The sequence below is a fragment of the Brassica napus genome, chromosome C5 (genome assembly GCF_020379485.1).
Source record: "Brassica napus cultivar Da-Ae chromosome C5, Da-Ae, whole genome shotgun sequence".
Taxonomy (NCBI): domain Eukaryota; kingdom Viridiplantae; phylum Streptophyta; class Magnoliopsida; order Brassicales; family Brassicaceae; genus Brassica; species Brassica napus.
The window spans coordinates 35,367,031-35,490,188 of NC_063448.1; the positions used below are offsets into that span (position 1 = coordinate 35,367,031).

At 36.8% G+C, this 123,158-nt stretch overlaps 10 protein-coding genes and 1 non-coding gene across 14 annotated transcripts; 6 read left to right on the forward strand and 5 right to left on the reverse strand.

Annotated features, from left to right (window-relative positions):
• Window positions 1-324: 324 nt before the first annotated feature.
• LOC125586845 (ATP-dependent DNA helicase PIF4-like) lies at window positions 325-4,699 on the reverse strand. Its single transcript, XM_048756589.1, has one exon. The coding sequence runs from the start codon at window positions 2,987-2,989 to the stop codon at window positions 2,195-2,197; it is 795 nt and encodes a 264-aa protein (XP_048612546.1). The 5' UTR covers window positions 2,990-4,699; the 3' UTR covers window positions 325-2,194.
• On the reverse strand, window positions 3,279-16,952 carry LOC125587224. The gene is made up of 9 exons (XM_048757429.1): window positions 16,760-16,952; window positions 16,518-16,625; window positions 15,934-16,104; window positions 15,684-15,842; window positions 15,411-15,596; window positions 15,157-15,322; window positions 14,122-15,064; window positions 4,045-4,640; window positions 3,279-3,960 (listed from the first exon to the last, which is right to left on the reverse strand). Exons 1-9 carry the CDS (start codon window positions 16,950-16,952, stop codon window positions 3,279-3,281), a joined length of 3,204 nt encoding a protein of 1,067 aa, XP_048613386.1.
• Window positions 16,953-17,699: 747 nt separating this feature from the next.
• Window positions 17,700-20,017, reverse strand: LOC106358575. Its single transcript, XM_013798400.1, has 10 exons — window positions 19,874-20,017; window positions 19,526-19,790; window positions 19,339-19,435; window positions 19,141-19,259; window positions 18,971-19,055; window positions 18,760-18,889; window positions 18,453-18,646; window positions 18,240-18,363; window positions 17,949-18,164; window positions 17,700-17,858 (listed from the first exon to the last, which is right to left on the reverse strand). The coding sequence occupies exons 1-10, from the start codon at window positions 20,015-20,017 to the stop codon at window positions 17,700-17,702; spliced, it is 1,533 nt and encodes a 510-aa protein (XP_013653854.1).
• Window positions 20,018-23,519: 3,502 nt separating this feature from the next.
• LOC106439936 (nuclear pore complex protein NUP160) lies at window positions 23,520-31,960 on the forward strand. Of its 2 annotated transcripts, none has more exons than XM_013881492.3 (25): window positions 23,520-23,907; window positions 23,980-24,290; window positions 24,399-24,556; window positions 24,634-24,719; window positions 24,819-24,926; window positions 25,019-25,116; window positions 25,522-25,639; window positions 25,760-25,942; window positions 26,052-26,238; window positions 26,325-26,890; window positions 27,011-27,173; window positions 27,261-27,535; window positions 27,651-27,838; window positions 28,073-28,149; window positions 28,271-28,629; window positions 28,911-28,979; window positions 29,056-29,362; window positions 29,454-29,582; window positions 29,912-30,020; window positions 30,119-30,187; window positions 30,283-30,409; window positions 30,566-30,673; window positions 31,046-31,186; window positions 31,455-31,628; window positions 31,745-31,960. In XM_013881492.3, exons 1-25 carry the CDS (start codon window positions 23,581-23,583, stop codon window positions 31,787-31,789), a joined length of 4,482 nt encoding a protein of 1,493 aa, XP_013736946.1. In that variant the 5' UTR covers window positions 23,520-23,580; the 3' UTR covers window positions 31,790-31,960. The 2 variants fall into 2 exon arrangements, with proteins under 2 accessions (XP_013736946.1, XP_013736955.1); XM_013881501.3 differs by having other exon boundaries at window positions 29,457-29,582.
• Window positions 31,961-35,469: 3,509 nt separating this feature from the next.
• LOC106439948 (SET and MYND domain-containing protein 4) lies at window positions 35,470-40,040 on the forward strand. 2 transcript variants are annotated; one of them, XM_022713027.2, is made up of 15 exons: window positions 35,470-35,747; window positions 35,817-36,020; window positions 36,098-36,169; window positions 36,239-36,428; window positions 36,517-36,644; window positions 36,773-37,165; window positions 37,254-37,388; window positions 37,742-37,873; window positions 38,149-38,304; window positions 38,412-38,645; window positions 38,804-38,831; window positions 38,917-38,998; window positions 39,082-39,196; window positions 39,314-39,394; window positions 39,608-40,040. In XM_022713027.2, exons 1-15 carry the CDS (start codon window positions 35,616-35,618, stop codon window positions 39,824-39,826), a joined length of 2,301 nt encoding a protein of 766 aa, XP_022568748.1. In that variant the 5' UTR covers window positions 35,470-35,615; the 3' UTR covers window positions 39,827-40,040. The 2 variants fall into 2 exon arrangements, with proteins under 2 accessions (XP_022568748.1, XP_013736967.1); XM_013881513.3 differs by lacking the exon at window positions 38,804-38,831 and having other exon boundaries at window positions 35,473-35,747; window positions 38,832-38,998; window positions 39,608-39,945.
• A 12,306-nt stretch (window positions 40,041-52,346) lies between these two features.
• Window positions 52,347-52,453, reverse strand: LOC125588007. The gene has a single exon (XR_007324403.1). It is a non-coding gene; the product is annotated as a small nucleolar RNA R71 (small nucleolar RNA).
• A 24,084-nt stretch (window positions 52,454-76,537) lies between these two features.
• On the forward strand, window positions 76,538-79,275 carry LOC111211459 (NAC domain-containing protein 14). Of its 2 annotated transcripts, XM_022712554.2 has the most exons (8): window positions 76,538-76,830; window positions 76,896-77,173; window positions 77,258-77,551; window positions 77,635-77,970; window positions 78,050-78,457; window positions 78,534-78,743; window positions 78,861-79,047; window positions 79,141-79,275. In XM_022712554.2, exons 1-8 carry the CDS (start codon window positions 76,650-76,652, stop codon window positions 79,206-79,208), a joined length of 1,962 nt encoding a protein of 653 aa, XP_022568275.1. In that variant the 5' UTR covers window positions 76,538-76,649; the 3' UTR covers window positions 79,209-79,275. The 2 variants fall into 2 exon arrangements, with proteins under 2 accessions (XP_022568275.1, XP_022568276.1); XM_022712555.2 differs by having other exon boundaries at window positions 78,861-79,275.
• Window positions 79,276-85,482: 6,207 nt separating this feature from the next.
• Window positions 85,483-86,725, forward strand: LOC111211458. The gene has a single exon (XM_048759187.1). The coding sequence runs from the start codon at window positions 86,374-86,376 to the stop codon at window positions 86,572-86,574; it is 201 nt and encodes a 66-aa protein (XP_048615144.1). The 5' UTR covers window positions 85,483-86,373; the 3' UTR covers window positions 86,575-86,725.
• Window positions 86,726-100,774: 14,049 nt separating this feature from the next.
• LOC111211452 lies at window positions 100,775-101,208 on the reverse strand. The gene has a single exon (XM_022712548.2). It carries the CDS (start codon window positions 101,206-101,208, stop codon window positions 100,972-100,974), a length of 237 nt encoding a protein of 78 aa, XP_022568269.1. The 3' UTR covers window positions 100,775-100,971.
• Window positions 101,209-106,856: 5,648 nt separating this feature from the next.
• Window positions 106,857-107,717, forward strand: LOC125587225 (uncharacterized protein At4g02000-like). The gene has a single exon (XM_048757431.1). The coding sequence runs from the start codon at window positions 106,857-106,859 to the stop codon at window positions 107,715-107,717; it is 861 nt and encodes a 286-aa protein (XP_048613388.1).
• Window positions 107,718-116,197: 8,480 nt separating this feature from the next.
• Window positions 116,198-117,245, forward strand: LOC111211455. The gene is made up of 2 exons (XM_022712550.1): window positions 116,198-116,647; window positions 116,832-117,245. Exons 1-2 carry the CDS (start codon window positions 116,198-116,200, stop codon window positions 117,243-117,245), a joined length of 864 nt encoding a protein of 287 aa, XP_022568271.1.
• The last annotated feature ends 5,913 nt before the right edge of the window (window positions 117,246-123,158 follow it).

A 123,158-nucleotide genomic window follows, 5' to 3' on the forward strand; every position in this document is an offset into this window, starting at 1 on the left:
TTGATAAATTTTTATACTCATTCACTTGCATGAGGTAAAATATTATGTTTTAATATTTATAAATGCATAAGTACATATTTGGTTATTAACATTATTTAGTTATAGATCAAATATAGTTTGACAGAATTTATGTATATCAGTAAAATCGAATTCCAATTTTTTTAAAAAAATATGTACATAGTTAGAACCTAACTTAGATAATATATAGTTAAAGCAATATATATTATTATTAAATAGGTTTTTAAATTGCTGATGATAAACATTTAAGAGAAAAAGTTTAATAACAAAAGCCCAATTAGATATCTAACAACTTTACGCAGGAAAAAAACCAGTTAGACGACCCAAAAAAAAACTATCACATCGAAAGAGAAGCCAAACAGAGGGAGATATTCGGCGAGTTCAACAGGAGAATCTCAGACGGTTTCAATGGGATTTTGAATTAGAAGATGTAATGAATGGATTAGTCGACAGTATCAAGGTACCAATTTCTCTGTATACGTTTTTTAAAGATCAATTCGTTATACTCTGTTTGAGATTAACGAATTGCCTTTTGTGTCTCATGTTCATAGTTTTCTTGTTTGAGTACGAAATCGAGACATAGACGAAGCAAAAGTGAACATTCAATACATCAATTGAAGAAACGTCGGATGCGGCTGTGGTGATGTTTCGTGATAAGAGTTGAGTTTTAATTGTGATCGAGATCGAGAGAAGAGCAGATCCGTAAACAACAAAGGGGAAGCCGACATGAAAGAAAAAAAGATAAGTTCTTTATTATTCATACTCAAAATACCTGTGAGTTGTAAAGTACTTAGAGATTGTTTAGATTGCTTGAATGTTTTATAGAAACTTGTAAAGATGATAAGATGATTGATATTAGTAAAATAAACGTCTTCATTGAGATTTTTTTATTTACTTGAACATAATATATCGTATGCAGGTAATAGAATTCAGTTTTTTGATTCTCAAAGTGCACAATGAAGCTGACAACAGAGCGGGTCAAAAACCAAAAGGTTAGTAAATTGTTGCTGAAGTTAAGCTATTAGACACATTGAGTTATAGAATGATCATAAGATTAAATTAATGTAGGACATATAGTATTGTTCTTGTGATTTGTCAACAGTTATAGTTATTTGTTTTCTTTTAACTTGATCTCACCGCTTGATAAATTGCATGTTGTTTGGATGATTGTGTTATGACCAACTTACTTAATAAGAATAACAACGTTTAAAATAATAGTACAAATAAAACTCATTCTTTGAGCTAAAAAAAAACCAGACAATAAGAAGAAAAAGGGCTTAGTTTTGACAATGAATAGCAAATACAGAAACTACACCTGTCTTGTTTGTAGACATCTTAAACCTGCATTGGCAAAAATAAGTAAAAAAATAACTTATCTGTGTATGTTTAGCTCAAAATAGAAAGATTATAAGTAAATAAAAATATTTACCTTGTCAAACATATTCTTCCAGATTAGCAAAAACCTCTTTGAATACAACATTTGTAGTTTTCTTTTGAGGTTTACCATCTTTGTCAACAGCTAGAATCTTCAAACCTTTTTTAGAAGTCACCCTAGACACAGCCACGTAGAGTTGTCCGTGTGAAAAAACAGGTCTTGGTAGAAAGATACCAACTTCGGATAGGGATTGCCCTTGGCTTTTGTTTATTGTAATAGCAAACGCCACTGCCAATGGCAATTGCCTCCTGCGCATCTTAAAAGGCAGTCGAGTATCTGATGGTGTTATCAACAATCTAGGAATATCTACTAATTTTCCAACCTTTTCTCCAGTTATTATCCTAGCTTGAACCATAAAGTCCATTAGTTGAGTGATCTGTAGTCTCGTGCCGTTCATTAACCAAGCAGAAGGCTCAATATTTCGCAGAACCATGACAGGACAACCAATCTTCAGTCTAAGACTATGGTTAGGCAAACCAGACACCTTAATAGTGTTAAGAAAATCAGGTCCTAGTGCTTCATTGTTGACTGAACCCTTATCTCTTGGGTCAATACTATCGGCACTTAAGTAAATCTTTTCATCACCTGAAAGCAAAACTCAATCATTAGTACATATATTGTATACATCTAAGTAAGAACGAATAAGAATGTAGAATAAATAAATTTACCATCCAGCATATCTAGCATGTAGTCATTAATCATATTGACATCTTCATTAGTCGGACATAGGATAGCTCTCTCTTAAAAAAACTTGGCCTCTTTCTTTTCATGTAGAGAAGCAGAATCACCATAAATGGCTGTGCTGATTGCTTCTATAGAATTTTTGGAGTCTGTTATAAGAAACTCTGATGGAATTTCGATCTCGGTTTCACCATCATTAGGCTCTGCAAGTTTACCATCCCCAATTTTTAATATCCAATCAGAAAAATCCCTAAGATCGGCAGCCTCTTCTGGTGACAAACCATCCGATAACAAACGCATGTTCTTGGTGAGCTTCAGAACTTTGCAGTGCTCCCAAAGATATGACGAATTCAGAGAAGCCAAAACGATCTCAGCCCTACCAGCTCCATTTATAACAGGAAGAACCTGCCTAAAGTCACCCCCAAAGACAATAACTTTTCCACCAAACGGCTGGTTCGCATGCTTCCCAACTATATCAGATAAGCTCCTATCCAAAGCTTCAAAACAATGTTTGCCCATCATTGGCGCTTCGTCCCATATAATGAGTGATGATTCTTTGACTAAATCAGCTTGATCAGTTCCAGGCTGCATAGTACATGATGAAAACTCATCTGGATTTAATGGGATACCAAATCTTGAATGAGCAGTCCTACCTCCTGGTAGTAACAAAGAAGCAATGCCACTTGATGCAACGTTTAGAACAATATCTCCTTGGCATCTAATAGCTGCAGAAAGTAACTTCCAGAGAAAAGTTTTCCCAGTTCCACCAAATCCATAAACAAAAAACATTCCACCATTTCCTTGATTCACAGCAGCAAGAATCTGATCATAAATTTCCTTTTGCTCATCTGTCATTTTCGGAACATCTCTATCAAGAGTCTCTAACAATGTTTTTCGATCATAGCTGCGCTCATCTACTATCAAGACATTAAAATCCTGAGTACTTGTCTTTGGCAGTTTTGGGTTCTTCGTTAATCTTGGTAGAGACGTACCGTTACGCCTCAACAGCTTCTCAATCTCTAGTAACGCATACTTTTTTTTGTCATTGTCGTTCAACACCAATCCTACCAATAAAAAAATTTACGTATAAGATACATGATCAAAATTTATTTGCGGCTTCCACATAGGTAGTAAAATTACATAATCACGTCCATAGTAATAAGTTCAAACCTGGTCTATTCAAATATTTCCTTCTGTTATGCTCTATATCTTCAGACAAATACCGCCACGTGTTTTCCCATACGACCTCTGGAAGAGACAGAGTGTTACTCATAAGCATAATAACAAACACTTGTCGTAGATCACTTGCAGAGCATTCATAGCTTCTCCTTACAAGATCATCAATGTACTCCTGATCATCATCTAATAATCCACGAGCAAAACATACATCTTTGTATTCAGGATAGAGAACTCCCTCGTAGGTCTTAATGTCATCATAACTGGTAGGCCCTCTGACAATGTTCAACAATATGCGCAAGAAATAAGCTGCTTCCTGTATCCGAGGAGCATAATTTATTCTTCCTAAACAGAAACCCCTTTTCCGCTTCTTCCAATTCTTAGACCTTTTGTCAAAGATATAGTAGATAGGAATCTGGGCATAAGTTAGTGTTCTTGCAAACTCATCGATTTTATTCAACTCGAACCATGCCAAGAACATTGTCTTTTCAATGAGCTTACGACTGATCACTACTTTCAGCTTGTCTTTTCCTTTAAAAGTGACCACTTGTTTTCCTGGTAGATGAAAACTAAGCTTCTCAACAACAGTTGATCGATAGTGAATAGGAAATTTGAAAATTCGCCAAGCTGATTCACAAGAAGACACATATCTGCATAAGAGAAATAGACAATTAGAAATGTAAATATGTATCACATCTAAAAATCAGGTACAATGTTCTGTATTAGTTCCATACCTGCAATCGAAAAAGTCCTTAAGTTTGTTTCTTTTCTTTTCCATCTTTTCCATAGTAATGTCTTCATTGCCCAACTCGTTAGCAACAATGAGATCTGGCGGTTCCACAGCAATAGTCACACGATCTTGTCCCTTATTAATGTACTTGAATAAGTACTTGATAGATCCAGCTTGGTTGCACCACTCCACATTAATATGAGCTCGGAAACGTAGAGATAGTCTCTTGTTATATGGAATAACAAACCGATTGTCACATTTGTATCCATTCTTCAGGACAAAGTTCTCTGACTGTTCGCGCCTTCTATAAACCGGAAATCCTTCCTTATTAATAGTGGTCTTCTTAGCAAATGGTTTAGGATACGACTTAGAGCACAAACCATTCTCCATACATGGAGAATTCATATTAGCTGCTCCACAAGGACCATGAATCATCATATCTTTAATAACTTCATAAAGTTCAGGTTCTTCGAGTTTATCAGGAATCTCCGCAGAAATGATATTGTCAATGTGATCGGTTGTAGGAAACTTGTGCGAAGGATCCATAAATAAGAGAATGTGTGCGTGTGGTAAGCCACGTTTCTGGAACTCGACCGTGCACTACAAGAAAACATCAAGGATTCTGAGGGAAAAAATCGTCGGAATTTCGTCGGAATATCGTTATTCCGACGAAATTCCGACGAAACACGTCGTCGGAAATAATTCCTCGGAATTTTTTTTTTCCTCTGAAATCCCTCGGAATTTTCCGACGGAATTCCGAGGATCCCTTGTTTGTCGGAAAAGTCCTCGGAATATACCGAGGTAGAACTTCGTCGGGATAATTCCTCGGAAGTTCATCGATCGATGCGTGTTTGGACATATATACATCGATCGATAGGAGTATACCGACGGACTTTTTCCTCGGTTTATTCCGAGGAACTGTTCCCTCGGTATATTCCGAGGGATCCGTTCCTCGGAATTTTCCGAGGGAGTTGTCCCTCGGAAAATTCCGAGGGAAATGTCCCTCGCTATATTTTTTAAAAAAACGGATCGATCGATGCGTTTTTGTTCAAAAACGCATCGATCGATCTAGTGAAAAATATAATTAATTTCCTCGGAATGTAAAAAATATTAATTTTTTTGAAAAAATAAAATTTCTGAAATTTAAATTCGAAAATATGAAATTAAAAGTAAAATTGAAATCATATTAATTAATATTCAAAGTTTCACAAATAAAAATAAAACATTCCGAGATTGGGGAAAAAAAAACTACGGGTTTGGCACGTCCGGGAACACCTCGTTCGGGTACATCCTCTGCATCATCTCCATCATTTGCTGGTTCAGCCTCCTCTGTGCCTCATAGCCCGCCTGTTGAGCCGCCATCTGGGTCTCCAACAAAGATATTCGATCATCTTTGTCCTTCAACTGAGCCGTAAGTACTTCTGGATCAACAAAGGGCGGTAGTGCAGAAGAAGGAGGAACCGACCGGGTGCGACGACCCAAACCGAACAAACGTCCCTTCTTCTTTGGAACCGACTGAATAGAAAAAAACCAAATTTAGAAATTTAAACCAAGAAATAAATGAATTGAACTTTAAAAAAAAAAGAACTTACGGATTCAACGATTTCGTTGATTCGAAACCGGGACCAGTTGGTCGAAGCCGTCAAAGCGTCATCCTCGGTTTGAAGCTGAGACACTTAATCTACCACCTGAGTTTGGACCAGGTCGACCACGTCCCTCACAAGACCGTCATCAATCTGGCCGGTCTTCTTGTTGGTATACGCCCTCCTCATTAGGGCGAGATCATCGACCGGCTCGCCATCATTTTCTTCCGCCTTGAAAAAAAACATAAAATTAAAGAAACATTAGAAATTAGAAGAAATGCACAATAAATTTAAATTCTGAAACTCAAATAATTGAAGAAAAAGCGGTTGAACTTACCATGCGATCTCCGAGAGTGGCAATAGATTGAGCACCCAAGTTATGCTTGTAGATGCCCTTCCCTTTACGGTCGCTCCTGCGGTTGGTGGAGTTGGTGGAAGAAGTTTCTTTCGTCTCCTCCTTATCCCAATGCGCACACAACTCCTTCCAGACCGTGTCGTTCATCGACTTTGGGACCTTTTAATTAAAAAAAAAGAAAAAGTTTAATAAATTAAAAAATAGTTTAATAAATTAAAAAATTGTTTAATAAATTAAATCGAACCTTATTGATTTCCCACTTCTTCTTCCACTCGTGGATCTGCTTCCCATAGTTGTCCATTACATTATGGACGAAGTGGTGATAGATAAAGAGCGTCTCATCGGAATTCCAGTTGAACTCTTGCTGAAAAAAAAACATAATTAGTAGAAAATTTATATTAAAGATTAAAAATATAAGTAAAAAATTAGAATACTTACCGCAAACTGACGAAACCACAGAACCTGCTTGTCGGTTGGGAAGTGAGTGAAAGTCGGATGTCCACTGTCGAGGGCCGAGTACATCATACGGTTGATCCATGCGCTGATCCCGTTCCCGGATCGGTTGAACCTTATTAAAAGAACAAACGGTTAATAATGAATCCAAATTTAAAGAAAAAAAAATGTTACCATGTTTGACCCCGTCCATGTGGATACGGAGTGAGATACGGAAGATGGTCACGACCGGGCTGTTGAACCAACTCCACAACCCTCATCACTCCCGGAGGACCCGGAGGAACAGGAGCGGATGCAGCAGCGGGAGCGAGAGGAGCATGAGCGGGTGCAGCAGAGGGAGATGTATGGTTGGAGCTGTGGGGCGAAGGGGAATCCTGAAAATGGCTGGAATCCCGAGACTGGCTCCCCGTACCACCACGACCACGACGCTGTCGAGGCCGGGTCTGATCATCATGACACCTGTAAATTAAAAAAATATATTTAATAAATACAGAAATATACAAATTAATTTTTTTTATTAAAAAAAAATCCCAAATAATTTAATCACAGAAAAAGATTTATATATATTAAATTTTTTTAATAAATATATAAAAATAGTTCTAATAAACAAAAAATAGTTTTAATAAATAAAAATTGTTTAATAATTACAAAAAAATAGTTTTAATAATATATATATATGAAAAATATTTTTAAATCCCAAATAATAGTATTTAATCACAAAAAAAGTTTTATAGATATTTAAAATGTTTTGTAAAATCCAAAAAATCGAATTTATATAGAAATTTTTTTTGTAAAATCCAAAAAATCGAATTTATATAGAAAAATCGTTTTGTAAAATCCAAAAAATCGAATTTATATAGAAAAATCGTTTTGTAAAATACAAAAATCGATTTTATATACAAAAATCGATTTTATAAATACAAAAAATAAAAAAATTATAAAAAAAATTCTAAATCAATTCAACAAAACAAATTATTCAACCAAATCACAATTCTAAACCTATTATACAACCAAATCACAATCCTAACCAATCACCCTAACAAAAATCTATCAAAACTACACAAAAACCTAACAAATAGAACCTAAGAGAGTGGGATAGGGTCCTTACATGATTTGTGTAAGAGAAGAGGGAGATCGCCGGAGATATCATCGGATTTCAGGGGGAAATCGCCGGAGAGAAAGAGAGGAGTCGCGCAGAGGAAGAAGAGAGAAATGGGGAAGAAGAAGGGGCTCGTGGTTATAAAACCTAGGGTCCGACGGACATTATCCGTCGGAATTCCGTCGGAATTCTAATTTCAATTTTCGCGAAATATTTGCCCGGTAAAATGAAAATATTCCGAGGAAATTCCGACAGAGAGTAAAATATCCGTCGGAATTTCCTCGGAATATTCTGAGGAAATACTGAGGAACTAGTGTTTGGGGTTTCAAAACATCAATTTTTTTTGCCGTATTTCATTTCTTATACAATTGTAATGCATACCATTGAGGATTCTTTGTATACATGAGCATAAACCATGAAATAACAAATTTCAAAACTAATTGAAAGTATTCCCTTTACCGTTCATTAAAAGGTATAAGTGTTTCTCTTATGTTGCGAGATTTCGTTCATACAATCGGAAAAGTGTGAATTATACGGTAAGGAACAAATTTTTGACTTCATAATGAACGTAAGACACTTAATAAGGGTTATATAGGTGTTATTCAAACGGCAAAACGTTGTTTTCGGTTTAAAAACCCTATTTCCTCGGAATTTCCTCGGATTATTCCGAGGGAACTCCGAGGAAACCCTCTTCTTCCTCGAAATTTCCTCGGAATATTCCGAGGAAATTCCGACGAACTAGTGTTTGGGGTTTCAAAACGTAATTTTTTTTTAAAAAAAACGCATCGATCGATGCGTTTTTGAACAAAAACAAATCGATCGATTACTAAGATGGCCCGGGCCGTAAGATTGTGATCGATCGATGAGAGTATCCCATCGATCTATCGACAATCTGAATTGTTCCTCGGAATTTCCTCGGAAAATCTTGTATGTTTTTTTAAAAATGCATCGATCGATGCGTTGTAGAACAAAAACGCATCGATCGATTACTAGGATGGACCGGGCCGTAAGATTGTGATCGATTGATGAGAGTATCCCATCGATCTATCGACAATCTGAATTGTTCCTCGGAATTTCCTCGGAAAATCTTGTATGTTTTTTTTAAAAATGCATCGATCGATGCGTTGTAGAACAAAAACGCATCGATCGATTACTAGGATGGCCCGGGCCGTAAGATTGTGATCGATCGATGAGAGTATCCCATCGATCTATCCACAATCTGAATTGTTCCTCGGAATTTCCTCGGAAAATCTTGTATGTTTTTTTAAAAACGCATCGATCGATGCGTTATAGAACAAAAACGCATCGATCGATTACCAAGATGGCCCGGGCCGTAAGAATGTGATCGATCGATGCGTTATAGAAAAAAAACGCATCGATCGATGCGTGTTCGGAAAACAGAATTATAAGGCAAAACCCGACCTTTTTTGGATCTAAACCTTAGAACTCTCATCCCCTCTGATTTCCCCTATAATTCGCCCCCCCTTTCTCTCTCTATAATCATCCGATTTGAACAATTTTGGGCTCTATTCCACTTGATTTTTCGAGCTCTACCTGATTCCTACACTCGTCTTCACCCTAAGACAGGTATACTCCGCGAATCTCCACATTCTGAAATCGTGTTCTTGAGCAATTTTTTGGGTTTTGTGAATTTCTTATTTCCGTGTTGATTCTTTGATCAAATATGCATGAAACAGATGTTTAAACATGGAATAGAACACAATTGTCTGTGATCAACGAGTTTGAAACATGATTTGAGATGATTTAGGGATAGAGAATTTTTTTCAATTTCGTTTTTTTTTATCACAACTCGATTTCGCTTTTCATTTTCATGTTGCTTTGAGTTCTTAATTGATTATAACCATGTTGAGAGCAATGATTCTATTTTGTAGAGAATGAAGCGCACGAAAACATCAGCAAAGAAAAACACACAAGAAGAGGGTTCGTCACAGCTGGAGAAGCAAAGGCCAAAGAAGTGGGATAAGTCTGATACCACCCACTACAACAACATGAAGAAGGTAGCCGTTCCGGCTACACAACTAGCATGTCCTGAGACGATGACAATATTGGGAATCAAAGTAGACATTGAAAGACTGTTCCAGAACATGGGTCTAGGCCAACTATGCAACCTCAAGGAACCCACTTATCCGGAGTTGGTACGCCAGTTCATAGCATCCGCATACGTCACCCGTCCCGATGATAGCCATCAGGAAGGTTTTCTGGCATTCGTAGTGCAGAAAGTATACTATGAGGTATCTTTCACAGACCTCTGCGGACTATTTGGATTGAGTGCGGGGGAGAGGACATATGGTCTTTATTGGACTTCAGAGCTGTTGAACTTCTGGGAAACGATTGGCACAGGGGTTTATAGATCTTCTTAGGCAAAGGAGTCACTTATCCGGAGCCCAGTACTGAGATATGCGACACGCCTCATTGGCTCATTGCTATACGGGACAACCACAGCCGCATCAGTCACGCAATGGGAGTTGTGCCTCCTGTACCAAGGTGTGAGGCATTTGCTACCGGCATTTGGAAACTCTACATTCCCACCTGCTACTGCCTTCAACATGGGAGCGGTGCTGGCCGCAAACTTAGCAGGATACAAGGGGAAAGTAACCAAATCCAAGAGCAATGCATGTGGATTTGGTGCAGTGATTACTCGGATCCTTAGACATGTGGGTGTAGACTGCGAGAACCAGCAGGTAGCACTGGACAGATCGAACAACATTGCTTGGAACTACCTGGATGTTATTTCTCTAGTAAGTAAGGAGTTCATAGCTGGTCCCCACTCGAGGATCCATCGGGATGGTCCTTACGTCTACGTATTCCAGGACCGAGCGAAGAAAACACTCTACTGCCACCTGCCTCAGATCGGCCTGACTGCTCTACTTTCAGAGGCTGCAGTTGAGTTCCTACCCCCTGCTACCGCACTAGTAGACAAGCCATCCTTCTTCACGCCAAAATATCAGACCAAAGGCAAGGGCGTGGTTGATGAAGAAGGACAAGATGAGGCTGCACAAGCCATTCCAGATGATTCACAACCCCATCAGCTACTCCCATCAGACTCCAGCCAGTACAAGCTGCAAGAGCTTCCACCGAACGCCACTTCGCGCCAGCAACAACATTGGAGAGATCAGAGCATAAAGACAAACAACGACATGCTACACAAGATCTGGGCTGCCATTTCACGTATCAGGCCGTGTCGTTGCCAAAAGGATGATGTAGTTTATCGGGACAACTCTCCATCCAGCTCTGGTTCGGGTTCGAGTGGTACACACAGGGTAAGAAAGAGGTCCAAGAGACCCAACGATGCAGGAACATCTGGAGCAGGAGACGAGGAGTAGGAGTTATCACCGGCTATTTTATTTTCTATTCTATTCTAACGTTTTATGGTCTCATTTTCTGTTAATTTTGAACTGAGTTTTTTTTTAGGTTTCTTAATTATGAGTTCGTATTTCTTTTACATGGTTTCTTTGTTTTATTTGGTTGTGTTTTGTGTAGCTTTTAATTCGTATTCAGCTTTGCCTTGCTAGATAAACCAAATAACTATTATCCGAGGAAAGAGGTTATATCAAGTGTTCCTCGGAATTTCCTCGGTATTTCTTAAAAAAAATATATATATAAGTTCAATGGTAGTCTGTTTCCGAGTCATCATCACCAGATGAATCTGAATCTGGATCTTGGTGAAACTCTCCAATCACTGGTTCATCCTCTACGTGAACGACGGCTTCCTCTCCAAAGTCGGTTAAATCGACTACAAGGCCAACTCCAGCTAAATCTTCTGCTGCACTACAGTTGCCGGATGTGCTTGGTTGTAGTGGGTCTTCCAGGACCACCAAGTTCCAATTCTCTTGCCAGGTGAATAACAAGATGCTCCATAACATCAAAAAATGAGGGAGGAAATATCTTCTCAAGGTTGCACTGAATCACGGCTATGTTAGTCTTCAAATTTTCAATACCTTCAAGAGTCACTGATCTCGTGCATAAATCGCGGAAGAAACCACTTATCCCTGCAATTGCTTCATGAACATTTCGTGGTAATAGTTCCTTGAAGGCGAACGGAAGGAGGCGCTGCATCATTACATGGCAATCGTGGCTTTTCAAGCCAGTAAACTTTCATTCCTTTCTGCCGATACAGTTACGCAAATTTGATGCGTAACCGTCTGGAAATTCCACATCGTTTGAAATCCAATCAAAGAACGCATCTTTTCCCGGTGCATCAAGTCGGTATATGGGAAAAGGAGCCCTACCATTCTCATCAACATGAAGTTCTGAACGAGCACATATATCGACTAAATCCAGTCTTGACTTCAAATTATCCTTTGTTTTACCTTGAACATTAAGGATCGTGTTCATGAGATTGTCAAAAAAGTTCTTCTCAATATGCATGACATCTAAATTATGCCTTAGCAGATGATCCTCCCAGTATGGCAGATCCCAGAAAATACTTTTTTTGTGCCAGTTATGTAGTTCTCCAACAGCATCTACCGGAAAACGCTCATGTCCACCGACTTCTGGCGTCCTTTCTGCACCAAAATCTCTTAGTTGTATCTTCAAATCTTTCCCACAAATTTCCGGAGGTGGACTGTCAAACACCCTCTTGTTCTTCGTAAACAAATTCCTACTCCTACGATATGGATGATCAGGTGGTAGGAATCTCCTGTGACAGTCAAACCAACACGTTTTCCTTCCGTGCTTTAGTTGGAAAGCATCAGTGTTATCTTGACAATATGGACATGATAGCCTTCCATGCGTTGTCCATCCAGACAACATACCATATGCTGGAAAATCACTTATTGTCCACATTAGTACTGCCCGCATTTGAAAGTTTTCTTTACACGAAACATCGTATGTTTCAGCACCTTGAGCCCATAGTTGTTGCAACTCATATATTAGTGGCTGAAGAAACACATCAAGTGATCTCTTAGGATGCTCTGGTCCGGGAACGAGAATCGAGAGAAACAAAAACTCTCGTCGCAAGCACAAGTTTGGGGGGAGGTTGTATGGTGTAAGAATGACGGGCCATAGAGAATACTGTCTTCCACTCTTGCCAAACGGACTGAAACTATCAGTACATAATCCAAGGTAGACATTTCTTCTCTCATATGCAAAGTCGGGATACTTTGATTGGAAATGCTTCCACGCTTTTGCATCTGAAGGATGTCTGATCTCACCATCTGTTGAGTGCTCCGCATGCCATCTCATTGGTTGCGCTGTGCGTTTAGACAGATACAACCTCTGCAACCTTTCCGTCAAAGGTAAATACCACATCCTTTTATATGGCACTGGAACTCTTCCACTCGTATCTTTATAACGAGGCTTTCCACAAAATTTGCATGTAACCCGCTGTTCATCCGCCCTCCAATAAATCATGCAGTTGTCGCTGCATACATCTATTACCTGATACGATAAACCAAGACCAGCTACGAGTTTCTGAACCTCGTAGTATGAACCAGGAGCTACATTATCCTCGGGTAGAATACCTTTTACAAAATCAGCAATCGCATCCACACAGTCTTCAGCCAAACTATAATCTGTTTTAATGCCCATCAATCTTGTAGCAGATGATAAAGCTGAATGACCATCTCTGCAACCTTCGTACAATGGTTGCTTTCCAGCATCCAACATATCATAAAATCTCCTAGCTTCTGCATTGGGTAAATCTTCCCCTCTAAAATGATCATTTACCATCTGCTCAGTACCTACACCATAATCTACATCCGTTCTAATTGGTTCTTCTAATCTAACCGCTGGCTGAGGTTCACTAGTACTACCATGTTCATAATCAGTTTCCCCATGATGATACCAAATTTTGTAACTTCGTGTAAACCCACTCAAATATAGATGAGTCCAAACATCCCACTCTTTAATAACCTTTCTATTTTTACAATTAGAGCAAGGACATCTTAACATACCTGTTTTTGCTTCCGGTTGTCGGTGAACTAACCCCATGAATTCAGTTATACCTCGTTGGTATTCTTCCGTAAGCAATCTCGTGTTCGGATCCAAATGAGGTCGATCGATCCAAGAACAAAAATAATTTGAAGAAGACATATTTTTTATGAATCAAATTCGTGTGTAAATAGAGTAAGAGGGAGGATGAAGATATGAAGTGAATGAAGAGGAAGAGGAGTGCTTGTATTTATAGTTTAAATCCTGCCGACATACCGAGGAAATTCCGACGGAATTCCGACGGACAAAACTAGTTCGTCGGAATTTCCTCGGAATTTTGTAAAATCCCCCAACGGCTCTCCAACGGCTATAATATTTCCTCGGAATTAATCGGTTTTTTCCGAGGAACACAGTTTTCCTCGGAATTTCCTCGAAATATTCCGACGGACTGTAGTTTCCTCGGAATTCCGTCGGTATATTCCGAGGAAATTCCGAGGAAACCCAATTTTGTGTTTCCTCGGAATTTCCTCGGAAATTCCTCGGTATATTCCGAGGATTTCATTTTCCGTCGGAATGTCCGTCAGAATATCGCTGTTTTCTTGTAGTGGTGTACATCGCTGTTAGGGAAAAAAATTATTAGGCTCAACCAAACGAAATAAAGATGTGGGAAGCTAAAATATAACTTTATTCCTAACTTACATGCAATAGTCTTTCCAAGAAGATTTTTTTTGTTAAGGCATCCATCAATGAATCAAGTTTCATCTTGAAGATCCTACAAACAATGTCTGATCTATCTTCTGCCTTTAGCTTTTGAGACTTAACATATCTTGTGATCTCCGGCCATTTCGGATTACAAGTGAAAGTGATGAAAAGATCTGGAAATCCAAAGTGCTTACATACGGTCATAGCATCCAAGTAAAGATTCTTCATATATCTAGGACTTCCAGTGAAAGAAGCTGGTAAGACGAACTCCGATCCTTGATCACTCATATCAACCTTTCCTGCATTCTCAGACTCTTTGATAGAGTCATAAGTATCTGATCGCAAAGTAGGTTGATTAAATCTCAGATAGCGTAGGCGATTAGACTCTATAGTAGTGTAGGCATCCACCAAGAACTGCTGAAATAGTCTTCTCGAATGCAACAGAGAATGAGACTCATTCTTACGTTCATGAAGGCGAAAAGCAAACAACTGTCGCATACTGATATTAGGCTTCTTTTGCTTCTTTGTAGCTTTTGTTACACCTTTCTTAATACCAAGTCTGAATCCATCTTCTCCATAAGTAAATAACAGAGGATATTGAAGGGCAAGATAAGAAGCATGTATCTCGTTTATTCGCAGTAGGTTTCCTGATTTATGTTGTAGAACAATATCCCTTTTATCCATATCTAGATTGAAATCTCCTGGAATGAGCGCAGCAACTTCTGAGGCTGTCGGAGTATTATATGTTCTCCCATCCTTAGATCGATCACTTACAATCCTCGTATGAAAAGAATCCTCTGGTGCAATATGAAACCGATCTCTCGCAGTTCTGAACTTTTTGACATATGGATTCACTTCATCCAACATCTTCATCAATTTCTCAATAATGTCTTTCCTCAGATTATCCTTCTTATTGGAATTGAACCCCCTTTTACCAGAGCTGCAATAGAATTTAGAAAATACCATTTACATAGCAAACGGACAGACAAAACGCTTGAGCTGTAAGGCTTAAAAATATTTGTATAAAAGTACCTCAGACAATTTGCTCTATTTTCAACTTCATTTTCTATGTCAGCTATGTAAAGCTGTCCGAACTTTGCTTGGCTGTCATTATTAGGAGTTAAACTGCCCATTAGAAGATAATTTTCTCCTTGTAGAACCAACATGGGTGGTCCTTTTCCCTTTTGAACAGATCTCTCTACTTTCCCACCAAGTGAAGTAAATGAAAAAAATCATGTTATAAGGTCTCATATTCTTCTGGAAATGCTTGCTTTCTGAATCATCACCTTCCATCAACTTTTTTAGAACACTTGGTGGTTCTTTCAATAAAGGCAATTGCACTTGGCCTTGCATACAGCATAGTGAAAATGTAGGAATCTTAGCATTCCGGCGCTTGTTCAAACGTTCTCCATACCACATCATTGCACCACAATGTGTACATGTGTATTTTGGATCACCTTCATCAGTATATTCTGAATTTACAACATCAGCAAGAACATTAGGCACATACTGATAAATAAAAGAAACACTTTATAATAATTATTTTAAAAAGACAATACCATCTTTGTTTTGTCCTTTTGTAGCTGCTCTAGACTTTTCTGTATTAAGTAAATCATGTTCAGAAGATGGAAGATCAACATCTTCATATTCATACTCTGAATCAGTAGCATCTAGAGAGCTACAGTCGAATTCTAGTTCACAAGTCTCATCTATATTTTCTGTAAAAAAACAAACGAAACAAAGCTTAGATCAAAATATTATCATAGAAAATCAGATGAAAATAGGAATATATAAATTATGACAACAGACCTCCAAATTCAGTATCTGGAAAAACCGTAGATGTTGGTGATTCTTGATTTTCAGTAGCCAAAGAAAAGTCAATATTGGTAATGTCTTTCAAAACTGCTGATGTCCTCTTTCTTTGTCTCTTATCAGGCAACTTCCGAAATGAGTTCTCTTTTCTCTTTTTCTGGATAGATGCTAAAGGCACGGAGAACATGGAAGTCAGGGTTAGTGCCAAGGTGGAAATGAAATAACAGAGGTAATAGTTCAAACTTACATGATGGAGATCTGAAACAATTTTGCTGCTTTGATGTACTTGAAAGTTGTTTTGAACCAAAATCTCGGGCTGGATCAATATATAAACAAAACAATTTGATGTTAGAAATAGAATACAAATCAATTAGATTTAAAGTGTATAAGCATTCACCAAACCAGAAACATTACATGTGTTATTTTTTTTATATGATCGAATGATAGACCAATTGATTTAGGCATCTGTGGCTGCAGGACTTGAGCTAAACCAAAGACAATAACATGTTTTTGTTTCAATGTCTCAAATCAAGGCAACGTCATTAACCATACAATGCAACAGGTAACTGATTATCACTTACATGTTAAATACGTCAAACAGCTGCTCTGTTTTGGGGAATGTGACGTTTGGTTACGGAAAGTATCAAGTCCTAAAAGGAGTTTAACACCAAGAAGTTGCATGTTAGAACCTGTAGCAAAATTTAATCTATACAAAATGTCAAATCGTCTTAGATGCTACACTCACCAAGTTGCAATCTCCGTATATTTCTTGGTGTCTGGGGTGATAGCATGCTGATTTGCTGATATATGGAATTTGTATTACATGGAACAATCCGATTTTCAAGACCCTCAAACAGTCTGTAATATACTGATCGCAATGGAATGTCTGCGTTTGTGATGGAATTTGTGCAAAACTGACTTGCATTGCTGAATGTTTGCTTATCTTTGCCGGTCTCTGGAGTGATATTGTTATTAGTTCGATCTCCATTGTCGTGAACTGTTTTCTTCCTCTTCATAGTTAGACTTCCTAATAGTGTTTTCAGAACATTTAGGATTTAATCGAGGAATAGGGAGGAAGAAGGAGTCGGCAAAAACGTTTATGTTTTTGGGGATAAAATCCTAAATGTGATTTTTAATAACCTAAGAATTAGGACCTTTGTTATTTTGCCTGCTTATAAATATAGGAAGTAAATATATTAGTTAATATTCTGGAATCCCAATTTTATATAATTGATATATTTATTTGTAAAAATTAATAATAAATATCCATAAAACGTGTTCCTTTGATAAATAGCTATGAACTAATAGTTTATTAATTATTAATTCTAAGATCTGTTGTGATAGATCCTACGTACCAAACTAACATGTTTACGTTTTTACAAACAGGTGGAAGAACAAAGGACCAAGGAATATATATTTCTGTTTCATCTAGTACCATAAGATTGTTAAGTATCATAAGGTATGTCTTTTTATCATACTATATATATAGTTAGAAAGTGCTAGGACTGACAGGGGAACTGTTTTGTTTTATTGATAGTGAAACTTGGTTAGTTATACGAAGGTTTAGTGTTTTTTTACTTAACATATGAAATTGAAAAACAATTAATATCATCTATTATTTGAGAAAATAACAATACTTTTATTAAAATGTCTGAAATAACAAATAAATAGTAAAATGAATTATTGTTTCTGAATAGAAGAATGCAAAAATAAAGATTAAAACATAGAAAAAATCAACATAAAAAGAAACACAATTCGCAGTGTTACTCTTCCTTCTCCTTTTCCACTTTGATCGAGGCTCGGCACAACTTTTTAGAAGTTGATGTTTTGTCTGAGAGATCAGCATCTTCCTCTTTGCGTTTTGTGAAAGGTGTTTTGCATTCTTCTGATTCATTATGGCTTGCAACTTCCAGCATGAGCACCTAAGATACAAAATTAAATCCTCATCAAAATTATAATATAAGATAAATACAAATATTACGATGTATGTATAATATAGGAAAAAAACTCACATCACACGAAGACATGGTAGAAGATGATGTGCCAATCATTGAGTTAGGCTCGGATTGGGATTCCACTTGAAGAATTTTATCTCCAGACCAGACCTCAAGAACTTTAAATGTTTCTGCCCCATTGGTCACATTGTCAGAGCTTACAGAAATGCCAAAACAAAAAGATTTTCCAACTAAATCTCTGATAGATTCTGGTAGGAGGTCTGGATCTTCAATCTGTGTAGAGGTTACAAAATTAAAATTTGGCGCATATTGTAATCATTTTATGTCAGAGCAAAAACCAAACTTTACCTCATCATAGGAGCCATCCCACAGATCAACAGCTTCATGTCCAACAATGGTCATACCAACAGTGTTAAGCAGCATCAACTTACATGTTTCTGTGTCATCCCTCACAATCAAATGAAGCTTGAATCTATTAGAGTAAACGGATATAAGTTAGAGTGGTCTGAAATATAAAGAAATATGAAATAAACTACTAAGATCAGAAAAAAATGTTCTTACACAGGTACCACTTCAGTGATGTTAGCTTGGCATTTCCCACAATGCCAGAGTTGTTTGTTATCATTGTTTGACCTTGAAGGAACAATCTTACCAATTTTAATAGCACGATGTTTGCAACCTTTATGCCCAAAATAGAACCACGACCAATCAGTGTCAATAGCTTCAATTGAACAAATGATTTTACAGTTCTCCACCTACAATTATATATGCACCTTTAGATTAAATCTGTTATGACCATGTTATGTTTAGAAAAGTCTACAGAGACTAAATAACTTTCTAAATAAAAACTCATAATTATGAATATAACCTGATTTGCAACAAAGAGTTCAGAGATCGTCTTGATCTCAAGACCATTCCAGTCCTCTTCTTGTAAAACAACCTCCTTCTTACCATTTCTCTTCTCAATAAGAGAAAGAGGGAGTTTGTCTTCCATCAGCCTATACATAAATGTAGACAATACAAATGTCAAAGTAAATATTAATATAACCAAATCGCAAAGTTAGGTGATGAAAACTTACTTTTCCTTGAACTTTAATGCCTCTTCCATTGTTGGATCAAGATAAACAATGGACGCATCAAATGCATTTGTTATTTGCACCTCACCTATTAACATTTAGATATAATTGAGCACATAAAAAATGTACAATATAAGTGAAGCTCTAATATGAATACACGGTAATAATAATACCTCTATAGAAACTTATTTTGGCGAATCTGATCAAACAGATCAGTGGTTGTTCACGTTCAACATAAGTCTCCAATTGCTCAGCATATTTTCCCCACAAACAACATGCAATGTCCTTACCACTAAAAAAACACAGCAATTAGTGCAAGTAAAAGACAACAGCGTGTATCAGAGCAGAAAACAATTCAAACCAAAACGTACCTTGAGTCAACCAAACGAAACTGAACTTTCTTCCGGTCTTCTCCTTTCACTTGCACGGTTTGAACTGGTTCAAGGCTTACAATTTTCCCCATGACATCTTTAAGAAAAAATCATGTTAGTATACAATTTGAAATTCAAAACCAAAACTGGAATATAGTAGTCAGAAAGATCGACATATAGGCATTACCAATAAGGAAGTGGGTCTTTAAGGTCCCATCAATGATGTCTTCGTATTTGGCAAGAGATAGAAAGATGTCATCTTCAATTATGTCAGAATTTGTAATGACAGTTTCATCACTGATCGTCATCTTGTATGGATGGGTGGTTGGCCGATATTGGCCTGATGCTTGGGAAACGGTAAACGTTGTGAGAACACGCCATTTCCCCAGTGGTAGTTTTCGCTGAACACTTTGAATATGATTCCTTTTGCACGTAGCATGAATCTTTTCACCCTACAAAATAAGCACAACATAATGTAAGTTGGTGATAGCAAGGAACAGAAAAAAAAAATGATTGATTGTGTTTTGAAACTTACACGTTCATCGGTTAGAACCATTTGAAGAGTCTCTCCACCAAATGAAGTGTTTTGTCGCCAGGAATGTAACAATTTCACTTGGGATCGCCATTTAGTCTTATATGGCTTCAAGGTTTTGACAGGGTTGAGAATTGCATTGGTCATCATTTTCTTGTAATGGTTTTGATCGCACCGTGAATTAGGTTCTTTAACGTGCAACTCATGGTATATATAGATATATAGGTGAGATACAGATGAGAATTAAATCATAATTAGAAATTAGAAATCTTGATGAGCAAGTCGGGTAAATAAGGAATATACTTAATGTTAAGAATATTTTTCAAAGATTTGACATGTTTTATTTTTTGATTACGTAGTTAGTTAGATATTATTGATAGGAATATACTTATTGTAATCAATTCAACTTATAATTTCGTGATTATCAAGTAAGTAAGTAATTAAGATTGTCCAAGATTTTTGGAATGTTTGATTTCTTAACAAATTTGAATTGATATTATCCGATTTATCAATTTAATGATAGGTGGCGATATTTATTCTAAATGTGAAACTTTAAATGTAGGGGATTATTATGTTAAGTAATTAAGATTGTCAAAGATTTAAGGAACAATTATTCAATTTCTTAACAGATTTGATATAATCCGATTAATTGTTTTAATAATTGGTGGTGATATAAATTGGAAAAAAATAAAAATCACTATTTTAACGAAATGGTTTGTAATTTTTTGTCTTATATAAATATGGAGTAATATAATTATTTATAATTTAATAAACAGGCAAAACGAAAATGTTTAAAATCGGAAGTCAAAGTTGCAATTTTTAAACAAACCGAGCCTAAATAACTCATGATATTCACTGTAATACACAAAGTATGATTTAGAAATATTATTATATTTACTATACTATAGTAATATATTAGTTTTGGTTTTCAGGTTATTAATCAAACTCCGAGAAACCATTTCGTTTAAAGGAATTTTCGTTTTGATTACAAATGGCAGCCCAAAAAATTGTAGACCAAAAACGTAATGGGCTTTTATAGTGAGATTCACGTGAAATATTTAGATTGATTAGCCAAATTGTTTTTAATAAAGCTAGTGGCAAGGATTCGTAATTACTAAGAAAATCTAAGGGTTATTTTACATTTGTACTCCACTTTTAATAGGATAGATATCATCAGTCACCACCTTATTCTTCACAGGAATGTCAGCTTTTAAAATCCTGAAAATTTTAATAAAATCTTTTGGCTAATGCACAAACAGGTATACCAAATCGGATTTCTAACCGAGAATATCCAGGCGGTTAAGATGTCAAAGAGAGCTCTATGATCGGTAATAAGATTCAGTGAAAGAGAATGATGTTGGCAGAAAACGAAGCTTCAGTGGTGGTGGTCGCTGAGGCTATTATAGTTAGATGATTTTTTTTATTTCGTGAATGTTTTTTATATAATTAGTTTTATTTTGCTGTATTGTATTACAATATTATTAGTGGACACAAAAAAAAAGTATTACAATATTATTCAAAATAAAAATAATTTCCAATTTTAAATATGATTTCAGTCTTTTTAATTAATTTGAACTTATAAATAAATTTGGTTTATAAAGTGATCAAAATGTATGGTAACAGTATTAGTAATTTGTGACCATTATTGGTTCCACGATTTGAGACAGTTTTCTGTTATTATTTATAACTTTGTTTTGTGACAATATATTTGTCATAATTAGTGACAAATTAGAGACATTATAATAGTAATAAATTATGACAGTGTTGAGACAACTAAGTTAGCAAGTAATTGTGACATTATTGTTACCTTTTCACCCGGTCACCATTTATGACGAATTCATTACTGAATATATTTGTCACAAAAACTGTGACGTTGTTGTTACCAAAACATATTTGTGACGACTGTATTGTAACCATTAACATTTGGTCACTAATTCGTCATAATATCTATATTGTGACTATAATATTTTTATTGTAACGAATGATTTCACATATGTTGCTTGCTCACAAGATAATGGTTATATAGTTTTCACCAGCCAAAGGCAGTTATTGGCATGAATAAAAGAGATGTTGGTGTACTGATCACCCACTATCCATCTTTATAATCTTGGTGAATTCACGTCTTTGATGATTATAGAAAAATCACTGGGATAAGTGTTAAACATTTTGAACAACACTGATTCGCATCAAGCCAACAAGTGATCACTGATTCTCTCCATCATTGGTATTGGGTCAGAAACCAACCATTTTCCATCTAAGAATTTTGGATGTGCAATATACATTTCAGTTGCTCCACCATAGAGCTTAGTTAAGATGTGTTAATAAGGTTGGAGATATATGTTGGATATGAATCTCTGTTGTTACTTAAGTATCTAAAGCCATCTCTGAAGGATATAAGTAAGGCTTTATATGAATGCTAAAAGTGAATTAGTATTTCCAACATAAGAGGGAGAAAATAAAAAGCTAGAAAATAAAATAAGTTGATATGAGTTATCATTGATCCTCGGACTAAAGAAAATGTCAAATAGAAGTCCAAAAAGACAATTCAATTATAGTGCTTAGTAAAGAAGTTGCCAGACACATTTGTTGACTCAAATAAATATAGTGATCAAGTCACATATAATATGAATTTTAAAATAAATCTATCTCATTGATCCAACATAATTTATTTGAAGTGCTAATTTTGAAAATGTTTATTACTAATTTTTAAATAATTAGTTTATCTGTAGTGTTGGTCAGAAGAACCACTACTATTGGAAAATCTTTAGATAATTTTTATTATATTTTTTGTTTTTTCTAATAAAAAATATTAATTTATATATAAATATTGATTTCAAAATAAAAACTTTCAAAATGCTAGTTTTGAAAATTTAAGTTACTAACTTTTAGATAATATTTTTATATTTTTACATATTTTTTAATTTTTTAGATTTTTAAAGGAAAAACCCCTCAACTGAGTTTATTTAATGTAAAACCCTAAACTAAAGATTTACTGGTAGTAGTGGTAATTATGACCGACAATGTAGACAAATAATTTAATTCATTAAATAAAGTTAATTTGAAGGTTATTTCACTAAATATTTAGTTTATAGTTTTATACCCAAAACAAATTTAGTTGAGGGATTTTAACGTTAATTTTTTTTAATAATATTCTTATAAAAAAATTCATTTAGCTCCAATTTAGATTTGGATAGCATAAACATTATTATGCCCATGCATAGCATGAATCACAATCCTACTTTAATATAAAAAAATTACATATATTTAGTATATGTTTTAATAATTTGTAAACGTATAAGCCGCTTAACCAATAATGTAGATGTATGTTCAGTCGTTCTAAGCGCTAGACATTGAGTCACCGGACCGTTTAGCCAATTACCGTTTGAGCTAGCTTGTATCTTTCGAATTTATTCGCATAATTAACATTTCTATATGTATATACATAATATATGCTTATATAAACTCATCCCCGACTAATCTCTGATATTTTAACTCGTTAGGGGATAAGATCGATCGCCCGATTGAAGTCTAGCAATATGAGTTTTACATTACCAAATACTTAATGGGCTGAACAATTTATAGGCCCATTAAAGATCATTAATGGGCTGAGTGACCAAATACATGTAACCGGAGAATCATCCTCTTCTTTGTTTTTTTCCGTTAACAATTTTGCTGAGTGAGGAAAGGTTTAGGGTTGAAAGAAGAAAAAAATGGAGAGGAATCGTCTGAGTTCGTCTGCCGGTATGGAGGTTCCAGTCGCAGGCGGCGGAAATGTTGTCAAATGGGTCGATATATCAGTCTCTGCTCCTCCTTCTCCGGAGAATGGATGTGTTCTCCTTCCTTGGTCGGAAGAAGACTACGCTTCGAGCTGTGTAATTGGCGAACCTCCGATCTCTTTCGTTTGGAGAATCAACAAAACGAGCTCAAACGTTCTCGAGCTTCTTCAGCTCTCTTCTGAATCTGGGTTTCCTTTAACTGGGCTTCGCTTCGTCTTCGCTCATACCCTCTCCCCTTTCGCTTTTCTATTCGCCGACGAGGTAGATTGAAACCCTCTTCTCTTCTCCACTTTTAGTTTATGTTGAAATTGAAGTTACGAAATTGAATTGCAGGGTAATGATCTCGTCTTCTTTCTTTACGCTCTCACGCCCTCTGGTGTTGTCTACCTCCTTAAACTCGATAATACTTCAGCTTATAAGTCCGGCTCAGTCTTCCCGCTTGACCATCTGACCCACTTGGATGTTCGACCTTACTTGAACGAAACTCATGTTACTAGTGTGGCTGCATCGCCTGGGTTCCTTTTCCTTGGGAGGTCTGATGGCTGTGTCTCTTGCTTCCAGCCTCAGAGACCACCAGGTGGATTAACTTTCCACCAGGAGCTACGTGATGATACAGGACTTGGTCGTCTTTGGGGTTTTGTAAGGCACGTATTGTAGTACCGTTATTATAAAACAATTGTCTTGACTTTTATGGAGTGATATCTTTCGATGTTCTTCATCATCTATATAACCACTTTTAATGCGTAATGTAGGGGGACAGTTGTTGCAGCTGTGCAAGATTTGTTTATATCAGAAGTTTATGGAAGATATTTGATATGCGTGCTTCATGCCGATGGGGCCTTACGTGTCTGGGACATTTTTACCTGTAGCAGGGTTTTGTGTCAGAGTATAGCTGCTAAAAACGTTGAGGGTAATATCTGTTACTTCCATCGCTGACCATTAATTTAGTTTGTTTGATTTAACTTTTATTCATGCTTCTTTCACTAGGGGTTATGTGTCTGAGGTTATGGTTGGGCAAACCTGATTACGATTCTGGCATCATTCCTTTAGCTCTCTTGTATAGAAATACAATGGTAAGCTGTTACTACACGCATTTCAACGAATGACTGGAGTTATGTAATTCATTTTCTATTGCATTCTCTGAAGTGATAACCATTTCCCAATTTTTGAAGGATGTCAACGTGGTGGACGTGATCACTGTATATGGCCTGCACTTTAGTTCTGGGGAGGGGATAGCCTTGTCTCTGGATTCTGGACTACAGAATATTTCACTGGAAGGGGTATGTATTTTGGTTGTGACGCATGCTATGCTATGCTATTCTGTTTTTCTTTAGCTCATAACTATGTTTTCCCTGATTCCTGAATTTCGCAGGGGGAATTGTGTGATGTCAGATTTACATCCGACAAGATCTGGACTCTGAAGGCTGATGAATTGGCATCTCACATGTTGTACCACAAATCTAGCACCATGTAAGTTCTAGAACACTTAAGTTTCTGCTGATTTGCTTGAATCTTTATACTCCATGTAAAAATGGCATTATACTGATGTTTTAGGAGGTTATGTACATATGTGCACGTCTTTTTTTTTCTCGTCCTCTTCTGTTGGAACCTTTACTATTTGGAAACATTGATTCAACATATATAGTAGTCGAATTTTTGTGTTACAATTCCTGGTGATGGAATCCTCTTCGAAAAGTGCAGAACTCTAGGCGAAACCCTTCCCAGAGGTTTCATTTCTGAGATTTGTTACTCTGGTGTATCTTTATAGTAGTGGTTGTGCTATTTATTACTTCCGACATTCTTGTGTTCACTGCTTTGATGTTTGTTTCTTGATGGTGGATAATGGTCTACTCTAAATTGTTTTCCTTAACCCAGGGAAGCACGGTCTTACACTTTACAGGAGGAATACATTTCTGAGCAGTTATTTCTGAGTGCTAGGAGCTCTTCGCATGACCTTCTTTTGACTTCACATTCACTATTTTCATCCGCGAAGGTCTTTATTCTAAAACATAGCTGTCATTTTGTTGGAAAAAAATTATATACTCAATCTGCTTCCCCTTTTATGCATTTTATGCTGTATGAGTCCATCTTAACCTTTTATTGCACTTTGCAGGATCAAATTATGGGATTCATTTCATCAATCTTCGTACGTAGGCTTCTTTGTCCTGGAATTTATCACAATGTTTCCTTGCGTCTAACTTTACGGGACCACAACAAACACTGGACTGATTCTGAATTTCAATCCTTAAGTCTTGATGAGCTTAAAAGCGAGATTCTTTTACTAGTTGAGCAAGAGGTTTGTTTTGTTGCACAGTTCTATAGTACCTTATAGATACAATGCATTTGACTGCTCGTTGGCATTATTCTGGGTCATACAAGCTGAAATATGCCTCTGCTTATGTCAGGTTACTGGTGAGACTTCTATTTCAGTTTTTCACTGGTGGGAAAACTTTTGTTCGTGCTATCTTGATCACTGGTGCAACAATAATGAACCTTGCACGTTGCTGGTTCAGTCAGATGTTATTGGTTTAGTTAGAAACAATTCTGTATCACTGTTCTCTAGATTAGAGAACGTTGAGCACAGCCTTGGAGGTATGTTCTTGATCTATTATCTAGGACCATAGTTTCCTTGTATTGCTTATAATCACTTATTTAATACGGTGTCTGTCTGTTGATAGGATCTTCCTCCAAACACAGCAGCCTGACGAACTTAGGCTTGGGAATGTCTATCAATGAACATGAGATTCTGTCGGAGGTACTAAGATGTACTTTGAAGATCAATAAGCAGTGGGGTGCTGCTCCTTATGCCATGTATTATGAATCGGTTACTGGAAGGCCAGTTATCTCATCCGAGGAAATTGTTCCTCGCTTAGTTAACATCCTTGAGTCGGGATATGCGATGTCCATAGGTCAGCGTACTTGGTCGGATCTTGGTACTGATAGAGCATGGGAAAAAGAGCTGGAAGCTCAAAAAAATCTTAGGACATTTTCCATTGAAATGTTATTGTCTCTCTCTGCTCTATGTCAAAGGGCTGGATCTTGGGGAAAGGTTTTTACTATCATGGAGCACTATTTGCAGTATCTGGTCCCTAAGAAAGTTATGCATAACAATGTTGGCGAGACATTATCTGATATCTGTTGTTCTATCCTCGTTCAAGCGACTTCTCAGTTTGCACAGGTGATGTTTGAGTCTGCCTTTGACATCTTCCTACTCGTCAGCTATCTGCTTAACATCTCTGGGCAGGTAAGTTTACATTTCGATACTAATCTTACATACTCTACTTCTTGCAACTTTTTTTTTAGATTTTAAACGCAGTCATACGTTCTTTTTCCTCTTTTTTCTTTGGCTTTTTTATTTTGGCAGGTAAATATGTCACAGCAAGACATATGTAAGCTACGGCTTGAATTGCTTCCGATGATCCAAGATATTGTCTCAGAGTGGCTCATCGTTCTTTTCTTTGTTACCACGCCGGCTCAATTGACTTCAATGGATGATTTCAGCTCTAAGCTCTCATCTCTACAGATTGGTAGGTTTTTGTCCTTCGCAAATATTCCCCAAAGCTCATACCTATATCCAATATTTCTCACTGGACACAATCGTCTTATCATTGTAGATAGCAGCATTGACAAAAGATCATGGAACACAATGCTTGGGAAATGCGGTTTCTCATTGGCGTATATTCTTCTTTTCAGTGACCGAAGTTGCATTGTGGATAGCCGATTTAACTTAAGATATCTTCCAAGTTCACAAATCATTACAAGCTTGGTTCAAAACTTTATCAGCTGGATTCGTTATAGTAAAACAGGAGAAGACGCTTCTTCTTTGCTAAGACGCTCAACTGAGCTTACTCTTAGGTTGATCAGGAATGGACAGGCTGATGCGGTTGAGGTAAACAACTATCTCTGTTTCCTTAGTGACAAAGTATTTAGCTAATTGCTAGTTAAAATTAACTGCTGATTCCTCTGTTTTGTTTTTTCGTATATTCTTAATTACCATTTTCAAGCGAATCCTCTTGGTTGTGGAGGCAAGTTTACGTGGGGAGAAAACATTTGGACATGCCCAAGATACCAACGGAGATTGGTGTCTTCTTCAACATCTCCGTGGTTGTTGCCTCCTTGATCAAGTACAACGTGGAGCATGCGGGATATCAAGAGAGAGGAAGATTAGTGATTCCATCCGCTGCTTCTTCAGGTGCTTATCATTTGGAGTCTCTTCACGGATAATTTTGTAGCCTGTTCATGTTTAAATTGTATATCGTGCCAATACATAATTTGTGGGTTTTATCCTAATCTCATAGAAGACAAGCTCGTTATTTTTTTGCCAACGTCTCTGGTTCATTTAATTACTAATATTTTCACTTCAAGAACATTTGTCTTGGTATTTTTAACATACATCTCATGGTATCGACCCTGGTTACCGATGCAGAGCTTCATCAGGTGAAGGATCTTGGAAGGCTTTGCACAGTTTGGCTAAAGAAGCAGGATTTTCACATTCCACAATTGGTGAGCTCCTCAAGAAGTTTGTTCTTGCTCTGGTTCTTTGCTAGTTTTGTTTTCTCGAAAACTAGGCTTTGTGTCTTTCTGATTCCTTATCCCTTTTTTACCATCCATTTGGTTGAAGCAGGTGCCAGTATTTCAGATGGTGAAAAGTCTTGTGCAACATGGAAACTTCATTACTATGAATGGGCTATGCAAATTTTTGAACGGTATAATATAAGTGAAGGAGCTTGTCAGTTTGCGTATGCAGCCCTTGAGCAAGTAGACGAGGCCATTAATTTCATGGAGAGTAGCGAGAACGTCCATCCACCTGTAACAGCCACTTACTGTAGAGGACGACTGTGGGCAAATGTTTTCAAGTTCACGTTAGATCTGAATCTCTTGAATGATGCTTACTGCGCTATTATTTCAAACCCTGATGAGGAAATTAAGCGCATCTGTTTGAGGCGCTTCATCATAGTTCTATTTGAATGTGGCAAAACCAAGGTAGAGGTCAAGAATGCTTATTTTCTTATTTTCCTTAATTATTCTTTCTGTGTTTGGCAAATAACGAGAACATTTGACTGGCCATCATCTCCATAATTGTTATAAATAGTGTAATTCATGTGCAATTTCTCTTTGCTGTTAGTACTTAGATGTAAGTTTGTTTGGAACTAAAAATGACTCTGCTAGTGTGGGTGCTATCTTAATGTTCAGCCCTCCACAAAGATGTTTGTACTACCATGACTTAGAAAGCAAATTCTTATAATATTTCTCTTTTATTTCAGATCCTCAGTGAGGGACATTTGCCTTTCATCGGCTTATCGGATAAGATCACCCAAGAGCTCTTTTGGAAGGTATTTTGTGGGAAGCAGAGTCGGTTTGTTTCTGCACTTGTTTTATTTTTACTATATTTTCTTCTGCGATTTGTAGGCTGGGCGGTCTGAGATAATGATAAAGCCAAATCCATACAAGCTGCTTTATGCTTACGAGATGAGACGACACAATTGGCGAATGGCGGCAAGTTACATGTATCAGTTTTCTGCTCGTCTGAGAAGTGAGGCAACATCCACGGATTATAAACACAAGTCCCTAGTTTTGCAAGAGAGGCTAAATGGACTTTCTGCTGCTATAAATGCATTAAGTCTTGTGCATCCTGGGCATGCTTGGATTGATCCACTACCAGAAGAATCCATGCATTATCCAGCAAAAAAGGCTAAAAGAGTAGAAGAACAACAATGTTAGTCTTCTCAATCTCTAAACCCTGTGGCGTCATTTTGTTATATTGATGTATTATCCCATGGATAGCGACATTTGAATTACTTTTGCAGCAGTAAGGAGTAGTGACCAGCCAAAAGGGTATCAGAGTTGCATTGATATCGAAAAAATCCAAAACGAGTATGTTTTCACCACAGCAGAATATTTGCTTTCTCTGAAAAACTTTGAGTGGACATATTCAGGTAAGCTGTCTCTTATTTCCTCCATGGACTATTTTGAGTTTGCAGTATAGGGGCGGTTGGAACTTTAACTAATCCGTGCTTTAGAACTAGGGTATCTTCACCCTGAATGGGATGTGAGGAAATTAAGAGCTTGATGTACTACAACCGTTGAAAGGATTATATATTGGCAGTCTCCTTTATTTGGTTGTCGTTTTGTGCATCATTGATGTCTTTTATGCAATTTCGTTAAGGCATGATTTCAGAAGGATCTCATAGACACTACTGACTGTTTCCAAGTAATCTTATACAATCATGTCTTATAAATATGCGTTGTTTTGTCTTCACTCCAGCGCTCGAAAAGCCACCACCGGACTTGGTTGACCTTCTTGTTCAGGCAGACTTGTATGACATGGCATTCACTGTTGTTTTAAAATTTTGGAGAGGCTCAGCTTTGAAAAGGTTAAATTTCTTGCTTTGTTTTTCTAGTGTCACATGCCTTGAGAATTACGTAGGTTCTTGAGAATTGCATAGGTTTAATGAATACTGCTTATTCTCAGGGAGCTGGAAAAGATATTTGAGAATATGACAATTAGATGTTGCCCTGCTAAAGGAACGTTGTGGTCATCGTGAGTGAATGTACCTTAGCTGCTTGGTATTTCATTTGGTTACTTGTTGACTTGCCTGACTTATCCAAAAAAATGTACCTTTGTTCATTTTACAGAAATGATCTCAGGCCTAATCTTTTGCTAACATCTACGGAAGACGAAGTCACTCATTCGCCTGAGAGAAGCCCTGCTGCTCAAAGCTCCAACTTGGCTGGTGACTGGGAAATTCTTGAGGTTTATCTTGTGAGTAATTTCTGAATTCTTGATTGGAGTTCACTTTTAGTTTTAATTAGTATCGAAGTATTTACTACTCTGGATTTTAGGAGTATTGATTAGCTTAGGGTATTGAAAGTTTTAATCGTTGTTTGGTTGTGAAACAATTTATGTGTATAAATGCAGAAGAGGTACAAAGATATACACGCTAGATTGCCAGTTACTGTTGCTTCAACCCTTCTTCAGGCAGATTCTTGTATCGAATTGCCTCTTTGGCTGGTTCACATGTTCAAGGTAAATTTTCGATAATATTTTGGGATATTTGAGTTGATTTTTTATTTTTATTTTGGTATATGATATAGTATACCTACATCTTTTATAAAGATAACTGGCATGCATGAAGAATGCTTCATCAGTAAGCTTTTGTTTCACTGTTAGTAGGTCTGAGATACAGATTCTAGAGTAGATTTTATTTATGCGTTCCTGTTGCATGACTCTAATGTTGAAGATGTTAATAATCTCTCTGTACAATACTTGCTGTGCATTGTAATCTATAACTAGGTTGGTCGCTTTCATTTACACCATGGAAAGAAACAATCATAAGGAAGGTTGTTCTCTTCTGGTTTCATGCAAGTCTTGTTGACCAGTTTCTTGTTTGTTCGACAGGACGGCAAGAAGGAGAAAGCTTTGGGAATGGGTGGGCAAGAAGCAAGTCCTGCTTCCTTGTTTCAGTTATATGTTGACTATGGGCGTCTTACAGAGGCCACTAATTTGCTATTGGAGTACATGGAATCATTTGCATCATCAGTGAGTTATATGATCTATGGCTTTCAGCTGTAGAGAGACTATTGGATTATAAGTATCTCGCTATAGGATAGTTTTTTCTCCATAACGGGGTATGTAGGTTCACTAGTGTTTCCAGCTTCTCAAGGTTAGAAACATCTAGTCGCTAGAGTCTTACGCCTGCACAAATCAATAAAACATATTGATGCAAATTTCACCCCTTTAAAAGCTCTCTTATGACTAAGCATGAGTTTTCACATATGTATATTTTATTTGCTCTCTTGTGAAACAGAAACCAGCAGAGGTATTGAAAAGGAAAAAGGTATCAGGGGTTTGGTTCCCTTACACAACAGTGGAAAGACTATGGTGGGCGCTAGAGAAAACGATGAACTCAGGACGGATGTTGGAGCAGTGCCAGAAGCTTAAGGGACAACTCCAACAAGCGTTACTCAATCACTTAAAGCTGGTACATTTGCTAGTAACAATTATAGGGCTATGGGAAGTGAAAGTCATGTTGTGTGGTTTTTTATCAGTTTAATGAATGTTCTTTTTCGGGTTGGTTGGTGTTTGTTTTTGTTGCAGCTGAAGGTGGACTCGGATGATGCTGTGTCGTCTGCAACAGGCTGAAGAAAATCAAAGTTGAAATGGGAGGCCTCATGACTGATTTGTGTGAATCTGAAACTGGTATCTGTGTTTTCGGTTTTCTTAAGAGTACATTGTTATGGGTGGTTGCTGCTAGAGTACATTATCCTCAATTTTCATTACCAAAACTATATGATAAAAACCAAAATTTGATAATCCGATCTGATCCGATAAGAACTGAGTCGAAATAATGCAATTGATCCGGTTCTCGTAATTTTAAAAATTGTCTAAATGAATTCACATGTGTAAATTACAGAAATCCAAATCAAATGGAAACAAGACTAGTCGATCTAAAACAGAAGTATTTTGCTGAAATCAAATATTATATTGGACAAAAGTTTCTCAGGCTATTAAAGTCAAAAGAAAAAAGAAGTAATATGCTCTTAATGAATCTATAATACACTTCATTTAATGTATACTTTTAAAAAATGCAGTTAAAGTCAATTATATTCTTATAATCAGGCTCCGACTGGTATAACTTTTTACGGTATAACTTTGTATAACTTTACACAACTATATTAGTACAGCTGGTATAACTTAGTATTGGTTGAACCATAAAATCGTAAAACTTGTATAACTTGATTAGTAAAATTGTAGAAGAAAAATGAAATGAAGTGAAATTATTGTATTACAAAACTTATATATCTACATATAAGGTTGGTTTTTTCCCTTCTTCTGACAAGTGGCAGGGGGCTTTTACGACATGTGTCATCCATGTATTTTTTTTTTTACATTTTAGGTTCTTCTTCTTTTAGATTATTTCAATTTGGCCAAATACTCTTTAATCGTGAACTATCTAATTCTTTTTGCACTAACTATTATCGTATGAAGTTTGATAATCTATTTTATTGGTCACTAAAATTCAAGATGAATAAAGAAATAAATAAAATAATAGAAATATATTTTACATATTTAATTTATTCAAAACTAAACATAACATAAATTTTTGTTATTTTATTATTTTTTACTGTTTTCTATTATTTAATTTACAAATTATATATTTACTTAACTATTAAAAATATAAAGTGACCAAACTAATAAAAGAAATTAGAGTGCAATACATAATCTAAACATAAAACTTCCACAGTCAAAGATAAAAAGTAAATTACCATAGTAAAGATTTGAAGCTGAAAAAAGTTCAACAAAGAAGACTAACATATCTCATCTTACCATAGAATATCTTGACTATAACAAGCAAATGTCAGAAAAAAGTAAAAATATAAAATATGAGACAATGCAATCCCCAGAACACAAAGGATCGCGATCAAGCACCAGCGCAAAAAACCAAAAAAATGGGTCAGAAAAAGAATAATCATCGGAAGAACAAAGTCACAACGAAAACAAAAGACGCATGTCTAAAGCACCAAAAACACTACCACCAACTAAGAGATAAGAATCACCTCGCAAACTAAACAAGCACATACAAGGTACTCATGCCAATGAAGAACCACAAAGCTCTGAATAGAAGAAACCAAAGTTCCAAAAGATCAACTCTGCACACCTACATATCAAGCGATGCATGAGAAGAAGATAAAACATCTGAGTGGGGGAGAATACAAGCCAACCACCAAGAAACCAAAACTTAAGCTTGAGAACAACTTTCCAAGAATACAAAACATACACAGAGAAAAACACTATCCAAACCTGGAGTAGCAAATATGGCGAAAGAGAGAGCCACAAGAGATGTGATCAGCGATGAAAGGTGCAACGAGATGAGAGAACAAAGAGATAAAAAGAGACAAAATGAAATCAAGAAACCGTGGAGCCATCCTCGAGCTGTGAAAAAGAGCATAGAAGTCGGATCACCAAAACCCCGATCTTGAAAACCAAGACGGACAGAGACTATTGACGGCAAACCAGCGACGAGGAAAACAACATCAATGACAACTAAATTCTTACCCAACCCAACGAGATGTAGTTCCTAACCTTATCCAAAACCTAAGGAAAAATAGGACCAATATTGACCGAAATAACATAGAACACCGTAAGAAACAACCGCATAATATGGAATTAATATGCCTGATCTATAAAAAATATCGATAATCTCACAGAAAAAGGAAGTGAGGAAACACAAGAGCACAAATGTGAATCTTTTCCCAGTGATGGTGAGAAGCACTGCACACCGGAGAGGTAAACAAATACATAGATGGTAATGGCTCAAGGTCAAAAGATGAGAGAGAGTGCAAAAACCACCTACAAATAGTAAAGTTCAAAGAAAAGTTAGTGTTAGTCATACAACTTTGATAGGAAAACACATAGCAGTTCATCATGATATATGTTTTAGTGGGGGTTATTAATGTGTTGTGTTTTATGATTGTATAACTGAGTGAAATTTGTTAAAACTGGTAATAAAAATTGAAAAAGAGATAAAGTTTTAAACTTGTTTGCTTGTTTACAAGTATGTATACACATATAATTTTAATAATTTTAAAAATATTTGTGATTTAAATTCAAAACAATAATTATATTAAAAATTATGATACTTTTTTGATTGTTTACAAGTTATTTTTTGATGAATATTGGCCTTTAGAAGTTATAAAACATATATATATATATATATATATATATTTCATGAAATTAACTATATTATTACATGATTAGATGAGAAATGATTGTATCAATCTGAATATATGTGGTATAACCATAAAATAATTCTCTTGAATTCAATACAACTAAGAAAAATGAAAAAAGAAATTGGAAAGGGAAACTTTGAAAATATTTTTAAAACTGCAAACTTTGTAAAACTTCTACCACAAAAAAAATGTCTCGAGGGGGAATTGAAAATTTGAATTGGTGCTCAAAAAAAGAAACCCATAAGTTAGAATCTCTTGCCCCTCTCTATCTTCTTCGGTTCATTTCATTTACTTCTCCCTCTCAAGGGTTCTCTCTCCATCTCTCTCTCCTCTCGCATCACGAACTGAGATCTAAGAATTAGCGTCATGGATCTATGGGAGGAGAAAATGAACAAGAGGGAAAAGATGCATGAACACTTTGACATGATTTTGTACGTAACCGATGTCCACTACGGGATTCTAAACCGTTGCCTATGTAGTGAACGAGTCATCGATGAGGTCTCTCTAAAACCAAAGTATCCAACATATTTTGATACTTTTTCTGGGAGTATATACTTCACCTGCAAGGACTTCGAAGCAATATGACTAACTTTAATTAATTTTAGATTATGATCCATTAGAGCGGATATAACAAAATTCTGAGTTTTACTTGCAGAACGATGGCCTCCACTTTCGCCAACCATGAATTTTTGGTGTGGAGGAAGAGATGAAACATATGAATAAGATGAAATTGTAGAGCTTAAGAGGTTATGTGCCGTCGTCCATAAGTTTCATTGTATGAATTTTTGTTCTATGTGTTGTTTTGTTAAGACTTGTCTTTGGTTAACTAGTTTAAATGTTATCGTTAAGATTGGTGTACGGTTAACTTGTTTTCGGATGTTAGCTGTTGATTCGTGAACCAAAGTACTTCTAAGTTTACTGCTTTTTACAATTGAACATTGGAAAAAGTATTTCTAAGTTTTACAAATAAATTATAAATGAATTGGTTCAGTTAAATGGTTTGGTTGAACTAGAATATAATTAATTATAAATTCAATTCATCAATGAAGTGGTTCAATTAAATGGTTTTGGTTGGAATTAAGATTCGGGGCGAAAACTCCCAGGTCTACCTCAGCTATCATCTCCATGAACCAAATGAAAGAAGAAACAAACAAATCCTTAAACTCAATTACAAGCCGAAACGAGACCAAATTGAAAACTAAAAGCAAAGAGAGAAGAGGGAGAGTGAGGATCAAAGAATGGAGACGTTGAAATCGCGAATACCTGAGCATCTTGTACAAACAGTGAAGAGCAGCAGCAGCGTCGACGATCTACTCTCCTCTTCTTCGTCTCTGCTCCGTTTCCTTGTGGGTCTTCCCCAATTTCATCAAGTAAAGTCCTCTAAAACCCTAACTCTTCTCTCTGCTTCCTTCTCAAAGGTTCATTGGTTGGTTTTGAAGGCGGTGAGTGAGTTAGCGGATCCTGATCTGGGTTGCTGTGGGAAGAGCCAAGAGTCTTCTCTCGACTTGAAACGTAGCGGAAATCTCTGCTTCCGCAGCCGGAGTTTCGACGATGCTTTACGCTTCTACTCTAAAGCCTTACGTGTTGCTCGAGACAACACCTTACTCGCTTCTCTCTTTCTCAATAGAGCTAATGCCCTTCATGTAAGCTACCTCTCTTTTTCCCTACGGTTGGTTCCATTCCATTCCATCACTCAATTCATTCTCTTTTTCTCATGTAGAATCTGGGGCTTCTTGAAGAGAGCTTGCGGGACTGCCATCGTGCTCTTCGTATTGATCCTTGTTACGCCAAGGTTTCAACTTGCTTCTTTCCTTTTCAAAAGATTCCAGCTTTCTGCACTTCTCATTCATATTTGTTTCAGGCTTGGTTTAGGAGAGGCAAACTCAATACTCTTCTTGGAAACTATAAAGATGCGTTCCGGGACATCACAGTTTCTATGTCTCTCGACTCATCATCTGCGGGGAAGAAGCAGCTGCAGAACGAACTTCTGGCTATTCCAGACTTTCAGAATAAGCAAACATCGGAGAACACACTCTGTTTTGCTGCTGCGGGTGAGGTTTTTCTCCCATCTTTCGATATTATTTACATGACAGTTTTTAGCTATTCAGTGAGGGACCTGTCTCTACTTTTGGTCTGTAGATCTACCCAACGTGCAAAGTGAAGTCAAGCTGCGTTGTGTATCCACAAAAGAGAAAGGCAGGGGCATGGTATCAGAATCTGATATTGAACAAGCTTCTGTCATACATGTCGAAGAACCATTTTGTGTGGTATGAGTTTTGATACACAATTATGCCCTTTTCAAACAATATAGTTTTATATTGTTTCATTCTTTAACATACACGTTTTCTTATGTTACTCAACATTTTTCAATGGTGATGCCTCTTCATTTATGCAGGTCATATCAAAAAGTTGTCGGGAAACACATTGCCACTTTTGCCTTAACGAATTACCTCCTGACTCTGTTCCATGTCCATCATGCTCAGTACCTGTGTATTGCTCAGAGTCCTGCCAGATTCAATCAGGTGGAATGCTGTCCACTAATGAGATGGACAAGAATTCGATTTTTCATAACCTACCTGATGATATTGTGGACCATATTAAAGGCGTTACATCAGCTGTAAGATATTATTCTGAAACTGAGTGTCTTCAAGAGCACCAGCATGAGTGTCGGGGAGCTAATTGGCCTGCTGTACTGCCATCTGATGCTGTTTTAGCTGGTCGAGTTATAATGAAGTTGATAAATCAAGGGGAAACAGCTATGGATCTCTCCAACCTTCATGATAAATTAGTATGTCCTTTGATTGTAGAATCTTTCTCATAATTTGCAACAGTCACACAAAATCTAATAAGGAGTGAATACCCTCTGTCTTATGCAGGATCTTTCCCATAGCTATTCTAAGATGAGTCCAGAGAGCAAGTTAGAGTTGCATCTACTTTCCATAGTATTGATTTGGTGCCTTAATAAATCTTGCTGCCCTGATCTTTCAGTCTGCGAAGCTTCTGTGTCACAGGTTGTCCTCTTCATCTCCCTCCCTAACAACTTTGCTCTCTGATAATTGTGCAGGCATCAACATATATGAGTTCAATGGATGCTAATGGCTTAGGCTTAGAATTTATACTTTCTTCCTTCTGTGATGTTTATTTTTCACTGCAGTTTAGTAATTAACTGTGATTTAAATTGGTTTTTGATTATTTAGATTAAATCTATCCTCATTAACAAAAATGTTTACAGCCTGCAAAAGAGGCATTTGGTTTACTCGATGACTTGCTGTCATCATGATGCCTGAGCAACATTATGTTTTTTTCAATGAAAGTTTACTTATTGGGGTGGTGACCACTGTCTTGATTTTTCCTCTCTGTGCAGACTATTATACTGCTTTCACAAATCAAGGTGAACTCTATGGCAATTGTCCGGATGAAATCCAGCGGCGATTCTTTCAAGTGCATCCCAGCTGGGAACGTTTCAGCAAAAGAGCCGATTCAGAGTTTAGAGCAGGTTTGTCTTGGCAGAGGTACTGCATATGAGAATGTTATTTAATGCATCTCCCACTTGAAGGACCCATTTAGAGCTAGGTATCACCACTTACAAAGATGCAATCTAGAGTTAAAGAAAAGACTTTAATCTATCTATAACTTGGTTTTGTTATATTTGAACTGCTCTCTTATGAAGCTTTTTGAACGTCCACTTACTATTAGAGAACATGACACATTGGTCCTTGTTGAAGATCTCTTTTTTTATTTAAACATCTGGCATCGCTATTTTATCCACAGATCAGAGTTGGTCAGGCTCTTTATAAAATCGGTAGCTTATTCAATCATTCCTGCAAGCCGAACATCCATTTGTATTTCCTTTCACGTGGACTTGTTATGCGAACAACAGAGTTTGTTCCCGTGGGTTGCCCCCTAGAACTGTCATATGGTCCTGAGGTATTCTTGTGATCATCTTCTCTCTATTTGTCAGTCTGGTCGGCATATATCAGCTGTGTGCTTTGAAGTCCATACTTCTAATTTTTTTTATGCATTACTATTCACAGGTCGGAAAATGGGATTGCAAAGATCGTATTAGATTTCTTGAAGAGGAGTACTTTTTTAATTGTCGGTGCCGTGGCTGTTCTCAAATGAACATATCGGACCTTGTTATTAATGGATATTGCTGTGTCAATACAAGCTGTACTGGCGTAGTCTTGGATAGTAGTGTGGCTGCATGCGAGTCCGAGAAGCTAAATCATTTTTTGGCTGCTGCAAAAAGTCTAGATCATCATTGTCTGGTAATCTGATACATAATAAGTCATTTCATTGGTGTTTAGCTCCCGTAGAGTCCATTTTAAGAAAATTACCTGCTGATAATGTTCAATGGTCATTTTAACGTTTAACTGTTATTTATTGGAGGATATAAACAGTGTTTCTTGATACCAATTTAGTTTAGTTTGGTTTTTGCTGTGTTTCTTTCACAGGTGAGTGAAAAGGTGTATGCTGGTGTCAGTGAAGTAGCTTCAAGTTTGCTAATTAAACCTAGTGGTTCTCTTCATATAAAAGCAGATAAATGTTTGAAATGTGGTTCCCGCTGTGAAGTGGAAAACTCTCATGTAGAGGTGAACAAAGCTTGGAATCACCTGAGAAGGTAGCAGTTTCTTACTTGAAGTTTCAAGCTAAATAATTAGTGTGAAGTTTCGCCTCTAACACATGGATCTCTCGAGACTGCAGGGTGGAAGAATTGATGAATTCAGGACGTGCCAATATTTCTGTATTATCAGATTGTTTAAGGTCCATCGCTGTGCTCAGAACTTTCCTTCACATGTATAACAAAGACATTGCCGATGTGAGTCAAACTCCTCTATTTATGCTAAAGGACTCGAAGCATTGCTACTCTATATTGCATATGCATATCTTCAGGAAAAACAAGCACGATACACGTTTCACGTTTCTGTTTGTTCAGGCGGAGGATAAGGTTGCTCAGGCTTGCTATTTAGCTGCAGAAATGAAGGGTGCAAGGGAGCATTGTGAAGCGTCCATTAAGGTAAAATCCTAATATAGTTATTCTGCTTCGGTTTAGACGACAGCATAAGTTAATGATTGACAATGGAGAGAATTCCCTTAAAACACTTTCAGGTTTTCTTAAATCTCAGTAATCCTAACTGGTAGTTCTAATGCTAAGATCCAAGAAATTTACACTTGAATATCAACCCCGTGTATGGGTGAGATGTGAGATAGATTTTGGGTTTGGTGGCAGATTCTGAAGAGGCTGTATGGGGATGAGCACGTTGTGATTGGAAATGAACTGGTGAAGCTTGCGTCGATTCAGCTTGCATCAGGTGATTCGAGTGGAGCCTGGGAGACTACAAAGAGATTGTCTCAAATATTCTCGAAGTATTACGGGTCACATGCTGAAACTCTTTTCTCTTATCTCTCATGTCTTAAGCTAGAAGCTGCCAAAGCCGTTAACTTGTGATCTTAAGTCTTAAGCCAGCACTTTGTGCTCTAATACCTTGGCTGCTACAAAAAGATGAAATGTTGATTGGTAGTAGTGTCTGTTGTGTAGGCTTTTATAAGAAAATCTTGACTGCGTTATTTTTTTTTGCTGTAAATTGTTGGTGGCCACTAAAATTAAGAAAACAAAACAGGAGCTGAAGTCAAACGTCCAGCCCTAAACCCCTTAAGCTTCACTTCAACCATCAGTTTCTGACGTTGTTTATTACACCTCAACTTTTGTTGTATATTCTTTGCAGTGCATGAATATAGGTAACTAATAATAATGCCAAGCTCTATCACTTCATGCTTCTTTATTTGAGATCATTGAATATACTAGGGTTATAGCCCCAGTGCAAGCGCATAGCCGGGTACATGCATTGTGTAGTCTATGCGAGAAACTGTGTTTTTTTTTCATTGGTTGTTCCTGTAGTTGTCGGCTGTGTAAACAATTTCGTTCACCCCCTCTTTGAAACTACCAGGGTTCTAATTCTGATTTGGAGTCTGGGAAAATAGTGAATCCATCCCTGGCGTACAGGTCCTAGTGGACAACTTCGGAAAGTAGAAAAGAACAACAAAGAAAAGTTATATTAATCAAGTTGTTACTAGGACTATGAAACTCTATCAATTTAAAGAGTTTCAATCATACATGACACTGAATAGAACGGTTTAGAGTGTAATGGTTTATCATCAGAGGTGAGAATTAAGCGACGAAGTGGGAGAACCCTAGGCCCTAGTTTAGAGACGGTGAAAATGAATAGACGATGAGGAGGCTTTTTTGGGTTTGTCTGACGCATCAACCTTACCTTATATAGAAACTAGGTACGATAGACCGCGAGTAATTAAAATGACCCAACAACAATTAATTCATTACACAGCTATGTTCAAAAACTCACCGCCGAAGCCGTAAAATCGACGGAAAAACGTAACTCGGACACCAACGGTGACGATTTAAACTGATTCGGTCTGAAAATTGGGATTCTTAAAAAAAAAAATTTACACCCTAAGGAAAAAGCAAAAACTCAATCATATAGGTTGTTCATCTTGCCTTTAGGTTGATGAAGTATTGCTTAGCACTACACATACTTTAAAGCATCTGACATTCGAGAGAGAAAACTCAATCCAAACAATAAAAGATATCACAGGAGAGAGGAAGAACAAACCCACTAAAGGATAAAACAAGAATCCATAGTAGATCCAACTAGAATAGGATAAAGCCTAATATGTCTACTAATATATGTACTTTAAGAAGCGTATTGGTCTTATTGGAGATCCATCAATATACATATATGTTAGTCTTTAATAAGTTAAAAGACTCCACCAAAATCTGGAAAATCAGGGTGTTTTATTAACTGAATTGTTCACAACCCGAAAGCAAAGCAAGTGAGAGAACATATCCATGGGTTGAGGAGGTGTGTTATTTGCTTAGCTTATGATATGTTTTTTTTTTGGGATCAAAAGCTTATGATATGTTTAAGCAATAACGTTACCGATTAGTTTGGTTTGTGATAACATTTTGCAATCAAAAGATAGAATAGAAACAAATTATATAAAAAAACCAAAGGATTGCTTGAGAATAGTAATTCAGGCAAAGACAGTAGCAGCATATAACAAGTTAAAGGAACTGTGCGATGAGTCTGAGATAACAGCAGCGGAACTCTTAATGTTCCCCCAAACCTCCCACCACTCCTCGTCTCCCTGGTGTCTCTTCATGGAAATCTCTGCATACCAAAGCTCCAAAAGACCTTGTTGAGGCCGCCGGCTTCCCAGAAGATGGCAATTGTCTTCTCAGAGAAGGAGCAGATTTTGATGATGTGTTGTTGCTGCAGCTCTTCCAAACTTTTGACTTCTTTCCAAAGAATCTCATCTGGCCAACGCCACAGTATTCTCCCGCCGATACAACGGCACATTATTACCTCAAATAAAAACCAATCGTTTCTATTTTCGGGGTTAGGCTCAACTATTCCGTCTGTAGTAAACATAAGGCTAGTAGTACTCGGTGTGAAGTGAAAGATTTGACCATCCACATCCACCCCATAAACAACCTTGCCTTCTATCACCACACTTTGTTGGATGTTGAGGGGCATCTTGGGCATAAACACAAACAAAAACTCCCAAGTTCCAGTTTTAAAATCATATAACTCTAACCAGTATGAAGAATTAGCGACATCCCAGCACCCTCCAAATACATATATCTTCTTCTTGTTTATCAAGCTTGTGGATGATCCGCTTCGACCATCATCATTGGGGCAGCTCGGTAACAGATGTGGTCGATAGTATTAAAAAATGTGACTTCTGATGTGGGCTTGCCGTTCATCAATCCACCGATACAATAGATACCCCAATCCGTCGTCACAAAACAGGATCCTGTTAGTGGAGTCGGATAAAAGCTCGAATGGACCGGTTTGAGCCAATGTTGCAGGGCGTGGAGGACGAACCACCTTGGGCTTGGAGTGTATAAATACGTACACATATGGGTCCAAGTTACCCAGCCGATATCTCATGGCCATGATATTGCGGGACTCTGCCACAAACCGGTGGCTCCTGGAAACCATGGCTAAGCCCACCAGGTCCAGTCTCGACACCTTAACCAGGCAATCCAAAGCCACATCATCTGGTAGCGACAATAACCCACACTCCTCCTCCCTCTCATTCTTCGGTTCCAATTGACTACTACTGCATCTCCGAATCGCACTCTTCCCTTCATACCGCATCTACTACTGCATATAAATAATTGAAGGTATATGAGGACTACTAATATTACACAATCATAAGAGGAGGTTGTGTCTGATCCCCGATATATTAATCCAAGAACGTTTAAAAAATTGTAACATTAAGTTTGTACTAATTAAAAAGAAACCCTATTTAGATGTCACTTAATTAGTATGAAAATTTAGCTTACATGGCAGCTTAATAATCAATTGAAAAAATATTGGTCCAATATCCAATTACTAGGAAAAATTATATTAACCCAAAATTAAAAACAGTGTGTATTTTTTCCTTAAATAAAAGCTACGGAATTACCTAATATAACTAACATATATATGACAATTAATGATTATAAATAATAAAGATTTTATAACAACTTTTGCATATTTCCTCATTTTTGTTTAATTTTATATTATTAAAAAAAATTAAACAATCACATTAACCATATAATAATAAAAATTAGATTTTTTCTTATATATTATACTTTGAAATTTTTAAAACAACTTTAAATTACAAAAAATGTTAAAAATCCCTTTAAAATTTTTGTGATCAATGGAGGAACCAATATGTGTGATTGGAAGACCTGCGCCATCTGCGATGATAACCTCTTCTCCTCTGTTGTTAGGTTGGTGGACGTGATTATTCAAGTCGGTTACAAGATGATGTGTCGCGCCACTGTCGAGGATCCAATTATTTGGATTGTATGACGTCGCAGCCATGTTCGCGAGAGGTTGCCATGGCATCGGCGATGAGGAGTAATGGCCAGGAGTGGAGTTGACGTAGCCACCGGATTGCTGCATCTGAGGGAACATGTGTGCACTGTGCCCAAACACACCACATATTTGGCACTTGCCGTGATACCCACGGGAGGTGTTTTCTTGGCGTGATGGATATTGTTGCCAAGTGTTGTTGATGCGATTGTTGTACCAGTTGTTCCCGCGATACCCAGAGCTGTTGTTCCTGTTGTTGTTTTTGTTGTTTGGTGGACGTGTGTGAGCCACGTTAGCCGAGATTGGAAGAGAGTTGTTAGGAGCAACGTCCTGTAGCCGTACTTCATTGTTCAACAACTTCTTGTGAACTTCCGTTAGAGAATGAGGCACATCTCGACCTTGTATCTGGTCAATGACTTATTTATAATTATCTGGAAGTCCTTCGAAATAAACACGATCTGATCCTCTAGATCAAGCGGCTTACCAAGAAGAGCCAGATGATCAAATCGAGTAGTGAATCCTTGTAAGTATTCATCAATCAACTCCGTCCCTTTCTTCCACAGCTTGATTGTTGACGAAGTTGTTGAATATGACCACGAGTTGGCTTAGCGTAAGTTGATGATAGTTTCTCCCAAATTTCCGCAGAGGTGTTTGTTGTGGCAAGGATCGGCTGGATTATGACTGATATAGAACCTCTGATATGCTGTGTACGCAGGGTTGACGGTGACAACTTCAGCTGTGGTGATTGTTTGAGATGGAACTGTGATGGTGCCGTTGAGATATCCGGCGAGGCTATAACCATTCAATAAGGCCTGGATCTGGCGGCTCCACATAAAAAAGTTGGAGGCGGTGAGCTTAGTAACATTCGACATGTTAACATTGGGGAGATTAGCGGCAATAACGGTGATAAGAGTATCCGTATTGGTTGGATTTGCATGATAAGAGTAGAGATCGTAAAAGAAAAAGAGTTGTTTGTGAGAGAAGGATATGGCGGCTATGGTTTAATTGAAAATCCTTGCTCTGATACCATATAAAATGTAAAGATTATGTTATTGATATGAGAAGGATACAATATATATACTTGAGAGCTAGGGATTATCTAGTGTAACTAATGACTACTATATCCTTTCTATATATATATTCTACATACTGTATATATGCTCTCTGGCGAGAGCTGTTTCCTGATCGTTTCAGTCATGGAGAAAATCCCATTAGGGCTTGAGAGATCAAAGTGTGGCTCCGGTCTCCGGCGAGAGTAGAATGGAAAGAAAAAAACAAAAGAGCATGTGAACAGGCACAATGTGCATGGGATGAAGGATGATGAGGCAAAGATAGAAATAGAGGAGATCAAGTTTTGCCAATAAGCGGGGAGAGGATGGCATAAAGAGGAGATAATGTGGATTTGGACGTTTTAAGAGCATCTCCAACTCCACTCCATAATTTAATGCAAAATGGAGTGATGAACAATCAAAAATCTCATTACTCCATTTATGCATTAATCACTTTTTTGTTTATTCATCACTCTATTTCCCACTTCATTTTACAGTAAATTATAAAGTGGGGTTGGAGATGCTCTAAGGCCAAGCGTGAGAAGAGTGTGTTCACTGTTACCATAAAAAAGTTGTACGCAGAGAAAGTCAAGAGTCCAAGGGTTTGTTGACGACATTGTGTTCAAAAAGGACCAAACTGGCAAATTCGGTTCTGCTCACAAGAAAAAACTCTGCTCAAATCCAGATTAGAGTTTGATATCTAGTAAAATCAATGTCTATTTGTAAATGTAATAAATCATATAACTGGTCTTTCTATAGTGTACTTGTTTATAGATCAGTCCCAGCAAGAGAAATTTTTGTTAGTTGACAACTAAAGCGTACCAAAATATTTACGTGACAGAGAGTTCCCATTGTTTTCCAAACTGGCAAATTTTGTTAAAAACATTTTTATTGCTCGCTATCTCAAAAAACACAGCTTGTTCCTCCTAGTTGCCACATTTTCCATACAAGTCGGACCAAATAATCTTTTTTTTGATCAAGCGAATATATGAGAAGAAAGGCATGAATCCCCCTTTTGGCTTTAGCTGATAGGACACAACTAAAGTGACGGTGACTGGGGTAGTAGATTCAGTCAGACATCTTTTGGCTTACACGTGTCCTCATGTGATACTCCACCAACCCAAACGTGATGAGAGAGAATGTGAGAGTGGCTTCACTTTCTTTTTTTCTGTGGGAGTCAATAGTTGTCTTCACTTTCCGCTTTTATCGTTTCTCTTCTCGTGGATGCACAGCAAAAATACATAAGAGGAGACGGGGCTTTTGAGCGTTACCTCAACGAAAACAAGTCCAAAGATGCTCTACAGAATCGACGGTAAAGATAGTGGCTGCTTCTTGAATCAATATTCTCATTGATATCATTCGGCTACTTCCTGGACCAGAGCAAGTAGTTATGTTTCGTTACTTCGCTCTATACTTGTGTTTGGACTTGGCTATGAAGAGTAGGCTCGGCGAGAGCAATGAGCTTGTAAAGAGAAGAGGATTATTATCTTCTTAACATGAAGAGTTTCTTGATTTTTTTTTTTTTTGTAAAGAACAATAGTCATAAAAGGGCAAGAGGATTCATCCACTTTGAACAATAAAATTGTTAGCTTACAGATTCGAAAGTCGAATTATTTTCATAGAAAGAAGAATATATTGGAGTGTATCCACACTGTGTAAACACAACGTTTGTAAACTCTCTACGTCTAATAACAAGGTGTTTGTTAGAGATAGAGTGATAGGAATCACAAGTTGGCTTTTATGCTCTCTTATTTTTTACCCAGTGATGGTTCATGGTTGATGGATGAATACAAGTCTTAGACTTGTGAAACTTGTGGGATGTGGTCGAACTAGCTTCTTTTAACGCCCTCTCTTGTATGATCAATTATGGTAAGACTGGTGGATCGATGGTATCACAATAATGATGAGATAGAGTTTCTGATACCACAATCCTTGCTTAATTCTTAGGGGTATTGCTGCACAAAAGCAGAAGAAGGAAAATATTACCGACAAGACAAACATCAGGAAGTACTGTGTTTTCTTTTTGTTGATTATAACAAAAAGTTATCATACAAGTAGGGACTCCACTAAAGCCTTATTAATATGATCTTTAGCCGCGACCTACTTTAGCCTTCAAAGAAACAGAGAAAGAAAGCATAAAACGTAAACAAATCTATGAAACAAAAAGGTAAAATTACTATAAGTAAAATGGAAAAATCTTCTTGAAAGAAAAAGGAAAAACTTTTTCAAAGACTTGTATCTGGTCGAGTAAAAAACAGAAAGGAAAAAATACTCGACCAAATATAGAAACTCTACTTTGGGTCGACCAAACTAGATAAATGTATAATATCTACTTCGGCCGTGAGATAAAATGGACGGTCCTTGTTTTAATAAGTTCTTGGAGTGTTTCTTGATGATCCTATAGCTTTAACTATTGGAACAATATATGCCATTGGACTTTATTAAATTATGAATAACAAATGATATGGGTCTCAGCCCAAAAGAAATGTTATTTAAATGAAAATAGCTATGGGAAAGAGTCCCACATCGGCCGGGAGAAGAGAAATAGAGCAGTATAAATATGCCCTTGTGTTATGAGGGTGTAAACGGCTGCAAAGGAGAGGATAGCTCCCCACTCGCGCGCCGCCGCCGCTTTCAAGCCGGCTCGGCGTGGGCTTGGGTTTGGAGGCCTCCGGCCCGATAAAAATATTTTTTTTGGACCAAGTTAAACTCAACGCTTTGCGATTTCATTTCTAAAAAACAGACATTTGTGTATAAACAACATGTAGTTCGTTTATAAACGACACGAAGTTTATCTGTTCGAAATGGATCAGAACGAGTCAACAAGAGAGAAACTTCCGGAGAAAGCTGCTCAACGTTCCACTCCGAGATCTTTGCGAGATTTTTGGAAAAACGTTTGCAACAGTTTCGAAAAACCGCTCCTAGTCTCCTCTTTAAATACAGACTCTCCTCTTCTCATTTCTCTAAGTTTTTCACATCAAACAACAGCGAAAATCCCTTAGCGTAAGTCGTAAATACGAGAGTGTTTCGTAAATTTTATAGTTCGATAGGGCGATCACGAGTGAGGCATGATTCGTCTGCCATGGTTGTATCCTGGGACTCTATATTCGTACAGTCCCGTCTCACTAACGGAGCGAATATTTTGAGTTAAGGAAATAAATCATATCTCGACTCCATGTCTCTTCGTGAATACGATTTCTTATCGTTCTTGTATTCGCTTTTACATTCGTATATTTTCTTAACATCGCTTTTATTTTATCGTTTATGTCAGTCCGGTTTTCCCGCTTCTACGTTAACTAGTTGAACCTTACTGTTTCTTCAAATTCGCAGCTCACAAAACATCTTCCTCTACTTGAGCTCTATCGGCTAAGCAGCTTACTAGGCCAATATCTTGCACCTTTGATGCGGTTTCTGAGGCATTTTTGGTGTTCTGATCTCATTGCTCGACCAAATGAATAAGCATAACTTGATTTTTTGATGAAATGAGATTTTTTTGTGAGGCTTATACGAGTGGAATCCTTTACTAACCCATCCTTGGACCAGTCAGCATGAAGTATTTTGAGGCATGTTTGTGTTTGTGTCTTTCAACGCTTTAGCTTGAATGTTCGGTTTGGGCTCCAGCGTTTGATGGCTTCTATAACTAGATTAAACCTTTCTCTTAGTCTTATGGCATTAGAACATGTCACTAAAGTTTCCTTGACTATGGATTCAAGGTGTTTGGTTTTGACTTCATCACTTATATTGATATCTTGCATATTTCCATTATCTTATCCATTCGTCCATGTGCATTTTCATCATATAGATTAGGATTTAGCCATGTCTAGGTTGCATTTTGCATACATATGTCTCCATTAGGTATTGGAGTACCACATGGAGTTCCTGGAGACATTTGGGTACATTTGGAGCTCAAGGGAGGTGATTAGAGTGATCATTGGACGAGCAATGCATGGGAGCGACCTACCGGAGTGACGCCATGAACTCACTTGCCATCTACGCTTCGGAGCGACCTCCTAGAGCGACACCCTAAGGTCGCTCGCGTCTATGGTTTCTGAGCAAGCCGGGAGCGACGTCTTCGGAGCGACACAGCCAGGTCGCTCGCGAGGAAACGACCCGGGAGCGACCACTACAAAAAAAGTCTACATTGATAGCATATTATTATAGCACGTTTTACCGAACTGCTATCGTTAATGATTTAAAATTTTCCGTATTATATAATAGCGCTAGATAAACGCTATGATAGAGTGAAACCTAAAATAACACTTAATTAATGTTATTTTGAAAATTAAGTGAGCGGGAAAATAAAAGCACTGATTCCGCCAATATATATCAGGAAGAGCGACAAAGACATTATTTAATCGGCTTCAAAAATGTTATCAAAGACATATAATAGCATTTTTCTAACGCTAAGAAAAACTAATTAAACCCCTAAATCCTAAACATTGTTTCAAACCCTAAACTCTAAAGATAACCCTTAAAACTCTAATCTTTTCATACTATAACTTTAAATCTTAAAATTAAACTAAAAATTAAATCTTCTTAATCTTAAACTATATTTCCTAAACACAAATCTTTAATCTTTAATCAAACTCTTTATCATAAATCTTAACTTCAAACATAAACTATACATTCAATACTCTACAAATATTTATAACTAAGTCTCACCACTAAAATAATAATTAATAATTAATATATTTAATAATTCATTATAACATTTATAACCACTAGATTAAAATTTAAATTCCAAACCCTATATCTAAACCCCAAACCCTATTCCTCAAACCCCAATATATTTTGAACCCTATGTACTAGACCATAAATTATAAATTTACCCTGTAAAACTAATATTTTCTAACTTAAACACCAAATCTTAACACATAAATTACAAATCTAATTTTTTGAATTTTATTCTCAAATTCCACTCTAAACTAAACATAAACAGTAAATATTTTTTTAAACTGATATAATCAAAATATACTTATTAAATATAACTCTCATATATGCTATACACCTTATATAATAAACACTAAAATTTAAACTAAACTCTGAATACTATAAATTAATCTTAAACTTTCAAATTAAATTTCAATACTATACCCAAATATCAATCACAAAGTTTAAAATTTTAAATTTAAATCTAAACAATCTAATTTGTGAATTCTAAATCTTAGATTTTTTTTTCAAAATAATTTATATTAACGAAATTTATCATAAATATTTTATATATAAAAAAACAAAATAGAATAAGAAATCAATGGTGTTAAAAGAGAATAGGAAAACAAATACATAACATCTCGTTGGTCAACAGAAAGTAGCCTATGACATAGAAGGGTGAGGATCATGCTTTGTGTAACCACATCCATTGATAAAAATGAATCCAACGGACCAAAATGCACTAAGATAAAAAATACACTTTTTCTTCATATCTCTTTCTTTCTTTCTCTCCTCTGATCTCTTCGTATCCTCTAATCTATCTCTCAATATGTCTCCTTCGTGAATCTAAACTTTCTCAACAACCACCACCATCACCTCCGGCAGAATTATCTCAATTTCCACCCTGTCGTTCTCCACTACTCTACCTGATTACTCTTTTTATTTCTTATATCCTCAAAGTTTTTCCTTTCTTCAGATGCAGATTTAAAACATGAAGAAGATAGGAAACAGATCGGGAGGGAGGAGTCAGAAGAAGCTTGACAGCAGAGGAGGTAGAAGAATCGTGATGGTGGAGGCATAAGAAGCCTCACGGCGGAGAAGGCGTGGCAAGCATATGAGTTTGTCGCTCAGCCGTAACACCGGTGGCTCTACCACCAGACTGAGTCTTCGCTTCAGCCATGGCAATCGGAGCTGGTGGAGGTGGAGGTGTCGGTGTAAAAAGCTGATGGAGTTGACGAAGTCTCATGGAGGAGAGGAAACGGCTGGATTCTTCTTTTCTTTTTTTAGGTTTAGCTTTTTTTTATTTGGTTTAGTTTAAACCGAGTTGGAATTGTGGTAGTTTGACTTTGGCTTTTAATTTCTGGTTTAATTTTGTAAACCAGAATTTATTTGTAAACCAATTTTAATTTATAAATAAAATTTATTTTATTTTTAATTATAAAACAACTTTCCGTTTAATTGTCAATTATTTTATTTTAATTATAATTATTTTTAGTTTATTATAAAAAGATATATCATAGCACGAATGTATAAATCATAATCAATTTGTAACGAAAAAATAGTGCTATATTTAAATTAATAGCAACATTCAAGTATTGCTATCGTATCTGGTTATTTCATAGCGTTTAAAAAATGCTATCGTAGAAGGGGTGCCTATGATGGCTGCCGATGACATAGCATATGAGAAAACGCTATGAAAGCCCTATTATAGCGTTTTTCGTGAGCTAAGAATGTACATAATTCTTGTAGTGGACCTCTCGCAGCGACGTGCCGAGGTCGCTCCGCGTCTATTTGTTTGGCGAATTCTTGATTTCTTAAGGGTCTTTTGGTCATTTCATTATGCACGTTTTTACTTTTCAAAAACCTATGTTTTAAGCATCTTTGGTAGCCACCAGGAGATTATCTTTGGATCTATTGAGAAATACACAAAAACTCTCTTGAAGTTTATCTCTTGGATTTTGATTGTTATGTTCTTGTGTTCTTGTTGTTTTCTTATCTATTTCTCTACATGGTTAATCTGAAATCCAATATGGGTTTAAGAGGAATCATGGAGATTAGTGAGTAATCACCTTTTGAATTCATGGGTTAGGGAGATTAAGGGTGATTAGGTTAGTTCTAGAATGTTTTAGTGTAGATCATTCTTGTTCCTTGCTAGTAGAGTATTCCTAATGCATCTTCTGAGTTGGCCACTCAAAAGTTGATCAATAGGCATTTCCCACCCGAAAGGTGTTTGATGAAATGCCTGAGACAATTCTCCTAGGCTTTTAGTATACTTTGCCAAAGACATTTGTTGTTAAAGGTGCTAAAATAGCTAATAGACTTATTTGTAATGATTGCTTTCATATTATTCAACCAAAGACATTTGATGTTTGAGATATGTTAGCAAATGAGCATTCATCTAGACATAGAGCTTGCTTAGAATTGTGTCTAGGCTTAAGGTAGATAGTTTGATTGATCATTTGTCATCCTTAGTTTGAAACTTGATCACCCAAGGTCTAATCCCTATGCCCATGAGTTCTCTTTTCCCTTAGTCAAGAAAGTATCATTCTGTTATTGCTTTTTAGTTTTAGTCATAGCTTAAAACTCATCTAAATCATTGGTTGCACTTAGATTAAGTGAGTACTTGCATTCTCGGTGCTTTGATATCCCTCAGAACTGGTTCGACAATCACTATACTACAACATTTGTCTTAGGAGCCTTGAAAACTCCTAACATCAAATTGGCGCCGTTGCCAAATTCTGAGTAGATTTAAACATTGAGATTTAGTTACTTGCTTGAGACTAAGTCATTTTAATTTTGTTTTGTTACTGATTCTTCTTCTTCACCTACCTTTCACTTTCAGGTGTATGAACTTGAGGAGCAAAGGTCCATCAAACCTAGTTCCAATAGTAGCAGACATCAAAGCTTTCGAGAGGGAGTGTACTAGAGCTAGAAGAGAAGAAGAACAACAAGCCCACTTGCAGAGATTGGATATTGATATGGCAGATCCACCGCAAGGGGCAGAACACCAACCGCGGACAGCTCGACCCATTGGTACTTATGACCGGCCCAACATTCATGGTCATAGACTGGGAATCCGAGCACCGGTTGTGACAGCCAACAACTTTGAGGTCAAGTCAGGACTCCTCAACGTGATTGAGAACAACAAGTATCATGGCTTGGCTCTAGAGGACCCATTTGATCACTTGGACAAGTTCGACAGCTACTGTGGGTTGTCAAAAACCAATGGTGTGTCCGAAGATGCCTTAAAGCTCAAGCTATTCCCTTTCTCTTTGGGGGATAAGGCACGTCAATTGAGAAGTCTCTACCCAGCGACTCTATCACCACTTGGGATGATTGCAAGAGAGCATTCTTGGAGAAGTTCTTCTCTACTTCAAGAACTGCTAAGCTGAGAAATGAGATTTCCAGCTTTCAACAGAAGAACTTGGAAGGCTTCAGTGAAGCCTGTGAGAGATTCAAGGGCTACCAAGCTCAATGCCCACACCATGGTTTTTCTATGGAGAGCTTGCTGAGCACATTCTACCGTGGTGCTCTTCCTAAGTATAGGACCAGACTGGATACAGCTAGCAATGGGTTCTTCTTGGGGAGAACTGAGGCAGATGCAGAGGAGCTGGTTGACAACATGGTAAAGAGTGATGCAGTCTACAGTGGAGACCACGACAGAGGCAGTCGAACAGATGATAAGCAGACGAGGAAGGAGTTGAAAGCTCTACAGGATAAGATAGACATCCTCCTTGCTGATAAAGCCACACAAGAGCAGCTGCACTTTGTTGGTAACCCAAGCCAAGAGACACCCCCTGTTGTCCATGAGGTTGAGGGTTTGGAAGGTCAGGAAGAGCTGTGTTTCATCAACAACAATGGTAGCTGGTACAAAAAAGAGCCCAACTTTCAGTACAACAACTACCAACAGAAATCCTATCCCAACAACCAACAGAGTGGTTATCCGCCTCGAAACAACCAGCAAGGCAGCTATCAACCTCAGCAAAACCCCTCATCTGGTTCCTCTGCTCCTCAAGAGAGCAGCACTGACACCCTGCTGAAACAAATCTTGGAGTCTCAGACTAGAAGTGAGAAGCATGTTGGTTATGAGTTGAAGAACCTTCATTCCAAGATTGATGGGAGCTACAATGAGCTCAACAGCAAGTTCTCACATCTTGCTTCTATAGTCAAGAATTTAGAGAATCAGTTTGCTTCCATGAACATTCACCAGACTCGCCAGCAAGGATCTCTACCTGGAAAATCTGACCAAAACCCCAAGGAGGCCAAAACTATCACCCTTAGGAGTGGTAAGCAGTTACCTCCTACAACCCTCACTAGGGATGCTGAGAAACTAGGTGAAGAGGTGGCCATCAACTTAGATGATGAAGTGGTGATTGTTGATGAGAAAATCAATGATGAAATCTTGGAGAAGATTGTGGAAGCCAAGGGTAAAGGAAAGGTTGGGGAAGCGAAGAAAACAGTGAAAGATGGTGAAGTTCTTGCTCCAGCAAGTGAGAATTCTTTTGTTCCTCCTCCCTATGAACCCAAACTACCATTCCCTGGTAGATTCAAGAGGCAGCTGCTAGAGAAGTACAAGGCATTGTTTGAGAAGCAAATGAGTGAAGCTCAGGTTGCAATGCCCATCATCGATGCTTTCATGTTGATTCCTCAATACAACAAGTTCCTGAAAGATGTTGTAGCTTCAAAGAAGAAGGAAATGGAAAGCATGATGATTCTTACCCATGAGTGCAGTGCCATCATCCAGAGGCTTGATGTTCCACAGAAGTTAGAGGATCCAGAATGCTTCACACTACCTTGTGCTCTTGGACCTATGGTATTTGAGAAATGTCTCTGCGATTTGGGGGCTAGTGTCAGCGTGATACCTTTGTCTGTTGCAAAGAAGCTTGGATTCACTCAGTACAAGAAGTGTAGACTCTCTCTGGTGTTAGCTGATCGTTCAGTGAAGTACCCTGTGGGCATCTTAGAGGACCTACCTGTGAAGATTGGAAGGTATGAGATACCTACAGATTTTGTGGTGCTTGAGATGGGTGAGGAGGCTCAGGACCCATTGATTCTTGGAAGGCCATTCTTAGCTACAGCAGGAGCAATTGTTAAGGTGAAAGAGGGCACGATTGATCTCCATTTGGGTAAAGGGCATGTTCTCCACTTTGACATCAAGGAGAAAATGAAGAAACCAACTGTGTTCGGGCAAGCCTTCTACATTGAAGAGATGGGCACTCTTACTGATGAGCACCTTGAAGAGTTACCACCTGAGGACGATGAGGAGGGAGCATCTCCCTCTACTCATTCTCCATAGAAGGTAACCCACTACTTTCCCTTGTATATACCATTTCATTTTTGCATATTAGTTTTCTCTTTTTGGGTATCTCTCTCTCCTTGACAACACAGAGACTGTGTCATTTAAGTTTGGGGGAGGTACCAAGTATTTGATCACGTTTGCTTTGATGATTTTGAGTCTCATGCATTGCATTATACATATATATTTGCATAAAAAAAATATCATTTAGTTTGCATCATTGGCATTTCTAGGAGAGTCTAGAGCATATAGGTTGCATTTATTTGCATTGGGAGCAATGATTTGAAATGCCTTGTAAAGAACATTACTTTGCACCTGAATAGCTTATGCACCTCTCAAAAACACTTGTATGCTTCGAGCCTTGAAGACTCTTCCTGAAACTTGTTGATTGCTGAAACTCAGTCTTTGAAGCCAACTACAACCTTATTTGAACTGAACGAACTTAATGCTTCTTGCTCATGGTCCCTTGTGTACTGAGTCATGGCTATACACACTTGAGTTGTCACATCCTTTATGCCAATCTTATTTTGACAAACTCTAGTGGTAGACCACTCCCAAAACCTTTCATTGTTTGATGAGTGAGGTCTTCTTCGGAAAGTCTTACATGTGCATAATGTTGAGAGTATCGGGAACGACAATGCTTGATCTTCATTCTTGCTAGATTGGACACTCTATTGTCTAGCTATAGGTGGGGGGGGTGAGAGTTTTGATTATGATTTGGGAGCAATGAAAAAGGAAAAGAAATGACTCTTTGTGTTTAAGTGAATTGTCTTATTGGGATAAGAAGAAAAACCTCTAGCTCAAGTTATGAAAAGTCTTGGCCCCCATCTAAAAAAAAAAAAAAAAAAAAGGAGCTAGCAAAGTTGTTAGGAGCTAAGTAATGTTTTGAGGTTGTGGAAAATCCCTTGTAGATTTCAAAGAGAAGGAGTTAAAGTTCTTAGGATCTTTTGGTGAGAGATGTGAGTTGGGTTTGACATTTGGGAAAGATTGTGTAATTGTATGATTGGGAAAAGGGTAGAACAATGGAGATTGAGCATTGTATGCATGAGTTAATCTCTTTCTTAGATATATTATGTGCAATGTCAAGGCTACTTGTTTTGAGAGTAAACCACTTTAAAAGATCATGGATTTTGAACCTCTTGACCCACTTGAATAAAAGCTTTCCCTTACTCAACCAAATGATTTGGACCAATTGACCATTTGCAAGAATTCACTTGATGCTATGCTTAATGAACTTGAGAGTTAGATGATTTGCATGTGTGAATGCATGATGATGAGTGTAAAGATGAAAAGAGTTGAATAGACCTAGAGAAGCTAGAGTATAATAAGAGATGGTGTACTAATGCTGAATTTAGATGTTGATTTGAGTGCTTTGTGTGTTTCTTTTGGCTATGAGCTCTCACCTTCAAACCTCTCTCCCTATGAGTTCTAGAAAGTTCACTTGTGGACAAGTAAAAGAACAAGTTTGGGGGAGTTGATATCTTGCATATTTCCATTATCTTATCCATTCGTCCATGTGCATTTTCATCATATAGATTAGGATTTAGCCATGTCTAGGTTGCATTTTGCATACATATGTCTCCATTAGGTATTGGAGTACCACATGGAGTTCCTGGAGACATTTGGGTACATTTGGAGCTCAAGGGAGGTGATTAGAGTGATCATTGGACGAGCAATGCATGGGAGCGACCTACCGGAGCGACGCCATGAACTCGCTCGCCATCTACGCTTCGGAGCGACCTCTTAGAGCGACAAGGCGAAGTCGTTCCAGCTCCTAGAGCGACCTCACCGCAGCGACACCCAGAGATCGCTCGGGTTGTGTCGATTTGAGAGCGACGAACAAGCCGGGAGCGACCTCCTAGAGCGACACCCTAAGGTCGCTCGCGTTTATGGTTTCTGAGCAAGCCGGGAGCGACGTCTTCGGAGCGACACAGCCAGGTCGCTCGCGAGGAATTGACCCGGGAGCGACCTCTCGCAGCGACGTGCCGAGGTCGCTCCGCGTCTATTTGTTTGGCGAATTCATGATTTCTTAAGGGCCTTTTGGTCATTTCATTATGCACGTTTTTACTTTTCAAAAACCTATGTTTTAAGCATCTTTGGTAGCCACCAGGAGATTATCTTTGGATCTATTGAGAAGTACACAAAAACTCTCTTGAGAAGTTTATCTCTTGGATTTTGATTGTTATGTTCTTGTGTTCTTGTTGATTTCTTATCTATTTCTCTACATGATTAATCTGAAATCCAATATGGGTTTAAGAGGAATCATGGAGATTAGTGAGTAATCACCTTTTGAATTCATGGGTTAGGGAGATTACGGTGATTAGGTTAGTTCTAGGATGTTTTAGTGTAGATCATTCTTGTTCCTTGCTAGTAGAGTATTCCTAATGCATCTTCTGAGTTGGCCACTCAAAAGTTGATCAATAGGCATTTCCCACCCGAAAGGTATTTGATGAAATGCCTGAGACAATTCTCCTAGGCTTTTAGTATACTTTGCCAAAGACATTTGTTGTTAAAGGTGCTAAAATAGCTAATAGACTTATTTGTAATGATTGCTTTCATATTATTCAACCAAAGACATTTGATGTTTGAGATATGTTAGCAAATGAGCATTCATCTAGACATAGAGCTTGCTTAGAATTGTGTCTAGGCTTAAGGTAGATAGTTTGATTGATCATTTGTCATCCTTAGTTCGAAACTTGATCACTCAAGGTCTAATCCCTATGCCCATGAGTTCTCTTTTCCCTTAGTCAAGAAAGTATCATTCTGTTATTGCTTTTTAGTTTTAGTCATAGCTTAAAACTCATCTAAATCATTGGTTGCACTTAGATTAAGTGAGTACTTGCATTCTCGGTGCTTTGATATCCCTCAGAACTGGTTCGACAATCACTATACTACAACATTTGTCTTAGGAGCCTTGAAAACTCCTAATATCATATATTCACAAGGTGGATTCTTAGAGAACCTCTCTGAATGTTCTCACTCGCTTCTGAAGGAAATATCTATGCCTCACTTATAGAGTAAATTATAAGATAATGAACAAAAAAATAATTGAATGAACTCATTTTTACTCTATTATAAAGTGAAAATGGAGAAAGGTTAAAGCTCTTTTACTTCAAACTATATTTTAGAGATGTTTTAATAGAAAGAAAAAATAATAATTTGTAAGTGATGTCTCACTGAAGATTACTATCACTACAAGAAAACACGCCGAATTCCGACGGAGGTTTCGACGGACATCAATGTCGTCGGACGTTTGTAACGGATTACCGACCAATTTCCGACGAAATCCAAAAATTTGAAGTCGTCGGAATTTTCCGACGACTTTTCGACGACATTCCGATAAAAAATGTAACCGTTGTAATCGTCGGAAATTCGTCGGAATATACCGACAAACTTCCGACGACATTCCGATTAACAGTACAGTCGTCGGTATTCCGTCGGAATTTTCTGACGAATTTCCGACGAACCATGTGACCGTTGCCGACAAATATATATGACCATTGTATAGCCGTTTGAGATTGAACAATACCGACGGAATTCCGACGGACTGCTTTACATCCATCGGAATTTCTTCGGAAAGTCGTCGGAGGGCCGTAAGCAATTTCCTATAAATACAACCCCTCCTCATTCAACTCATTCACACTTCATTCTCTTTTCATTCTCTTTAGTCATAACAATTCCGTGAAAATCATGTCTTCAGAAGTTTATTATCGTTCGTGGATGGATAAACCTCATTTTGATCCGAACACCAATTTCCTTACGGAAGAATACGTTCAAGGGATTGGAGAATTCATGAGGCTTGTTCAACAGCAACCGGATGCAAAAAGTGGTATGTTAAGATGTCCCTGCTCTACTTGCAATAATAATAAGGTTATAAAAGAATTTGATGTTTGGACTCATTTGTATATGAAAGGGTTTTCACGTAATTATAAAGTTTGGTACCTTCATGGGGAAACTGGTTATGAATATGGTAGTACTAGCGAACCTCAGCCTGTTAGTGAACTTCAGCCTGATATTAGGTTAGAAGAATCTAGAACGGATATAGATTATGGTGTAGGTACTGAGCAGATGGTACATGATCATTATAGAGGGGAAGAACCAAATCCCGAATCTAGGAGATTTTTTGACATGTTGGATGCAGGAAAACAACCTTTGTATCAAAATTGTAGAGATGGTCATTCAGTCTTATCATCTGCAACTAGATTAATGGGTATTAAGACAGACTATAATTTGGCTGAAGAATGTATGGATGCGATTACTGATTTTGTCAAAGGTATTCTACCTGAGGATAACCTTGCACCGGGTTCATACTACGAGGTTCAGAAACTTGTTGCCGGTCTTCAACTACCGTATGAAGTGATAGATGTATGTATTGACAACTGCATGATCTACTGGAGAGCGGATGAGACACGGAATGTATGCAAATTTTGTGGGAAACCTCGTTATCAGGAGACGAGGGGAAGAGTTCCGATCCCATTCAAAAGAATGTGGTATTTGCCTTTGACGGAAAGATTGAAGAGGTTGTATCAGTGTGAGCGCACAGCAAAAGCAATGAGATGGCATGCAGAGCATTCCACAAATGGTGAGATTAGACATCCTTCAGATGCGAAGGCTTGGAAACATTTCCAGTCAACATATCCAGAATTTGCGGAAGAGAGAAGAAATGTTTATCTTGGATTATCTACTGATGGTTTCAGCCCATTTGGAAAGCATGGAAGACAGTATTCTCTATGGCCAGTTATTGTGACACCGTACAACTTACGGCCGAGCTTGTGCATGCGACGAGAGTTTTTGTTTCTCTCAATTCTCGTCCCCGGGCCAGATCATCCTAAAAGATCACTAGATGTGTTTCTTCAACCACTGATATATGAGTTGCAACAACTATGGGCGCATGGTTTTGAGACATACGATGTTTCGTGCAAAGAAAACTTTCAGATGCGGGCAGTACTTATGTGGACAATAAGTGACTTTCCAGCATATGGTATGTTATCTGGATGGACAACACATGGGAGGCTATCATGTCCATATTGTCAAGATGACACAGATGCTTTCCAACTAAAGAACGGAAGGAAAACGTGTTGGTTTGACTGTCACAGACGATTTCTACCACCTGATCATCCATACCGCAGGAGTAAGACTTCGTTTACGAAGAACAAGCAGGTGTTTGATGGTCCACCTGAGGAAGTTAGTGGGAAAGATTTGTTGAAGCAGTTTAGGTATTTTGATGCAGAAAGGACGCCAGATGTAGGTGGACATGAAAACATTCGAGTCAGTGCGGTTGGAGAGCTACATAACTGGCACAAAAAGAGTATTTTCTGGGATCTGCCATATTGGGAGAGTCATCTATTGCGGCATAATTTAGATGTCATGCATATTGAGAAGAACTTCTTCGACAATCTGATGAACACAGTCCTTAACATCCAAGGTAAAACGAAGGATAATTTGAAGTCAAGGTTGGATTTAGTCGATATCTGTGATCGTTCTGAACTTCACGTTGATGAGAACGGTACGGCCCCTTTTCCCATTTATCGGCTGGATGGTGCTAGAAAAGAAGAGTTCTTTGATTGGATTACAGATAAAGTGAAATTTCCTGACGGATATGCATCAAATTTGGGGAACTGCGTTGATAGAAGCGAAGGAAAGTTTACTGGCTTGAAGAGTCATGATTGTCATGTAATTATGCAGCGCCTCCTTCCGTTTGCTTTTTCAGCATTATTGCCACGTAATGTTCATGAAGCAATTGCAGGTATCTTATATTTTTACAATTTAATTTATTTTTATATTTAACAATTATGCTTATAAAAACTTAATACTTACGAAAATTATGTCTTTTATCTATGTAGGGATTAGTGTTTTCTTCCGCGACTTATGCAGCAGAGTAGTGACTGAAGAGGGTATTAATAATTTGAAGACAAACGCACCAGTCAGCATGTGCAACCTTGAGAAGATATTTCCTCCATCATTCTTTGATGTAATGGAACATCTTGCTATTCATCTCGCAAGAGAATTGGAACTTGGTGGTCCTGTGCAGTACAGATGGATGTATATTTTTGAGCGTTATATGCATCATCTGAAGAAGATGGTCAAAAATCAAAGCAGGGTGGAAGGATCTATAGTGGCACAGGTGATCAATGAAGAAACTGCAATCTTTGCTGAAAATTATTTTCCACCAGAAGTGCATACAAAACACCGAAGACCTGCTCGGCATGATGATAGAGGGGAGAGAGCAACATATCATGTTACTGTCCCAAGCATGTTCAAGGAAATAGGACGACTTAGTGGAAAATTCACGAAGCGGAGACTTACGGACACTGAGCACGCTCATTTGCAAACATATTTGCTCACCAACTGTGAAGATGTTCTACAATATGAGAGGTAAAAATATTTATTCATTTATTGTTAGATTAATATTCAATAAATTTATTTCATATTGATAATATTTTTGTATATAGTGTATATATGGCGGAGTTGCGTATGACTCACAGGCATGCAACAGAAGATGAGCTTCGACAACTTAGAGATAACGGATTTGCTGCGTGGCTTCGTAGTTATGTGAGTCATATATCATATTACCCTATGCAAATGATTAGTTTAAATTTAATATAAACTAATTAACTTTTCAATCATATATGTTTTTAATTTATAGGTGAATGATGGTTTGGCCAGAGGTCTTGTGTTCGATGATTGGATACGCGAATTTGTGCAGGAACCAAACTATGTGGTCAAATCATATCCTAAATTTTGTACGCGAGGATATGCATTCACAAGGAAAGGTCATTCTAAGACAACATATGATGCTGGTGTTTCATCTTCTTCCGGTGACGATGTCTACTACGGCAACATAAAAGAAATATTGGAAATCCAATTTCCTGGAATGGTTGGATTGCGTTGTGTAGTATTCTATTGTGATTGGTATGACACCACCCCAGATAGAGGAGTGAAGATTGATGCGTTTGGTGTTACATCAGTTCATTCGCGGCGGAAACTTCAATATTATGATCCCTTCATTCTTGGTTCGCAAGCTGATCAGGTATGTCAATCTATTCATAATTTTTTACCAATATAATTAATTAATGTTATATATTTTACTAATACTTGTATAATTGATATGTATAGGTGTGCTACATCAGTTACCCTCGGGTGACGTACAGAGACGATCCATGGGTTACTGTAACGCAAATCAACCCAAGAGGACGAGTGGATGGAACTTCTGATGATGATGAACCATTGCAACCAGAGTCTACCAGCAACGCCCAGGCAGTTGAAGATTTGGAAAATGTTCAACTCGTTGAGAATTTGACTGTGTTTGGACATGATGCTGTTGTACATTCGGAGCCAGAAGCCGAGGTTGGGGAGTTTGATGAAGATTCAGAAGATTCTGATTAGTTTTTTTTTTTTTTTTTTATTGGTCCGTCGGAAATCCCTCCCAATATACCGACGACATAGCGACGACCAAGGGTTTCGTTGAAGTTTGTAAAGGTCGTCGGTAATTCGTCGGAATATACCGAGGACATTCCGACGAACTAGACAAGTTCGTCGGAATGTCGTCGGTATATTCCGCAGAATTACCGACGACCTTTACTTCTAAAAAATTTCAATCATAAAAATCTATAAATTTAGATGCCAAAACTATGAAAATAACACATAATAAGTGTTTAGTATAGTATTAGATCGCAACCGTTCAAATATAACAACTCATTAAAATATTTATGTATGCATATCATTGTTTTCATAACATCTCATCTTAACACTCATATACTTATACAATCATATTCATATAATCTTACATTACAAAAAATGTTGTTTTGTAAAATCGTGTTATAAAAACATTTTTATTGTTAAATCTTTATGCAAATACTATATATCTTATCAAAGATATGGATTTTGCATTTAGAAACTTGTAACCAACACCCTAAACACTAAGTCGTCGGAATTCCTTCGGAATATACTGACGGACACATTCCGTCGGAACATACTGACGGACACATTCCGTCGGAAATCCAATTTGCCGGGAGAACCAAACCGCGTGAAAATTTTCGCGAATCGCCATTTGGTATATTTTAATTATACCGACGGAATACTGACGAACCAGTGTCCGTCAGAATCTTCGGATATAATAACCCTTCTTCTTCCTTCTTCGTTATTTCCGCCTCTCTCAAAACGATCTCTCTCCGGCGATTTCTCCATCTCTCCGGCGATTCCGGCCCTTCTCCACCTCTCTTCACCGGCGAATCCTCTTCTCACCCTCATATCTCTTCCCCAAACCCCAAATCATGTAAGAATCATCCCAAACCTTCTTTTATATCAATTGTTTAGGGTTTTGGAAGTTAGATCTCGGATTTTAGGTTGTTTGATTGAAAATTTAGGATTGAATGGATAGTTTAGGATATATAAGTTAGGATTGTTGTTTGGATTGTTGTTTTAGTTTTTTTTGGAATTTTTTTTTTTTTTTAAATTCAAAACGTTTTAATATTTTTAAAACGTTTTTTGGTTTTTAAAAACATTTTTCAAGTTTCCAGTAATGAAATATATATAATAAAACGTTTTTTGATTTTTTAAAAAACGTTTTTAACAACATTTTCTATATTTATAATTTTTTTATAATTTTGTATACATATATATATATATATATATATAAATCATGTATAATAAAAATTTAAAATTTTTTATAATTTTTTATAAGTTTCCACTAATAAACTATGTATAATAAAACGTTTTTAAAAAAAAATTTATAAATATTTAACAACATTTTTCTACATTTACAAATTTTTTATAATTGTGTATACATATATATATATATATATATATATATATAAATCATGTATAATAAAAAATTTTAAATTTTTTATTATTTTTTATAAGTTTCTAGTAATAAACTATGTATAATAAAAGGTTTAATAGTTTTTTTAAAACGTTTATAAAACCTTTTGTAAATATATAAATGAAAACATTAAAAATAGAAATGATTTGAAAATATTTTTGATGTATTAATTTTTTTTTAGGGCCGAGGATGAACCCCGCCCCGCAGCCCGTCTTCGACGTAGTTCGGTGAGCAGTTCCCGTGCATCGGGATCGTCTCATGACTCGGTTCCCGCATATATTCCCGCTCCAGCTCCCGCTGCCCCTCGCGCTGCTGCTCAACAGGATCCGGGGGTCATGCCAGTTCAACTATTGGTTCAACAACCAGGTCGAGAGCATCTCCCGGTTCTCCAACCCAACCCACGACGAGGACATAGCACTTGGTTAGTATTTTTTTTATTTGTACCATTATGTTTTTTTCCTTTAATTAACTTGCTAACTTGTATTTTTTTTAAAGGTTCACCAAGTCGAAAAATGGCATTAGCCGGAGCATCAACCAGATGATGTACTCCATGCTCCGTTTTGGATATCCAAAGTGGAGTGTGATCCCTTCCGACGAACGAGAGTTGTGGTTTCGTCAGTTTGCGGTATAGTAACTCTTCATTTTTTTAAAGTTTTTACATTTTTTTAAATATATTTACTTATTAAATTATGTTTGTTTTGTAGCAAGAGTTCAACTGGCACTCCGATCTTACGGAAACAGTCCGTAAGAAATTCAACGAAAAGGCCATGGACTCTTATACGAAGCAGATAAACGCGTGGAAGACAGTTTGGCAGAAGAACAAGAGGCCACGGTTCATCAACGGGACGGTGTGGGAGCAGTTGATAGCTCATTGGGAGAAGGAAGAAACTGCAGAGACGTCTTCTAGGAACTCCAAGAACCGGAAGAGCGATCGTGGCGGGAAAGGTATGTATGTGCACAACCTCGGCGCTTGCTCTATGTCTACTAAGGAGGATGAACTTGTAAGTTTTTTATTATTATTTATCTTTATATTTTTTAAATAAATATTTTATATATTCCTTGGCTAATAATGGCGGTTTTTTTAGATCGAAGCAAATGACGGTAATCCCGTTGATCGTCTCCAACTCATTAAGGTGGCTCACACTAACAAGACGACGGGTCAAATTCAGGACCCCGTGATCAAAGGTGTCGTTGATTTGGTGGAAGCTGAAATAGTATCTCAATCTCAGCCTCTCTCTGATGACGGCGATTCTACGGGAGCTTCAACCAACTTGTCTCTATTGCAAATAAATGAGATGGTTGAAAAGGTAATTTTTTTTATTAATATATTTTTTTTATAATGTCGATTACTAACTTGTCCCTATTTACTAACTTTAAATATTTTTGTAGGCGGTTCCTAAAAGGAAAGGAGGCCGTTTAGTTGGGTTGGCCCGCCGTGCTTCTTCGTATCCGACATCTTCTTCGCAAGCTCCGTATGCCGATCCCATGATTCTCGAGCAGCTACATGACAAAGATGAATGGATTGTGGCATTGGAGGAGCAGAACACCACTATCCTTTCTGAGAATGCCACTATCCGTTCGGAGAATGCCACTATCCTTGCTGAGTTGGCATCCCAGAAGAAGTTCAACACCGAGATAATGCAGAAGCTAGATCGTTTGATGTCTTCGAGTTCATCTTAGTTTTTTCGGCTTTTAAAAACTTTCTGAATGTTTTTTTTTTCTATTTCGGTTTGTATGAATTTTAAACTTTCTGAATGTTTTTTTTCTATTTCGGTTTGTATGAATTTAAATTCTATAATATTATTAGTTTTAAATTTCTGATTTTTTTAATTTATTAATTAATTTTTAATATAAAAAAATATATAAAAATGCAAAATTAATTCGTTTTTAAAATTGGTATATTCCGACGAACTCTGAGCGTCGGAATATACCGACGGACAACGGTTCCTCGGAATATACCGACGAACCAACATCCGTCGGAATTTACCGACGAACCAATATCCGTCGGAATATACCGACGAACAAATATCCGTCGGTATATTCCGACGAACCAATGTCCGTCGGTATATTTCGACGAACGTCGGAATTGTCCGAGGAACGTTCTTCGTCGGTACATAGTTTTTCCGATGAACAAGGTTCTCGTGTGTCCGCATCGTAATATCGTCGGAAGTTCGTCAGAATGACGTTTCTCGGTATTCGTCAGAAAGTCGTCGGAAGTTCTGACGAAATTCCGACGAATTTTTTTTTTCCGACAAAACGATACCGACGGACAGGTTCGTCAGAAATTCGTCGGAATCGGTCTATTCCGACGAATTTCTGACGATTTCGGCCATCAGAATCCCATGTTTTCTTGTAGTGTATGCCCTTCTGTGAAAGTCTTAATTTATACAAAAATATTTTGATGCAGTGAGTTTGCATGATGATGTGTTTTTTTCATGAAATTTTGAATGATGAGTTATTTTGAGATAGTTAGGCATTTTTGTTGCATGTTGAGTAGTATTAATGATTATCTCTCTTAATAGTTCTAATGTTGCATTTTAAAAAGGTATATTTTGGAATTTTTACACAAATAAAAAAAACATTTTAGAATTTTGATCATAAAAGTATTATTTTGTGATTAACTATATTATAATATTTTACCAATTAAAAATTAAGAAACATAATTAACCTTTTTTAATTTACAATTTACTATTATTATCTAATAAAGAATGTATTGAAAATGTAATATGTATTTTTGAAACAATCTTTTTATAAAACATGGATCATATCAAAACGGAGTGAGTAGATCATATTGGCATAATTGATGAATTTTTTTTTATTTTTTTTATTTCTTTGATTGATAATTTTGTTTTTATATGGTTTAGGTGGCATTGATATCCTCAAGACTGATATTTTGTGTCATTGTGATAAACTTAAGGTAATAGACTAATATTCTACAAGGATATTTTGATATTATGTTGTGATAAAAACCTATTTTCTGGTGAAACTTTTATATATACGATATATGAGTTTTGTATGAACGAGGTGTCATGTGAATTTTTATTTGGGTGTTAGTTGTTTTTCATTTATTCTAGCCTAAAGTGTTTTACCAGAAAATACAATCTTCTCCAGTTAGTTCTTATAACAATGACAATGCTCAAGGAATTAGCATGTGTGGCTGTGGAGAAATCATCGTTGGTTCAAACTGTTCATAACACTCAGGATGTGGCAATTGCATTTCATGTATATCAATCTAGAATATGATGGAGTTGACATTTCATTTTATTCGAGGGATCAAAACATGAGACGTTTGGATAAAAAATTGTTAAAATTTGTGGAAGACTTTACTTTGTCTACTTCGAGCAAAAGACATCTGACTTTTTTCTAATATTTCATATTTTTAGCAATTTTTACAAAAATATGGTACAAAAACACAAATTAAGGCATAATCTTGAAAGCGTCTCACTATAATAAAACATGCCTAAAGTAACGAAAATTTATGTCAATTGTAGCTATCGTAAATTAAGTATGAAAAAAAAAAGCTCTAACTTCTCTCTAAGTCTCGAATAATCTGAAACAGCTTTCGGTGACCGGTAGCTTTATGCCGTCGGTCATCAACCGTTTTGTTTTTTGTTTTCTGTAAAATAATTCGATCTTATGATCGGTTCTCCTTTCGCTCGGCAAATTTTCTTTCGCGTTGGCGACTTTTGTAGTGATGAAATAAAGTTTCAGTCTTTACGAGTATTAACTCGTTTGAGATTGAATCAAGTCCGATCGTTTTTGATCGGTTTTAATGGTTCTTCACCGGAGCTTGTTTGAATCCCGTCAAGCTTTGAGTCTCTTCTCATCTTCTTCTCAGATAAGCATGTATTTCTCTCTTACAGGAATCAACCTTTTCTCTCTTACAGGAATCAACCTTTTCTCTCCTGTGTAAGGAGCCGCTAGATCGGTTATGAAGAAGAGTATTGTAAGAATCAACCTTTTCTCTCCTGTGTAAGGAGCCGCTAGATCGGTTATGAAGAAGAGTATCCTGAACAAAGAGGAAGAAGTGATGTTGGATCCAATTTGGTGGCTTTATGGAGATTTAGTAGAGTTGGCACTTTCACGGTGGTCCGACAAAAAATCTTTCATTAAGTCAATCCAATCAATCCCAGATTAATCATCTGCAGATGGGAGATATTCTGATTATAAGCAACGGTTTGGTGGTGAAGAAGCCTGAGATCGGGTCAATCATAAGGAGGCATGTTGATTGAACGGCGGAGGTAGACGGTGAGGTCTGATGGATGTCGTTCCAGAGCTTTCTCCAAGATGCATGTCTCATACACGTGGCAACAGAGGATGAAACGGTGAAAGAAACATGACTTAATTGCTTCCTCACGAAAATTCTAGTTTAAGGTTTTCGTTTGGGCTTTGACCCATTGTTGTAATATGTATTAATATGTATTGGCCCAATCTCTATTATGAAAAGCTAATAAAAAGCTTGTTGACAAAAAAAAAAAATGAAATAACTAGAAAGTTACAACAAAAAAAACGATTGTAAGTTTACGAGGAAAGGTATTCGTCGTAAATCACATGTAAGTTTACGATAAAATGACGACTTTGAAATAGTTGTCAAACAAATAATTTATGACGAAATGTTTTACAATTCACTAAAAAAAAAAATGAACGGGTAAAAAAAATATTGTAGGTTGAAACGTGTTTTTAGTGTACTATATCTAACATATTTTGTCGTAAATTAATTTTTATATGGATTAAAAAAACTTGTAAAACAACTTTGTTATTAATTGTTATATTCCTATCTACCAAGGACAACATTTTCGTATATATATATGACATTTCTATTAATAATAAAACATACAAACAAGAAAAAAATAACTCACAAAACAAAAAAAACAGAAAATGTTCTTTGATGACAATATTTACGAGTTATAAAGTTGAATGTATATACACAAAGATATGACGGGAAAGAGACAAATGAATTTCCTGAAGGTCTAGAGATATTCATGTACCAGAATGGTAATACACTGATCACCCAAGAAACTGATAAGATCTTTTGTCCTTGTCGGAGGTGCAAAAATACAAAAATTACCTATGATGAAATTGTATTGAACCATTTAGTAAATAGAATATTTACACCACATTACTACATTTTATTTAAACATGGAAAGATTTATGTTTGGAATGAAGATATTAATAGTATTAGATATAGCAACACAATATGCTATGATCACTCTCATTACAATCATTGTCCACACATCACGTTCTGTATATTGTCTTTCCATATTTGTACATCTCTGTAACTATATATGTACTCTCATATCATACTCAATAAACACACAATTCCATATCTTAACATGGTATCAGAGCAATGATCTCAATGACCTAAAATTCTCTTCTCTCTTTTCTTTCTCTTCTTCTACGCCGCTCTTCTTCTTTATCATTTATCATTCTCAAACTCCTTTTGCTTATCTCTCTTGTGCTAATCAATCATGTCGAATGAAAGCACACATTGGGCCTCCTCAGTCGAGACCACCACGGTCTTTAATGCAAGTGATCCCGCCACTACTCTTTTGTCAGTCAATATGGCTAACATTACCAAGCTCACCAACAACAACTACATCATGTGGAGTCGCCAGATCAAAGCCCTTCTTGAAGGACATGAGCTTCATGGCTTCATTGACAAAACCGCAACAGTTCCTGAAGCTACGATTGTTGTTGATGGTCAAACCATACCGAATCCTGACTTTCCCCCATGGAGACGTCAAGATCGACTCCTCTACAGTGCACTCATTGGCGCGATCACTCTTCCTCTCCAATCGGTAGTTACTAGTGCTACTACGACGTGTGAAGTATGGGATCTCCTTACCATGACATTTGGTACTCCATCTCGTGGACATATTCAACAGCTGTGTTATCAACTCCGAACGTGTGTTAAAGGCACCAAAACGATCGGTGAGTACCTTCGCCTCATCAAATCCAAGGCTGATGATCTCGCTCTACTTGGTAAGCCTATGGATCCGGAAGATCTCACTGAGCAAATCCTCGCTGGACTACCTGAGGAATACAAACCTGTCGTTGATGCCATTAACGGTAGAGATACAATGATTTCTTTCTCTGAGCTACATGAGAAACTTCTCAACCGCGAGGCAATGGTCGTCTGCAATGACACTACTCCATCTACCCTTGCTCCAGTCACTGCAAATGCCACTGGATATCGTCCAAAACATAATGGACAGAACAATTGGCGTCCTCAACAAAACCGCAACAACAACAACTCTGGTTACTACCAGAACAACAGTCATCGTCCATCTAAGCAATACATGGGACGTTGCTAGGCGTGTGGAGTTCAAGGTCACAGCGCCAAGTACTGTCCTCAATACCGTATTGTTCCTGGCTCCTCTGCTCAGACATGGACACCTCCTTCATCGAACCAGAACCAGAACTGGCGTTCTCCATCACCACAACCATGGCATCCAACAGCCAATGCAGCTATGGTCATGGGTGACTCAGCTACTTGGTTACTGGACTCTGGAGCTTCACACCACATGACCTCGGATCTTGGTAATCTGTCGCTCCATGCACCATACAATGGCGGTGATGATGTGATACTTGGTGATGGCTCAGGTCTACAGATATCACACACTGGTTCTTTCTCATTACCCTCATACACACAACATTTCTTTCTTAATAATGTTCTATATGTTCCATCACTTGACAAGAATCTGATCTCGGTTTTTCAACTATGTTCAACTAACAATGCCTCGGTTACATTTACACCAACTTTCTTCCAGGTAAGGGATTTGATCACGGGGGCACTTCGTCTGGAAGGGAAGCCTAAGGATGGTACTTATGAGTGGCCACGATCTCCTTCTACTAAACCACAATCTCTTGCTTTTGCTTCGGTTATTAAGACATCTTTCTCTGATTGGCATTCCCGTTTGGGACATCCAGCTTTACCTATTCTTAAAACTATGATTTCTAAGTTTAATTTACCATTATCTTCTAGTGTTCTGCTTGCTAAGCCTTGTAGTGCTTGCTTGATTAATAAAATGCATAAGCTTCCTTTTGGTCCAACAACTCTTGTCTCTTCTTGTGCTCTTGATATAGTTTTCTCTGATGTCTGGACCTCACCTTTAATGTCAGTAGATGGTTTCAAATACTATGTGATTTTTGTAGATCATTTCACTAGATATACATGGTTTTATCCATTAAAAAAAAGTCTCAAGTTCTTGAAACTTTTACCAAGTTTAAAGCTTTGGTTGAAAATTGATTTCAATCCAAACTTAAAACTCTCTATACTGATAATGGTGGAGAATATATTGCTCTAGCTGGTTTCTTATCAACTCATGGTATTTCTCATTTTACTTCTCCGCCACATACACCTGAGCACAATGGTATAGCTGAGCGTCGTCATAGACACATTGTTGAAACCAGCTTAACCCTCTTGTCGCAAGCCTCTATGCCTAAGTCATATTGGACTTATGCTATGGCTACTGCTATATATTTAATGAATCGCATGCCAACATCTAACTTATCTATGAAATCTCCATTTGAATGTCTCTTTGCTACCATTCCTAATTATTCAAAGCTTAGGGTGTTTGGTTGTTTATGCTTTCCATGGTTAAAACCTTATGCTTCAAATAAGTTAGATAACCGATCAACTCCTTGCACATTCCTAGGATCTTCTACAGCTCAAAGTGCTTATTTTTGCCTAGATAGAACCACTACACGTATCTATACATCACGTCATGTTACTTTTCATGAATATGTGTTTCCTTTTGCTTTGCCTAATGATCTCACTCCTATCTTTGATGATGATATATCAGAAGTTCCTCGTGCAGATAACTCCTCTGTTTCCAAGATAAACATATCTTCACCAAGCTCATCTACCTCTCCAACACCAATACCGGTTCCTGCTGCAACTCCAATACCGGTCCCTGCTGCAACACAACTGCCAGTTCCTACTGCAACACCAACTGTGGCTCCTTCGATACCGGCTCATGATGTATCACCACCTGAGACTTCAGTCACAGAAGCTACAACTTCTACAGTTCCTACCAGGGTGTCTCAAAGAGCTAGAAAATCTGTTCAGAAGCTGAACCTTCATACCACAATCACTCCACTTACTGGAACCATACCAACATCCGTCAAAGAGGCTTTGAAAGACCCGCGGTGGCGTTGAGCAATGTATGAAGAACTTGATGCGCAACTAAAGAATCACACATGGGATGTTGTTGATTCTTCTGGACACTTCAATGTTGTAGGCTGTAAGTGGGTCTTCACCATAAAAAGGAACGCTGATGGATCTATTGATAGGTTCAAAGCTCGCCTTGTTGCCAAAAGATTCAACCAACGCCCTGGTGTAGACTACACAGAGACTTCTAGTCCTGTAGTGAAACCGGCAACGATCATACTGGTTCTCAGCACTTCTGTATCCAAGCGATGGCCAATACAACAATTCGATGTTAATCATACTTTTCTTCAGGGGACACTGGATGATGAAGTCTACATGATGCAACCTCCAGGATTTCTAGACAAGGACAATCTTCATGGTGTTTGTAAGCTTCGGAAGGCTGTCTATGGTTTGAAACAGGCTCCTAGAGCTTGGTATAATGAACTCAATTCATTCCTCATTCACTGCGGTTTCAAGAACTCTCAAGCGGATGCAAGCCTGTTCATCTACAACAACAATGGCACTCTCCTATACATGCTTGTATACGTCGATGACATCATTCTTACCAGGAACAACAATGATCAACTAACGATCTTTATTGATCAACTCTCAACTCGTTTTTCTTTAAAAGATTTGGGCAATCTTTCATACTTTCTTGGCATGGAAGCTGTCCGCACCTCTAAAGGTCTCTTACTAATACAGTCTCGTTACATTGCAGATTTATTGGAGAAGACAAAGATGGCTGGCTCCAAGCCCGTCGCTACCCCAATGTGTCTTAGCAGTCACTTAACTCTCAATGGTGGCTCACCGATGACAGAACCATCTCAATACCGTATGGTTATGGGAAGCTATCGATATCTTTCTCTTACTTGTCCCGACATCTCCTTTGCTGTCAACAAACTATCTCAATTCATGCACCAGCCCACAGAAGAACATTGGCAAGCGGTTTAAAGACTTCTTAGATATTTGAGTGGGACACAAGCCAAAGGCATGTACTACTCTGCGACGAACACTCTCTCGATTCATGCTTATACTGATGCTGACTGGGCTGGGAACAAGGATGATTACACATCAACAGGTGCCTACATAGTCTACTACGGACGTCATCCAATTGCCTAGTCGTTTAAGAAGCAAACGAGAGTAGCGCGGTCCTCTACTGAAGCTGAGTACCGGTCCTTAGCATCTACAACAGCTGAGCTATGTTGGACTCTCTCTCTCTCTCTGATGTCTGAACTCGGTCTTAAGACGACACAAACATCAGCCATTTACTGTGACAACATCGGGGCGACATATCTAGCTACTAATCCTGTTTTTCACTCCAGGATGAAGCATCTTGCTTTGGATTATCACTTTGTTCGACATCAGGTTCAGACCGGCCAGCTTCGGGTATCTCATGTCTCATCGGCTGATCAGTTAGCGGATGCAATAACCAAGCCCCTTCCCCGCCATCGGTTTGAAACTCTAAATGTCAAGATTGGCCTAGCTGAAGGTAGTCCATCTTGAGGGGGCATATTAGATATAGCAACACAATATGCTATGATCACTCTCATTAAAATCATTGTCCACACATCACATTCTGTATATTGTCTTTCCATATATGTACATCTCTGTAACTATATATGTACTCTCATATCATACTCAATAAACACACAATTCCATATCTTAACAAATAGTATTATCAATTTTTGAGATGTTGGTAATTGTGAAGAACCGAATCATTTGCATAATGAAAATAGTTACCATCAGAAAGAGCAAATGGTAGATCATGATATGGTTATAAATCCAATTTTAGAAACTAAACAATAGATGATGAAGTTGGTAGCAGTGTCGGCCTTTGGTAGAAGCAAAGGAAGCATGTGCTTCTAGCCTCTTTTTTCCGGCCACAAATTAGTAAGTATTCATTGGTTTAGCTGCAATCAATAATCTTAGCTATGTCAAACAATTTTGGGTCGATTCTCTCAGATGCCATTTCAAATTATTTATTTTTTGCTTTTTTTTTTCTTTCCAAAAAGTGGCCAATTTTTTCCTTTGTTTCTAGTCTTTTTATGACCGGCTATGGTTGGTAGTGTTGAAGAACCTAATTAACTTGGATTCAAAATTTTTTATGAAACGTTAGATGATGCAAATCAGCCAATCTACACTAGTTGCAGAGAATATGTCTCTCTAAATTGTCTCTTACTACTAGGATGAATATTAAAACTGATCATAGTGTACATGAGATTTGCTTTAATTGAGTTGTTTAAAGAGTATTTGTTAGAAGATAACTTGTTTACTGATTCTAATTATGAGATTCAAAAATTGGTTTATAGTCTTGGATTGCATTAAGAAAAGATATGTTTGCATTGACAATTGTATGATATACTGGAAAAACCACAAGGAAGTAGGCAGAATAAGGTACCATACCAAAAGATGTGGCACCTACCAGTTACATAAATGTTGAAAAGATTATATCAACCTGAAAGGACTGCTGGAGTGATGAGATGACATGCCGAAGATATTCAAACTGATAGAGATGTAACTCATCTATTAGATGCAAAAGCATGAAAACATTTCAGTACGACACACCCTGATTTTACTCAAAACATTCAATTTATTTATTTATTTTAGGCTATGAAAATATAGAGTTAGTCCACTCTGAAGGTCTGGGAGACAATATTTGTTGAGGACAGTCATTCTTACACCATACAACTATTCACCATAAATGATCATAGAAAGAAAAAAATTATCTTCTTGAATATATTAGTCTCTATTCTGAAACATCAAATCGGTCACTTGATGTTTTCTACAACCATTTCTACAAGAATTGAATGATTTATTGTCAACATGGATCCGCACATTTAATTGTTCAACGAAATGAATTTCTGATGCGAGTAATTCTTATGTGGACCATAATTGACTTTCTTGTTTACATGATGCTATATCGATGGACAACACATGTGAGATTATCTTGTTCGTATTTTTTGGAAGGATAAATGCGTTTCAACTGAAATATTGTAAGAAGACATAATGGTTTGATTGCCATTGTCGATTTTTTCTCTTTAACCATCTGTAGTGAAGAAACAAGATATTGTTTAGTTACAAATTAACTGTGCGAGACACTGCTCCTGCATATTTAAGTGGAGAACAAATCAAAGAGCAAATTGATTAATATGATGTCATGGGGGGGGGAGGGGGGGGGGGGGGGGGGGTAATTATCATGTTCATAAGAATATGCATAATGGTTATGAGAAGCATCACAATTTCATGTATTGTTTGTTTGATATAAGTTTTATCAAAAATATTTTAATATAAAGAAGAAATCATTTACTATTTTGATTTTTTTTTCTTTTTTTTAGACCATTTTTATTTCAATGGCTCAAAGACCAGTACAAACAATAGAAATATTATGGCAGAGACATTACAAGATATTAATATAAAGCATTGAAAGTGGAACAAACACGTGTTGACATGTGTGAGCTTTAATGGATAGCACTTAACCCCACACGTGTTGTTTTACATTGAACAGACAGGTACAACCGTCAATATGGCTTCTCCACCGTGACTCAAACAAGTTACTCCCAAATCTCTTATCTTCTCCGTCGCTATTCAAATCGTTTATACCATGGTGCCTTTCAACTCAGCCTCAGTTACTTGATTAGACTTACCTTGATTCACCGGTATTTTAAGCAAAAGACGCTTTAACCAAAATGGAAGATCATTTGTTGGACCGTAGAATGCCAACTCTTCTTAATCGATTTCACAGACAGCCGAAGCAATCCATCACACCTCATCTACTCCCAATCAGAGATGATATCCTCAACGCCATAACATGCTTACCAACAAGGAAGAATGATTCTCCTAGAGGAAGATAGTGAACGGCAAAACGAAGGAGCCTTCTCAAATTCTGACGGGATATTTATGTAAAACAGGTGAAAGACACAATATTCAATTTTATCAAGATAAGAGAAACAAAGATGAAGAAAAAATCAGCTATCCTGAAACTAGAGTTGATTAGAAAGATTGAAGATTTATTATCACAACAAAAGGAGGATCCATAGATCAAATATATACAATAAAAACAGAAGTCGGTGGTGACCGACGACAGAACCGCCAAAGACAAAACTTAGGCTGCAACTGGAATGCCAAATTTTGGAACGAAATTGTTTGAAATGTATGTTTCCATAGAATTCCAAAAAATATTTACCAGTTACATGGAAAATCTTTTAAAATCAATTATACATATTCCAAAAATGGAATAAAACTTAAAAACAAATCATTTGTAAAATCTCTTCCATTTGTTTCATATCAAAAAAAGGCTCGTGAATGTGTGGGATGATTGGAATTCTATTTCCAATAACAATTTCAATTTTTATTTCATTTTATTTATCATTCCAAATTTTCCTATTCCACATATAATATAATTATTCCTTTTATACCATGTATTACTATTAGGAATAACCAGTTACAGCGTTAGTTGGAAGGTTCTAGGTTTAGTGAGAAGTTAGATCAGTAGCAACATCTGCATAACACGTTTTGGTTGAGTTTATAAGTTTATTAGGTCTAGCATTTGGCCCATTTGTTTGTGTTATAGGAGTACAAACTTAGTGGGCTAATAGTATAACACAAAGGCCCACTTAAAAAGGTGAAATAATTAGAGATGGAAGTTACGGACACGTAACTTTACAGAACGAGGAGTCTTTATTAAACTTTATGGGGCCGAACATCTTTTGAGCAGAGAAAATGTTATAAATGCAACTTTTTCTCTTTATTTTTCTAATATTTGGTACACACCGTAACACGACTCTATGAAAATTCTCCCCAATTATAATTCTTCTTCATATATGTACATCATTTTTCTATAACCGGTTATGGCTTGACTACCTTAACAGATTAATTTGTCTGTCGTTCCTTTTCTGAAACAGAACATCATATTCATATATATCTGTACAACATCAACATGTATTCATTGATTACGACAAAACAACCACAACATACTCTAGCTTGATGTCGAAGACATGTATTCGAGATATTACTGCTCGTACAATACAAAAGATATCCTATAAACGGAAAAAGTTAAATAAAGATAATTTATTATTAATTAGGAAACTTTTTAAAACTCTTTTTTTAGCTTTATAGTACCACGTGAAGGAATCTAATGAGTAGACTAATGGCCCCTGCGTCCTTGTACGTAGCCTTAGCGAACTGTTTGAGTCAAAAGCGCGCCGCTTACAAAGCTGAGCGATGGCAGTTTCCGTAATGAAATGGATTAAACGAGGGTAAAATAGTAAATAAATCGACTCTTACTTCAGTTGCGAGGCGGAAACATGGCACAATTGGCAGACCACAGCAACCAAGTGGTTAGCTTCAGGTTTTATGTATTTGATAAAATAAAATAAAAAAAAAGCTCTAAAAAAGAAGTCAAGTGAGGGGAGATTTTAGGATGGCTACGGAGACACAAGCGACGTTGTCGATGGAGTCTTTACCTCTCGGTTTCAGATTCAGACCAACCGATGAAGAACTCATCAATCATTACCTAAGATTGAAAATCAACGGCCGTGATTTGGAGGTCAGAGTAATCCCTGAGATCGATGTTTGCAAGTGGGAGCCATGGGACTTGCCTGGTTAGCTTTACTCTCTTCTTCTGTTTTGATTGAGCTCTGGTTTCTTAGGGTTTTCTTGATTATAGGGCTTTCGGTGATAAAGACGGATGATCAAGAGTGGTTCTTCTTCTGCCCTCGTGACCGGAAGTATCCGAGTGGCCACCGTTCAAACAGAGCTACTGACATTGGATACTGGAAAGCTACTGGGAAAGATCGAACTATCAAGTCCAAGAAGATGATTATCGGTATGAAGAAGACTCTCGTCTTCTACCGTGGTCGAGCTCCTAGAGGGGAAAGAACCAACTGGATTATGCACGAGTATCGTGCCACTGACAAGGACCTTGACGGCACTGGACCTGGTCAGGTCTGTCGGTTTTCTTTTCTTTCTTTTTATGTTGCTCTGCTTCATGTCTGATAGTAGTGGAACTTACATGTTGATTTGGAACAGAGTCCGTATGTATTGTGTCGCTTGTTCCACAAGCCTAGTGATGTTGCAAACTGTGACGAAGTAGAGAATGTCAATGCCACTCCCACCACAACTAGATGCTCTCGTGAGGACAACTCTTCTGAGATGGTCCAGGAAACAGCTACTTCTCGTGTACATGCTCAAAACATATCAGATGACACCGAGAGGTGTCCGAGCGACAAGGGTAGTGATGTGAAGCCTGATGCTCCGGTGATTAAAACTGAGAATCATGGTGAAACTTCTCGAGCCAAAGACCGAGGCAAAAGCATAGTGGAGGTAAACAAGTAATTTTAAGCGTCTTGTATCAAAGTGTATTTTTTTTTTTGTCCTAATCTAGCTTATGATTTTCTTGTGTGTAGGAAAGTCCATTTGCACGGGACTTTTCAAGTCTTTATGGACCCAGCTTTGACCAAACATCATATACTCCGGTGCCTTCAAGCATCGGTTTTCCTGCGTCACATATGGATTCAATGTATTCTAGCGATTTTGGAAACTGTCATTATGGGCTGCATTTTCAGGACGGTGCCGCCATACAAGATGAGTCCCTAGCAGATGTCTTGGATGAAGTGTTTCATAACCATAACCAATCATCTACCGAACCAAAAGACTTTGCACTTCCCAAAATGATGCATTGGTCGTTTCCCAGAGACACCTTTGGTTTTGTCAACGGGAGTGCTGAAGCTTCTTTCCCACAGGTAATATTCGGATCTTTAAGCAGATGATGATCACTTTCTCTTGGAACTGACCGTAGTGTTTCTTCATGTACTACTACAGTTTGCTCCTGACGTTGGAGCTTCCAGATTAGCCAGCGATCACTACGTTGATAGCAAGGAGGCTGTAGAGATACAGTCTTCATCCGGTTCCTCTAGGACCGTGACGCCACTTCACAGCAACGTTTTAGGACAGCATCCTCCAGTTTCTTATGCAACCATGGATCCGTTTAACTCTAATGTCAACCAGCCTGAGCAGGAGCAACTCCCTGTTGACCGAAACATTATTCTCAGTGAGTTTAACGCTAGGGCTCGAGAGACTCAGACGGATCTTGACTTTGTTGTGAACCAAGGCACTGCTCCTAGAAGAATCCGGCTGCAAATCGAGCAGCCATTCACGCCAGTTAACAACGAGAAGGAGAGAGATGTTGATAACCATGAGGAAGAGGAAGTACAGTCTGCCATGACCATGGTAGGATTCGCACGTCCAGCAAATATAGAGCTACTACACTTTTGCCTCTCAATATGACGGTTGATGAAATGTGCAGATCGTAGAGGAGGATGAAAAATGCTTCCTTGACAAGGACAAGAGTAGAGCACAAGGGCATGCGAGTTTGTCGGAGGCAACTAATTTAAATACTCAGGGAACTGCTCATAGGAGAATCCGCTTGCAGACAAGAATACGGAAGCTTCCCATAATACCAAAAAACACAGGAAGGGACTCAAACCACAGTGAAGAAGTAGCAATGCATAGCAAGGTAATAAGTTCATTTTTGAATTACAGCAAACTTTGTAGAAAGCAAAGCATTATCATATTCAAATGAATAGAAAAAAAAAAAAAATCAGTAAGCTTATTGAAACAATGCGAGATGCAGGAAAAGGAAGATGTATCGGCTTCATCATCATCATCATGGCAGCAACATAAACTAATGAGGAAGAGGATGGTGAAGTGTAGCAGTATGGTGGTAATAATGGCGGTGATGGTACTTTTAGTAGGAATATGGAAAGAGTCAAGATATGCCAAATGTAGCTTCTTGTTTCATCAATTGGATTCCTTCAAAGGCATGTTTACTTGATGATATATATATAGCGCCATTCTCCACGTTCTTGTATAATTAATCACTTGTCTGTTCCTTTTTATTTTTGTTTTTGTAGTGTCGAGTGATAAAGCCAAATTCTCTAGAATCTTTAACAAGGTAGTTCCTCCTTTTTTTGCAGTTTAAACAATTTGCACTTGTATCCCCGACAGTTAACCAATGTCGTTTTATTAAATGTTAATTTTGCATACCATAATTGATACTAGCTTCAAATCAACTTCTTACACCTTGGAAACTCTTTAGTGAGACGGGCTGTGCCATGACTCTGGTGACTGAACACAGAGCTAAAAAGTTGAAGCATGACCCTAACACATCAATAAGTTTATTGTTTATTCTCCTTGGCGTAATCTAAGCATAGGTGTCTATAACTAAACCAGATATCTAAACTGAATCTAACCATTTTTAAAATAGAGCCCCAAAAATAGAGTCTAAAGGTTAGGGGAAACATTCCGACCCGGATTTTTTTTGGAAACCCGTAGTAAATTTCTAATTAATGATCCAATCAATTTTCGTAAAAGGAGACATAAGAAAACGGTGCAACATTATTAATAAATATTCAAGTTTAGGAATTAATCTTCATAAAAAATAGTTACTTAATTTACATTTTAGTTCATTATTTTCCTTAGACATTAAATACAAAATGTACAATATATAAATATAAATCACATATGTATGTATTTTTTTTTTTTTTGATCAAACATATATGTATGTATTAAGTGATTAACATATGCCACAATTGTAGTCTTGGCCTACAAGGTAAAACGTCCACCAGAAAAGTCATGAGTCTTTCTTGTTCACCGGAGGCAAGAACTGATGCAGCCAAACGTTCAAAATATATGAATTTTCAAAAACTATGAGAAGTGTAAATATTTTACAGCATTCTTAGAAACATGAACTTTATAGCTATGGAATAAATTAAAACCATGAAGTGAGAAAAAGAAAAGGGTAATTTCCTGGTCAAGAAACTCAAAATTCCATTCACCTTCTCCCAAGTCATTGATCTCGTTCCACCACCCGAGACCAACCAGTATACGGCCACTGACATTTTCAAGGTATCTCCAACCGTATTTTATTTTTCACTTTAAAATAAAGTTTAAAGTAAAAGTGTTCTAATAGTATACTCATTAGTCTACTTTATAATAAAGTAAAAAATTAATTTACTCAATATATAGAGTAATTTGTTTTTTTTGTCATCAATGTATTTTTCATTCTAAAATAAAATATCATTAGACCAACAACCAATTCTATTATACAGTTACTCTATTTTAGAAAAAATAAATAGAATAAACCATCAAAGATGATCTTTGACCACCTATAAGTCAAAGACAGCAAGAAGAACAGTCACTACAAAGATTATGACAAAGCTGCTGAAAACGAAAGCATATAAAATGAGGTGTTAAAAAAAGAGAGCATATATATAAAATGTAAAACGCCAATGCAGCACCCTGACCCAAAAACAAAAACTTGTTACCGATGTCCACTATCTTAGCCATTCCATTGATATACTTATAAAATCATCAAAATATTTTAATACTCAAGCTCATACCTTGGGGAGAACATGGAAGAGACATGTATTTGGGGTTGCATAGTTTTCAACTGGTGGCTGCATTGAAACAACAATCAAAGCTGTAAAAGTTCTGAAGTATTATAGAAAACGATTTAGGAGTCATGCAGCATATTCCACTGTTCTAATGCTAATAAACAAAAAGGTGCAGAATGATAGAATATAGCATATTCTGTTACAGAAACGACTGTCGCAACTCGCAAGAAGGATAACAATTCGGGATATAAAGCAATTCTTAACCTAACATGACTACTTTGCACAAGCATTCCCAATTCAACTTTCACATGAATTTCTCGAAGACTGATTAAGAAGAACACATATCTAAACCCCAATAACGTCCAGATCGAACTAATCAAAAATATGATAGGCCATCAAACTCATAAATTAACAGGATTCAAAGGGAAAGGATCCGTAGAATAAGCAGCTAGACAGAGATATTCACCTGGCCAAGAACTATCTTTTCCGGTATTCAGAATGATCAATTCAAAAATGATCAGCATAAAATAAAGATATACCACAAGTATAGTGTTCGGTAAAATCTCCCCAAAATTATTCCAAATTCATAAAACGCAGTCCCGACAATTTGTATACATGTGTTTCCGTCCACACAGCTTGTCTTCACATGCATCATAAAGAGTTATGAACATATCAAAATACTTAGTGAAGACACTCAAAACTGCCAACATGTAACCCATAATAACAATTAAAATTAAGCATTAAATTTTTTACTGGTAACCTATAATTCCATTTTCATTCCTTAGTCATTTTCACATATCTGGAGCTATTTTTCTGTACTTAGTCATTTCTACACAATTTTATTTACCTAACCATTTGAATATCACTTACGGCCCAATGCTAATTATACACAGTCCGAAGCCAATTCTCAGTCACGTCCATATGCACGGCCTGAAGCCACTTGACCCGTCAGTCTCTCGTACGGTCTGAAGCCAACAGCCCAAAGCCACATGACCCCAAAGTCTCTCATATGTCACAAAGCTAACAGCCCAAATCCACACGATCCCGAAGGTCCCTCACAGCCAAAGTCAACATACGAACCAAAGCCGAACATGATAATAACATCTTTTACAACCCAAAACCATAGCATACTTTCATTATTTAATTTCATTCACTGAATCTCGTACTTTCCCTAATTAGTTTCGTTCTTTATATGTTTCTATAACATTTTTCACTCGTCATGCCAATTCTTTTTCAAATATAATTTTATTTTAACATAAACAATCGATTTATACATCATCGCACACAATAAAACGTGTAACATCCTAAGAACACAAAGAATGTTCTATCCTCGAAGAATCATTCTGAAGAACAAACATTCCATAAGACACATTACTCATGCGCATAATCTCCAATATAATGATCAAACTTTTTAAAAACCTATACTCCGGTTGCCACAAATCACTTCCTCACCTTAATTGATCTTAAAGATCGAAGACTATGTTCTTGCTTCCCAAACTGTCTTTCTAAAACTTTGTTCTTGCTCTGGCTGTTTTCTAAGACTCGTTTTCTGAGTTGTGAGAGAAATAAGAGTTAGACACCCTTTCTAATAACATTTTGTAGCCTTGCTCACCAAGGCGGATCATCAATGATGTTTTTGTATTTAACTTGGTCAAATTTCACCACCAATGGCTTGACTCAGTCTTTACAATACTTTCCTTATCTGATTCCTAGAGACTGACCTTGCTTTCGTATAAACCTGCATCTTTATCTAGTCGAACTTTCCTTACTCGGAACCCACATTGTCCAATAGTTTAACTTTCTTTATTTGGCTTTGCGGTTCCATTGATTCCTTACTTAGATTCTATCTGTTCCATGATCAGTTTACCGTCACTGAGCTTAAGCCAATACCATTTTAGTTCACAAGGAACATTTGATACTTTATTAAAAATCGCCATCTTTATACCTTTTTTAATGAACACAAATGCTCAAACACTTAGAAAACTAAAGTTCCTTTACTAATTATCCTTCAAAGTAGATAATCCATCACAAGCAGTTTGGATTTCTATTGTGATCGCAAAAGTTAAAAACAAAAACGAAACTAGATCTGGATTAACCAGAAAAAAAGTTTAGAACGAAAGATATTATCTGTTTAACGGAAATATTAACAACAAACTCTCAATTTCTGAAAGATTTGATTTCGTGAAGAGGAGAGAGTTGAGAGGTATTTCTCTCTCTAAAATTTAATAAAACTATTATGTTTAGAAGTGTCATATTAAAAAATTATTTAATATGGGTAAATGTTGAAATATATATTACTATTTACATAAAGTAAATATTTATTTACAAAAAAGTAAATAAACAGCAACACATGTATGCAAATGAAGTTTATTTTATCTTCAAATACAAGTAACTTTTTTAAAAGAAATCTATAAGGGTCAGGTGACACTCTTTCATACCTCTGTCACCGATATCAAGTAAGCGTGGGACGGATCCGGATATCTAGGAAATTTTGGGTATCTGAATCCGATCTGTCGGATTCCATGATTTTACTACCCGGATTCAGATATAGATATTTGTCTATATATTGTAATACCTGTGGGTATTCGACTCCGGATCTAGATCCGAAAATAATGAAAAGCTATTCTTTTAGATTTTTTTTTTTTAAAACATAATACATAAATCAGATATTTTTACAATACTTATAAATATATACATGAATATAATATTATAAAAAATAATTATGTTTAAATATTGATATATTAAAAATAATTATAATAAAATTTAAAATTTAATATTTTTAAAAAATTTGTATCCGGATATTCAGACTTAAAACTCAAGATATCCGGATCCGGATCCAGTTTTGACTTATTCTAGATTTTACTATCAGGATTTGAGTTGAGATATCCCGAATATTCTATTTTCATAGCATATCTTGAGCATATATCAGAACGAATCCCATATCCTGGATAATAATTTGCAGCCCCAATATTAAGGATTTCATGAATGAGACTGAAGGTCACGCACTGCTCCACATATTCTAACACCGTACTTGGTTTTGAACTTAAGAATACATCGCTATGTTAAAACCAAAATTGATTTAACAAAAAAGAAAAACCAAAATCTAATTAACTGGAACATACTCCAACTTCTTTAAGGCTATGAGCATGCGTTTCCTACGCGGGACGGACCACAAAACGAGTTACCATTCACCACTGTTATTTTAATATATTGTCAAATGATACAAAAATTAAATGGAGTGTTGGCGGTTTTTTAGCACGAACAAATTAGTGGAACGCCATGTATAATCATTTTTTTTTTATCAAATCCATGTATAATCATAACATATCAAATGAGGTGTGTTTTAAGATGCGGTTCTTTATGATTATTATATTTAGTTGAGAAAGTTTTAAGAGATTTTGTTAACTAACATTATTAATTATAAAACATTTATATTCAAATAAAAAGTTTTGATATAATCTAAGCAGATCATATATCTCTAGAACCAAATAACTGGAAGCGAATCATAATAGAACTGGATCTGTATGGATATTTCAATTTCTATAATATAGTTTGTATACTTGAAAATATTAACTATATTTAGTTTGAAAATAATCAAATAATTTAAAATATTATTTCTAAATGGAAATCCCTTTGTTAACAAAATAACAAACATCCAAAAAATGAACTACCACAATACTTTTATCCAAAATATTTAGTTATCCAAATTATCTAATTTTTAATAAAAAATCTTATATTTAATAAAAACTCAAATTTTCTTATTTTTAACATGAATTAATCGAAAAAGCGGAACCAAATCAAAACTTAATGAGATCCAAGATTATCTCGGATATTAGCATGTTCCTAACATTATTACCCGAACGAAACTGAAAACTAAAAAAACTGAAAGAAAAACGAATCCAATTTTCTAAATAGTCGAATAGATCCTAAACCTCAAGAACCAAACAATCGAACTGGAACTGGAACCAAAAACGGAATGCTCAGGGCTAACGTGTGGTTTGCTGCCGTAACTATGTATGAGTTGTTTTGATTGTTTACTTAACTTTTTTAAAAAAATATCGTATACATATATTTTTTTTGTGCTCTGCAGTTTCACTAGTTTATTGTTTATACTAAAGTGAATAAAATATCATTACACTACAGATATATATATATATATATTCATACATGTCTATTTAGTTCATGATTTTTTGATAATTTATATCTTTTTTAAAAATCACTCTCTCAAAATTACCCAAAAATCTATTTATTTGGTATTTTAATAAAAATTTACCAAAAGATTTACCGATTGTTATATTATTTATAAAATTACATAGTAAAGATTCATTTGTAAAATTTTGATATTGACTTTTACAATTTTCTTTTAAATAGTAAATTTAAATTAATTGTATTTAAAAATAACTAGTGCAGTTATAATATTTTAAACAAATTATGATATTAGCTATAAAATCTCAATAATACCATATTAAATTTCATATTTCAGATATATAAAACATTTTTAAAAATAAAAAATTAAAGTTATATTAGTATCACTGACAATTTAGTTTCTAAAATATAAATATATATCTCGCAGTTTTATTATGATATTAGCTATAAAATCTCAATAATACCATATTAAATTTCATATTTCAGATATATAAAACATTTTTAAAAATAAAAAATTAAAGTTATATTAGTATCACTGACAATTTAGTTTCTAAAATATAAATATATATCTCACAGTTTTATTATTTATCATACTTATCATTATTCATATTTTTTTTAACTGCTTATTTTAGGAAAATTGCAGTTGTTCTGCAGTATATAATCTGTTTGTTTCGCACTGTTTAATCTGTTATTACTATGCAGAGCCTAAATAAAACTTAAGATATGGTTCCATGTCGTTTAAAACCTTTTTGTTCGAAAAAATAAAACCCCTTTAAATAAGTATGTCTTCAAATACAGACAAATTATCCAAGATTTTTATTATCAGTCAGTGTCTATATCTTCATTAAATGAAATATAAACAACCTACCATAGCATTTATTTTGGTGTCAAATAATTTATTTATTTATATTGTCGTTACATTAAAGCGAAGTAGCTATTAAATGACATAGGAATCAAGATAAAGATCAAGCGGATAAACATCATCCGGTTTTGGAGTGGGTTCCGACTTCCGCCTAATAAAGATGTGGACAGATGCATGCATATCCAATACAATGTGCGTTTTCTGTTTTCCTAAACACTTGTATGTTTTTTATTATTCAAACTACACGAAATTTTCTTATAGTTAAATGTCATTTTATTTGCAGCGTTTAGTAGAAAAATAATAATTAAAAAACAATGGTGTCTCCATTTCATGGGTTATTATTAATAAAAGTTTCTTATAATATAAATTAGTAACAGCATATAAATACTTTTAGTAGAAAATGACAAATTTGGATTCTTTACCAAGAAAAAGATTGTGAGTTAATTTAGTGATAATTGTTTAATTTTTTTTCCGACAGTGAAATATTAATCAATAATTATAAGACAAAAGAATTCACATTTGATTAGTCAAACATTGGAATCTAAATTTAGTGATATTATTAAAAATGATATAATTTAATAAAGTAGAAAACTAAGCGCGGATATGGTAGAAGACACATCACCCCTAGTTTTGACTTCACTTCTCCGAGACTCCAACTATATATAAGTAAAGACAATTGTTTAGGAGAAACACACAGAAAACGAGAAAGAACGAGAAGATTCGATTTAGAAAAAGTAATAAGAATGTTGCTGGTGACGGTATTGGCCGAGATGTTGAAGGACTACACGGTGGTACTCGCCGGAGCTTTGGAGTACCTCTTCTCTCAGGCACCTTTTCCGAGGAGAATTCGACTTCATATTTTATATTCTCTTCCTTTCCATCGCTCTTCCTCTCACCCTCTTCTCCTTCCTTCTCCTCCTCTTCCTTACACTCCTACTTTGTAACCCAGAATCTTGATGTGTTCTTTCTTTCTTTGACTTTATGATTTTTCTTTGAGTTGAGTTGTGTAATCCAGAGCCTTCGTTGTAAATAAGATCTTTCCAATTAATGCATCCTTTTGTTGAAAACACACAAAAGAAACAAGTTACAGAGCTTTGTTGGTATCTCCTTTTCTTTCTTGAATTGATCTGTTAAAGAAGATTTTTGTATTGAAAACCTTTATGAGAAGAAGACTGTCCTTTTGTTTGTTTGACGAGAAAAACTTATTTAGTAGAGATAATGGGAAATTGGGCTGTATAATCATCAAACAAATTATAATTGACTCACTATCTAAAAACCCTCTTTTTTCTATATACACTGTATACATTATAGATTATTGCCATATTGCTCTCATATTCAACCGGTGAAACCTGCTACCAAAAGAATTAAATAAATAATTAACTAATGTTACAAGTAAAATATGTGGTCACGTTGTATTCACTCTTACCTCTCAAAATAATTAGAAAGCTTTCAGGAAGATGAAGATGAACGTGGTCTTTTATTATGCACACTTCTTCTTGAACTGAATTTATTCTCGTGAGAAGAACAAAGAACAACGATGAAAACATATACGGTGAGCAAAAATAACAATTCTTTCATTTATTTTCCTCCTTCTCTTAAATCATTGATTCTCACATCATGCTTTTGTTTTCATACTTTTTTTCGTTTCTTTTTTTTTATTTCAGTGATCCAATGGTGAAGAATAACGACGACGGACCGGTAAAAGCGTCGCCGTGTCGGAAAAAAAGAGAAGAGATGAAAATGATATCTATATGGTAGTGAAGAATACCGATGGTGGACGAAGTGAAGGTGTATCAGCATGTTTGACGAAAGAAGAATTGAAGAAGATAAAGTTATCGTCTATACTATATTTGGTAAATGAATAGTATAGTACATATTCTTTAGTGTATTTATTTTTGTAAAATTACTATACTATTTGGGATGTATATATATATATATATATATATATATACTACTCCTTAAAAATGTAATCATCTTTATATTTACAAATTTGATAGTTTTCTTCTATGTCATTTTGTGTAATTGATTGTAATATGAAATTCATACTATATTGGTTTAAGTGTAATGATTAAAACCAGTTTTGGATAGATGACAAATAAACTCTTATATTAGTGTACTATATTACATTTCTACACTATAAATAATATTTATATAGTATAATCTAATATTACATAATATTATGTATTATTTTAGATATTGATATTTGGATTTAGAGTTTATATTTGAGTTTAGGGTTTAGTAATTAGTGATTAGGATTTATTATTTAGAGTAATATGGGTGAGTTTGAGGTCAATATTAGATTTTGAGATTCGGGTTTAGAGTTTAGGGTTCATAGTTTATATTTGGGTTTAGGGTTTAGTGATTAAGACTTAGGGTTTAGTATTTAGAAGAGCGGGGTTTGGATTTGGGTTTAGTGAACATGTATCGTTTCATTTGACGATCAATAAAGAGTGTTCTATTTTGTTCACTAATATATACTATACTATTTATTTTATTCCATTCTATTTGAGTTTACACTACAAGAAAACACATGCTTAACGACGAAATTTAACGAGGAAAAACAATCCTCGTAAATTTACGTCGAGTTTACGAGGAATTTAAGTGAAAAACTAAAGTCATCGTTATTTCCTCGTAACGTAACGACAAAAGTGTTTCGTCGTAAAGTGGATGTAATTTTACGAGTATTTTACGAGGAAAAACTATTTCCTCGTAAATACGACATAAACTTTGCGTGTTATTTACGAGGAAATAGTTTACGTGTATTTAGCGAGGAAATTTTTGAACCCACCAACTTTGTAGGTGTTACACGTTTTTTTTGGTCACCTAATTAATTTTCGTCGTAAATTCATAGGAAACTTGCAACTACCAGATTCGAAATTTCCTATAAATATGGATGTTTGAACATCATTTTAAACACACCAACAACAAAAAACGTGAAAGAAAAAAAATGGCTGGCTCCGGGACTATTTACGAGTTGCGGAAGTGGATGTATATGCATAGAGATGCTAACGGGAGAGTGACGAAAGAATACCTTGCGGGTCTGGAGACATTTATGCATCAAGCAGATTCAACACCGCTCGCCCAAGAAAGTGGGAAGATGTTCTGTCCTTGTCGGAAATGCAACAATTCGAAACTGGCAAACCGTGAAAATGTTTGGAAGCATTTAATAAATAGAGGTTTCACGCCAAATTACTATATCTGGTTTCAACATGGAGAAGGTTTTAATTATGATCAGAACGAAGCTAGTAGTAGTAATAGCAATTTTCAGGAAAAAGAACCGGTTGATCATCATTTGCATAATGAACATAGTTACCATCAGGAGGAGATGGTAGATTATGATAGGGTTCATGATATGGTAACTGATGCATTCGTAGCTCATGATGAAGATGAAGAACCTAATATAGATGCAAAAAAGTTTTACGAAATGTTAAACGCGGCGAATCAACCACTTTATAGTGGTTGTAGAGAAGGTCTCTCTAAATTGTCGTTAGCTGCTAGAATGATGAATATTAAAACTGATCACAATCTACCTGAAAGTTGCATGAACGAATGGGCGGACTTGTTTAAAGAGTATTTGCCGGAAGACAATGTGTCTGCTGATTCTTATTATGAGATTCAGAAACTGGTTTATAGTCTTGGGTTGCCTTCAGAGATGATAGATGTTTGCATCGACAACTGCATGATCTATTGGGGAGATGATGAGAAGCTAGAAGAATGTCGATTCTGCAAGAAGCCACGATTCAAGCCGCAAGGACGGGGACGTAATAAGGTACCGTACCAAAGGATGTGGTACCTACCAATTACAGACAGATTGAAAAGATTGTATCAATCAGAGCAGACTGCTGGAAAGATGAGATGGCATGCCGAGCATACTCAGACGGATGGTGAGATGGCTCATCCATCAGATGCAAGAGCCTGGAAACATTTCAACAAAGTACATCCGGATTTCACTAGCAATATCCGGAATGTGTATCTCGGATTATGCACAGATGGATTTAGTCCGTTCGGAATGTCAGGGAGACAATATTCATTGTGGCCAGTCTTTCTTACTCCATACAACCTGCCACCGGAGATGTGCATGGAACGGGAGTTACTATTCTTGACCATATTAATACCTGGTCCGAACCATCCAAAAAGGTCCATGGATGTTTTCCTACAACCACTGATAAAAGAGTTGAAGGATTTGTGGTCAACAAGGGTGAGAACGTATGACTGTTCAACGAAGACGAATTTTACGATGCGAGCGATGCTTTTGTGGACCATAAGTGATTTTCCTGCCTATGGGATGTTGTCTGGATGGACTACACATGGGAGATTAGCTTGTCCATATTGTAATGGAATGACAGATGCGTTTCAACTGAAGAATGGTAGGAAGACAAGTTGGTTTGATTGTCACCGTCGATTTCTTCCCATTGGCCATCCTTACCGAAGTAACAAGAATTTGTTTAGGCACAAAAGGGTTGTGAGAGACACTCCTCCTCCATATCTAACTGGAGAACAAATTGAAGCGCAAATCGACTACTACGGAGCTAACGAAACAGTTCGTTGGGGTGGTAATTGGCATGTCCCTCGTAATATGCCAGATTCTTACGGTGTTCATAACAACTGGCACAAGAAGAGTATATTTTGGGAGTTGCCATATTGGAAGGATCTTCTTCTGCGCCACAACCTCGATGTGATGCATATAGAGAAGAATTTCTTTGAGAACATCATGAATACAATATTGAATGTCCCAGGGAAGACAAAAGACAACATAAATCGAGGTTGGACTTGCCGGATATTTGCTCAAGAAGCGAGTTACATATTAAAAGCAATGAACAAGTTCTCGTTCCGATATTCAGATTATCTTCAGAAAAAAAGTCGGTGTTGTTCAACTGGGTGGCATCAGAAGTGAAGTTCCCCGATGGGTATGTTTCGAATCTCTCTAGATGTGTTGAAAAGGGTCAAAAGTTCTCCGGGATGAAGAGTCATGATTGTCATGTCTTTATACAACGACTACTGCCCTTTGCATTTGCGGAGCTACTTCCAACAAACGTACATGAAGCACTTGCAGGTACGTAGTGTATTATATCACAATAATTTACAAAATAATATATGACTAACAATGTGTTTAATTTTTTTTGAATATAAAAGGCATTGGAGCATTTTTCAGGGATCTGAGCACACGCACTCTTAAAGAAGAAGTTGTGGAACAGCTTCAGGAGAACATTCCCATCTTATTGTGCAACTTGGAGAAGATATTTCCTCCCGGATTTTTTGACGTCATGGAGCATCTAGCTGTCCACCTCCCATATGAGGCATTGCTTCGTGGACCTGTACATTACGGATGGATGTATCAGTATGAGTGAGCCATGAAATATTTGAAGGGAAAAGCAAAGAACCTCGCCAAAGTTGAAGGTTCTATAATTGCTGGAAGTTTGACGGAAGAAGTTTCTCACTTCACATCGTACTACTTTGCGTCAAAAGTACGTACCCGGAGAAGAGCTCCAAGAAGATATGATGATGGTGGTGTTGCGCCAACATATGCAGTTGCTGGTGTTCCAGACATCTTTAGCCAGATTGGGCGACTCGGTGGGAAGTCTAAAGAGGTTTGGTGGTCGAGTGAACAAGACGCTCATAGTGCACACACCTATATTCTACTCAATTGCGAAGATCCATTGATGCGTTATTTTGAAAGGTAACATATATTGACACTTCGAAACACATATAAGTATAATTAATTTTATAATTGCGAGAGATTCATTCCTATAAAATGTGATTTTACAGCCTATTAGTTTCTCAAGTCGAAGAAACATTTTCTGGTATATCCACAAGTGACGTAGACAAAAGGAAAGATCAACACTTCATTAAGTGGTTGCGGAATCAGGTATTAACTCAAACTCTTTTTTCATACATGATCTGTATTTCATTAACATTCTCTTTATTTTTGCAGGTTGATTATGACGACGACGATGCAGATTATCCTAAGTGGTTACACGAAGTAATTCAATCTCCACTTGTAAAGGTCACCACATCACATATGTATTTCACACGAGGCTATACTTTTCATACATATGACTACGATAGACAGCGGGCGACCAGTAACTATGGAATATGTGTGAAAGGGGAAACAGATTTCTACGGGATCTTGACAGAGATTATTGAAGTCGAATTTCCAGGGATACTGAAGCTGAAATGCGTCCTCTTCAAATGTGAATGGTTCGACCCCGTCGTCCACAGAGGTGTTCGGTCTAACAAATTCGGTGTAGTTGATGTCAACGGTGGACGAAGGTACAACAAATTCGAGCCTTTCATCTTAGCTTCACAAGCAGACCAAGTTAGCTTCCTTCCATACCATCGGATGAGAGATTCAGGTATAAATTGGTTAGCAGTGATCAAAGTTACACCTCGAGGACGAATCATCAGTGGAGAAGAACCACCATTGCAAGAAGAACAGATAAATGAAGTCGAGGAACCTGAACAAGAAATTGATGACATCCTTCTCATTGATCCGCATAATCACGAGTACGAAGATCTTACCGATGATGCCACAGACGAAGCTGTTGAAGACGAGTTTAATGAAAATGATGATGTTTCTAGTGATGACGAGAATGTCGATGTATCCGATTGATGTATTTGTTTTATGAATAAGATGAGGGAGTTTGTTTTATGAATAAGATAATGTGGGGTTTGTTTTATGAATAAGGTAATGTGGGAGTTTGTTTTATGAATAAGCAAATGTGGGAATTGTGGTTTGGAATGGAAATAAAGATGGGGTTTGGAATATATGAAGTAGAAAATAAGGAATATGGGGTTTGGGGTTTGGGGGTTTCGGATTCTAGGGATTTAAACATAACACTCGTTAATTCCACGTAAGCACAAATCGTCGTAAAGTCCTCGTAGGTCAACGAGGACATAACGACGAAATATAAAAATAAACAACGCGGGACTCGTTAATTCCACGTAGGATGAAATCGTCGTAAATACCACGTAGGATGAAATCGTCGTTAATACCTCGTAAGCTAAATCGTCGTTAATACCTCGTATAAAAAAACACGGGCCTTTGTGATTCCTCGCAATTTCCTCGTAAAAAAAAACACGGGCCTTTGTAACTGCTCGTGATTTCGTCGTAAACTTACGAGGAATTTGCGACGATATGTAATCTTATATATACACCCGAGCGCTCACTCTTTCTTTCCTCTCTACTTCCTCTCCATTTCGTAGCAATGGTAAGCCTCTCTGATTCCTCTCTAATTTGGTTAGTTTAGGATAGATTAGGTGGTTAGTATAGGGAATTTAGATAGGTTTGCGGATTTTATGTTATTTAGTGTTGATTAGGTGGATAATGTTGGGAAATATATTTGTTGATGTTAATTTTAAAAATTTAATTTTTTCCCCAGGTTCGAAAAGGAAGACTTACTGCCCATTACAGAGAGATCTTCAGTGAGCCGGGTAGTCGTTTAGACCCGGCCTCTTCTTCCGCTCCTGGTTCTTCGGGTCAGGAGACTGTCCCCGAGACTCAGTACACTCAGAGAGTCTCTGGGTCTACTTCTTCTAGTGCACCATCGGCTCCTCATGTGCCTTCCTCGATGGCTCATCCGACGATGCCTCCTCCTGTGCCTCCTCCGATGGCCGCCGATATTCATCCTGATTTGATGGTGCCTCCGAGTGCTCCTTACTCGCAGTACATTGTAGAGGACATTCTCAGTCTGCCAGGCAGAGAAGGTTTACCAGTCATCGACCCAGACCGATCGGACGGAACTTTGTGGTATGTTGCATTAATTTTTTTTTAATTCGTTTAAATTTCTTTTATAACATTAAAAAATAATTTATATTTTAAATTTGTATTTTCCAGGTGGGGGGGTTGACGTATGTCTTGCATCGGACGTAACCGACACGATCAAAGGTTACTTCTCCATGCCACATCCAAACTGGAGTAAGACGCCTCACTACGTCAGAAAGACGTGGTTCAAAATTTACGCTGTAAGTTTCTATTAATTAATTATATATACTTTAATTTTTTCATGATTTATATATATACTTTCTAAAAAAATAATTGTTAATTTATTTTTTCCAACAGTAAAAATATAATTGGACCTTGGGGGTCACTGAGAGGGTGAGGAAGAAGTTTAACGCGAAGGCGAAAGCTCGCTTGTTGGACACGGTCTCCAACTGGAAGGGTGACTGGATCGTGAAGGGGTATGAGCGTGGCAAACCCGCTGAGCTCACCACGAATGTGTGGGATGGCCTCATCCGTTATTGGCGCCTTCCTGATTCCATTAGAATCGCCCAGGCTTGCTCTAACTCCCGTAACACGGTCGATGAGCACGGAAACGGGCCGATGCTTTACACTACGGGCCAAAAACCCCACGCCGGTGTCCGTTTGGAAATGGTAATTAAATATTTTATTAAATAATTTTTTTAATATATATATATTTTATTCTAACTTTCTCAAATGTTTTTTAGGCCAAAGAGACGGGACATCTCCCGTCTCTTATGGAACTTTACGAGAGGACCCACAAGAACAAGGCGGGCGTATTTGTAGATGGCAAGTCCGAGCAAATCTACAACGACGTAGTTGCTCGGGTTGAAGACCGCCAGACTCAGCTGACCCAGCAGTCTACCGACGGATTACCCGTCACCTTATCCACACTTGAAGTGGATAAGATTTACGAGGAGGTAAATTTTCAAAATAATTAATTTTTTATTATTCATTTAATACAACTTTAAATTTTTACTTACAATATTTATTTTTTGTTTTTAAGGTTGTGCCTAAAAAAAAGGGACGGACGTTGGGGATTGGTTCCGTCAACGATGTTCCGAGAGCGACATCGTCTTATGGTCAGCGACGGGATGATGAAGTCACTGAGCTGCGTAGAGAGTCCGCTCAGCTGCGTAACGAGTTGACCACGACAAAATCTCGTATGGGTGGAGTCGAGGGCTTCTTGGACGTTATTGCGGCCACAAATCCGGAATGGGAGTCCATGTTGAGGAACATGCGACAACAACATCCCATTCAAGGCGAGTCATCCGACGTACATAACGAGGCGGATGGTACGAGGAGGAGTGATGAATTCTACCAGGCGATGAACGACCCTTAGTTTTTTTTCCGGTTGTTGTATTATATAAATTCAAAACTTATTTATATATAAAATATTTTCATATTGATTTATTTTTATTTTAAATTTTAATTTATTATTAAATTAAATAATTTTAATTATTTTTTAATTATATTTTTAAATTCTGTAAAATAATAAAAACGAAGTAAATTCGTAGCTAATGTACGACCTCTTTACGTGGAAACCTTACGAGGAAATGACGAGAAATAGTAAACGAGTATTTTACGAGGAAACATTTACGAGAAAATAACGAGGAAAGATAAACGAGTATTGTACGAGGAAATCCTTTCGTGGTTGTTACGTGTATTTTGCGAGGAAACGCTTTCAAGGTATTTACGTGAAGATTACGAGGAACTCGTTTCGAGGTATTTACGAGGAAATATAGCGACGTCCTTACGTGGAATATTGACGTGGTCTTTACGACGAAAAACTCTACTTCGTCTTTACGACGAAATATATTCCTCGCTAAGTTACGACGAATTAGCGAGGAAATATGTGTTACGACAGATGAGTAACGAGCAAACGCGCTTCCTCGCTAATTCGTCGTAAAGCCTCTTTTACGACGAACTAACGAGGAAAACCGCCCTCGTTAAGATTATGTTTTCTTGTAGTGTTAGGGTCTATACTTGGATTTAAAATTTAGTGATTAGAGTTTAGAGTTTAGTATTTGGATGGTGTGGGGTTAAGGTTTGGGTTTAGTGATAGCAATTTAGGGTTTAATATTCAAAATGTGCCTTCAAGTGTCAACTATTGAAAACAAATTATAGATTGTATTTGGGTTTATAGGTTTCTACCTAGGGTTTAGATTTACTAATTAGAGGTTTGAGTATAGTAAACCATATTATATATATAGTATTTGGGTTTATGCTTCCTTAATCGGAGTTTAGCTTTAATAATTAATGGTGTGTATTGTATTGTTGTATTTTTGCGGGTGGGGAGGGTTGACTATTTGCATTTTATACTATGGATACACCACTGAAAAATTTTGATTATTTGAAAAATTAGTGTACTATACTACTTAGACTATATGGAATAGAAGATATGTAAGATGCTATCCAAGTAAATGTGCCCTTAAGTGTCAAATATTGAGAAATAATTTATAGATTGTATTTGGGTTTAAAGATTCATGCATAGGGTTTAGATTTAGTAAGTAGGTTTGGATTTAGTAAACCATATTATATATGTTCTATTTGAGTTTATGCTTCCTTAATTTAGGTTTAGCTTTATTAATCAGTGGTGTGTCTTTCTTCTTTCTTTGAGTCATTTCTTTCTTCTTTTGTACCGGTAACTTGCATATATGGAGGGTATAACTGGATACTATGAAGCCTAAATGTTAGTTTATTCATTTAGGGTTTAGTGATTAAGATTTAGAGTTTAGTATATGGAAGGTGGGGTTGAGATTTAGGTTTAGTGACCCTATCATGTATTGTTTCATTTGACGATTAATAAATAGTGTTCTCTTTTGTTCACCATTATATACTATACTATATTTTTTGTTCCAATCTATCTGGGTTTGGGATCTATACTTAAGTTTAGGGTCTATATCTGGGTTTAGGGTTTAGTGATTAAGATTTAGGTTTAGTGATTAGTATTTGAAAAGTGGAGATTGAAGTTTGGGTTTAGTGATAACAGTTTAGGGTTTAATATTCAAAAGTTAGGTATGAGTTTAACATTTAAGAGTTGTGTGTTGGATTAGAGTCATATAATATATTTCATATGAAATGGAACCATACATTTATTTTTCAGCACTAAATTCATTTCAGTTTTTACACCATTAATTCATTTATTTATTTTATTGAACTAATTTAAAATTGTATGTGGTAATAAAGACAAGTTACATGGATGTCTTCCATATCTTTCATTCTGAACAGTTATCTATTATGGTGTCTACACCTTAAAACTTTAAGGTTATTTCTTTTCTTTTTTTTTCACCGGTCACTTGTAATTAAAGAGGATATAACCGGATGAAACATAGCATAAATGATAGTTTCTTCATTATGTCAACATCAATGCCATCCATTTAATTTCTATTATGAATTTGGTTATTAGGCAAATAAGCCCAGAGATAAATCAGAGACACTAATCTACCTAGAAGGTAAAAAATATATAAATATATAAATAAATATTTAAAAATATATATAAAATAGTTTCAAACATAATTTTTCGTTTTTTCAAAAAGAAACTTGAAAAAGTAAAAAAAAGAATTCGAAAAATGAAATTTCAAGAAAAAAAATTTATAAAAAGTTTGAATTTGAAAAAGTATAATCGAAAACATAAAAAAAATTTACTTTTTTTGTTTTTTTTTATTTTTTTTAATTTTTTTTAATTTAAATAACTATGTATTATATATATAATAACAAGGGCATACGAGTTTTTTATCACTTAATGAAAAATGTATTTTTGAAAATGTTTCTTTAGTGGTGGTAAAAATGAAAAGTGATACCATGAAAGTGGTAAACATGTAATTTCCCCTAATATTTTCATTTGATATAAAAGTAAAAAAAAAATAGAATAACTAAACATAAAATATAAGAAAAATAAACAATAGGTAAAATACAATTAAAAATAAAAGAAAAAACTAAATTAAACATATCTCTGAAAAATGTATAGTAAAATAAATAAGAAGTAAAGAAAAAATATAAGAAATAGAAATATTATATTAAAAATCTATCGTAATACACAATAAGTAAATATACAATATCAGAACTGAAAAAACTAAATTAGACATCTATCTGAAAAATGTATTGTAAAATAAATAATAAGTAAATATAGAGTATAAAACAAAAATCTTACATTAAACATCTATCAAATATTAGAATAAAAATAAAAAATAATTAAATATATAAAATAAGAAATATAAGAACTACATTGAACAATTGAAATATAAAAACGCAAAGTAAAATAAATAATAAATAATAAGTAAATATACAATATAAGAAATATATATATTACATTTAACATCTATAAATAATATTACCATTTGTTTTACATTTTATTATTTATAAATATTCTAATAAGTAAATATTTATACAATATAGGAAGAAATATATAATAAGTAAATGTACAATTAAGAAATAGAAATGTTACATATTATAATAAGTTAATATAAAATAAAATAAAAAATAAATATTAAGTAAATATAATATATAAGAAATAAAAATATTGCATTAAATAAATATCATAATATTATAATTGATATAACAAGAAATGTATAATAAATAAATATACAAAATAAAAAAAAGATAAACAGTAAGTAAATATACAATAGAAAAATAGAAAAACTAAATTAAAAATATATCTGAAAAATGTATAGTTAAATGGAAAATATATAGTTAAACTAATAATAAGCAAATATACATTATATAAAATAAAAATATTATATTAAACATCTATCGTAATATTACCATTTGATATAAAAGCAAGAAAATTATAGTAAATTAATATACAATATAGAAAAGTTTCTAGGATATTCATTTTTAAGATTTTGTCACAAAATAGCCCTCAATGAGAAATATGACCAATAGGAGTTTTATTAAACAGTAAAACTACATTTAAACAGGGTTAACTAATCTAGACTTAGAGTTTAGAGTTAAGGGGTGAGGTTTTGAAGATATAATTCAAACTATAAAAAATAAAATACATATTAAATTTTTCAAAATTAAAAGTATATATTTTGGTCATCTATCGTAATAGTTAAAATATAATTAAGAAATAAAAAAATAAATTAAACATCTCTCTAAAAAGTGTATAGTAAAAAATAAGAAACAAATATACAATATAAGAAATAGAAATATTATATTAAAAATCTATCGTAATATTAGAATAAGTAAATATACAATATAAGGAAAAATACACAGTAAGTAAATATACAATATGAGAACTGAAAAAAATAAATTAGACATCTATGTGAAAAATGTATACTAAAATAAATAATAAGTAAATATAGAGTATAAGAAACAAAAATATTACATTAAACATATATCATAATATTAGAATAAAAATAAATGATAAATAAATATATGATATAAGAAATAGAAAAACTACATTAAATACCTATCTGAAAATGTATTGTTTTACATTTTTATTATTTACAAATCTTTTTATAAGTAAATATATATACAATATAGGAAGAAATAAATAATAAGTAAATATACAATATAAGAAATAGAAATGTTACATATTATAATAAGTAAATATAAAATAAAAGAAAAATAATAATAAGTAAATATAATATATAAGAAATTAAAATATTACAATAAATATATATCATACTATTATAACTGATATAGCAAGAAATTTAGAATAAATAAATATACAAAAAAGATAAGAAACAAGTAAATATACAATATAAAAATAGAAAAAAACTAAATTAAACATCTATCTGAAAAATGTATAGTTAAATAGAAAAGTGTATAGTTAACTAAATAATAAGCAAATATAAAATATAAAAATAGAAATATTACATTAAACATCTATTGTAATATATTACCATCTGATATAAAAGCAAAAAAATTAGAATAAATAAATATACAATATAGAGAAATTTCCTAAGATAGCCATTTTTAAAAAATTTAAAATTAAAATGAGCTATTTTGGTCATTTTCCTTATTGAAAACTATTTTTGTGACAAAAACTTAAAAAGATCTATTTGAGAGAATTGTCTTACAATATAAGAAAAATTAAATAATAAGTTAATATGTAATATAAGAAATGGAAAATTGTATCAAACATCTATTTAAAAATGTATAATTTTATGGATTTTTCTAAGAAAATATGTATTCACACAAACATACAATTCAGAATTTTGTTGTTGTTCAGAATACAGCGTCCAAAAGAATAACTATATAGTTAATATTTAAAAATCAAAATAGTTAACTCTTATTAGTAACTAAATAAATGGAGATGTGGAGATCAATCTCCTGCATTCAAGGAAACATTGAAAGCGACACTAGAAAATTAGGAAACGCCTTTTATCTTCTTAACCAATTCTCTGGTTAGATTCGGTGATCTTGATCGGACCATTTGGTTCGCATAACTACTGTTCCATAAAACCTTTGACTAAAGCTTATTTATCATTCAGGAATTCTACATTGACTCGCCACAAATCAAAACCACGTGTGTACATTGGTTGCATGAAGTCTGGACCTGTCTTAGCTCAAAAGTAAGCAGCAAAATCTGTCACACGCTCATGCTTTTGCACATATCTTTGACTCTTTTTCCCCGGGTGTGCAGAGGAGTCGAGTACCATGAGCCAGAGTATTGGAAGTTCAGTGTCTACTTCAAGAAACAACTACACAAATATGCAAATGAAGATATCTCTTAGGATCTTTGTTCATTGGTCTGGATGTTGAACACATCGATGGTAGAAGCCTCTGCTGCGGAACACCCTTAGGTTAACGATAAAATCAGCCTATAAGACATCAATTAAGCCACCGAGATTCAAGAATCAAGTTTAGATGATTTGTATGCGCAAATTGTGAGTGGAAGGTTCAAGCAGGGAACCTTGTGCAGCATTTATTGACTGGAGCTGCAGCGGAATCTGCATATCTGTGGATAGAATGCTCCTGCGGAGAAGGCGAAGGAGAAATATGGCACACCAGTTTCTGAACTATAAATAGCTCTTTGGCCAAGAAGCCTCTGCTGCGGAACACCCTTAGGTAAAAGATAAAATCAGCCTATAACAAATCAACTAAGCAACTGAGATTCAAGAATCACGTCTAAATGAGATGAGTGTAGTGCGGATTGTGAGTGGATGGGTCAGGCAGCGAGCCCTTGTGCAGCTTCATTCGACTGGAGCTGCAGCGGAATCTGCAAATCCGTGGATAGGATGCTTGAAATACACCAATGATGCTGCGAAGAGCAATATGGCACACCAGTTTCTAAACTATAAATTGCTTCAGCTTCTTGTCATGGATGAGGATTAGTGTAGGTTATGATAATGATGATGTTCATGCTAAACATTACATGGATCATCTAAAACCCCCAATTTTTTTTGCCTATCAATCCCAAACCTTAACTTGATAATGGAGGATTCATCGATTCTCGCTTAGAGAAAAAAAAAACTTTTATTTACTTTATATACATATTCAAGAATTAGAAACCAAAGCAAACATAAACTGCAAAACAGATGAACCAACCACAAAAGGATGATTTTAATTAAGAATTTAAATCTTTTTTTTTTCCGGAAAGTGTATTTACATGATGGATTAGAACAAAAAAAAAGATGTGTAATCTTGGTTGGAATCAAGAACGAACAATGGTCTCGAAGCAATGAATCCCGTCGAGCTCCAGAGCATACCTCGGTTGCTTCTTCGCCAAACTGGTAGCGTTTTCGTCTTTCTTCAGCAAAGACACAGTTTGACCACCGCCACCACCGGAAGAAGCAGCTTGAGAGGGGTTGCAGACATAAGACGCTGCGGTGACTTTCTTCCCCATAATCTCTGCGGACATGTCGTCGAAGGCACTGAACATCGAATTCATCAGGAGAGAAGAGAGAGATTTGTCTTTGTTGGGTTTTTGAACTTTTTGTTGGATAATTCATTAAAGTGAAGTTTGATGGGTTAAGTAAAAAGGAAAACATATCGAGCTTAGGAATGTTTCCATATTATTATTAGGAAAAGATGTAGCTTCGCTCTTAGGAAAAGATGTAGATTCTTCCTATATAAAGAGTTCTCATGGAGAGATGTTCCATCAAGAGAAACACATTGAAATGTTTAGTTTTGAGAGAGTTTCTAAATCTAATAAGAAGAGAAGTTCTTATAATCTTTGTGTTTGTGCAACTTTAATTGGTATCAGAGCTCCAGGTTTCGAAGGTCGTTTACAAGAGGAGTTGTAACTTCGATCAAAACATGGGAGACGATTCTCAAGCACGTGATAAAGGTCTTGAGATGAAGAAGGACATACGATGTCTGATGCTAACATCGACCAACTACACCGTATGGTCGATGCGAATGAAAGTGATGCTTCGTTTATACGAAGTTTGGGATACAATTGATCCAAGGAGTAACGATGCAAAGAAGAACAATATGGCGATTGCTCTAATCTTTCAATCAGTCCCGGAGGCGCTAATACTTCAGATTGGAGAACATGATACATCGAAGAAGATTTGGGAAGCTATCAAATCCCGTAACCTAGGTGCTGATCGCGTGAGAGAAGCAAGGTTACAAACTTTGATGTCTGAGTTCGACAAACTGAAGATGACAGACACAGACACGGTGGATGACTACGCAGGAAAACTTTCAGGCTTAGCATCGAGAGCAGCCACGTTAGGAGAGATAATGGAAGCATCGAAGCTGGTAAAAAAGTTTCTGAAGGGACTTCCAAGAACGAAGTTCATTCACATCGTAGCTTCGTTAGAACAAGTGTTGGATCTAAATTCAACGGGATTCGAAGACATTGTTGGGAGATTGAAGGCTTTCGAATAACGCATCAAAGAAGAAACCCAAAATGAAGGTCAATCGAAGCTCATGTTTGGAAAGAATGATATGCAAGGTAGTGGAAGCCATAACAACTCGCGAGGAAGAGACATAGGTAGAGGTTATGGTGGAAGAGGAAGAGGACAAGGAAGGTCTAATGTTTCTGATGGTCATAACAAAGGAGGAGAAGCTTCAGACAAGACCAAGAAGGACTACTCTAAGGTTAGATGTTGGCGATGCGACAAGATGGGGCACTTCGTGTCACATTGTCCTACACGACCAAGAGAAGAAGCTAACCTAACGGAAACACAAGAAGCGGATGCATTATATATGCATGAAGTAGTATTCCTCAACGAAGAGAGAGTGTTTCCTAAGAGGTTTGGTGAATGCGATGGAAATACGAGTATATGGTACCTTGACAATAGTGCAAGTAACCATATGACAGGCAATAGAGAGTTCTTCTCAAACCTAGATGAGAGCATCAAAGGCAAAGTCAAATTCGGTGATGGATCAAACGTCGATATTGTTGGGAAAGGTTCGATCACGTTCATTGGAAAAACAGGGGAGAGAAGAGCACTCAAAGATATCTACTACATCCCAAGTCTTAAACACAATATCATAAATCTTGGACAAGCAACCGAGATGGGTTGTGAGGTTAATATGAAAGAAGACTTACTGATGCTGAAAGATCCCCGTGGAAAGCTATTAGTACAAGTCGCAAGGCAACCAAACCGATTGTACAAGACGCCAATGGAGGTTGAATATCCGAAGTGTCTTCAAATACAAGAAACTGATGTTACATGGACGTGGCATGCACGGCTAGGACATGTGAACTTTGGAGTCATGAAGAATATGGTAGACAAAGAGATGGTAGTAGGGATGCCTCAGGTGATACACGAGAAAGATGTGTGCAGCGCCTGTTTAGTTGGGAAGCAAACTCGGAAGTCTTTCCCGCCTAAAGCAAAGTATCGAGCATCACACGCATTGGAGTTGGTACATGGTGACTTGTGCGGTCCGATATCACCATCAACACCAGCAAACAATAGATATGTATTTGTCTTAATTGATGATTACTCAAGATATATGTGGACGATGCTGCTAAGAGAGAAGAGTGAAGCGTTCGATCGGTTCAAAAAGTTCAAGGAGTACGTGGAAAATCAAACGAAGCTACAACTCAAGACTTCTCGCACCGATAGAGGAGAAGAGTTCACATCTTCTGAGTTCATTCGTTTTTGTGAAGAAAACGGTGTAACTAGACATCTCACCGCACCGTATACACCGCAACAAAACGGTGTGGTTGAGAGAAGAAATAGAACACTAATGGAGATGACTAGAAGTTTGATGAAAGCTATGAAGATACCTAATCAGCTATGGGGAGAAGCAGTACGTCATTCAACGTATCTCATAAACTGCATTGCTACAAAGGCTTTGGAAGACAAGACTCCATACGAAAGCTTGTATGTTAAGAAACCGAACATTGAGCATCTAAGGGTCTTTGGATGTGTAGCTTTTGCAAAAATCAACAGTCCTCATCTCAAGAAGCTGGATGATCGATCAAGGATGGTGATCAACCTAGGCACAGAGCCCGGCTCAAAAGCTTACAGACTCTATGATCCGGTCGCGAAGAAGATAGTTGTTAGTAGAGATGTAATCTTTGACGAGAAGAAAAGTTGGGATTGGTCCACACTATCAACAAACGTAGACGAAGAACCAGGATCATTCAAGCTTCCTCATATTGATGTTACAGAAGAAGGAGATGGTGATGAGCATCAAGATCACCAACACCACGAAGAGCAAAACAATAATGAAGAAGAAGAAGCTGTAGACGCAGATGAACAAGAGCAAGTAGTAGAGAACAACGATGCAAACCAAGACCCGCATGTAACATCAAGATATGGTCGTAACATCAGAAAACCAAAGCGGTTCGATGATTACATCCTACTCGCTGAAGTTGAAAGTGGCAGACTCTTGCTCACCATCGATGGTGAACCAGAAAGTTACATCGAAGATGCAGTAATACAAGCTTGGATCGATGCAATGAAGGCAGAGATCGAATCTATCATCAAAAACAAAACCTGGAAGCTCGTCAAGAAGCCGGCAGGTGTGAAACCGATAGGTTTGAAGTGGATCTATAAGATCAAGAGGAATGCAGATGGAACGGTGATCAAATACAAAGCAAGGCTAGTTGCAAAAGGTTATGTGCAACAACAAGGCATAGACTTCGACGAAGTATTTGCACCAGTTGCTCGGATAGAAACCATACGACTACTCTTGGCGTTAGCAGCAACTAATGGATGGGAGATCCATCACTTAGATGTGAAAACTGCGTTCCTGAATGGAGACTTAAATGAGAATGTATACGTTACTAAACCAGAAGGCTTTGTGGAGAAAGGAAAGGAGGATCATGTGTACAAACTTAGCAAAGCACTATACGGTTTGCGTCAAGCTCCGAGAGCTTGGAACATCAAACTCGATCGTGTTCTCAAGGAGATGGAGTTCACGAAGTGCACCAAGGAACCTGCGGTATATCAAAAGAAACAGAAGGGGAAGCTTCTGATCATAGCTATATACGTTGATGACTTGTTTGTAACAGGGACTTCACTCAACGTTATCAAGCAATTCAAAGATGATATGTCAAGAAGATTTGAGATGTCAGACCTCGGGAAGCTTACATACTATCTTGGTATAGAAGTAACGCAAGGAGCTGATGGCATTCACATCAAACAAGAAGGATACGCGCAAGGTATACTTGTCAAGACGAAGATGGAGTCATGTAACTATACTCATGTTCCGATGCACACGAGTTTGAAAGTATCAAAGGCAAAGGAGGAGCCTGAGATTGATGCAACATCGTATCGAAGCATCATAGGATGCTTAAGGTATCTTCTTCATACACGACCGAACTTGGCGTTTTCGGTTGGTGTATTAAGCAGATATATGCAGAGTCCAAGAGAGAGTCATGGAGAAGCAATGAAGCATCTAATACGATACATAAAGGGCACTACAGAGTATGGTCTCTTCTTCAAACGGGATGGAATAACGGAGATTACAGGTTACAGTGACAGCAGCCATAACATAGACGTTGATGATGGAAGAAGCACTACAGGGTTTATGTTCTACCTAGGAACATCGCCGATCATGTGGACATCGTGCAAGCAACCCACAGTGGCACTCTCTTCATGTGAGGCGGAGTTCATGGCAGCTACGGAAGCTGCAAAACAAGCAATTTGGTTAAAGGAGTTGATGGTCGAGATCATGAACAAAGAAGACAAGAAGGTCGTGTTGAAGATTGACAACAAGTCAGCGATAGCCCTCACCAAGAACCCGGTGTTTCACGGTAGAAGCAAACACATACTCTCGAAGTACCATTTCATTCGGGAATGTGTGGAGTTCGACTTTATCGAAGTGAAGCACGTACCTGGAGTGGAACAGAAGGCAGACATACTCACTAAGCCATTGGCAAGGATCAAGTTCGAAGCAATGCGCAAGTTCATCGGAGTTAAGAAGATCAACATACCTAAGATTCAAGTTGGAATTAAGGGGGAGAATGTTGGATAATTCCAATTAACTTGAGGAGCAAGTTAACTCATTAAAGTGAAGTTTGATGGGTTAAGGAAAAAGGAAAACATATCGAGCTTAGGAATGTTTCCATATTATTATTAGGAAAAGACGTAGCTTCGCTCTTAGGAAAAAATGTAGCTTCTTCCTATATAAAGAGTTCTCATGGAGAGATGTTCCATCAAGAGAAACACATTGAAATATTTAGTTTTGAGAGAGTTTCTAAATCTAATAAAAACAGAAGTTTTTATAATTTTGTGTTTGTGCAACTTTAATTTCTATGATGAGGAAGAAGAAAAAGGTTTGGTTTGGTTTTGTTTATATAAAGACGCGACGAAACTTGGCCGTGTTGGATAAGGAAAGCTTAGAATCCGACATGGATCCGAGTTCGTCCAAAGTTGAATTTTTCCTTTTTTATTTTGGTGAGCGGGTGTTAACCCACGCGCGTTGACTTGTTTTCTTAATTGGTTTCGCGTGATATGTGGCAAATTTGAGACAAAGAGGAACTTTAGAATTGTTTAGGTTAGACTCTTTGATGAACTTAATTTATTCAATCCAATAATTAATGGTCATCTTTTAATCTTATTGTGTCTATTAATGTCTGTTAATGTGTCTATTAATGATTTTCCCATTATCAAGATTTTGAACAATTATCATTCTTTGGAGGTATATTCGGGTTTGTGGGTATCCTACTGTTTGTTTGGGTTTAGATTTATTTGATTTGTGTAGACTATTTATCTGTATACAGAAATTAATGTTTTTTTTGTTCCATTCAAAACAACTTTTTGGTTTATTTTGGTGTTGATTAGGTAATTTGTTTGGGGAGGCAAAAAGGGTTTATCTGTTTAGTTTGAAAAAATAATCAAAATAAATTTTCCGTGTAAACAAAAAGGTAATCTATTTCTTTTCACAATTCCCTTTTTTTTTTTTAATTAAACTCTTTTACTTGACTAAGTATTCTTCTTAAGTATTTTTGGAAAGAATAAAGTGATAAACATGAAGATCCTTATTCCTACTATGATTTAACTTTATCTCTATTATAACATTATCTAGTTAACATATGACTTCATATGTTGTATATATATTCATTGTATTGAATCAATAAACATACGCTTTCATTTGGAAGTTTTTGGTGTTTCGGGTCTTCTGGTTGTGATGTCTCAAAGTCAGCTTTTGGGCAAATCTGGTGATTTGAAGAATGCGGAGGGTACTAGGAAGAGGTTGAAGATATCGGTTCCCCACTTTGACAACACTGAGCTTATCAAACAGTATGATAAGACCATCATTGGCAGATGTATGAATCCGGAAGCGCAGGACGTGAAGGCTCTTATTGTGATGCTTCCCAAGATATGGAAGGTGGAGGACCGTGTTGCGGGCACTGATCTGGGGCTGGGAAAGTTTCAGTTCGATTTCGTGGAGGAGGAAGATATTGAGACAGTTCTCAAGTCTCAGCCTTTCCATTTTGACTATTGGATGGTTGCGTTAGCCCGATGGCAGCCAAAAATGCCACGGGATTTCCCAGCTGCAATTCCGTTCTGGATCAAAATCTTGGGGGTTCCTTTGGAGTTCTGGGATGCTCCAACTTTTCAGAGCATTGGTGATGCGCTAGGAGAAACTGTGGAGGTCGATCTTGACTATGGCAGAATCAAGGTGATAATTGACACTAGGAAGGAGTTGAGCTTCGATACAACAGTGGACTTTATTGGAGGGGAGTTTCACGAAGGGGATGAAGCGTTTATTTCATTGAACTATGAAAAGCTGTTTGGTTTTTGTGAGACATGTCTTAGTCTCTCTCACAGCGTGGACTACTGTCCGCTTACTGTGAAGAGTCCTCAGAAGAAGAAGGAGGTTCGCGAGCTACCGATCAGTAGACAAGAAGATCGTGCTAGGAGCTACAAGGGTGTGGTGATCAATGGAGATGGGGGACAGCATGGCAAGGGAAGGGAATATCGCGAGTATCTCGGTAAGGGTAAGGGGAAGATGTACGAGGAGCATGAGACAAAATGGGTTGGGTAAAGGTTCCAGAGAAAGGAAGTTCTAGGTATCGCTCAAACCGTACAAGCTACAGAGGAGACGAGGATGGTTCACGTTTCAGGAGCTCTCGTAGCGATCGATCACGAGGTTACACTGCAGAGGAACGTACAAGGCCGCATCAGGGGGGCGCAGCGTGGATCAAGCCCAAGAGCGGGGGTCGGAGAGGAGGCTCGGGAGGAGGGAGAGATTCCACAGAAGGGCCAGGGTAGCGCTTCGAGAACTGTTCTAGAGACTTCACTTCCGCTACCGCAACAGGACAGCTCAGCTATCATCCTTGCGGAGGTTAATAAGGTACCATTGATTCCTGAGAGTGAAGAAAATGGATTAGATGTGGTGAATGATTTGTTAGGAGAGGACATTGTTGATGGTGAGGATGATGGTATGGAATTAGATGAGGAAAGTGTTAACGTAGTGGGAAATGAAGAGGATAGTGATGATGGTTTTAATAATCTAACTGATGGGGATGTGGCGGTGGAAGGGAACAATGATAAGATTCCAGAAGAATCGCATGAACTTGACGAGGAGGCTATACAGCCTGAGGTAGCTGAGGGGAAGGAACAAATTCCTGGAGAAGCGGATAAGAAGAAGGTGGTGCGCAAGAGTTTGTTTAAGTCTTCTGCTATTGCAGGGGGTTCTACTAAGGCAAGAATGGTCCAAGCCCTCGTTGCCACCCGCAAGCGCACGGTCAGTAAAACTGCACCTCGTCATGGAGAAGGAGCAAAACAACAGGAGGAGAAGGGTCCCTCAAACCCCAAACCTAATGTAACCAAAGTTTAGAAGTTACATGAAGATACAAGAAGTGGAGCGGGTATGCGAGCAGTTGGTGTGCTCTATTTTTAATCTTCAACTTGTCTTTCAGTTTAATAAGCTCTATGAGCATATGATTTGGGTTTTTTTTGGTTTAATGTTTGGTCCTACTTGTTCCCTGTGTTTTATTGGCTTCCCCTACGAGGGATTGAATTGGAATAGAATGAGACTCTTTGGTTTTTGGTTTTGGTGTGGAGGTGACTGTGGTTTTTGTGTTCTTACTCTTACGGTTTTCAAGAAACAGACACCATGTTTGCAAGGTGGATTTCATTTAGAGGAGCTACTGTGTTTGGTCCCATTAAACAAAGCGCAGATATCAAAAGTGTATATGGAGGCAATTGATTTGGTGGAGATTGGACAACACGAAAGAAGGATGGTCTTATTTTTGTTCATGGTTTGGTATTATAATTGGTTTTTTATACGAATGCAATGGTGCTCCTCTGTGGAATTTTTTCATTTATGGGAATCAGGGAATTGGGCTCAGGAGGTCCAACAAATATGGAGGGGTGAGGCTTTATTTTTACGGAGTGTTTTGGTGATACAATATTATATGTCTATGAAGGTTTTATACGTCTCACAAGGCACACATAAGAGTTGGTACTTTCTCATGTTTAATAGAAAAAGGAGGTTAATTATATGTATTTTTTTGGGGAAGGATTTCAGAGGTTACACGGGTGTTACAAACCTTTGATGATCAAGAGCTTAATTGGAGTGGTGTGGAGAGCACCTGGATACATGGGAGAGGGGAGAATATTTTCAATATATATATATTAATTGGGGCGGTTTGGTTCATGATACAAATTATATACTCGTATATAATGAAATATCAGTTTTCTGTCGAGTGCAGTCTGGTTACCCAGGGTTTCTTCACACCCGATAATCTAGCTCTAAGGAGTTTTTTTCTAAAAGGTTTTTATGATAGTATTGAGTTGGAATTGTAGAGGTGCGGGAAGTCACTGGACAATTAGTTATTTACGGGAAATATGGAATAAACATAGGCCGGATTTTTTGTTTCTCTCTGAGACAAAACAAGATTTAGTTTACCTTCAGGGTCTTCAGTCTCATTTTGGTTATGACAATTTAGTTACAGTGGACCCGGTTGGTGCGAGTGAAGGTTTGGCGTTGTTTTACAATAATGAATACCAGGTTGATATCCTATATACTAGTAATCGTATGATTGATGTTGAAACTTTGGCCCTTGGAAAAAAAGTTTATATGACCTTTGTTTATGGAGAGCCGGTTCAACAGTTACGGGATCAAGTTTGGGAACGGTTAACAAGGTATGGCCTAGCAAGGTCAGAGCCGTGGTTTATTATTGGAGATTTGAATGAGATAACTGGGAATCATGAAAAAGATGGGGGGGCCATACGAAGTGCAGGATCTTTTGTACCGTTTAATGACATGATTAGGAATACTGGACTTTTGGAGTTCCCGGTCCGAGGAAATCAGATGTCCTGGCAAAGAAGAAGGAAACAAGGAAAAAAGAAAAAAATTATGGTTCGGTGCCGGTTGGATCGAGCTTTAGCAAACGAAGATTGACATACACTTTTTCCATGCTCTTACACAGAATATTTGAGAATGGTGGGGTCCGATCATCGACCGGTGGTGGCTTTTCTGGACAATAAAATAACAAGACGGAGGGGACAATTTCGGTTTGACAAGAGATGGATTGGACAAGAAGGCTTATTGGACTCGATTGCAAGAGGGTGGGGTGAATCCTCATAGGCGAATCCGGGGGATTTCGTTTCAAAAATCACAAACTGCCGTCATGAGATCTCTACATGGCGGAAGAATAATCCACCTTATGGGAAAGAGAAAATTGGAGAACTCCAGAAAGCACTTGAAGAAGTCCAAACAGATAATACTAGAACCCAAGAAGATATTCTAGAGGTCTCAAGGAAGTTACAGAAAGCTTATAAGGATGAGGAAGAGTACTGGCAACAGAAGAGTCGTAATATGTGGCACACTTCTGGGGATCTCAATACAAAATTTTATCATGCTCTAACAAAACAACGTCGTGCTCGTAATAGAATTGTGGGTCTATATGATTCTGATGGAAACTGGATAATTGAGGAGCAGGGGGTAGAAAAGGTGGCAGTGGATTATTTTGAAGATCTGTTTCAGACAACAACTCCTACTGGTTTTGATGGTTTTTTAGATGAGATTACACCCTCAAGTACACCACAAATGAATCAAAGGGCTTGTTCGGTTGGCAACTGAGGAGGAAGTTCGACAGGCTTTATTCATGATGCATCCGGAGAAAGCTCCTGGGCCGAATGGAATGACGGCTCTCTTTTTTCAACACTCATGGCATATAATAAAAAATGATCTATTGGAAATGGTCAATAGTTTTTTGGCATCGGGAAATTTGGACACAAGGTTAAACACTACAAATATTTGTCTGATTCCTAAAAAGGAGAGACCCACAAGGATGACTGAACTCAGACCTATCAGCTTATGTAATGTAGGATACAAGATTATATCTAAGGTATTATGTCAAAGATTAAAGGTATGTCTTCCATCACTGATCTCGGTGACGCAATCGGCTTTTGTGCTTGAACGTTTAATATCAGATAATATTCTTATAGCTCAGGAGATGTTCCATGGTTTGCGAACTAATAAATCGTGTCAGGACAAATTTTTGGCAATAAAAACGGATATGAGCAAAGCTTATGACAGAGTTGAATGGATCTTTATCCAAGAACTACTAACCAAGATGGGATTCGGCCAGCATTGGATCCAATTAATGATGGAATGCATTTCCTCGGTTCAGTATAAGGTTTTATTGAATGGACAACCAAAAGGACATATAATACCACAGAGGGGATTACGTCAGGGGGACCCTCTATCCCCTTATCTGTTTATTATGTGTACGGAAGCATTGGTCGCAAATATTAAAAAGGCAGAACAAAATAAGCAGCTAACGGGTCTCAAGGTTGCTAGGGCCTGCCCCCCCCAATTTCCCATTTATTATTTGCAGACGATAGTCTTTTCTTTTGCTTGGATTCTCTTGTATATATGGAAAGGTAGAAACAACAAAGTTTTTAGCAATTTGGATATGGACCCGAGAGATACTCTCAAACTGGCAGAAACAGAATCGTTACTTTGGGTGGAAGCACAAAATTCTCAGACTCAAGACATGGAACGCACCCAAATTCAAGTATCTTCGATAATAACGAGTATACCAGGTAGATGGTGTTTTACAGACGGATCTTGGAAAAATGAGGATAGCTTTTCAAGGCAAGGATGGTATAGTACCCTGGAAGGCTATGATGGACTAATGGGAGCAAGGAACACGAGAGCGAGTCAGTCGCCACTACACTCAGAGATAGAGGCCCTTATATGGGCAATGAAATGTATGAGGAATCTTAGACAAGCATGGGTTACTTTTGCAACGGATAGTGCTCAATTGGTGAAGATGGTGTCGGAACCAGAAGAGTGGCCAGCCTTTGCAAGCTATTTGGAAGACATAAAAGTTTTAAAGAGGAGTTTTAACAGCTCAGAGATCATTCATATACCACGGACACAGAACTTAAAGGCGGACAGTCTCGCACGCAGTGCAAGAAAGCAACCGTCGTTTGTCGTCCATATGGATGCAGAGCTACCGGGGTGGTTCGCAGAGTCTACATGAGTCTGCTTTGTTTGCTGACAAAAAAAAAACATACGCTTTCATAACATATTTTATGGTATCAGAGATAAGCTCTTACAAACTCTGGCCTAATATTTTCTTAAACACATACATGACCGATGATAATACTTCATCATCGACCAATACTACTATTCCGACAACACCACCAGCTATCATTGCTGCGTCGCCTTACTATCTCAACCCCTCGGATAATCCAGGAGCTCTGCACTACAAAAAATATGGGTATTGGTAGCAATTCACGGTATCACGAATTCACCAACTGCTATTAAAAGTATCAAAATCGGATCGTAACTCTATTATAGCATTAAAATTGCGCTGCAAAAAAATTTCACTAAAAAACAAAAATCACTGCAATAGCTAAAAAATAATTTAAGAGCCAAAACACTTGGCCAATTTTTGGTTTTCCGCCATTCTCACTCCAGACATCTCTTTATTTATTATTTTTTTTTTTATCAAATATCCCCTTTATTTCTTATGGCACAATCACCTTGAATTCAAAACTGAAAATCTAGAACCTCTTCTTCTTCATTGTTTGCTTACGATCTCTCATCATCCAAGTAAATGAAAAATTATCCCGTGGGGTTTAGGTCTAGTCCTATGGATGAGGAATTGATAAACTTTTATCAGAAGAACAAAATTCTGGGTAATAGTTGGCTCCTTGACGATTCGATCAGCGAGATCAACATCTATAGCTACGAACCAGCGTTTCTGCCTGGTAAGTTTCTCAATCTCAATTCACCTTGAAATCAATCGTGTTGTCTGATTTGGGTTATCGAAGATCGAATCGAATGATCTTGTGTGGTACTTCTTCTCTCGTATGAATCCACGAAGAAGAGGCCAAGGAGGACTACACGTTCTGGGTTTTGGAAAGTTACGATAGGAAAATCAAGGATAAGGGAACACTGGATCTGCTCTTTCCGAGAGAAAGTTCACCGGTTCGGGTGACACTCTTCATCTTGCTCCTCCTGTAACCTCTCTCTTCCGCCATCACTTATCACTGTGCTACACAGGACTCGCCGAACTTTATACCGTCCAATCCTCCTCCCCCTCTCGGCCGTCACTCCTCACTTCCTCGCCTCACCGTCAGATCTGCCGTCACATCCGTTCGGTCATTTAATCCTTTTCCAAGTCTTAGAAACACCAAAGTCTTTGTCTTTGCTCTGTTCTTGGCTAGAGTTTGGTTTTTTCCCTGTTCTTGTTCACCTTTATGCTCTATGTTACAATTTAAAGTCTTTACTTGCCTATAGTTTATGTATTTACTCCGTTTCTTCTCTGTTTTGGTCATGAAGAACACTTGACTAAAGTTTTTATCTTGACTAAAGTACGGTGCTTTGATTGTTACGACAGCAGAGAGGGAGCGTGGAAGTTGGAACCATGATGAATGCATTTTTGGGGGTTGATACACTTAAGCGATGAAGAGAGTTGTAGTCTGCTCTAATAAATTGATTTTGTTTGATACTCAAGATAATATATTGATATGGTATCAGCTGAACTCGAGAAGCAAGGCTATTGTGACCAAAGGTTTGGCTTTTAAAAACTTTTAGTTGTAGGGGAAGTTCAGAGCTTGAGATGTCTCGTTTTCGAAAATTGATTTGTGGTTCTTGTCGTCTCATTATAGGACTTACACTTCGAAATCGATTCTGGGTTAAGTCTCTGACTGTTTTTTCATGTCTGTTGCAGATGAATGAATCCATCTTAAAGGCTGCTAGGTATTTGATTCAGTAGGAATGGTGTAGAGCTGTTGGTTCCTATATACACACACAAGCTGAGATTATGTTAAGGAGAGGTGGCAATGAAGAGTATGCTTGGAATAAGTATTAGTGGCTTATTATTTATCAAACTACCGTTATAATCATGTCAAATATATATTTGTTGGTTTTAGTCGATTTGGTTTTGATTTTATTACCATTGTTTCTGTGTTGCTCTATTCGTAAAACTACACTGCATAATTGCCATAATTTTTATGAAAATGACTATTGTAACTACTTTTTACGTATACAAAAAAAGAGTTTAAAGTTTAAATTTATGATTTAGGGTTTAGCTTTAGGGTTTCGGTATAGAATTCAAAATTCTTATCTTTTCACACTATAACTTCAAATCATAAATTTAAACTCAAAATTTAGTTTTCTCAAAACTTAATCTCAAAACTTAAATTCTAAACTCCAAACACTATACCTAACTCCTAAATCATAAACAGTAAACCCTTAACTTTGTAAAAGTTATATATAAGTCTAATTTATGGAATATAAAAGTTATATAACTTCAAACCACGTACAATACTTCAATCTTAAACTTTGACTCAAAATTTAATCATTTTTTAAATCTAATATCAAATTTTAAATTTAACCCTCAAACACTAAATCTTAAATCTACACCCTAAATATAATATACTAAACTCCAAACTTACACACTACATACAAAGTCATAAATGTAATCTTTTCAAATAATATAATTACTAAACTAAAACCTATTGAAATTAAATCATAATCATAAATCCAAATATAACAATTGTTTCTATATACAAATATTAAAAATCATTTTGTTTTTTAAGTCAAAATAAGATCATATATATATTTAAAAATAAGCAAGAAGGGTGGATTGTGGCGTGTAGAAAAGAAATAATAAGAAAGGTGAATTGTTGCTAGCCAATAAAATAAGAAGACGAGGATTGCTAAATATTTTAATCTGAACCGTTGATAGAAGTTGATCTAACGATCCAGATCTCATTCGTATCTCTTTGTTCCTTTTTCCCCTCTTTCTCCAGATCTAACGATCCAGATCTTGTGACAAAAAAAAAACAATCCAGATCTAACTCATCTCCTCTTTCTTCTCCGCTGGTGTAAGGCTGGTCTCTTCTCCGGTTCAGTCTCTTCTCTGCTCCTCCGCAGTCTAGACTCCTCTCTGTTGCTCTGCAGTCGTGGCTCCTTTCTGTTCCTCTACATTCGGCATAGAAGATCTTTCCCTTGGCGGCAAACGATAACCGCGGTTCCATAGAAAACAATGTTGAATCGTTTCTTGAAGACAGAGAGATGACGTTGACGTGGTTGTCATGAGAAGAGGTGGTGGTCGTGAATCCGACGGGTAACTCTCTATCTCTCTCTTTCTCTCTCTCTCTGAATCTGATATTTTTGTTCTTGGTAAAGGTGGTGGTCGTGACAGAGCTTGTGGTCATGACCATAGAAGACGTTCGTGAGCAAATGTGGTGGTCATGACATTTGCCGAGGTGTTCGATTAAGTGAGAGTCCTGTTGTTGTTCTCTGTTAGTGTTTAAAGTTTATGTGGTTTTGAAGTTTTTTTTTGGTGCTAGTGAATGCTTTGTCGTGTTTCTAACGAATCTGAGATCGAGGAGTCGAGAATTATAAAGGAATTGCATCTCAGGTTTTGGTTTCTTTAAGATATATGTCCATTGAGTATCCCTTTTTCTGCTTGCTGTTGGTTTTGATAAAGAATGTGTTTTTCTTGTTGTTTCCAGGTCAGTGAAAGAGCTCAAGATCGACTCCTGAAACGTATAACATGATGAAGCAGCTGGCACTTTAGTGGTGGTGGTGGTGGTGGAGCCGAGCAAGAAGAAGAAGAAGAAGAAGAATAGAAAGGCGGAGTAGAAGATGACGACGGCGTAGATTAGTTTTAGGTTCAATTAGGTTTTAGTTTAATCTGTTCTAATTAGTTTTTGGTTTAATGTGTTTTGGTTTATTTAATCTTTTAATTCTGGTTTAGTTTTACATTTATTTGTAATCTAATTTTAATTAATAAATAAAATTTATCTTTTGGTTACAAATTAATTTTTGATTTAATTCTAAATTACGTTATTTTTAATTAATTAATTATAATTATTTTATTTTCAATTATAACATTACATCTTTGTCATTATAAAATATTTCACAGCACTAAAAAAAGGCTATACAAAATTATATAATAGCACAAATCATATGCTAGAAAAAACTATCATATAGCTGATGATCAAAGCTATAATATATTTACTTATAATAGCACATGAAAATACGCTATGATAGAGGAGGGGTCTATTATAGCTGCGGCTGTCAGAGCGTTTACAAAAACGCTACGAAAGCCCTATAGTAGCGTTTTTCGGGTGCTACCAATACCGATATTTCTTGTAGTGCTGATTACCACTGTTTTGCTCAACAGCAACAACTACCCGGAGTGGTCAACGGAACTCCGTAACTCTTTACAAGCTAATCAAAAGACCGGCTTCATAGATGGAACAATACCAAAACCAGATACGGAACCAGATCTTTCTCGCTGGCCGGCTGCTAACTCAATGATTGTTGTATGGATTCGAACTTCAATAGATGCTAAAGTTCGTTCAACTGTCATGTTTGTTCCCGAAGCACACAAACTTTGGGAAACCCTATGCTTCCGCTTCTCCGTCAAAAACGGTACCCGCATACATCAACTTAGAGACGAGATTACCAACAGCAAACAAGAAGGTCAATCGGTACTTGAATACTAGGGGAAACTTACTAAACTATGGGAAGAGCTATAGAATCTTAAGACTACACGACCGTGCACTTGTGCTACAGCTGCGGAAATAGAAAAAGAGCCTGAAGATGCTCAAGTCCATAAGTTCTTATTCAGACTTGATGATTCTCGCTTCATGTCTCTTCGGTCCTGCATTACAGATGAAGATCCTCTACCCGATCTTAACGTTGTTTATTCTCGAGTTATTCGAGAAGAACAAAATCTTATTGCTACCAAAACTAAAGAACAACGCTCCGATGTTCTTGGATTCTCTGCAAAGATGGAACCAAGTAAGGTCAAATCTACTTCTACGGACAACACAAGCTACCTCTCGCGTGATCCTAATCGCTCCTGCACTCATTGCGGACGAAAAGGACATGAAGTCTCCGAGTGTTTTCTGGTCCATGGGTATCCAGAGTGGTACCAAGAACAATATCAACGGTCAACTACTACAACTCCGGGACAGAATTCAGAAAGCTTTCGTGGAGGAAGAGGAGGACGTTCAGGCGGAATTCCAGGACGTGGTTGCGGATGAGCTTCTCATACTACGGCCTCCATCAGCAATGACCAGATAGCCTCGTTGATCACACTACTTCAGAATCAACAATCCAATCTAACCTCGGAACGTTTGTCGGGTAAAACAAATATAACTGATGTGATTCTTGATATATGAGCTTTTCACCACATGACTGGTGATCTTTCACTTCTCTCTAAACTCACGAATATGTCACCCTTATCTGTGACTTTCGCGACTGGACAAGCATCTCATGCTACCAAATACAAGACTTTGCAACTCAGGAAAGATTATTCTCTTCATGATGTCCTATTTGTGCCAGATTTTGACTGCACTTTTATCTCGGTTTCGAAATTATTAAAACAAACTGGATGCATCGCTATATTTACTGATACGTTGTATGTTTTACATGACCGTTTTTTGAGGACTATGATTAGAGCAGGTGAAGAGCGTGAGGGGGTTTATTATTTTACGAGAGTCAAAGTAGCACGGGTTAATGCAGCATCATCTTCAAAGCATTCTTCAGCGGTTCTGTGGCATCGTCCTCTTGGGCACCCATCTTACAAAGTGTTATCCACACTACTGGTTTTGATAGTTTTAAACTATATCCTCATGATTTTAGTCAGTGTGAAATTTTTTTCCGTGCTAAACAAACACGAAAGATGTTTCCTAAAAGTTTTAATAAAGCTGAGACACCTTTTTATCTTCTTCATTGTGATGTTTGGGGACCATATCGTATCCTTTTTTCCTCTGGTGCAAACTATTTCCTCACCATTGTAGAGGATTTCTCGCGTACAGTATGGAAATATTTGATGTTGAAAAAATCAGAGGTATCGAAACTACTACAAAACTTTTGTGCTATGGCCGAGAAACAGTTTGGGTACAGCGTCATGATGGTTCGATCAGACAATGGCAGTGAATTTATGGTGTTAAAAACTTTTATTCCAGACAAATGGGATCTTACATCAGACGTCATGCATCGATACACCACAACAAAACGGACGTGTGGAAAGGAAACATCTACATATTCTCAATATTGCTCGTGCTTGTTTATTTCAAGGTCGTCTACCTATTGAGTTATGGGGAGAAAGTATAATGACTGCTGCACATATTATAAACCGGACTCCATCTCCGGTGTTATAAGGCAAAATTCCTTATGAATTGCTTCACGGAAAACAACCTGACTACAATCTCTTCAGTGTATTTGGTTGCCTTTGTTATGCTCATCGACGTGCACGTGACAAGGATAAATTTGGAGAGAGAAGTCGCAAGTGCATCTTTGTGGGATATCCATTTGGAAGCAAAGGATGGCGCCTATTTGATCTCGAACGTAATGAGTTCTTTGTAAGCCGTGATGTGACTTTTTTGGAAGAGATGTTTCCCGACAGTGACGATTCTTCTTATGTGTCTCCTCCGGTGCATCAGACTAATATACCAGTTGATGATTTGGTTGAGTCAATTGGTGAATCAAGGGGGAGTAATACCTCTACACATGCACCGTATCAAACACCAATAGCTCTGCCTTCATCTCTGCCATCTCCTCCTGCTTCCCCTGATGATTTAAATCCTCCAGTGTCTTCTTCAGACATTATTGCTTCTTCTTCTTCTGCTGAGCCAATACCATATTCTATAGAGCCATCACTGCCTGCTGTAGTCTCGCCTGAGATGACTCATGATCCTCCTTTACCCGGTTTGTTTGAGGTTTTAGGACGAGGTCAACGCAGCAAGAAACTGTCTATACTTCTAAAGAACTTTGTTACAAATACAGCTCAAGATACACACCCCCTCGCGCTCCTGCTACCTTCGATCTTGATCCTTCGATAACGGTTTCAGGTAAGACACCATATCCTATTGCTAATTACTTACGTACTTCTGTCTTTATTAAGCAGCATCAAGCATTCCTAGCAATTGTCACTACGGAATCAATACCTAAACATACAGTGAGGCTGTACGAGATCCATGGTTCAATGGCACAATGAAAATTGAAATTGTCGCCCTTGAAGAGAATCATACTTGGGATGTTACGCAGCTTCCACCAGGTAGGAAAGCTATCGGCTGCCAATGGCTATATTCAAAGAAATATAATGCTGATGGGACTATCCAGCGTCCCAAAACTCGTCTTGTTGCACTTGGCAATTGAAAGAAAGAATGCTATGATTACAAAGATACGTTCGTTCCAGTGGCTAAGATGAACACAATTCGGTTTCTTCTTGCAGTATCCACAACTAAGGATGGGAAGTCCATCATATGGATGTACATAATGCCTTCTTACATGTTGATTTAGTAGAAGAAATCTATATGCAGTTTCCACTTGGATTTAAAAGTAGCAGCCCTAATTAATTTTGTCGCCTACGAAAGTCTCTCTATGGCCTTAAGGAAGCACCTAGATGCTAGTTCTCTAACTCAGCAAAGCTCTCTTACCATTTGGATTTATTCAGAGTCATGAATATTACTCTCTCTTCTCTTATGTTAATCATACCAAGAATTTTTGTCTGCATATCTTGGTCTACGTTGGTGATTTCATCATCGTTGTGAATGATATCTCCATCATTCAATAATTTAAGAACTACCTCCAAACATGCTTTAAAATAACGGATTTGGGCAAGATGAAATACTTCCTATGTTTGGAAGTTGCTCGTGGCCCTGAAGAAATTTTTGTTTCTCAACGCAAATATAGGCTGGATATAGTTGCTGAATGTGGTTTACAAGGCTGTAAGCCATCTTTGACCTCAACAGAACTTAACCGCAAATTAGTCACGGCTGGTGATACAAATTCACATGATATTCTCTCGGATCCTCACAAGTACCGTCGGTCGCCTCATCTACTTGACTTTCACTCGTCCTGATCTCAACTACATCATTAACATTCTTTCTCTATTCATGCAAAAGCTTCTTGAAGATCACTGGCAAGCTTCCCTCCGAGTCGTACGCTATCTAAAAGGGACTCCAGATCAAGGTATAATGTTGCGTGCTGAAAGTAACATGAAAATCACTGCCTATTGTGACGCTGACAGGTCATCTTGTCCTTCTTCTCGGCGGTTTCTCAGTGTGTATGCTGTATTTTTTTGTGATTCACTCGTGTCGTGGAAAACAAAAAAAGCAACCAACTATTTCTAGATCTTCAGCTGAAGCTTGAATACTGCGTCATGGCTGACACTACCAGCGAACTTAAATGGCTTAAGTGCCTTCTTCTCATGCTTGGCTTCTCACTTGATCAACCTATTGAGATACATTGTGAATGCGATTCACATTGCTACTAATCATGTTTTTCACGAGCATACTAAACACGTGGAAAATGATTGTCATACTTCTCTTGATGCAGTGAAAGATATGTTTCTACAGCTCGAACATATATCTACAAAGGAGCAACCGGCTGATCTACTTGCAAAATCTCTCCCAACACCAACATTTCAATATATGTTGTTCAAGTTGGAAATTCAGGATACCTCATTGCCAACTTGAGGGGGAGTAAAGGGATAAACATGAAGATCTTCCTATTCCTACTATTATTTAACCTTATCTCTATTGTATCATTATCTAGTTAGCATAGGACTTCATATGTTGTATATATACTCATTATATTGAATCAATAAATGTATGCTTTCATAACATATTTCAAAGAGTACTCTTCCTAAATAATTACGATGAACCCTCACAACCAAATCTCGGCTACGTTAGAATCTCAAACTTCAACAATCAACAGCTCTGCTCTGTTAAAACGTTTCCATCTCACATTCGCTATAAAAAAAAGTTTCATGATGTCGGTTGCAATATTGAAACTTTGCCTCCTTTCATTTCATGCCAAGAATGGGAATATGTGACCTCGGATGTTGCGTTCAAGGACATATGGACAACAATATGTTACATTTCAGCTTTGAGACAAAGCATGACATGACCTTTAGAATGTGCTGTAGAATGCTGCAAAAATCTTGCTATTCCAATTTCCTTGGAAAGATGGCAACCAAAACTTTATTATAATTTAACGAACACACTTACTGCTAAGGATACAACGTATTATGTAAATGATACGCTTAATCATTCTCATTATTGTTGAAGCCGAAAACCGATAATTAAATTTAACGAGTAATCAAACAATAAATAGAGATATTAGGGCCAAAGATTCTATTTATTTAAAGTGTACAAGTCGAACCGAGAAAAGAGGTCAATTTTTTGACTCTACAACAATAAGAACAAATAGTCAATAGCTGAGAGGTCGTAGTCATTCTCTCTCTCTCCCACTCCGTCTTAACATATATTCTTATCTTATAGACCTCTCCTTCTCTTTGCCTCACCTTCTCTCCATGAGCATCATTACAATTATGCTCAAACACAGTTGTCGATGGATCAGTTGATAGCTACCAACAGCACTGACACTAGGTCTTGCGTCCTGCTGTGACGAGCCATCCCATCGCTTGTCAGAAGCCTTCTGGACGAGCAGGTGAGGAGCAATTATCAAAGATAAAAAAAATTTATGGGCTCTTCTTCTCCTTCTTTGGACCGGGTCAGCTCGTGGAACTGATTGAATATGCGGGCTCATATCCAACAAATTTCCCCTAGACAGTCGTAAGTAAATCGCAGGTTCTTTTATGAAGCTTCGCATGTATGAACTGGGCCGGCTTTGCTTCTTGAGTTGCTTTTTACATTTCATCATCGGATTGGGCGGTTTTCTTTCTTGTCTATCGTGAGGAAGCGTCAGCGAAGAGTCGCGTCGCTTAGTGATGATATTTTTATTTTTTGCTCTCCTACAAGTTTTCTCCTTTTCTTAAAACTGTTGTCAATACCCTTTTATAAATAAGGGTTGATTTTGTTAGTTTCGTTCGCCTGTTTCTTTCTTTATTACCAAACCACTCGCTTTTTTTTTGTTTGCTTTTGCCACCGTAGGATTGATTCTTGAATCATCAAATGCATTATGAAGAATAATTTGTAATTGGTTATCATATCACATAACTGGTTGCATGCTATACTCTTTGTAAAAGATAGTGGCAACTCTCCAATTACAAATATTTCATTTGTTGCCTCCCTAGAAACAGCCTCTGGACTTTATTCTTCAAGCAGCCTTCTTTACTAATAACATGTTGGCTTTGGACTTGATCTGACCTTCTTGCCACGTCTTGAACTTCTTACAATTTTGAAGATGATTGGACAAGTTTGTTGTTCTAGATTTGTTGGACATGTGAATTGCTTCACACGGTAATTGTGTATGCATCTGTCCCGATTGTTTTTAAGTATCTTGAAATGATTCCACAGATCTGACCTTGTGGGGAGTAATGTTTAGCTCTACTTGCTTTTACTTCATTATTATCTTCATTTGAACAAGATTGCTTCATTTTCTGTCTTTGATCAGTATCTGAAGTCATGAAATCATCATAATCTTCATCTCTATGTAAGCCTTTGTTAATATTATCTTGAAAGGGAGATGATGATGAACCCATCTGTTAATATTAAACAGCGAAAAACATGTAAATCAAACGAAACACCATCAAACTGAACACAAACAATTTACGAATACCGTCAAACAAAACACAAACTGAATGTTTAGCTCTACTTGCTTCATGGGGAGTAATGTTTAACTCTACTTGCTTTATGGGGAGTAATGTTTAGCTCTACTCGCTTCCTTTAGCTCTACTTGCTTTACTGATCGCAGAGAATAATGTTTAGCTTTACTTGCTTTATGGGGAGTAATGTTTAGCTCTACTTTCTTTTACTTCATTATTATCTTCATTTGAACCAGATTGCTTCCTTTTCTCTATGTGATCAGTATCCGAAGTTATGAACTCATCATAATCTTCATCTCTATGAAAGCCTTTGTTAATATTATCTTGAAAGGAAGATGACGATGAGCCCATCTGTTAATATTAAACAGCGAAAAACATGCAAATCAAACGAAACACAATCAAACTGAACACAAAAAATTTACGAACACCGTCAAACAAAGCACAAACTGAACACCATCGATCCACAAGAATCATCTGTC

Bases quoted from the DNA above. Each gene is read 5' to 3' on its own strand.
- LOC125586845 (XM_048756589.1), bottom strand. From the start codon at position 2,989: ATGACAGATGAGCAAAAGGAAATTTATGATCAGATTCTTGCTGCTGTG.
- LOC125587224 (XM_048757429.1), bottom strand. From the start codon at position 16,952: ATGAAGAGGAAGAAAACAGTTCACGACAATGGAGATCGAACTAATAAC. The intron at 16,626-16,759 runs GTAATACAAATT...ATTTTGCTACAG, and splicing joins TGAAAATCGGATTGTTCCAT to GTTCTAACATGCAACTTCTT. The intron at 4,641-14,121 runs GTAAGTTAGGAA...GTTTTCTTGTAG, and splicing joins TCTTGGAAAGACTATTGCAT to TGCACGGTCGAGTTCCAGAA.
- LOC106358575 (XM_013798400.1), bottom strand. From the start codon at position 20,017: ATGACCAATGCAATTCTCAACCCTGTCAAAACCTTGAAGCCATATAAG. The intron at 19,436-19,525 runs GTAATGCCTATA...TTTTTCTTAAAG, and splicing joins AAAGACCCACTTCCTTATTG to ATGTCATGGGGAAAATTGTA. The intron at 18,165-18,239 runs GTAAAGTTTGGT...ACCTCTACACAG, and splicing joins GGGATGGCTCCTATGATGAG to ATTGAAGATCCAGACCTCCT.
- LOC106439936 (XM_013881492.3), top strand. From the start codon at position 23,581: ATGGAGAGGAATCGTCTGAGTTCGTCTGCCGGTATGGAGGTTCCAGTC. The intron at 23,908-23,979 runs GTAGATTGAAAC...ATTGAATTGCAG, and splicing joins CTTTTCTATTCGCCGACGAG to GGTAATGATCTCGTCTTCTT. The intron at 24,557-24,633 runs GTAATATCTGTT...TTCTTTCACTAG, and splicing joins AGCTGCTAAAAACGTTGAGG to GGGTTATGTGTCTGAGGTTA.
- LOC106439948 (XM_013881513.3), top strand. From the start codon at position 35,616: ATGGAGACGTTGAAATCGCGAATACCTGAGCATCTTGTACAAACAGTG. The intron at 37,389-37,741 runs GTTGTCCTCTTC...CTCTCTGTGCAG, and splicing joins GCGAAGCTTCTGTGTCACAG to ACTATTATACTGCTTTCACA. The intron at 38,646-38,831 runs GTAATCTGATAC...TTTCTTTCACAG, and splicing joins GTCTAGATCATCATTGTCTG to GTGAGTGAAAAGGTGTATGC.
- LOC111211459 (XM_022712554.2), top strand. From the start codon at position 76,650: ATGGCTACGGAGACACAAGCGACGTTGTCGATGGAGTCTTTACCTCTC. The intron at 76,831-76,895 runs GTTAGCTTTACT...TCTTGATTATAG, and splicing joins GGAGCCATGGGACTTGCCTG to GGCTTTCGGTGATAAAGACG. The intron at 77,971-78,049 runs GTAATATTCGGA...GTACTACTACAG, and splicing joins CTGAAGCTTCTTTCCCACAG to TTTGCTCCTGACGTTGGAGC.
- LOC111211458 (XM_048759187.1), top strand. From the start codon at position 86,374: ATGTTGCTGGTGACGGTATTGGCCGAGATGTTGAAGGACTACACGGTG.
- LOC111211452 (XM_022712548.2), bottom strand. From the start codon at position 101,208: ATGAATTCGATGTTCAGTGCCTTCGACGACATGTCCGCAGAGATTATG.
- LOC125587225 (XM_048757431.1), top strand. From the start codon at position 106,857: ATGTCTCAAAGTCAGCTTTTGGGCAAATCTGGTGATTTGAAGAATGCG.
- LOC111211455 (XM_022712550.1), top strand. From the start codon at position 116,198: ATGATAGAGGAGGGGTCTATTATAGCTGCGGCTGTCAGAGCGTTTACA. The intron at 116,648-116,831 runs GTACTTGAATAC...CCTGCATTACAG, and splicing joins GCAAACAAGAAGGTCAATCG to ATGAAGATCCTCTACCCGAT.